Raw genomic sequence first — 144,179 nt, forward strand, 5'->3', positions numbered from 1 at the left:
AGAGAAAGAGACAGATAAAGAGAGAGAGAGAATGGGTGTGTCAGGGCCACTAGCCATTGCAAACAAACTCCAGACATATGTCCCACTTTGTGTATTTGGCTTAAGTGGGTCCTGGGGAATCGAACCTGGGTCCTTTAGCTTTGAAGGAAAGTGCCTTAACCATTAAGCCATCTCTCTAGGACTCCCCTTTTTTTTCTGTTACTCTTTCCAAGTCCTGACTAGGCTACCTCCTAGTTTGCAAATATATCTCCTCATGCCCATCATCACCATTTTTGCGCTACTACAACCGGCTAGTTCTCTTACCTGGGCAACCCCGAGGTATTTCACCCTTACAAATCCTTACTTCATTTCTGTTAGTTATTCAAGTAGTATTCCTAAAGATAATTATTATCATGGTCCCCAAATATTTTAAATACTTAATGATCCCCCATTGCACTGAATATTGAGGTCTAACCCTTCCTACATAGGTCCCAGTAAAAATGTTCATTGGCTCTACTCTAGATGGGTTCCCTCCCTCCTGCCAAAAGCTTCCTTCATCTCCCTGAGAGCCTCACATACCATGTAGCAGATTACACTGTGGAACGAGTTGTAACGTCAGCAGTGAGAAAAGTCAGCAACCTGTCTCTTTCTATGAAATATGGAAACGGTACTGATAGAAATCTCCACCAGAGAAAAAATACAGTCACCCCTCTTTCAAGCTGTTCCTCACCAAGAGCAATCACCTGTCATTTCCAACTGTCCCAGATTGGTATTCCTCTACCTGGAAAACATGGTCTTTTCACCCATTCACAGACTGGCTGAGGGTACTCAGCCCAAACAAAATGAAAACATCTTTATGCCTTCAGAAAAGTGACCACAAATATTAAATAGCATTTAGTGCTCCCTGTTTCAGTAAGCTCATTAGATTTGCCACCAATTCAGTTAACCCAGTCCCAGGGTCTAACTTCTATAGAATTACGAAGCTATAATAGAAACATTTACCAAAAGCACTAAGACATTGCTCTCAATGATTTGATGTCTTCAATACTGAAGAGAATCATTTTGGAACACATTTTTCACAGATCACCTTAATTCAACTTGAACCAGATTCATTTACGTGAACTGCTGGACTGTACATCACAACTTATCTCGGCCTAGAATTTTCCTACGATGGATATTGTTCATGCTGCATGGATCATTGCACGGAGAAGAACTCTCACGCCCTTCCTTGTCCTTCTCCATAAGGAGAGGATCTTGCAACTTGTTATGTGTTTCCTTAAAAAGAAGTTCAGAAATGGCCCTTATATGCATCCTGGGAAGGGGTCTGCCCAGAACTGGGGTGAGGGTGGGTGCGGGGTGGGCAGTCACTGTTCTGTCTAGTGAGGACTGCAAAGGATGTGGCCAACAGACAGAAAACAGGCTCAGAGTTGTCATGAGTTGAGGATCCATTCGCTGAGTCTAAGACACACCTACTAGATTTGGCTCCCAAATCAGCAGTATGGGGGCACGTTATTCTTTTATCTGCCCCTGTGGTCTGGCTTTTGGAAGGTGAGTCTTTAGCTCCTGAACTTTGTATGTCCTTTGTAAAATGAAATGCCACTCAGGCCTCCATCTTAGGGTTCTTTCTCATTCTGCACATTCTTTCATTGCTTCCACAAGTTGTTGAGTCATGCCGATGGCCAAAGTACAACCTTAGCTTAGATTAGTTCTCCTACAGACCAAAGAATGTATCTACCTACTGAACAAAATCACTGAGGTGCCCCAAAGGCACTTCAACCCAATATGTAGATCCAAATCAACCCAATATTTATGTCCAAACAAATCTTCTCTCTCTCTCTCTCTCTCTATAAATATATATATATATATATATATATATATATTTTTTTTTTTTTTTCTCTCCCTAAAGTGCTACCTGCTTTTAGAGTCTTCCTATCTGTAGATGGAACTGACTATCTACAAGCCAGAAGGTTTTGCATTAGCTACCATCACAGTAAGATTTAATTCAACCCAGGAGTCACTGGCTTATGTGAGCATGCATTCTAACGCCTGCAGGTGCCAAGGGTGACTGTCCTTTCAGGGTCTCATGTGAATCTGACTGGATGGTTCTGTTTCACTCTGTAGAGTTTGGAGTGGATCTACTCCACGAGGTACATTCTAGGAGTCGGGGTGAAAAGTAAGAGACTACCCCATTTTCTTTTCAGATACCAGATGAGATGTTTGTCGTTGTTGTTGTTATTCAAAACTGCACAAAAACGAAACAATTAAGGCTCTTGTTCACTCTGCTCTGAAAATAATCCACTGGTCAAAATAAGTCGTGTTGCCAAGTTCAATGTCAGTTTGGAACAGGACTAACCTTCTCTGTACACAATATAGCCTGTCGTATCTGGGTATTCTTAGCGTGAAGTTGGTCTTGTTTGTCCACTTGACTGGATTAAGACATGCATAGGTATATAGTGAGATCCCCCTCTGTGTGTGTAAGTAGGGTGCTGCCCAAGAGCACATGGATTGCGGGAAAGACTGACGTGGAGAGGCTGCGGCTGGGGGCAGCAGCAGACCAGGGCTGGCGGCCTGGGTGGAAGGGAGGTGGAGACAGGCTACCAGGATGCGCATGGGTCTTTCCTTCCTGTTACTGCCACGAGACTCCAGGTCCCTCGGTCTTTCAACATGCACTCAGCAACGGTTTCCCTCCAGCGAGCTTCCAGCAGCTTAGCATTTGCCTGAAACTTCCTTTAAAATTTTTTTTTGTTCATATTTTATTTATTTTTATTTGAGAGTGACAGAGACAGAAAGAGGCAGATAAAGAGAGAGAACGGGCGCGCCAGGGCCTCCAGACACTGCAAGCGAACTCCAGACGCGTGCGCCCCCTTGTGCATCTGGCTAAGGTGGGTCCTGGGGAAGCGAGCCTCGAACCGGGGTCCTTAGGCTTCACAGGCAAGCGCTTAACCGCTAAGCCATCTCTCCAGCCCAGCCTGAAACTTCTTAAACCTGCCGGCCACAGGGTCCTCCGAATCTCCAACTGTGCAGATAGTCACTGTGCATTATCCTGTCTCTATTCCCCTACCATGTTATCATGTAAGTCAACATATATATATATATAAAATTATATTATATAATATAATATGGCATGACTTGGTTCCTCTACAAAACCTGACAAATACAAATATTAACTGTATCTTCCTTCCCCTTTATACCACACCACTACTCACTTGCATACTTATCTTCCCCAGTGAATCACTGAGCCTTGCTGGTCACGCTCTCTGTAAGCTTCTAGAATTCATGATACAGAGCTTCCTGTCATCCTGCATCTGGCTGTCTGCAGGACTATTTTTTCAGCTGGTGTTCCCGGATATTGTCTGCCACTCTTTCTATCTCCATACCAAAGATCTTAGAGGATCCAGTCTGACAAAATCTGATTAATGTGCATTTACTTATTTGAGAGAGAGAAGGCAAGAGAGAGGACTGGCCCAACAGGACCTCCTGCCATGGCGAGTGAGCACCAGACACACACGCAGCACTTTGTGCACATGGCCTGATGTGGGTACTGGGGAATCAGACCTGGGTCAGCAGGCTTTGCGGCTTTGCAAGCAAACACCTTTCATCGCTGAGCCATCTCTCCAGCCGTGACAAGTTATTTTTTTTTTTATTTTCTTAATTTTGGAGAATGGGCATATATATTCTCCTACTATTTACCTACCAGACCTGAGCCTATGACAATGAGAAAGCAATGTGAGGGTGCAGAGTAGAAAATAGGTAAAGTTTCATTTATTTATTTTTAATTATTATTATTATTATTATTTTTTTTTTTTTGGTTTTCCAAGGTAGGGTCTCACTGTATCCCAGGCTGCTCTGGAATTCACTCTGTAGCCCCAGGGTGGCCTCAAACTCACAGCGATCCTCCTACCTCTGCCTCCCGACTGCTGGGATTAAAGGCGGTGCGCCACCACGCCCGGCTATTTTTAATTTGTACAGTTTATCAGATAATGGCAAATACAACTGTGAGAGAGGAATCGTAAGAAAATGCTGAGGAGGAAGGCTGACCTTACGGGCTGAGTGAACAGAGCAGGTCTGACTGAGAATCTGACATTTCAGCAAAGGTCACAGAGCGTAAGGAGTGGGGACCTGGGGACACACCTGACAGAATATGGATGCAAGGGTGACATTGGGGCTGAATGCGTAGAGGATGTGGGGGACGGTTGCATGAGGCGAAGTCAGAAAGAGTTCTGAAGCAAAAAATCATGCAAAATTCTGACCTGGCCACTGAGATCCTGAGACTATAGGTGGCGGTAGAAATCACACTCCTTAATACGCATCATACACTCCCTATTGGCTTTTATCATTATTTGCCATTTTAATTAAGTTTCTCACCTCACATTTTATGTAGAACCTATTTTAACAACTTTAAGATCCCTGAGCTGGGCTGGAGAGATGGCTTAGTGGTTAAGCTCTTGCCTGTGAAGCCTAAGGACCCTGGTTCAAGGCTCGATTCCCCAGGACCCACCTTAGCCAGATGCACAAGGGGGTGCACGCATCTGGAGTTTGTTTGCAGTGACTGAAGGCCCTGGCCTGCCCATTTTCTCTCTTTCTCTCTGTCTCCCTCTTTCTCTCTCTGTCCGTTGCTCTCAAATAAATAAAAATAAATATTTAAAAAAATCCCTGAGCCTACAGAGCTCCATTTCAACTCAAAAACACAGAGTGCCCCACGCCCTTCATCTGGAGCATGAGTGTTCTGGTTTCCTACCTAACACAGATTTGCCTGACCAGTGCTTCTGTTTTCTTCTGTTCTTCCATTAGGTATCATGTCCCTTGGAAACCTCTCACATTCAAATGCATGGTTAGATTTTCCTCCAATGTGGTACCAGAGTAGCCCCCACATGCTCCCTGGGAGATGGATGTGAATCTTAGTTAGAGTGTGTAATAACTGTCATATCGTCTGAACTTTTCCAAGCTCACTAGACATAGTCCTTCCTAACACTGTATGTATTCCATTTTAGCCACGCCAAGCACAATGAGAATGATGATAGACAGTGTAGATAGAGAAATAGAGCTAACATATATTATAGAAATACAATGAGAATGTTATAGTTCAAATTTGTTATGAAAGAGTTGTAAGGGGCTGGAGAGATGGCTTAGCGGTTAAGCGCTTGCCTGTGAAGCCTAAGTACCCCGGTTCAAGGCTCGGTTCCCCAGGTCCCACGTTAGCCAGATGCACAAGGGGGCGCACGCGTCTGGAGTTCCTTTGCAGAGGCTGGAAGCCCTGGCGCGCCCATTCTCTCTCTCTCCCTCTGTCTTTCTCTCTGTGTCTGTCGCTCTCAAATAAATAAATAAATAAATAATTAAAAAAAAAAAAGAGTTGTAAGGATTAAGGTTGATGATATCATTAACAAAAGGGCGCAGAGATCTGACTTCCAAAAAGCTCAGGGTTGAGATCTAGCAACCATATGTTATCTGCAAAATACATATTTCTCATTTTCTTACCATCCTTCTCCAGTTTGGCACCTCGCCCCCTTGTCTCCATGGGACAAATCCAATATCTGTTAGACAATCCCCAATGAATTGGCAGAAAAAGGTTTAAGACTTATGACTCCCACTGGCATTTACATCTTAAAAAGTTAATTAAAAATAAAAGCTTATAACTTAAAAGATTTTCCCCCACTAATAGTAGGATTTCAAGCACTGATTTTAAAACAAAAAAAGATGGCAGGTATGTGGAGAAAAGACGACCTTTTAAGAAGAACCTAAATTAGGACAGATAAGTAATTATCTTCTTACTTTCTTCGCATATAGGCAATAAAAAAAAATCCTTAAAATTCCTTCTGCTTTTGTATTTTACCTCCTCTCAATTTTGCAATGGAAATAGTGAACCAATTTTACAGCTGAGGAAATGAAAAAAGCCAATGGACTAGTATAAAAAGACCAGAAATAAGTAAAATGAAGCCAAGGCTCAAATTGGATTCCAAATCCGATGCCTTGTCGAGTATGGGGGGATTTAATACAGCTGACGACTGAGGCCACCGTTCTACTCAGTGGGTTAATGGAAATGTGGTTTAAATAAATTGAACTGGGAGCTATGCATATGCTCTGCAATTTTATAATTTGGTCTTGGTATCTTTCCTAGTGGGATTCCAGGGTTCAAAAATGGCAGCTTTTCTGGTAAAGACACTTCTGCTGGCAAGCACTTTAACCACTGAACCATTTCTCCAGCCCCCTTTCCTCTGACCTCTAGGCACCAGATGACCATGTCGGCATTCCCCATTGCAGGGACTAAGAGCTGTGTCTGTTCTCCACAGCCTTCTTCCTGACTTTCCATACTGGATTGAAGCTCACTCATTTGTGACTTTGGGTAAGTTACTCTCTCATTCCGTGTCAATAAAATAAGGACGGTGAGAGCCGGGACGTGGTGGTGCACGCCTTTAATCCCGGCATTTGGGAGGCAGAGGTAGGAGGATCTCCAAGAGTTCGAGGCCACCCTGAGTCTATATAGTGACAGCCTGAGCTACAGTGAGACCCTACCTTGAAAAATCAAGACAAATAAATAAGGATGGTGACACATTTGTCTGATGGGGTTGTTGTGAAGACTAAATGAGATAATAATATCATCAAATGGCATCAAATAATCCCTGGGGCACAGTAGCTAGCTGTGGAGGTTGAGGATTAACTATTACTCTTTATTGCCCAGTTCTAACACTGAAGGTAGATGGATTTCTAATTTTATTATGAATTATTCCGAATTTATCAGCTTTAAGGTAATCAATCTAACAATTTATCTTGGTTAAAACTCTGGGGCAGCCTAGCTGGATGACTCTACTTCAAAATCTCATGAGTTTACAGTAAAGGGGCAACAATGATCTCAGTGCTACAGCATCGACTTTTGGATGTATAAGATCATGTAAATGCTGCCACACCCAAAATACAGGAAGTTTCTAACACCTTGAAATTATCCCTCACATACTTTTGAAATCAGTTCCCTCCCTGACTTAAATTTGTCATGTCTCTAATTCTTTTCATCTTAGCCATTCTAGTGGGTATGTATGTGCTGGCATTTTCACTTCTCAATAACTAAAGACTTTTATTTTTTTAATTGTGAAATCTTTCATTCAGTGTAATGCTTCACCCATGCTATTTTGTCTATCAAGCCTACATTTTCTATTTTTGCTGACTATTGTTGACATTCAGTTATTCCAACATATCTACGTTGGTATGTTGAGTTCTCTTAGCCTCTCTCCCCCTGAATTACTGCATTGATAGATTTTCATTGATCACCATGTCTGTCACCATCACCCTGGAGCTGGTTGTCAGTCTAGCAATAAGAACTGTATTCATGCCACCCCTTTCTTGGCAATTTCTCCTGTACCCTAGCAGATGTGGTGGAGGTGCCTAGCCTCATGGTGGGCAGTTGTCTATCTTCTTGTCTTATCGATGGCTCTTGGCTCCATTTTTTGCTGCCATCTGTAAAACAAAACAGCTTCTGCGATCACGAATGGAAGCAGTTGGGCTGGAGAGATGGCTTAGCGGTTAAGCGCTTGCCTGTGAAGCCTAAGGACCCCGGTTCGAGGCTCGGTTCCCCAGGTCCCACGTTAGCCAGATGCACAAGGGGGCGCACGTGTCTGGAGTTCTCTGCAGTGGCTATAAGTCCTGGCGCGCCCATTCTCTCTCTCTCCCTCTATCTGTCTTTCTCTCTGTGTCTGTCGCTCTCAAATAAATAAATAAAAAATGAACAAAAAAAATTTTAAAAAAAGAAAAAGAATGGAAGCAGCTTGGGTTAAAAGGGGTGTACAGTTGAAAGCAGTGAGGGCTTCTCTCCGAAGTCTTCATTTTCTGGTCATGTGATTCTGACTTGGTTTCCAGTACCAGATATGGGGTCTCTCCCACTGAGCAAACCTCATGTCCAGTCAGACAACAGTTGTTACTGTTATGCCCAGTTCTTGGCACCCCCAGTGACCACCAAGGAGAACCACACACGTATGCAAAGGCAGGGAGCTTTTTTGGGGGGCTTAAGCTCTGACTCTTGACTTCACCAGCACAGTGGAGCCGTACAAGAGCCCCGAGCAGCAGGGGGCAGGATTGTTTTTATAGGGATTTGAACAAAGAAGTAGGGGAATGGTTACATGTTTGGTAGATTTAAGTAGCAACTGCACTTGCATTTTCCTGATAGGCTTAGGATGCTGGGGGTCAAAGCTGGTGGACAGGGGCCTAGGGGTATTCCAAGCAGATTAGGTAACCTTTATAGTGATTGGCTATGTGTGTGTTTGAGGAACTTAAGCAATTTATCTTATGACTATAGAAATGTATGGCATAAGCAGTTTGTGATCTTTTTTCAGTGACTGTTAAATTCTTATTTAAACCTTGCTGGGAAACAGAAACCTTGCCAGGAAACAGAAACATAGGCCTACTGGTGACTCTGAAGCCTTCATGACATCCCTCTGGTTCCTGAGTCCTTCAGTTACCTGTACAGGCTGTGTGCTACTATTGCACAGATGTGGATTTCGTACTCTGCAGGATCCCCTGCTGATTCATAGTGTTGGTAACTGTTGTCCTCCGGCAGTTCCAATAGAGCTCTCCCGCACTGTGAGGTCTAGCCAGGGGGAAGCTAGTTACCCTATCAGTTCCAGTGTGGTATTGCAAGGTCCTGTGACCATAACTTGTGGTGTCTTCAGCAATAGGGTGTTACCTTTAGATCTGAGAGGTAATCAAGGGCTTTGGCAATGGCCTACATTGCTTTGGGTACCTCATGGGTCTCCCTGGCCAAAATTGGTTGTGGGTAACCCAATTCTGGGCCTGGGATTTACCAGGCAGTGTGTGTGTGTGTGTGTGTGTGTGTGTGTGTGTGTACATATACATGTATCTATAAATTCACAAGAAAAAATAGGGAAGGCATAATAAGAGACAGTGTTATTTTTTTTTAAATTTTTTTTGGTTTATTTTTATTTATTTATTTGAGAGCAACAGACAGAGAACGAGGCAGAGAGAGAGAGAGAGAGAGAGAGAGAGAGAGAGAGAGAGAATGGGAGCGCCAGGGCTACCAGCCACTGCAAACGAACTCCAGACGCGTGCGCCCCCTTGTGCATCTGGCTAACGTGGGACCTGGGGAACCGAGCCTCAAACCGGGGTCCTTAGGCTTCACAGGCAAGCACTTAACCGCTAAGCCATCTCTCCAGCCCGAGACAGTGTTATTTTTATTGTTGTTATAGTTTGAATCTGAAAAATCCCTCACAGGTTGTGGAGCCTTGAGAGGATAGGGTCTGGATGATAGAAGCAGGTGACAAGGAGCCAATCTTTGGACACTGGACCTTTCCTCTTATCTGACAGCCTGTGGTCTGATGCCATGCAAAGAAGGCTCTGTCTCAAGTCCCTGTCACCACATAGGGAGCAGCTCTCACCTCCACACCTCCCGACCATGAGAGACTGAAATCTCTCTGAAACAATAATCTGAAACAAACCTCAAGTTGTTCCTGATAGGTATTTTGGTGACAGTGACCTGAAAATTAACTAATACGTATGTTAAATTTATTTAACAGGGCTGGAGAGATGGCTTAGCGGTTAAGCGCTTGCCTATGAAGCCTAAGGACCCCGGTTCGAGGCTCGGTTCCCCAGGTCCCAAGTTAGCCAGATGCACAAGGGGGCGCACGCGTCTGGAGTTCGTTTGCAGAGGCTGGAAGCCCTGGCGAGCCCAATCTCTCTCTCTCCCTCTATCTGTCTTTCTCTCTGTGTCTGTCACTCTCAAATAAATAAATAAATTTAAAAAAAAAATTTATTTAACAGAAAGCAAACAGAAGTATGATTGAAACTGAGACATTGGAAACCTAAGTCACTAAGATAGGATAGCCAATGGACTATACTACATAGCCCCAGAAAAGTCATAAACTGGCTGAAAAAATTAAAAAATAAAAACAAAAACAAGAGTGACAAGCAAGCCTATTGGTCAGGTTTTACACCTGTGACTCCCTCTACCGTCCTATCCAGGCAAACATCTACCTCTCCCCAAGTCTGGAAGGTGACTAGAGATGCATTTTGAAAAGAGAAACAGGCCTGGGGAGCATTTAGTACTTCCTATCTTACCAAGAAAAGCAGAGGAAAGGAGACATGTTTAAAAACAAGGAAGCTGGGCTGGAGAGATGGCTTAGCAGTTAAGCGCTTGCCTGTGAAGCCTAAGGACTCTGGTTCAAGGATCAATTTCCCAGGACCCACATTAGCCAGATAAACAAGGGGGTGCACACGTCTGGAGTTCATTTGCAGTGTCTGGTAGCCCTGGCACGCCCATTCGCTCTCTTTCTCTATCTGCCTCTGTCTCTGTCACTCTTAAATCAATAAATAAAAATGAACAAAAAAATTAAAAAAAAAAACAAGGAAGCCCCATGAAACTGAAGAAAATGGAGAAATACCTCTGTGCCCCTCAATACCCTAAACCAATAGTTTAGGAGATTTCTCACTGGGATAATTAACAGAAAGTAAATCTTTTCTTCTTAAAGGTCCCTTCACCAAGAAACCAGTTACTCCTTATTTTCCTTTCAAAGGGGCCCACAAGTTGCTACAGCCTATAAACAGACACCCAGTTACCTTTGCAGTCCTGCCCTCTAAAATATGGCCATATATCTAAGAATCATCAAGAAGTATAAAAGCTTTAAGCACAAAGAATTGTTAAATACCACACAGAAAAATAAAGCAACTCAAAGGAAATGAAAAATAATAAGCCTATTACAGCTTCTTTAAAAAATAATGGAAAATGGGTTATAGAGATGGATCAGCCACTAAGTTGCTTGCCTACAAAGCCTGATGGCCTGGGTTTGATTCCCCAGTACCCACATAAAGCCAGGGTGATGAATTCATGTGGACTTCATTTGTGGTAGCTAGAGGCTCTGATATTCATGTCCTCTCCTTCTTTCTCTCCCTCTCTCTGCCTCATTTTCTTTCCAACTCTCTGTCAAATAAATTAATAACACATTAAAAAAGAAATAGCAGAAGACATCATATTTTTGAAACAAAAATGAAATTAAAAAAGAAATGTAAGGGCTGGAGAGGTGGCTTAATGGTTCAGCACTTGCCTATGAAGCCTAAGGACCCTGGTTCAAGGTTCTATTCCTCAGGACCCACGTTAGCCAGATGCATAAGGGGACACGTGAGTCTGGAGTTCATTTGAAGTGGCTGGTAGCCCTTGCACGCCCATTCTCTCTCTCTCTCCCTCTGCCTCTTTCTCTGTCTGTCACTCTCAAATAAATAAAGAATATAATTAAAGAAAAAAAGAAATGTAGGAACATCCATCAAAAGTTACTGGAACTTAAATGTGTACTAGTTAAATTTAAAATATCAATAAAGAAGTTGCAGTCAATATTGGAAACCATGCAGTAAATGTATCAGAAAGTAGATTTGTCTCACAGAGTAGCTATTCTAGAAGGGTGTATGGAAGAAAATGGAAATGAAACTAACAAATAAGTAAGAAAAGAAAAATTTGAAGATTTAAAGGTCATGGCTCTCCAATTTTAAAAAGGCCACTGAATGTCAGTTAATCTATATTTGGGCCTGGGCAGGGGGAAACCTACCTGCAGATCAGCAGTTAGGGAAATAATGGAAATTATGGCAGATCAATGTAATTCTTGGGGGAAAATGTAGCAAGAAGTGAAGGATGGGCTGCTGAGAGATGTTCTGAGTCTGTCTAGACTCTGAAAGAATGCTTTTGAGCCACAGTTCTTAGGGTTAACTTCCTTTCCCTTGGATACACCGTGGGCTCATGCGTGTCTTTCCCATGTACAACTAGCGTGTAGCTCACTCCGCACCATGATGCCATGGAGCTGGCTTGTGCAGATTCAGGATAATTTATTATCAGTTCCTAAGTTCCGTAGTTTTACCAAGTTGTGCCACTGGGGAAGTATTTACACCAAACATTGGCCAGTGCTACAAATCAAAATGTATTTCCTCCAAGAAAATTAGCTGGTTGGCTAGGTACAGAGGGGGAACAGAAAACGTCAGTCTTTAGACTGGAGAAAATTGAAGTGGATCTATGACTTTCTGAAGGTTGTTACAAACAACTTCATGGGGCAGACTCGTGTGGTGAGTCTGAGTCCACGTTCGTGGAGGTCTGAACATGGGATGTGGCTTTCTTTTAAACTCCGCTGCCTGTTGTAGGGTATATTTGTAAGAAATGTTTGGGGCCAGACATTGCAATCATCTGTATTTATCTATCCCTGGAAAGGTTTTGTCATATTGACCATACGCATGGATTCCTAATAGGTTGTAGCATAAAGCATGCCATTCATTGGATACAACAGAGCCCAGAGTTTGACATGCAATATATTTGTTAAAGACACTGTTCTTAATCACTTTGATTAAGAAACATGGGAAGGTACTTACGTTGAAACTTTGCATACAATTTTCAAAGTCTAACCCTCTGGAGCTAAACAAGTAATCCAGATGAAGGGCTTTATATTTAGTTGTGGAGAGCTTGGGGGATTTTCTAGCTCCTTGTCTGCTCTTTTTGTTTGTTTGTTTGTTTGTTTGTTTTTATCTGAGAATGACAGACAGAGAAAGAAAGAGAATGGATGTACCAGGGCCTCCAGCTACTGCAAACGAATTCCAAATGCATGCACCACCTTGTGCACCTGGCTAATGTGGGTCCTGGGGAATCGAACCTCGAACTGGGGTCCTTAGTCTTCATAGGCAAGTGCTTAACCACTAAGCCATCTCTCTAGCACCCCCAGTGTCTGCTCTTTGAGGAAGGAATACATTCAAACTAAGGCAAGAGTGGCTTCTGGTATGCACAATGGGAGGGGATGATAGGAAGGAGTGTAAGCTTGCTCCTCTACACACCAGGGAGATCTAGCTGTACAGGTAAGTGTAGTGATGTGGGACTGCCCTTCTGGGAGACTGGAGAGTCATGGGCCAGGAATGTAATGTTGTTTATGCCCCCAAGTCACCGATGATATAATTCAGTACTATTATTTTTTTTTTAATTTTTTTCACTTTAGTTGAGCATCCAGACAGGGACAGAAATGAATTCGATTACCCTTTTTGGTCCCAGACTTTTATCATTCAGTGGTATAAGATATGCACAATGTGCAGGAAAGACTCACACAATGAAGAAACATCTTATGCCAAGAAAAAATGAACGTTTGCAGAAGTTTCCCTGAGGCCTAAAATGTATATTCAACATCGCCACACACTGGGCTGTCATGAGGCCCTGTGCCTTCTTCCTCTTCTCCTTGGAAGAACATCACTTTCTCCCTCTTCCAAGGGTCATTATCTTGTCAGCTTGAAGAATGAAAGTGAAACGCACCTGTAACTCCATGAGGCACATCTAGAATTCACACGTCCTTGAATGAGACTGAGCAGGGCAAAAGTAATAAAAATCTTCTGAGCTTAAAAGCTTGCATCAAGTCCATCCCCAGTGCACAGGCCAGCTTAGAGGAAACCAGAGTTCTTTCTTTGAAATGCAGTGTGCTTAAGTATGACCACCAATTTGTGCTTTTCCACCCTGGTTCTTTAATAATTCAGGTTTCCTGATTTAGAATTGGATCTGCTTTTCTGTCATTCGGTTTTTAGCTCCATCCCCAACCTCCAAATCAAAAGTTTTTTGCCTGTGCCTCAGAAATATGATCAGAAAGAAAACTGTTAGGCAGGTATTACTCAAGCAAAGAGAAAACTTTATGCAATTCTTCCAGCAGGAAAAAAAAAGATAATTTTTACAAAACTTTTCCATAGCTATATAAAGAATCAGGCAAACTTATTCATATCTTGTGGCTTCTCCAAAAAGATGACATCAGGATTAAAATGAAGAGAGTACTGAGATAACTAACTTAAAATTCTCTACAGCTGTGGGTTTATTTAGAATTCAATGCGATAAACAACTTGAACTTAGTTTAATACTGTTTTTATTGTCTCCTCTGATATTGTTTTTCTTTTCTTTCTTTTTTTTTCTCTTCTCAATACTGCCCCATATATTAGCCTTGCAAATTTTGGGAGTTCAGTGGCTCAGAAAATTTAGAATAGTCATGCCTCAAGTCCATGGAAAATAAGGATATCAATTAAGTTTGTTTCCCATACAGTTAGAGACATAGTACACAATGATCTTTAATCCTCTTCAGCTCTTCTGAACTTAAAGACTGGGAATGGCTTACCTGCCTTCTTATAAAGCATCCACTGACATATTTACTCTTCCAAGGATATCTTCTGTATGGAGATTCAATTAAACAAAAACAATAAGGATGGTAGTTTTCTTGTTTATCTATCCTGTCATACACACTTCCTTATTTAATCTTTACAGCACCCTTACAAAATACATCATATGGGACATAAAATCTCAGTGAGATTAAATCAATTGTATTTAATTAAATAAATAACCTTGCACTTATTAAACTGACACTGGAGCCCGCTTATTCTGACGCCAAGTGATGTTTCTTCCTTTTAGATCCAAATATCTCTCCACGTTATTGAGTCTGCCATTTCGAAAGAGTAGAGAATCCAAGTATCTGGGAAATGTGGGACTCAGAATAAGAAATGAGAATGCAGCGTCAGTAGCTTGGGGGGGCTTGCTATTCTCCCCATCTCCCTCACCAACTCCCCCATTACTGTCCTTATCTAGTGTCTCTTTCTCCACAAATGAGTGTCAGCTAGGAAAAAAAAAAATCTTCTAAAGTTCACTCACCAAAATGCTATCAGCACCTGCCTCAGTTCTCTTAACAATTACCCAAGTCATTGTTTTCTCATTTATGTGGTAGCTTTTGCCCCAGGACACTTGTTGGCCTCATGATTACTGGATACTAGACATTGAAAGTGCCCCTCACCACCTCCGTGTGTGTGACAACTCTGTAAGATGCACAAAGGTGATCAACTGGAGGATGACATCAGGCGCTCCTCAGAGCTGGGACGTCACCCCTGCGCAAAACTAACCACCCCTGTGATTATTGCAGGCAGCATGTTCATGCAGGTAGGCTAATGGATGACCTCACCCCCTTTGACTATGCCATATTATGCTTTTTTCTCACCCTGGTACCCTCTCAATCCGCCCCACGTTTAGTGAAGATTCCCTGAATCCATAACATACAATTTTTTTTTAATTTTTTTTTTTCATTTGTTTATTTGAGAGAGACAGAGAAGGAGACAGAAAGAGGCAGATAGAGAATGGGCACACCAGGGCCTCCAGCCACTGCAAACGAACTGCAGACAAGTGCGCCCCCTTGCGCATCTGGCTTATGTGGGTCCTGGGGCGTTGAACCTGGGTCCTTTGGCTTTGTAGGTAAATGCCTTAATGGCTAAGCCACCTCCAGCTCTCCCCACCAGACAAACATTTTAAAGTATATGAACTAATTTAGCATACTGTGTAAGAATTAATCTAGAAAATATGTTTATTGATTTATTTGTTGTTTTAGAGTAGCCGTGTGGTCTTAAGATAATATACTTGCATTGTCTTTGCCTGAAAGCTGTCTTTGATTCATTCTGCTTTTAAAATAAACCACCTACAAGCTAATGAATCTCATAAATCCAAGATGCTAATGACTGCACCTTTATCTTAAAAAGCTATAATATTTTGAGAAATTAGAGCAAAAGGTGTGATTCTGCTAGACAAAATTTATCTTTCCAAAGGCTTTCTGCTTGCATATTTGTCTCCAGAATGAGATCATTCTCTTTTTTAAATCTCTCCTTTTAAATGTGGTACTCCCTATCACATGATGTGCAGGCAAGTAGGTGTGCTTATATAAATGCCACATGGCCACCGAAACCCCGTATCTTTCCTTCCTCTGGGTGCCAGAGGCAGCTAGTCATCGGCGCCTCCATTTACTCCTCCGAGTTTCTTTCTTCAGTCTCTGTGGACCTTTGAATTTGGGATCTACCAGGATTCCTTCATATGCCGGTCACTCCTAAAACACCCCAACATGTCTCGCTCTGCCCCACACCGACCTCTCCACACATCTCCCTCCTACACTGAGGGAGAGCCCAGTAATGAGGGCCCAGGGGTCTCCTGGGGACATGGTTTGTTGTGGTACAGTAGTTAAACATATTGGGATCTTGGAGCTCTGAGTTCTATAGCCATGTCCCAGGGATGTGGAATGCGATAAACTTTACCAGAAGAGATTCTCTTTTTCAACTCCTTCTTAAATGAGAGTTTCTTTTTTCTTTTTATTTTTTTTTAATTTTATTTATTTGTTTTTTTTTTAAATTTTTATTTATTTATTTGAGAGTGACAGACACAGAGAGAAAGACAGATAGGGAGAGAGAGGGAATGGGCACGCCAGGGCTTCCAGCCTCTGCAAACGAACTCCAGACGCATGCGCCCCCTTGTGCATCTGGCTAACATGGGACCTGGGGAACCGAGCCTCGAACCGGGGTCCTTAGGCTTCACAGGTAAGCGCTTAACCACTAAGCCATCTCTCCAGCCCTTTTTTCTTTTTATTGCATGTGTGTGAGGGTACATGTGTATGTGTTTTTTGATTTTTTTTTCTTGTTGGTTCACATGTGTGGGTAGGCCAGAGGTCTTCCTCATTTATTTTACACCATATTTTTTTTGCATTTTTCTTTTATTGTTATTGTTGTTAACAACATATTTCGTGTGGACACATCATGTGTTGGTACCCTCTTTTCCCTCGTCCCTGCCCCCATTCCATTGGGGAGCCTCCTCAGTGAGGTTGCAGGCATTCCCTATGGGGTTGTGGTTTCAGCATTGTGGGGCAGCAGCTAGTTACTTGGGGAGGGAGTGCTTCTGGACATGATGTCTCAACCTGTGGTTTCCAATCTTTCCACTCCTCTTCCACAAAATTTCCTGAGTTATGCTGGGTGAGTTTTAAGTCTACTTCAATGATGCACAAATATGTCATTTTTATTTATTTATTTGAGAAAGAGGGAGAGAGAGAGAAACAGAGAGAGAGAGAGAATGGGCATGCCAGGGCCTCTACTACAAATGAACTCCAGATACATAGGCTGCCTTGTGCATCTTGCTTGTGTGGCTACTGGGGAATCAAACCTGGGTCCTTAGGCTTTGCAAGCAAGCACCTTAATCTCTAAGCCATCTCTCCAGCCCAACACCTCATATTTTGAACCAGATTCTTTCACTGAACCTAGAGTTCTCTAATTTGGCTAGATTAGCCCGTGAGGCCCAGCGTGTGCCTGTCTCCACCCCTTCAAGTGCTGAGATTACAGGTGTGTACCCCCATGCCTAGCGCTGGAGACCTGAATCCCTTTTACCTATATCTACTGCTAACACCTCTCCACAGGACCGTAACCTTGCAGTGTTAGTGAATGGCCCCCTGACTGACCCCTTTTGTCCCTTCTCAGTACCCATATGTCTTGGCATTCACACTTAGGTGTAGTTCTCTCTCTCTCTCGCTCGCTCGGTCAGCACTTACATCTGAACTCTGTACTATTCCTTGTTTCAATGCAGGAATCCACAAATCACCTGACTTTGCTTCACTCTTTTCTTTCCTGCAGTGTAGTCAAGGATCCAGTTTCCCCTGAGTGGAGGTCCTCTGGCTGTTGGTGGCAGTGTGATGGCATGTCCTTCCCCTGCTGCTCCATGGATCCCAGAAAGAGCAACGCGTTAAGGTGCAGATAGCCCTCCAGGTGAGGGCGGTCTTTGGGGTAGGTGAATTTCCATCTTGGAGCAGAAGAAATCATCTTGCAGCAGGAACCACAGTGGTTGTCTCAGATAGTGACTAACAGATTAACAATGTGCTTGCCCACCTTGAGGAGACAGAGCTGAGACAATGATGTGCCCATCTTGAGCAGGACCATGCCTTGACCAGGAATGGACATGCTTATGTACACCTCTCGCTCTCTAACTGAAACCTTCAATTCATGTCAGTATCCTGAAGATGGGCTTGAGGTTACCTGTTCCTCTTCCCAGTTCCTAGCCACATTGAATAAGACTCTCTCTCTGATTTTCACCATTATTCTCCTCTGTGGTCTGCATAATGGGATGGGTGGCCAAATCTAGCCTCTTAGGCCCTCTGAAACCTGGACTTTTGCTCTAAAAATTGCCATTACAGTCAATACTTGATTTCAAAACCCAAGGTTTTGATCACCAGACTTTGTTCTCTCAGGGTGCCCTTTTAACATTGGGACAAAAATTCTTGAGAACCATACAATCATGTTACAGGGGAAAAACAAACCAACAAACAGGGGCTGGAGAGATGACTCAGAGGTTAATGCTCTTGCCTGTAAAGCTGAAGAGATGACCCAGCTGTTAAGGCACTTGCCTGCAAAGCCTAATGACCCTTGTTCGATTCCCCAGTACCCACATAGAGCCAGATGCACAAAGTGACACATGCGTCTGGATTTTGTTTGCAGCAGCTAGAAGCTCTGGTGTGCCCCTTTTCTCCACTCTTTCTCTCTCTCTCCTCCCCCTTAGACATTAAATTAATAAATATTTCAAAAAAATTTTTTGATTTGCCACAGAATTTCATAATATTTCAGGTTGTCTTTAAGTTTTGTGTTTGTTGCATTCATGGCTCTCCTTGGCCATCTACAGCCCACAGGCTGCAGGTTTGACATGCCTGAAATATGTTGGAAGCTAAGAGGAGAACAGAGCAAGTATTATAAAGATTGGTGTTAGGCAAGATCAAACTGGACATTAACTCTATAGTGAATACTTTATGTTGTAGTATTACATACAATAGGGCCAAGAGGTTTGCCAAAGATATTCTATATGCAAACCAAGCAGCTTTTTAATGCCAGGACACCAACTTCAGAACTATCTAGAGAGATTTATTTAAAAAAAAAAAAAGTTATAACTTGGTAGAACTGAATCACAGGGTTTGGAGACCTACTTTTTTGTTTCCATTGCTGGGGATATGGAGAACTATATTTTTAAAAGGTCTCCAGATGGTTCACACATATCCCCATATACACAGGTGACAAGCATCGTAGAATTTTATATTTGCCTTCCAGGGCGGTCAGTCCCACTTATTATAATACCAAATTCCAGGCCAGTGTGGTTTCTTCAGCCTAACCCATTTAAAAGTATTAACAGTGCATCTTTTCACACACCCTTCTCTCATTTTCATGCTCTTCCTTCTCCATTTCCTCCTTTTCTTCCTCCCCATCCGCACAGTAGGACAACTTCCTAAGCCCATTTGAAGCTTGAGCCATAGAACACTTTCTAAATATGATCATACCTCCGAGGCAATGCAGAGTCTGAAAACACAAGACTGGGTCTGACCCAGTCTTGGGCTCTCGGAGCCTATAGAATATTCAAAAGTATGTTTGGAAATCTGAAGCAGATTATAAAAGTAACCCCTGTCCTTAAGCTGTTCACTCTGTTTCGTCTTTTCTCATCACAGTTACTTTATTTTCATGTTCCCTGTCCTCAAAAAGTCCCCTGAAGTAGTGACTTTTTCCTAGTAGAAATATGCTCTATCCCAGACATTTATGCCGGTCCTTTCCTCTTTATGCTCATCTTTTCACTATTATTTATTCAGCAAATTGACTTAAAACACATTTTGAATATTTGCCATATGTCATGTATATTTCTTAAGAGCTGAGGAGATAAAACTATGTGGCGTTATTGTGCTTGATTTTCCACATGCACGCATGCACACGCTTGTGCACTCGTGAGCATGCACACGCGCACACACACATGCTTGATTTGCTTGTGGCTTCACAGTAGGAAGAGCCACATCCAGTCCTATTTTCGGCACCTTTCCTCAGTTTCCCCCTTTTTCAATGAATGCACTGGGACATAATCCAATCATACAGATTAATTCCACTGATGCCAGCAAATTTTGATTATGAAATATTAAATCATTACTCCTACATAGCCAACCCTTAATAATTCCTTCTATATAAGTTCCTTACACTATAAATATGAAATGTGCCTGGCCACCAGAGGAGCCTTACAACTCTCCTCAAACCATTATAAAATGCAATCAGCTCTTTTATTGCCCGAATCCATTGAAAATTAGTATTTTTCAGTGTTCAAGGATCCTGCCATTCCCAACCTAGAAACCACAAAGTTTATTGGTCTCCTCTGACTCATCTTACACAGTTTCACCTAGTTTATATTTCTGCATAAATTTGGAGCTATTTTAATGTGTGTTTTCTGCACATATTTCCTTACAGTTTTCTCCCCCTCTTCTGCTTAGATAACTGCTCCACGCACCCGAATGAGAATATGTAAAATAGCAATTGCAACAGGGTTTCATTCTTTCTGACTGCAAAGGCATAGGAAAGCAGGACACTGACCTAACTAACTCGGCCATGCATCCCGTCAAGAGAGAAATGACATGGACTGGGGAAATGGCTTAGTGGTTAAGGCGTTTGCCTGCAGAAGCCTAGGGACCCCGGTTCGATGCCTCAGGACCCACGTAAGCCAGATGCACAAGAGGGCACATGCATCTGGAGTTTGTTTGCAGCAGCTGGAGGCCCTGGCATGCCCATTCTCTTTCTCTCTATCTGCCTCTTCCTTTCTCTCTCTCTCTCTCTCTCAAATAAATAAATAAAATATTTAAATAACTCTTTGCGGACCACTCCCCGGTTGTGGAGTTGACATGGGGAATCAGGAGTTGAAACTGCACTCCTCCAGAGGGGAGTGGAAGGAAGAATTCCAGAGCGCAGAGAACAAAGGCAGGGGGAGGCAGGGGGAAGTCAAGGCAAGCTTTAATCAGCCTGATCCTCCACTCTGCACAATGAGGATCAGAGTGGGTGGAAGGACAGCAGAGGACTGGCCACTCCTCCAGCCTCCGGTGACCTCTTTTGCGCCACCTCTCCGTGTTCCTCCTCCTCCACTCTGCAGTGGCTGAGCCCTTCACTGTCTGGGGATCTCCTTACTAACTGCAAACAGACCCTGCCTAGAACTCTTTGCTCCTTACCCTTCCTTGATTGCTCTCTACCATGTAAGTCTCCCTCTTAGTCATTTGACTTTTGGATGAACATCCCCGAAGAGGAATGTTTTTGCCTGTTCTGTCTTCCACGGAACCACCGATGTGGGAGTTCACAGTCAGCGCTTCCTGAATAAACCAACAAGCCTCCCATGACCCTGCATCAGGATCATGCCGGCCATTGTGAACTCTATGGTTTTCTGTCCTAGAGCTAACAGAGGTATTTTTTTAGGTATCATGTGAATAGGGCATGAGACAACACCAAATCACATTGTTTAAAAAATAAAAATAAATAAGGCTGGGCGTGGTGGCACGTGCCTTTAATCCCAGCACTTGGGAGGCAGAGGTAGGAGAATTGCCTTGAGTTCCAGGCCACCCTGAGACTACATAGTTACTTCCAGGTCAGCCTGGACCAGAGTGGGGCCCTACCTCAAAAAACCAATAAATAAATAAATAAATTGTATCCCTTTTTCATTCCATCCCTCCAGAGAAAAGATTCCTTTGAGGATTACAATCCATGAGCATTTCCCAATTGTCCTTTTTAATTTTTTTGTTATTTTTATTTATTTATTTATTTGAGATTGACAGAGGAAGACATATATATATATAGAGAGAGAGAGAGAATGGGCACGCCATGGCCACCAGCCACTGCAAACAAACTCCAGACGTCTGCACCCCCTTGTACATCTGGCTAATGTGGGTCCTGGGGAGTCAAGCCTCGAACCAGCACAGGCAAGTGCTTAGCCACTAAGTCATCATTCCAGCACCTCAATTGTCCTTTGTAGCAAAAGAAAGGATAAAAAGCAAAAGAAAGAGGAAGAGGGGGAGAAGGAGGAGAAAGAACAGGAAGCCAAGACTCAAACCTAGATGTTGAAACTTAGTCACAATTTTTGTTTTCATCATGTTTACTTATTTTTGTTGTCAAATGATGTAGTTACACATAAAATTTTTCCTTAAAATTTCAATCGTGAAAACATGGAAGGGAGCTGGAGAGGTGGCTTAGTGGTTAAAGCATGCCTAAGGACCCAGGTTCTATTCTCCAGGTCCCATGTAAGCCAGATACACATGATGGCACAGATTTCTGGAGTTGGTTTGCAGTGGCTAGAGGCCCTGGCATGCTCATTCTTTCTTTCCCTCTCTCTGTCTCTAATAAATAAAAATAAAATCTTAAAAAAGTGGAAGAACAGAGACAGAGAAAGAAAAGGACAAGAAAAGAAGGATAAGCTAAGAAGAAATAAAGAAAAACAGAGAACTTTTGCAAAAAAAAAAAAAAAATTATAATTGTCAGCACATACCCAGTAAATATACACATTCAGATCCCTCAAAGATAAAAGACATGCTTTCTAGATACTAATCTTGTCTATTGGTAGCAAGCCAAGACTCCAGTTGGAATATACAGAGGGTAACATCTTCCAAGATGTGTATTCTACCCCCGAGTCACAACTTCATGCTGGCAAGCTTGTATGCAGAAAATACATCTTTAAAGACAAAAAAATTTGACTTTTACTTCTTCTGTTAGGTCGAGATTGATATTTAAGAAGTTCTTATGAGTAGAGTGCACCAGTTTAAATCTTGGAAGCGTCCCTTAGAAAGGCCCAGAGGACACCTTGTCATTTCCTCATGCCAGTAGGTAACAGGGTGAACTCCATTAAGAAGTAGCTTGTGTGTTTTTTCCGCTGTGTGATCTGTCTCTATGAGATGTCACTTTACTTTCAGAATATATCAGAACACCTCCAGGTTACAAAGCTTCCACCCCATCCAAGGAGATACAGACTGGACAATATCTTATACCAGGAACACTTGCCATTTTGGATTAAAAAATAAAAAAAGTTCAGACACAATCCCAAGAAATAACAACAAAAGAAAACCAAGTCTTTTGTGTCTTCATTGTGTATTTAAATGCAATTTATTTTAATTTTTAGCGAAAAGTCATTGTATGATTTAATGATTAGAATAGAAATAAAGTAAAGCACATATTTCTCCAACTTTAGAGCTGGTGGTATGAATGTCTTTGCCTTCAGCTCTGAAATTTCTGTTCTTGTTGCCCATAAAGAAAATACATTACTATTCAGGAAGATAGTGTCTATTCTCTGACATTTGGCCACTTTACTTTATCCTTGCAAAATAGAATTTTAAGAAAAAAATGAAACACATTAATCTTTATTTAGTAATTTATTTTTCTCCCATTAGGGGACTAAAGAGCATATTTTTAAATAATTAATTTATTTACTTACTTGAGAAAGATGGAGTCAGAGGGAGAGAGAAGGAGAAAGACAGAGAGAGAGAAGGGACACTCCAGGGCATCCAGCCACTGCAAACGAACTCCATACACATGCGCCATCTTGTGCATCTGACTTACGTGGGTCCTGGGGAATCAAACCTAGGTCCTTTGGCTTTGCAGGCAAGCACCTTAACCACTAATCCATCTCTCCAGCCCCAAAGAGCATATTTTCTAGATGTGACAGGGTGTTTTCAGGCTGTTATGGCTGTAGACTGGGGCATAATTTTATACATGACCTTGGACCTCATTCAACCGCTGGCATTATTCTTGGTCCTTTAAAAGTTGATGATTTACTGAGCTTAATTTGGGCTTGTGGTATTATTTCTCATTCTTCTCTCTATAGCAGTGGTCCAAACATTACCACTGGGTGAACATCTTGAGGACTTTTCCACATGGGAAGAGACCAATGGGTCTGAAGTCGCTGAAATTCCCCTGATTTACCTTCTCCGTGAAATGTCTTGATAAGGCCTTCTGACAGTACAAACATTTGCTCCATCACTCAGTTTGCAAGGTGAGGATGTGATTGTATTAAGTAAATAGCTTTTTCTTAGAGAAAAAGAAACAGCAATTGGCAATCTATGATAGAAGTTGTGGAAGGTGGCTGCCCTAGCTTGTGTGCGCCTGCCCACTGTGCCCTGGCATCCCATGCCAGTGTGGATCCAGCCCGGTGAAAACACTGGCAGTTTCTTCGTGGACACTGCTCCCCAGCCCTGGGTTTTGTCCAAGTCTTGTTTACTGTTTTGGAATGCTCATCTTTGGCCTGAAAACTGCCTCCCTCTTTCAAGAATTATTTTAAGCTCTAGCATTTATAGCAATTGTGTCCTTATTGCAATAATTAAAAAAAAATGTCTCCAGGAATTGTCCTTATTTTTTTAAGGAGGTGAGACTGTACCTAGTTGAGAACCACGGCCTTAACAGAAGCCAATCAGCCCTTTTTCCTGCTCCATTGGTGGGGTACAATCCTCCAGGAGGAACCAGCCACTTCACCTGGCCAGTGATGGTGTCCAGAAGGAACATGTGACCAAACAGGGATCAGTGAGGATAGAGTTGAGAGTTGAGACCTGTTTCAGGTCTAAGTCTCCAAAAACTACCGTATCTTCTCTTCCGGGCAAGGTGAGTGTGGGTGGTGCAATATGAACCTGATCTCAGAGACTGAGATCGAAGCTGTTGGATGAAGTTTTGCATGTCTGTGACACAGTAATTCCTTAAAATGGTTTGTTTGGGGTTGGAGAGATGGCTAAGTGGTTATAGTGCTTGTCTGAGAAGCCTAAGTTTGAATCTCCAGGTCCCAAGTAGCCAGACGCACAGCTTGCAATGTCACACACACAAAGGGGCACACACATCTGGAGTTTGCTCACAGCAGCTGAAGGGCCCTGAATCACCCATTCTCTCTCACTCTCTCTGCCTCTTTCTCTCTCTCTCTCTTTGCCTTTCTTCTCAAAAAATAGATAAATAAAGCCGGGTGAGGTGGCTCATGCTTTTAATCCCAGCACTTGGGAGGCAGAGGTAGGATCGCCATGAGTTCAAGGCCACCCCGAGACTCCATAGTGAATTCCAGGTCAGCCTGGGCTAGAGTGAGACCATACCTCAAAAATTTAAATATATATACATATATATTTATATATTATATATTATATATATTTAAATATACATACATATATACATATATTTATATATGTATATATACATGTATATATACACATATATATATACATATATATATGCATATACATATATATACACACACATATATATATATATACATGTATATATATACACACACACACACACACACACACGCACACATACACACACATATATATATATATATATATACACACATATGTATATATATATAGTAGTTTGTGTGGAATTTCTTTCCTCTTTTCCTCCCTCCCTTCTTTCCTTCTGCCTTCTTCTTTTATCTTAGGACCTTGAGTTTATAAAAATGAAATCAATTATACTCTCAAAATAACAGCACAGTTTTCTCGATTTATATTCTCTGTGTGTGGCCTCTTTCATTATACCCTTTATTATTTCCTATTTTTTGTCCCATTCACCTCCGTGCTTCATCACTTTAGTATTTTGGATATATAATCATCAAGTTGAATTTTGACAGATTCAGATAGATGAACATGATGTTCTGTGTATATTTGGTTTCCACATTTAATTCTGCTTTCAACATTAATCCTAATATTGTATGCAAAGGCTTAATTGCCTAATTTGGTAATGTGTGGCCGTTTGAAAGGATGGTTCCCCCAACTGAGTCAGGATTTCATTAAAGTGTGTAATGTATGTAGATCTGCAGCCACCTGGCTGGAGGAGGTGTCACTTAGGGTCCAGTCCTAAGGTGTGGGGGTGGATCTGGAAATCCAGTCTAAAGAGTTGCAGAGTGCTTTGAGTGTGGCCTGGAGTTCCTGAGCCGCGCTTGCTCTTTGATGGTACTGGTGTGGCATTTGCCTTCTCTCTCTCTCTGTCTGCCTGGTCCTGCGAAGCAGGGGGCCCAACTTCTTCTGCCATGATGGAACTTCCTCTGATTCACTAAGCTTCAAAAAACTGCCATTTCTCCCATAAACTGTGCCTGGTTTAGAAGTTCATCCCAGTGACATGAGGTTGTCTGCTATAGTAATCTTCTGTACACACACATTATATTTTCTTGCCATATTTTATAGTGAAAACCACATATATTCTCCTTACCCTGTTATTTTTTTTAATCCAAAACAATTTTGAACTGGGTGTGATGTCTATGTCTCATCGTGAATATAGAATATAAATGGAAGGGTTATGACACTTGTAAGCCAGCCATGTTATTATTCACAATGAATTGTCACCCTTCGGTCTCAAGATCAGGTCTTGTGATCTTAACTCCCATAGAAATGCATGAACATCCCTATTTCCTTATATTTTTATCAAACTTGATGGTTTTCAACTTACTGTTTTCTAATATGATCCTTAAAATTTGGCTTTTAGTCGGTTCATTTGAAGTGTTGAGGATACTAATAGAGGCAAGTACCCGTTTCTATAATTATGATACTTCAGAGGACTGTTGTCAGTGCTTGATAAATTACTGAATGTGGATTAACTCTTTGGAATGGAGTATTAGCTGCCACCCTCATCATTATCAACATCATCAATATTTTCTCATTATTATTACATATTAGCCATTGGTCCCTTTCTATGATTTGCTTGCTCTTAAGTTTTTCTCCAGATCTCTGTTGAGTTTACTGTTATGTACTTATCATATATGCAGATGTCCTAATGTCAAACCTTCTTTGTGAAATGGGGAGAATGTCACCTTCAAATCCTGTCATAAAGGTAATAGAATGATCTTTTAAGAGAATTATGCAATCTGGATGTGAGGAAACACCATAGCTTTTCTCTTTGCATGTATATTTGTTTGTTCGTTTGTTTGTTTGTTTGTTTGGACGTGTTAAGGACATCATCATCTATAACAGAAAAAGTAAATTTCTCTTGGTTTCTATGTTATCTTACCTTTACACATTTGGGCCTCTACTACATTTTGGAGTTCAGAAATAAGAAAGCAGTAAAATTGTAGCTTTATGAATTTTAAAACTGGGAATCTATATTAATAAATCTATTCATTCAAAGCGTCATTCTTTACCCCTTTAAAATGTGATTCTTTTCATATCATCTGATAATGACCTCTTAATCTATGGGTCAAATGCGAGACCTTCTGTTTCATTTCACTAACTCTCACTTGGCTCTTGTGTGAGTGCAGCATGTAGCTTGGTAATAGTTGTTTACATCTAGTGGTCTAGTGTTTTATATTTACTTTACTTCTTTCTTTCTTTCTCTCTCTCTCTCTCTCTCTCTCTCTCTCTCTCTGTCTTGAGATGGAGTCACATACAGCATAGGCTGTGCTCAAATTCACTATGTAGCCAAGGATGGTCTTGGACTTCTACTAGTCCTTATAGCAGTTACCTGCACATTGCTGGGACAAATCACCTGACCAGAGCAGCGTATGGGAAGAAAAAGTTAATTCCAGCTTACTGAATTAATTAAAATAAATTGGTATTATTTTTTTGAGAGTGAGAGATGAGAGAGAGAGAGAGAGAGAGAGAGATTGGGCACTATAGGGCCTTCAGCCACTGCAAACAAATTCTAGATGTATGATGTGCCACTTTGGGCATCAGGCTGTACATGGGTACTGGGGAGTCAAACCTGTGTCCTTTGCCTTTGCAGGCAAGTGCTTTAACTGCTACATCCTACTGTTTTGAAGGGAGATTTCGTAGGAGCAGATAGAAGGGTGGCAACAAGCTCGCAGCTTCAAGTGTCTGCAGGAGAGAGAAAGAATAGCAAGCTTGAGCTGGCTCTGAACACTGGTTGGTCGGCTAGACTCACCAGCTTCAAGGTCCGCCCCTAGCAACACACCTCCTCCAGCAAGACTCCACCTCCCAAAGTCTCCACTAGCTGGGAACTAAGTAGGAAGCTTAGCTATAAGCACCTGAGACTATGGGGAATATTTTATGTTCACACTGATACACTCTTCCTCTGGTCCCCCACGCATGTGAGGCTTATAGGCATGCACCTATACCTGGCCTTATACCTAGCTTCTTCAAAGCTACATTGTTGTTTTTTTGTTTTTTTTTGTTTTTTTTTTTACTCTAAGTGGAAATTATAAAACCTCTGTTGAAATTATCTAATCTTTTTTTGTTTGTTTGTTTTATTTTTATTTATTTCAGAGCGACAGAGAGAGAAAGAGAGAATGGGCGCGCCAGGGCTTCCAGCCACCGCAAACGAACTCCAGACGTGTGCGCCCCCTTGTGCATCTGGATAACGTGGGTCCTGGGGAATGGAGCCTCGAACTGGGGTCCTGAGGCTTCACAAGCAAGCACTTAACTGCTAAGCCATCTCTCCAGCCAGAAATTATCTAATCTTTAGTTAGCTGTTTGATCCTTTGCTTATTAGTTTCACTTGTTGCATTAATAATAAATTTGCAAATGCATCAAATTGCCTCTTGTATCCTCACAGCTAATCCTTTCTGACATATATTTTTATATATGTGATATCTATCCTTCTTAGTTGTTGGTTAAAAAAAATTGATATGTAAGTTTCTAATCCAGAATAATCATAAAATTATTTTTGAGATAATGATTGTCTAATGAGTTCTTATTAATCCCATTATGTTTTCTGTGCCCATGATTTTTCTCTTTGCTCCCGTACATCTCAGGTCGTACTCACCTTCTGAATTTGCTGGTATAGTTACAGGCTCAAGGTGTTCATTAAAGGATCCACAACTATGGAAAGGAAGAAGAGCCACAGAGGGGAAAGTCAGTTGCTACAACCCACCCACCAGAGCCCCAACCATCTCGACAGGCAATTGAAAATGATTAGCTTTATCAAACAGACACCCATTGGGGACAGAACAGCCAGGCCTTTATACACAACCTTGTTTAATCACCAGGAAACAGCTTATCCAAAGCCAGTGTGACCTCAGGTGAGGAGGGCCTCATGTATGTGTGTATACGCCCACGTTCACACTGTGTGCACATTAGCCACACACTTAAAGGGGGAAGTAAAAACACTTAACTAGTATCAGTGGAACAAATCATGCTTGCCACTTCTTTTTTTTTCTTTCTTTTTCTTTTTGTTTATTTTTACTTTTTTATTTGAGAGTGACAGACAGAGAAAGACTGAGAGAGAGAGAGAGAATGGGTGCACCAGGACCTCTAACCACTGCAAACGAACTCTAGATGCATGCACCCCCTTGTGCATCTAGCTAACGTGGGTCCTGGGGAATCGAGCCCCCAACCAGGGTCCTTAGGCTTCACAGGCAGGTGCTCAACCACTAGGCCATCTCTACAGCCCCATGATTGTCACTTCTGACCTTAAAGACAATATATCCGGTTTCTTCATTATCTGGGAGAATTGAAGTAGGCCTTTGTTGGAAATCCTTTAACAAGATAAGAAAATTGGGCTGGAGAGATAGCTTAGCAGTTAAGGAATTTGCCTGCAAAGCCAAAGGACCCAGATTTGATTCCTCAGGAGCCATGTAAGCCAAATGCAGAAGGTGGCGCATGCATCTGGAGTTCATTTGCAGTGGCTGGAGGCCCTGGCATGCCTGTTCTCTCTCTCTCTCTTTCTCTCTCTGTCTCTCCTTTTCTCAAATAAATAAATATACGTGTAAAAATAAAATTAATTGCTTTACTATTTTTGTACCTTGAGTGTAGATATTTTGATTAGCTGTAATTCTTGGTTTGTAGCACAATATTACTATTTTTCTATGCATGAGCTACTTTCATTTGATAGTTTGCTCAGTTTATTTATATAATCAATTATGCACTTCTTATTTCTGTTCAATGCAAGATTTCTGTCCAATGCAAGATGGAAAATGATCAATAATTTATATCTACTTATTATATCCCCAGAACCTAATATATCATGAATTTCTGCTTGCATAATAATTTTGTAAGTGTATATGTATGTATATAATTTATAAGTGATTTTTTTGCTTTTAGTAGCTTGAAGTTTTATGTGTTTAAATTAATTTCATTATTGAAATGTTCCTTATCTTATTGTACTTTTATTTGCTTGTTCTAACAGTTGCCTAAAGAATGTGTACAATCTATAGTTGTAGTTGCTGATTTATATCCTGATAATTTTATCAATTTTCGTTTTATATACTTGAGTCTATGGGGGTATATATAGTAAACTTTGACATTTGGAGCAGTATTTACTAATTTAGCCCCTGAAACTTTCAGCTTGAGATGACTCTGTCTCTCTGTGTGTGTGTGTGTGTTGCATATGATAAAAAATTGCTAGTACCCTGATCCACTCCATAACCAACCTACCATATTCTTTGAAAGCTGAGGAAACAACAGTCTTGTCCTTTTGCACATGGAGAAGGGCTTCTATCATGCTCAAAAGAGCACAGAAGAAGAGGGAGTCAGTGGAGGCTCCAGTATTTTACTTTGTTCATTTTAAGATTTTGTTAAGAGCAACTCTTAAGGAAATTCAGTTATTTTATTTTATTTTATTTTTTGTAATAATCATGACTGAGGATAGATAGCTAGATAGATGGACAATAGAGTTAACCATTTATGGCTTTTTATTTTTTTTTTTCCTCTTAGGAATGTGGTCTCAGACCTTCTAGAGTCCCAATTATAGAACTTCTGGTTTATTTGTTGATGTTTTCTGAGACAGCTTACCAACCATTGCCCCAGCACATTAGCTGAGATGATTACTTAACTTTTCTCATTTTGCATCTTTCCCACATTTCCTCTACAAGTATCTCCTGTCTCCTGGGAATCTCATGAAAACCTCACTTCCAGATCATACTCTTTTCATACCTTCACCATTCTTTGCATTTAAATGTTTCCACTGGTTGTAGATGGAAGGAATGGGAAGAAGGGTGTAGGTGATCTGGGACAAAACAGACACTTGTTATTTTTTTGTGTGTCATAACCATCTGCCCCATCCCAGATGCCTTCTGATAAGAACTCATTGCCTCTGGCTGACACTAGATGGGATCTCGTCCTTCTCTCCTTTACGGTAGCTGTTACTGGGAGCTGGCCTCCCAGTAAATACAAAGGGCACAGCTAGGACATTATTTTGGATCAACTACCAAGCCCTTTCATGCCCTTCCTGGCAGTCTGTCTTCCGCTCTTTTATCCTTCTCCTAGTCTTCAGCTCCACTCTAACTCCCAAGCACACATCCAGACAGATAATGCTCTTGACAGTATTGGAAGTGTCTACTGAGAGCATGATACGGATTCAATGCCGTATTCCACAGAGAGTGAAAACGGAGAAACGCTTGGACTGGTCATTTCTATTGATTTTCAATGCATCCATAGATGAACCCACTTTATCAAGGGTTAAACACATAAATTACATTGTAGTTTCAAGACCCCAGTAAATGGCAGGATGATCTATTGTGTTCCGACATTATTACATTGATAACTAATGGAAAAGTGATTTCACCTGTGCATCAAATTCATTTCTTCTGCAAGGTATTACTGTACTTAAGTGTCTCCCAGAGCAATTGCTTTTTGTTTCTGCTTTTGATACTACACCATTAATTCCAATGTTCTGTTTGGAGAAAGGTGATATGTCTGAACCTGATTTAGGAATTATGATAGTTAAAAGCCCCCATTTAAAAAGGCAGATGCAAAATGGGATTTCATTTCTTTTGGGGCATTAGGCTTTTAAGCATCAGAGAAAAAAACAAAACAGTCTACAGAGAAAATTTTCAATAAGAGCTGCAGCTCTGATATTTTCGTCACATTTCTTTCTAAATAGGTTGCGGATATGAATCTTGTTGGAGTAATGGTAGCTGAAATACAAAAGTGGTTGCATAAAATTAATTTAAATCCTTTGGCAGGATGTCTATATTCCAGAGTCAATTAAGAAAGGAGCTTCATGGGCCATGGGTATGATTGCTGCAAAGCAGGCATGCGTGCACCTTTCTCAAAGGTTATTATTTGTTCTCTGATGTTTCGCCTGTCCTTTCTTCCCAGAAAGATCTGCAGCTCACTCGAATCAGGCCCATTTACTTGAGTTGTATGGTGAGAAGATTAAGGTGATAGAGATCAAGGTGACTGAGAGTCTTGTCTTTTGGTATGATTGTCATTGAAATGGAAATATCTTTTTACATTTATCTAGAGGAGAATTTTGCCCAGATATGCTCATATTTTTGATGTTTTGTGGGATTAGGAAGGATTCATATGGTTATACAAACCAAAGAATCTCTCTTTCTCTCTCTCTCTCTCTCTCTATTTCTCTCCCCTTCTCTTGTTAAATGGGGGAAAAAATGACTCAGGCTATGCAGTGAATGACAGATAATCTCTGTGAGTAAAAGAGATGGCTGTCACCTCTTCCTTATTGGGAATGACATGAGGTGCAGGGAAGCAGGCTCATTGAGATCATCAGATTCCATGATGAGCCTAGGCACCAGCTCGTGTTTTTCATCCTCTTTGCTGAACTCCCTGCTAACCTTAGCCTGGGGAATTCACTGCCTTTCTGACTACGTACGCTAAAAGCCATAACCACTAACTAACAAAGGGGAAAAGTTAACTTTTTATAGTACCAAAGGCTTTCCAAGGGGGTCACTTTTAATTGGCAACACGATGAAAACACTAAAATTTTCAAAACAAATGTTAACATATTTTGTATTGTGTCTACATTGGGTAATCCAACAATAGTTTCTTTCTAGCTTGCAAGTGTGTAGTCTATGTGTTCTGCTTCTAAAATCTCCATGACCACCATCTACACTAGGTCCTACTTGAGCCCCGTTTGATAAGGAGGGGAGGTGCAGCATAGAAAATAAACAGACCAGGAGGAGGTGAAGGTAGGATTCACACCCAATTGCTCTCTCACATCCAAGCAATATACTACACGTCTGTTGGACAGAACATTTCTTCAACCTCAACATAATCCAATGACAGAAACTTCATTCTTTCATTTTTTTAAATCTTTTTTATTATTTATTTGCCACCACAATCTGTTACTATTGCAAATGAACTTCAGATGTTTGCAACAGTTTGTGCACCTGGCTTTACTTGACATCAGGGAGTTGAACATCAGCTGGTAGGCTTTCCTTTCACCTCTACACCAGCTCCTCAGCCCAGAGACTTGATTCTTTGCACAGATGATTTTACTGTTGGATTGTATCGAATGGAATTTCAAGCATGTGCTGATTCAAAGGTGTTATTTGCCTATTGCTTTACTAAATAATGATGTGGAAAATGATGCCATATATGATGAGATACCTCCTTGTCGTGGCTAACATACCAAGTATCCCCCCACTCTCCAGAATGGTTCACCTTTAACGGCTTGGTCGCCAGCCCCAGTGGCACTATTTTGGAAGGTTCTTGAAATTTTAGGAGATAAGAGATTGGGGGAAGGTCCTTGGGTGTGTCTTGTCCCTAGCCTCCTTTCACTTTGTGTGCTTCCTGTCTACTTGGGGTGAGCACCTCCACACACTGATAGCATTATCATGCTCTCCCTGTCCTCAGGCCCAGAAACAGTGGAGCCAGCATGATGGAATGGACCCTCAAAAACTGTGAGCCAAAAGAAATGTTTTTTCCCTCAAGTTGTTTCTCTCAGGTATATTTGCCACAGCTGTGTGTGGGGGGGGGGTTGTTTTTTTTAACTCTCTTAATACACTTCAAATTTTATAATCTATTAAGGAAATTTCTTGAATTGTATCAATATGTCATAAATATGGGACCCTATGTGTTGAGTTTCATTGTTGCTTAAGTCAAAGTGGCTGTTCATGGATCTCAGCTATGCCCACACATTCTCTAATATTTCTGCCTAGTTTAGTAAGCTGCTTAAACGGTCACTAAAATGGAGAGCCTAGAATACATTTTCTTCCTTTTCCTCTCTCTGCCATTTTTAATATTTTATTTTTATTTATTTATTTGAGAGAGAGAGAGGGAGGGAGGGAGAGAATGGGCACGCCAGGGTCTCTAGCCACTGCAAACGAACTCCAGACACATGCGCCCCCTTGTGCATCTGGCTTAGGTGGGTCCTGGAGAATTGAACCAGGATCCTTAGGCTTTGTAGGCAAATGCCTTAAAAGCTAAGCCGTCTGTCCAACCCCTCTCTGCCATTTTATAAGGGAAAAAAAAATAAACACATTTTATCACAAATTAGATATAAATTTGAAGTTTATAGGATGAATAGTGTAAGAACCCCCCTCTCCCAAATGTATTTGTGGCCTTGGAGGCTCCTCCAAACTCGCTGCTGGTTTTCTCTCTTTGGGCATGAGAACAGCCAGGGACTTAGAAGCACAAGCTTGATCCTGGCATACTACCCTACCGTTTGTTCTAACCGCCAGGCTGTGTGTGGAGCGTTTGCAGTCAAGGTTCCCAAGCTACAGACACTGAGAGGCCGGTGATGTCATGCTTGTTGGGGGGGGGGGGTTGCTACAGGAGGCTCTGTTGCTTTGGAACTTTTGGTCTTCTGAAAACAGGCAAGTAAGCATCTCTAAGAACTTAGTTCTGAGAGCTCCAAGGACAAACAAAGTGTAGCACTGAGGTGCTGGGCTAAATATAAAGAATTTTGAATTGATGAGGCATTCAGAGAACCCAGACTCGACAGTTGCTCTCTCATCCTATTTCCAACCAACTTCGTTATTTTTACCTTGGAGTGTAGTGGTGATATCTTTACTGTTCCCTCTTTTCCCTAGAATGTCCTCTCTCAGATTTCTGGGGTACTTCACTCAGACAACTACCTTCAGACCTTTCCCAGCCTTCCATTCTGCCACATAAATACTTTCAGCAGATGCCCTATTATGTGTAAAATAAAATCCCAAATTCATCGACACGGCAGATTAACTCCCATATTTCCCCGATGAACTTTTCCTCCAGCATAGTTTTGTCCTCCACTGGGGGGCAATTTGTCCCCTCAGAAGACATGTGGTGGCCACAGCTCTGAAGAGGAACAGAGTAACTGATGGTGACTAGAGACGTTCGGTAAACATCCCACGAGGCTCAAGACAACTCCGTAATAAGGAAGGGCACAGTGCAGAATATCAACGGAGCCTGGGGTTGAGAAGCCTTGCCTCGCCTTCCTCACTGCCTGAGCGCTGCTCCCTACCTCCCTTCATTTCCCCCCAACTCCCCACGGCCTTCTTCCTGCAATCACCCTGCTCTTCTGAATGTTTAGAATATGCCTGGGTCTCTTTCCTGCGTTACTTTGCTCTTAAATATTTTATTTCCTCCACTGCAATATGCCCTTTTGAAGTCTAAGGAATCTATCTTCTCTTTCTCATAACCCCAGGAGTTTGTGTGACAGGGATGCACATATAATAGGTGCTGAAAAAATATTTGTGGTCTGGGCCCAGCAAGGCAGCTCATTCTGACTATAGCCTCCCTTTATGGCCATGTCTCCGTACTTGCTATATAATTTGATCACTGCTGGGGCAGTCACTGAATTCCTAATATGTAGACTCGAGCGCAGTCCCTTTGTTTTAAGACAGTGACGGTTTTACCGGGCCCACAGCTCGAGGGAGCTGGAATGGGATATTACTGGCGATCAGGTATGGCCCTCTGTCTGTTTGTCACGCCTCTTGGCCTGCTATTATCCCAAATGAGAGGCCATGTGGAACAAATAACTTACGTGAAGGACAAGGCAAAATTACTGGGAAAGAAAGCATGAAATGGTAAATGTTTTATTTAATCTAGAATGATATGGAAATGTTTCATCGGATGCCGGCCTGCTGTTTTAAACAACCTCAGCCTCATTATTCAGAACCACTCATGTTAATGCATCTTTGCAGGGAAAGCTCGCTAAGTAGGCTACGGGAACACATTAGCGCGATTGTATCTGTCCTAGCTGCTACCTTCCATGCAGATAAATGGTTCAATTTAATTTAATTTACCAAACATGCATAGAGCACCTACCTTATAAAATGTACATATGCATGGTGCCCAGGCATCTGTACTGGGCAATAGAAGATAGAAGGATGCCCTTTGGTGAGCTGGCATGCCAACAGGATGTCTGTAAAGTGGAATCCTGTGGTCAGCGAAGGTATGGAGGATTAAGGGTGAAAATTAGTGTTGCTTTTAAGACCCTTTAAAAAGGAGGACTAGGAATGCTCTGGTTTTACTTTTCTTTTTTGAAGTGTATTTCTTTTGTCTTGCTGACATAACAAATTACCATACACTTACTGGCCTCAAATAACAGAAATGTATCATTTCCTAGTCCTGCAGGACACAACCATCATTGAGCTAAAATAAAGGCGCTGTCAGGGCTGCACTGCTGCCCACAAGGGCAGAATCTGTATCCTTGGCTTTTTCTGCTTTTAAACTCCTCTTGTTCCTAGGTTCACAGCCTCTTCCCTCATCCTCAAAGCCACCAGCACTGGGGGTGGGGGTTCTCTTCATGCTTCACCTCTCTGACTGTTCTTCTGTCATCATTTTCCGTTTAAAAAATATATTTTATTTAAGCTGGGCTTGGTGCACGCCTCTAATTCCAGCACTCGGGAGGCTGGATCACTGTGAGTTCGAGGCCACCCTGACACTCCATAGTGAATTTCAGGTCAGCCTGAGCTAGAGTGAGACCCTACCTTCAATATATATATATATACACACACACACATACATACATACATATTTGAGTGCGACTGAGAGAAAAAGGTAGACAGATAGAAAGAGAGGTCCTCCTGCCACTGCAAACAAAGTAAAGACACATGTGCCACCTTGTGCATCTGGCTTATGTGAGTCCTAAGGACTTGAACCTGGGTCGTTATGGGCTTGGTAAGCAAGTGCCTTTAACCACTGGGCCATCTCTTCAGCTCCTTTTCCACTTTTTAAAAGTGTATTTTTTCATTTACTTATTTATTTTTTAGAGAAAGAGGGGGGGAGAGAGAGAGAGAAAAGGGTTAGATGAATGTGCCACTTTGTGCATCTGGCTTTACATTGTTACTAGGGATTCAAACTCCAGTCCTTAGGCCTTGCAGGCAGGCACCTTAACCACTGAGCAATCTCTCCTGTCCCTAATAATAATTTTTTGATGGATAAAAAGTTCCTTAATTTTAATAAAGACCATTTTGGTCATCCATTTTGTAGCTAATGCATTGGAGTTCTATTTGTAAAATCATTGCTTGTCCCAAGGGCATGAAGTTATTCTCCCAAGTCATATAGATGCTTTATTACTTTGGCTTTTTCACTTAGGGCTCTAGCTCATGCCAAATCTCTTTTTTTCCATAGTATAACATATGGATCAAGTGTATTCTTTCCCCGTATGAATAACCATGTAGCTAAGAGTCATTTATTGAAAAGATTCACCCAAATTATAGTAATATGATACCTTTCCTGTCTAGCTGATCATTATAGGCAATTTTGCACTCTCTGTCAGTTCCATTGGCCTATTTTTCTAACCTCATGTCAAATCAGGCTGACTCTAGAATCAAAGATTGAGTCACTTCATGGTGAATTTTGACTGATAATACTTCCCCAGTGGGGACAATAGATATTTTTTTATGTTAGCAATTATAATCATTCTACCACTGGTAAAGTGATATTACACACCAATATTTGTTTTCTACGTTTCTAAGGAAGGCATTTTCACTTCATATTTTGTAGTTACCATTCAATATCATAACTATTCAGTAATGACTGATTATTTAAAACTGCGAAGCTTCACAACTAAGAAGTAAATAGGAATCACGTGAAAAACAATAATTCGGTCAAAAGAAAAGAGGCATTTTATGCAAACTGAGTACAAATTTTGTTATTAGGCTCAAATACTAAGTCTCAAGAAACCTGGGACAGAGTGAGTATTGGCTCTGATATAGTAATGCCATTCTATATAACCCCAGGCAAGTTACTTAATCTTTTGTGTTCTGTTGACCTATCTGGAAAATGAGAATAGTATAATAATGCTTCAACCTTATGGGATTACTGTGAGACTAAATTAAAAATACATTTCAAGTGGCAAAGCTTGCTATGAAATGTCTGCATTAGGATTCAATTCTTTTCTAAAAATATGCACCCAGAACTCCATACTTCTATTGTGAAAATATATTGATGTATATTGTAAAGATTCTAAGACCCTGTAAGGTACCACATTTTAATTAACAGCAAAAGGAAAAGATGAATTTCAAAATAGATTTAGAGCTACATTAGACTTGATGGGCAAATTATATTGCACATCTATACAACAATGCCCTATTAACTAGAAGTCCCTGTTCATTAATTTGTCCAGGGAAATGAATGTCTATAATAGCTACAAATGAGCAGGAAAATCTATGGATCTTTTGTTGAACTTGTATGCTTCAGTTTGGTATACATAGGTATTTAGAGTCAAGATAAACAGAAATTTAAAAGTTACAATAATGGGCTGGAGAGATGGCTTAGCAGTTAAGCACTTGCCTGTGAAGCCTAAGGACCCCGGTTCAAGGATCGGTTCCCCAGGTCCCACGTTCGCCAGATGCACAAGGGGGCGCAGGCGTCTGGAGTTCGTTTACAGAGGCTGGAAGCCCTGGCGCACCCATTCTCTCTCTCTCCCTCTATCTGTCTTTCTCTCTGTGTCTGTCACTCTCAAAAAAAAAAAGTTACAATAAAAATACTTATATATAATAGAGCACAGAAATTTTTTAAAAAATACTATTTTTTCATGCCAACAGAAATAATTTTATGAGTAAAGAAAGCCAGCATATATGTGTTCCTTTCCTTTGATCTTTGAATTTATTATTACTGTCACTTTTCTCACACATGGTGCTCAATAAATGTGTGAATGCATGCTCCTTTGTATGAGCTTCCTCGATCCATTATATTACAGTTGTATATCATCTCGTGATCATTTATGTGCATGCTACTTCCTAGCCACGTAGTTCTCTCCGGAGTAGAAATCGCCCTTTAACCGTCTGGCTATCCTGTTTCTGACACTATATAGACACTCTGAATATGTTTTCGACTAACCTTGGCAACTTTTCTCTGGACAATTTCATGATGACCCCGGAAGAACTCCAGCTTCCTTAAGACTAAGATCAAGAGAACTCAGGCCGTATATCAAATTTTCAATGAGCACATTGTGTGGGACAATACAATTGCACATCAGATGAAACGCGGCTGAACAAGAGGAGGAATTTTCCTGCAAAAAATGATAAAGAATATTATACAGGGCCGGAGAGATGCCTTAGCACTTAAGGTATTTGCCTGTGAAGCCTCAGGACCCAGGTTCAATTCCCCAGGACCCGCATAAGCCAGATGCACACGGTGGCGCATGCATCTTGAATTCATTTGCAGGTGCTGTATGCCCTGGCATACTCATTCTGTTTCTCTTAATCTGCCTCTTCCTCTCTCAAATAAATAAATAATAATAAATTTTATTAAAAAGAATATGGAAAAACAATCAGGCTGTCATTATAAACAGTTGACCTCAATACCCCTGAGGGCATTGGTCTGTCATCTGAGTCTTGCTTGGGATAGACATGTGTTTACATCTTCCCAGGGGAAAAGTTTCACATGACATTCGCCTAATGCTCTTTGCTTTGCTAATATATTGAAAATACATTGAACTCACCAAAAATAGTTATGGAAATGCAGTGCATATCCTTTGCCTGGTCTTTGTTATGATAAAAGTTTATATCTTTTATGTATCCCACCCATTCGAATATAGAATGGATGAGTTGGCTAGTCATTTGTCTAGCCAAATGGTGTGGCCATTGGTTTTCTTTTCAACATTGGCCAAAATGGTGGTTTTGTGTCTCAGCAAAGCAAACCTACCAGAAAAATGGTACCCTGGCTTAACGGACTGTGTCACGTGGCTACTTCTGCTTGATAGGCAGCATGTATTCAGGAGTGTGGTCCTCTACCTTGCTATTTGGCTTGCTGAAAGGCTGAAATGACGTTGAAAAAAGAAACCGCCATTTACCTTAGACACAACTAATCATGGCTTCATTACTAGCAGCTGGATGGGACCTAGAACAGCTGAACTTGGAGGCAGGGTTTGCATGTACACGGAGTGTCCAGTTATTATATTAGCATGTTGTTAGATGAATGGGGCAGGCATGATGATAGATACCACGAGAAGACCTGAGTTTTCAAGTGCTCTGATGATTGAAGAGGAACAGAATACAGAGACGACCCGCCCTTCACACAACTCCTTCTCTATGCCACGATCTGTCTACATCCTATGACTCTCATCACAATTCTATCCTTATTTCCCCAACACAGGTATTGAAAGCAAGGTTTAGAAAGATTAAATCATTATTTCCAACATCAGAAAATGTTACAGAAATGGTCAAACCTGGCATAGTTGGCACCAAGGCACACCCTTACCCATCGCTAAGATCCTGGTGCTCAGAGTGACTTGAAAAGGAAGCAGGATTGTCGAAATCCGCCCAGTGCTGCTCAGGCCATAACCACGGGCTACACGTGGCTGTCAAGCCCTTGGAAACTGGCTGGTCTAAATTGAGACGTGCTATACTTGACACAAGAGGCATCAAATAGATGACGAAAATATGAATATGAATTTCGACATATTGGAGAAAATAAAAGACAGTCTGAAAATTAACTTCACTTTAATAGGGCATTTTTCCCCCTTCTGGGCTGTCTTGGAGCAAAGAATGCTTTGGCCTGGTAGCCATGGCAACTTTGGAACAGAACAACACAGTGATAGCCCGGCGTTGGTCGTGGCCTTATTGACACTCCCTAGGAGATGGAGGAAGGGAAGGTCACTAGGCTCTTACCTCTCATTTCAGCAGTTATTTCTTCCTGCCTTCTCTTCAGCTGCAAGTGATTTGGGGAGATCTTAGACGATATCAGGAAGCAGAAGGTTCACTCCAAGACGGGTGTGACAATGCGGACTCCTGGAGGTCACCATACAAGATGGGACTACGCAGTGATGTGGCTGTCATTGAGTCACCTGTGACTCAGCTTGTCGATCAGCCTTAATCCGTGCTCTGTAAGAAGCCCATTGGTTCAGCAAAATTGGATTTTGGGACAATTATGCTTTTGGTCTGTCTTCTGAGTCCTATTTGGAGTAGACATGTGCTCACATCTTCCCAGGGGGGGAGAGTTTCTTGTGACATTCACCTCGTGCCTCTTGCTTTGCTAAGATATTGACTAGAAGCTTTTAACTTCCACTGGTGTCTCCCATCTGAAGCTCATATTATATTTCTACCAGGCACACAGAGACTAGGAAAGTCCCACAACGGTTGTTGCCAATGATACTAGGAAGCAAGAACATTGTGTTGGACCCTGGAGGGAATGAAAACACTAGTTCTTAACCACTGGGAATTTCCATACCTCCTTTATGGGACGATGACACTGTCTGAAGCAATTCTGGGCTGGCACGATGGCCCTGGGAAATTCTACCTAGTGGGTACAAGCCAGGTATGCTGGGCCTCCGACAATGCACAGGAAAGCTCCCACCTCACAGCTTTCACGCCTTCAATATCAACAATGCCCAGATTGAGAAGCCCCGGTCTTGAAAGCGAGGCAGGTCAGCATAAGCAGGTGAGGGGGAGGGGCGCCTCTGTCATTGGACCAGGACTTAAACACCAGGAGCTGGGAGCTCAGTAAACTGTGGTGTGAGGGGAAGACTGGGTCTCAGAAATAAACAGCACAGCCCTGTTATGACAACCTGAGTGAAAGTCGCACCCTCAGATTAAGCCCAGGGGACAAGCCCCATCCACCACCACATCCACGCGTTGCCCCCAGAGAGATCCAAGCCCCACCAGCCAGAGGTTAGCGCAGGGCCAGACCTGCCTGGGTTTAGGCTTTCTGCTGTGTGGAGACAAGGCATTCAGAGACCTGGAAATCTACAAAGCCTGCCTGACAATCCTAACAAATGAGATCAATTACACCAGATTTTCCCACTGAAACTCTGGACGGAGTGTCAGCCCGCGCGCTCGCTTTATGTCAAGGCTCAGAGAACAGTCTCTCCAACCAAATCATACAAATTGAATTTATAAAAAGAAAGGATTGGCTGTGTGGGGGCAAGCCAGCCTTTCTTAGAGATGCTTTATGGATTTCGATAGAGCTTTGTTCTTCATTTCAGAGTTCATTTCAAGGCAAAGAGACAGCTAGGTTTTTGTTGAAGACTGAGTTTCAGCCGCACAATTTGAAATCTGTGATGTGTACATATTCAAAAAGCATAGGGTCTTCACATCACAGGATGGAATTATTATATTCTGCCTCCTCCTGAGATAGTGCAGCATGAAGCAGATGTATGTGCTGTAAACAGTTGCCTTTTAGCCTGCCCTTGACACCGTATTATTTCTGTATCCATTACAATGGATCTCTGACACCTTAGGTACTTTTCTCCTGCGCACTAGCATATGCCCTTCCACTGTAGACACTGAGAAGCAGTGCTAATGGCTCAGCAAACCTATGGCATGGGTGACCTTAGTCACTGGAATGACAATGGAACCCCTCCTGTGCCCACATTTCTCTGCAGACCCCGTTACTCCCCAGAATACACATCCCTCCACATTCAGGAGCTGGGAAATAGTCAGTGTGTGTCATCACCCTCTAAGGGCATTCCACTTTTCTTAGAAAGAAAACAAGAGACAGGTGAGGCCCCTGCCTGGAATCACTAAGGCAAGAGGATCATGGGTTCTAGGACAGCCTGGGCTACACAGCACATTTTTTTAAAATTTTGTCTCAAAACAGAAACAAACAGGAGCAGAAAGAAGAGACATGTGGGTGTGTAGGTACGTCCATTTGGCCCGCTCTAACAAACTAATATGCTGAGTGATTCATGCACAGCAAAAGTAGACTTTTTTTCTTTTTTCTTTTTTACAAATCTAGAAGCTATAAATCCAAGAGCACAGTAGGTCCAGATCCTGTGTCTAGGAAAGCCACATCATCCTGCCTCACATGCACTGTCTTCTCACCAATGTCTCATGGGACATTAAAAAAAGAACAAAGTGGGCTCTCTGGAGTCTCATTATTTCAGTACTAACTCCACGCATGAAGGCTTTACTCTCATGACATCTCAGACCCCACTTACACACGTCACACTGGGAGTCAGAATAAAACACATGATAATTAGAGGACAGTCTATCACAGCAGCAATTAAAGAGAAACAAATAGAACAAGGTTTACGGGATTAGAAAATCCAGCCTAGGTTTGTGCCTAGACTACATTTCCAGTCTGATCACAGTGGTCATGAGCCAGTAAGAGAACCCACAGTCTGCCTCACTTCTGCCATGAGGAACGCAAGTCGTGACTCACTCCAGAGTCCAGCGCTGGCTCGTCAAGCCTGGTTTCACTACTGACTTCCCTTCCTGTGTGCTTTCGTACCCATTCCTCAACATCTTTACACCTGGAGAACCAAAAACACTAGTCCCAGGCAGGAGAGATGGCTTAGTGGTTAAGGCGCTTGCCTGCAAAGCCCAAAGACCCTGGTTCAATTCCCCAGGACCACATAAAGCACAGAGACAAGGTAGCTTGTGCCTGCAGTTTGCTTGCAGTGGCTAGAGGTGCTGGTGAGCCCATTCTCTCTCTTTCTGCCCATTCTCTCTTTCACTCTTTCTCAAATAGATAAGTCAATAACTTTTTTAAAAAACAAATACTAGACCCTACCTCCTAAAGCAGTATGTGAACTAAGTCATGACTTTGAAGCTACTGAAGTCTCTCCTGCCTATATCACAGTGTCATCCACCAGTACACATTTAACTTACAACTCCCATTTATGTCATTTGGACTGGGTCCACAGGTAGGCTTAATTGGAGTGAGTTCTTCATAGAAAGTGGGGATGAAATGGACTATCCTACCTACACATTGAAATATATTACAGAACTTCCAACATCAAGACAGGTTTCTACTGGCACATGGAGAGAAAGGCAGGCCAATGTACCAGCATAGAATTTCCGGAAATAGTTCCCAATAGATACAAGAACTCAGCATATCATAAAGGTAACGTTGCGAGAATAAATGGTGTTGAAATAAACTATGTACCATCTGGAAAAAAAAAAAAAAAAAGACAGAGTCGGATCCAACTTTATCCTTTGAAGATTTCCAGAGAGATTATTGATGAAGAAAAAAAAATGTTTTAGAAAGAACTTTGTAAGAAGATATGGGTGGAATTTCTTGTGAACTTCCACAAAACTTTCCTGTGATTCAAATACCAAACGTCACACAAAAGAATAATAAATCAATCTAAACAAAAGCCAACAAGTGGGTATTCCAAAGGACAACTGATAAACTGATTGACATTTGCTATATTACATTCCACACAAGAAAATAATCTTCTAATGCTACTCTAATTGAAGCACAATAATGAAACAGAAAAATGACAAAATATATAAACAGAATTCATGGAAAAAGAAATTAGCAGTCCTTAACTCTGTGACAAGATACTCATAAATGAAAAATATAAATTAAAACTACATGAGGCACCATTTCTTATCCATTGCAGATGGAATACAGTGTAACCCTATCTTCTTCTGCTGAGGCTAAAAGATCGCAGGTTCCCTGATTGGCTGAGGGGTTTGCACCCTGGCCACAGAGCTCCTGGAGGAAATGGAAGATGATTTATGCAAATTCCAAACGCACTGCTGTGACATACTATCACAGTATGGTAGCCGTAAACAACAGACGATTGATCATTTGCAGTAGTAGAGGAAGGAAGTTCAAAATCAAGGTGGTGTGGTGGTCACTTGCAAGGCTCTGGAGAAGATTCCGTCCTTGCCAGTTTCTGACAGTTGCTGGAAAGGTTGGGCATTCATTTGTTTATAGATAAATCTCCACATCCTGTGTTTCCCTCTTCCCACGGCATTCTTCCCTCTATATGCTGCCATCCAAATGTTGCTTTTTTATTCAGATGCTAGCCATGGGATTAGAGCCCACCTTGATCGACTATGACCTCCCCTTGCCTTGATTCCATCTAGAAAGACTTCATTTCCAATGTAGGCTACACTGACAGGCTCTGAGCAAACACATGGGCAGATCCTTCAAGGGGATCTGATTTATCTCAGATCATACATTTCCCTTTTAACCCAAGAATTTGGAGAAATCTCTCTTACATGCTAATACTCATATGAAATTAGCTTTGCATAACATTATCATATTTTTGTAACAACTGATTGAAAATAATACAAAATGGTCATAACTAAAGACCAGTTAAACCATGAAGTGCCCATACAAAGGGACGTATATGGCTGACTAGATGTCCAAGGAAACTCTATGTGGACAACAGTTTTTAGTTTCAACTGTTTTTATTTTTTTTTTAATTTATTTTTATTTGAGACAGAGAGACATTGGGCACACCAGGGCCTCCAGCCATTGCAAATGAAAGCCAGATGCACATGCCACCTTGTGCGTCTGGCTTATGTGGGACCTGGAGAATCAAACACCTAAGCCCTCTCTCCAGTCCATTAGTATCAGCTACTTTGTGAAAGAAACAAAGTGAAAATGTTCTTAATTTACAAGGTCTCTTGTGTATGAGGTATTTAAAATAATATATGACTAATTCGTCTTAATCTTACATAAGAATTATCAGAAAGAAACACACACAAAAAATTATAAAATAGGTTTCCTGTTTGGAGGGAGTGGGGAGAGCCAGGAAGACAATGCAGAAAAGGAAGTAGGACTTCTCATGACAAACTTTGTGGTTGTTTTGATTTGTATGAGCTTGTGAATATATTACTTATTCAAACCATTCTGTTAAGATCTCCATGGAAACTATTAGAGCACGAGAGGAGGATTGGAGAGTGTGAACACAGACACCCTTTCTGCAATTTTAATACTGGTGTTTTTCTACCAGGAAGTGTTAATGGAAGGTTTTCAAGCCCAAAGGAGGACTCGTAATCTTTCTTCTAATAATCCTTACACAGTTTCTTGACTGAAACTTAGAAGAGTTGCCTTTCACTGGAGCCAGATTCCAGAAATGCAGTCTACTTCTCATATCACAACTGCTACCTCCGTGACTGTGGGTGTCACATACTGTAAGTTACATTCTTATTTCAAAGGTGTCCAGATATTTTATATATATATATATATATGAGACTTAGAATGGGATAAATGGGATGGCATGACCGTAAGGCTGTATCAAAGACATCTTTGAATTTTCTGATCACGGGTATAAAGTGGAACCAGCTGGCCTGTCCATTTCTCTCTGCTCACATTCACGTGCTGGGGTAATAAGAATGCGTACACAGGAAATAGAAGATGAATAGACAGCTTCACTGGAGTATAGTGGCTGAAAGGAGAATGGGACAAGGCTCCACTCTGCAGGCAGAAGGTATAGGGCATGCTAATGGAAACTGTGCAAGGAGAGAAGAAAGGGCAAGAGACGTGTCTGTGATAGGTTTCTCTTTGCCCATGACACACTGCATTTCATACATGTGTCTGTTCATTCATTTGCCAAACATTTGAATCTTTCATATGAGCCATACACCGTCGTACACACTGAGGATGAGACGCTGAGCACAGCAGATGAGTTCTCTCATGTCAATGCATTCTGTTCTTGACAGAGAGAAGCCATCCTTTCATAAACAACATAGGCAAATAAACAATACAATCCATTAATACTCAGAGCTATGCAGAAAATTCAAACACAGTAATATGAAGGGAAAAAATGGGCAGCTAATGCATTTAGGATGGTCAAGAAGAGTCTTTGTGATAAGGTGACATCTATGCTGGGAACTGAACGACAAGAATGATCCAGCCATAGAAATATCAAGAAGACTAACATGCTCTGGACAGAGGAAAAGGCCATTGCAAAGGTTCTAACATAGGAGTCCACTTGCTTAGATTACAGAAAGGAAGAGGACCAGGGTCATTGAGTTCTACAGTGGGGAGATGAGGTGGAAGAGGGAAATGAAACCAGGTCCCAGAGGGCTTCATATGCCAGGAGAAGGCCTTTTGGATTTTGTTCTGATTTGATCCATTCTCTCTTTATGGATGCTCAACCTAGAAGCTATGAAATGGATTCTTTCTAGAGAAACTGAGGCTTTTTTGTTGTTAAGTTTTATTTATTTATTTGAGAGCAACAGACAGAGAGAGAAAGAGGCAGAGAGAGAGAGAGAGAGAGAGAGAGAATGGGTGCCCCTGGGCCTCTAGCCATTGCAAATGAACTCCAGATGCGTGCGCCCCCTTCTGCATCTAGCTTAACGTGGGTCCTGGGGAATCGAGCCTCAAACCAGGGTCCTTAGGCTTCACAGGCAAGCGCTTAACCACTAAGCCATCTCTCCAGCTCTGGAATGGATTTTTAAACAGTTAACAGTGGAAGCAGGAAGACCAATTAGGAAGTTATTGCAATAATACACATATGATACCAGTGCAGTATGGTGATGGATATTGAGAAAATGCACTCATTTAAGATAAGTCCTCACTATTATGCACTTTTATGATGACACATGCCTTATCCTTACAAAAGGTCACATATAACAGAAGATAGAAAACACCTTTGGTAAGGTGAATTAATACTTGACTCCAACACTTGAACATCACCCTGTAGTATATTTATTCCCTCTTTCATTCTGACATACATGTCTCAGAGGGAACATTTAGCATGTTTGCTGATAGTAAATGGTCCCAGTACCACCATCTTATTGAACTTGTAATAGGGGTTATTCATTTGATCAGAAAGACAGAAAACAAAAAGAATGTAAGGAGAGGAGGAAGGAAAGATTAAGGAAGGAAGGAAGGAAGGAAGGAAGGAAGGAAGGAAGGAAAGAAGGGGAAAGAATGGAAGGAAGAAGGAAGGAAGGAAGAGAGGGAGGGGAAAGTACAGCCATATCCCCACATATGAGACTTTTTTAAGGATTCAGAGAGCATGTAGGTTGGTTTAAATTTAGTAATCAGGAAACTGTATTTATATTATATATATATATACATATATATGTATATATATAATTAAATATTAAAATACATATATTTTTTAATATTCAGCATGTCCTTCTCAGAGGTACATTTGAAAAAAGATAGCGTTTCGATTTTTCTGGGAAATGATTAGGCATGTCCTTATACTAATCTTCTCAGCTGCATGTGGTGGTTAGCAAACCCATCTCTGCAGTACACTGTAAACAACACAAGTATTAATGCTCATGAAAATATCAGCACTGCCTTTGAGATCATGGGATTTCACTATTCACATTAACCTTTAAGATGAGGGATAACATTTACATTTGCATAAAATGGGAAATGGGAGAAGAAAAGAGCCCTTAAAGATAGGTGGGGTACCTACAAGCTGTCAGAGATACAATAATGGCTGTGTGTTTTGGTCTGGAATGATATTTTAGAAACATCTTTGCAATAATGAGCTGAAAGAAAAAAAAAAAACAGCTTAAATTAAAAAAAAAAAAAAAACACAACCACAAATATGTCCTAAGGAATAAAAGCACAACCCAGCCCAGTGGAGTCTGATGGAAGTGTTTTAGGGTGAGAAATATGCCTTTTAAAGATTTTACGGCAAGACTTCAGAATCTTTGTCCCACCATCCAGCCTGCGCCATGTTGAAGACTGCTCTGGGAGGAAACACAGAGGGATTGAACCCGGAGACCAATCTTTACATAATTTAGGTCAACGTACAGTCAGACCTGTGCAGTTGCTATTCCCATTTCATTCTTAGTAATTTAAAATTAACTTTTACCTCAGCAGGATGTTGTTGGTGTGTAGACACTTTTATTTCCTGAGCCTTTGGAATGGTTTGAACAGACTCTTCCACACTGGCCTGAGTCACTCATCGTAGACAGAAAGAATGACACAGTTTTATGGAAAACATCAAATTGGAGACATGTTGCCGTCAGATTCAGATGTTTCTCATTTAGTTGCAGAATCTTAGAGAGGGTCCCATGAATAAAATGCGACAGGTTGTCACTGACATATTTTTGAAGAGACTGTATTTTGGTAACATAAATTGGAACTACAGGGCTGTGTGGGGGATGGCTTGGCTCTTGCCTGAAAAGCCAAAGGAACCAGGTTCGATTCCCCAGGACCCATGTAAGCCAGATGCACATAGTGGTACATGCATCTGTAGTTCGTTTGCAATGGCTGGATGCCCTGATGCACCCATTCTCTCTCTCTCTCTCTCTCTCTCTCTCTCTCTCTCTCTCTCTCTCTCTTCCTCCCTCCCTCCTTCTGTCTCTTCCTCTCTCTCTCTCTCAAATAAATAATAGATTTAAAAAAGAATAAACTGGAACTACCAATAAACCATTAAACATGATTTTATATTGCTAGTGAATTGACTAACCTCTCCATACATGAGATTGTTTCAGAAAATGAAGCCTTATCAGCACTCCCTGAATCAGTGACTAGAGCTGTGTTATTTAACCCAATACTCCACCCTGTGCCTCTCTATGAAATACAGCATTCATCTATACAATACTTACTGAGGCCAAGTGGCATGAGCTAAGAAATGCTGTTGGAACCCGGCTGTGCCGAGATTCAAGCAGGCAGGTAGGAGGGGCGTTCTAGAACCCCATGGAAATGGCACCGGGGGAAGCATGTCTACATTGGGAAGTGGAACCCTTCACAATGCAAGAAGCTGTGGCAGGGATATGGAGAGATGGCCACCTCCGCTCCTCACCAGTGGAAGTATCTTTCCAGAACACTTTCAGAGAACATAAGTGCCATCTTCAAAAATCTCAGTATGACAGATATTCTTTGTCTCCTCCTCCTTCTGTACCCATCTGTACTTCCTTGGAAAAATTCAGTTTAGGCAAGAACTCTGTTAAGTCACGTGAACAAGAACCTCCACCCTCAATGTGAGGACTTTATGATGCACCTAAATATCTGTTTGGTTTTTCAGGAATTACGCAGATTAGTTGTTAAGCACAGTCATGATTGAAAATTGTTATCTAAGTTTACAACTGAATGTATTTCAAACAAATCCCCAAGACACAATAACTTAGCAGATTTTATTATTTTTTAAAGTTGCCCCCTTGGAAGTATGTAGTGGTTTGAATTCCATGCACCCATATACTCATGGGCCACAGCTGGTGGCAACTTGGGAGATGGGCCTCGCTGGAAGAGATGTGTTGTTGGGGTAGCTTATAGCCATCTCCCCCTTGCCAGAGTTAAGCTCAATGCCTTCCTGCTGTTTTCCACCTGCTGTGGCAGAGGTGACGTCCAGCTTCTGCTCATACCATGCATCTCCCTGCCATCATGACGTTTCCCCTGGAGACCCTATCCCAAAATAAACGTGATCCACCAGCTGCTTTTGGTTACATACTCTGTCCAAGAAATGCAAACGTAACTATAACAGAGTACCTGTGTCACAGAAATCCACACACATTATAAGAGTGTTATTTACTGCTCTGCTGGTTATGCGTTTTGACGTGGTAAGAGTCTTGATGCCATGTCCTTGTGTGCATCCTTTAATATTTGTCACAGGGTGAGCAGCCTGAATCATTCGAGAACTATTTCTTAAAAATTCAAGTACTTCCTTTGATTTGAGAAATACATTTCTCTTGTCATTGATAGGCAAATATCTGGCATTCATTTTTATTGTGTTTCTCATTAACCTAAAGAAAACAATTATCTAATATTCATGTGGAAACGACCCTTTCCACATCAATTGCAGATGAAAGAATTCAACAAAAATCAATAAGAACAGTCCACGTTAATTGATTAGTTTTATAGAATTTACCTGAGGGGTGTTTCGTGGCAAATTCATTTGGAAATTTTGTGCTATACAGCCTTTTGTTTTGTTTTTGTTTTTCAAGGTAGGGTCTCACTTTTTAGCTCAGGCTGACCTGGAATTCACTGTGTAGTCTCAGGGTGGCCTTGAACTCTCAGCGATCCTCCTACCTCTGCCTCCCATGTGCTGGGATTAAAGGCGTGCGCCACCACGCCCGACTTGTGCTATACAGCTTTAATATCAGTTGCATTCATAACAGGTGTATGTTCCACAGGAAACTGATTGAACAATTACCAATTTACCACACACTCACTAATAATGGGTAGATGTTACCAAAAGAAAATTCTAAAATACAGAAACCAACCCTTAAAATGACCAAATTTCTTTCATATATCGATGAATATCTGGGTAGAAGAAAACCTAAAAATGCAAGCATAAACAGAACCTTAGCAAAGCAGATAGATTGCCCAGTGTTATATTTTTGGTATCATCTATCATCTTTGTTCATAGTTTTCATTCACTGTAGAAAAGAGTAACTTGAACAACTAATATTCATGAGTATATTATATAACCCTATGTAGATGATAGAATGATAGATAGATGTAATGCTAAGCATGTCATATGTAACATGTATTTTTTACAACAACCAAGGAGTCATTATTCCCTTCTCCATTTTTCAAATGGAAAATAAAGGATCAGTGTGATGTGAGACAATTTTCTCAAGGACACAGGCTACTAAGTCTCTCTCCATTACTCATGTTTTTCATCTCTGTGCTGGTAATTATACTAAGACTACAAAGAAATGTTCATTATTTCTACTAAAAACCTGAACAGAAATAAGCTCTTTCAAGGTAAATCTGCCTTTCCCATCATACTGACTTTTCAGTAAGTTACTCTTCTCTCCATGTCATCTAATGCTTTACATGTTTTTTAACTCTATATATCTTTTGTGGCAGTCTCTCCTGACTTGGAAAACCAAATACAAACATTCCATCAATCCTTTAAGGCTCAACTTAAATGCATTTTCCTCTCTGGAAGTCTTGACTTTCACACTTTAAATGCAATCTTCTGCTCAAACAACCTTTTTTTGTATTTCTTTTGTAGTGCACCCCACAACTTCCCACATTGGACTAAACAGTCTTTCCTAAGGTGTTGGGAAGAACTCTAGGCACTGGTCCATCCACCTCCAATGTTATTATACAGCGAACAGTTTCTAAAGTGCCGAAATGAAGAAACATTCCTTAGCTTTTGCCCATGTCATTTACATTGACATTAGCTTGGAAACTATTTTCCCTAATGTCCAATAACACCACATAAATCCAGTGGTCCAAAGTAACAGCAATTTACTAAAACACTGAAATATATCAACTTGCTTATTGGAAGACAGAGACTTGGCCATGTGTATAGGAACATAAGAATAGATTTTGTCTTTGGGATTCAATTAAATGCTGGTGCCTTGCATGTAGAAACTAAGAAAGTACCAGTTGGGTGAACAAGATCTACATGCTAGTAAAGAGGAAAGATGTCACTGGCCATGGAGAGAACGGAAGCTCTGATGTCCTTATGTTACCCCAGGTGCTCACCTGCAGCAGTCAGAGGAAAGTTAGGTGTCCTCCTCCGTCACTCACCCTTTGTTTTTCCTTGTTAGAGAGTCTCTTGCTGATTCCAAACCTTGGTGTGTATGAGCCCAACCATCCTCTGATCTCTGCTCCTCCATGGTGACACGGGAGTTTGGGATGTCTTTAACAGTGATGGAGCCTTTCTGAGCTCCTGCTTGGGCAGTCAATCGAGAGTTAGAGTACTGTACATGAGACCACTGCGTCAGCGGCCTCCAGCTTCCTATCTTATGAATTCAATGCATGAAATCCATAGACAATTGAGGATGAAGTTCAGGAAGATTGTATGACAGAGCTTAACAGAAGCCAAGGACACACAGGTACTGCTGGAAGCCAGAAGTGGATCCCCAGAATTGGGAGTCTGTCTGGTGTCTCTGTTGTTGTTGTTTATTTTTATTTATTTGAGAACGACAGAGAGAAAGGCAGAGAGAGAGAGAGAGAGAGAGAGAGAGAGAGAATGGGCACACCAGGGCCTCCAGCCACTGCAAACCAACTCCAGACACGTGCCATGTGCACCCCCTTGCACACCTGGCTAACGTGGGTCCTTGCTTCACAGGCAAGAGCTTAACCGCTAAGCCATCTCTCCAGCCCAGTCTGGTGTCTCTGATTAGGGTCTTTTATATAGTAGATGGGGGCTGAGGTGGTCATTCCCACCCCGATTTCAGGTGTACAGGTATCTCCAGGCTTCCAGCAAAGGGAGTGTTGCCATTTTCTTTCCTAAGAAGTGGAATGATCCTTCTTCAAGGGGGTAATTTCCCAGGAAAGGAACACAGTGGAAAACCCAGACCCTATGCCATATGTTTGGGTATCTAATCATCTTTGGGGAAAAGAGATAATGAAATAACCAAACAACCCTTGACAAGCTCAAGAACCTTTCTCTGTTTGACTTTTCAGAGGCCCTGTTCCTCCTAAACTGCCTCAACAGAACTGTGGTTGTGAGCATACATGACTACGCCAGCTTGTGGTACCTGGAGATTTAAACACAGACAGGCTCACAGCCCCTCCTGCCCTCATGCTTGTGCGGGAAAACCCACAGAGCTGCTGACTCATCCCTCAGGCCCGAGAATAAAATTCATCCTTAATAGCAGAAATTATTCTTCTTTACCTGGACCCACAGTTGCCAGAAGCAAAAGTCGGTGGAAAAGTTGGAAACCTACAGGCGTCGTGAACACACACACATTCTGTGAGGTCTCACAAAGCCATGGACAGATGAATCTGCATTACCATTTACAGGCTGCCTGCCATGCTTGGTGGTTGGGGGATAGAGAGATCAAATCTCTTACAGCCCCAAAGCAAGTCAGCGAGGCCTGCTCCTCCCCAGTCCACCCACTTGCAGCTTCCTATCACCCCTCTCGTGTCCCAAAGAAACAACCTTTTCCCACCATCATTTACAATTTAGAAAGAGGAGGGTTGCTGCTCAAATTGCATACACAGGCAGAAAGGAACTTTGCTACACCAATGAGGAAAGAAAACACAAGGATGAAGTGAACGGGGGGGGGGGGGGGAAGATACCTGGAACAACTATTAAATAATTCAGGACAATTGCCCAAAGGAAAACAGATACTGAATGGGAGTGGAGGAAATAAATAGATCAAGGTGTATAATAAAAGGGGGGGATAGGGTGGAAAGAAGCAGATAAAAGACCTCACTCAAGGGAGCAAGCAAGAAGGCATCAGTGGTTCTGGCAAGAATGTTAATAACAAGATATCGAATAGAAAAGAATAACTACAGCTCCCCAGGACCTCAAAGAAGCCCCTGGCCAGACTCTTCTTATTTCTGCACAACTCTGTAAAGCCTTCAGAGCACAGATTTCCCTTAGCACAGTGCAGAGCTCTTTAGAGGAGTTCAGCTATGTGCTATGGGGGCAATTAGGAACTTCTGGGTGGCATTGTAACTAGAGAAAGACTTGAGGTACACACACACACACACACACACTGAACACAGCATGGCCATATGGATTGACAATGTGGAATAGATCCTGGCAGACCATCGCAACCCAACCTTGGTTGTGTGAGCTGGGTTTGTCCCTTGTGGATATAGTCCACTGTCCAAAACCATCTCCCACTAAGGCTGTCTTTGCCCTTCCTGGATAATGAATAGGTTGAATATTAGCCAGTCGGTGAGAACACAAACCTAATTTGAAATGAATGAATGCATAAAGGAGAGATGCCATGGCTGTTCCAAAAGGGGGAACTTAGGGAAAACATTAATTATTCAGGAGTTGTCTGTTGAGCGCCCATTACACGCCAGTCTGTGTCGCATTTGTGGTGAGCATAGCAAAAATAAATAAATAAACAAATAAAGGAATAAAACCTGTAGTTTCATTTTTAGCAAATGCTTGAGCTGATCCTGGAGTGAAAATCCAACCATTTTCTGAGAAATACTCTTCTCTAGCAGTGTTTCTCAAACTTTTCCAATTTTCACCATGGAGGAATTTTTTTTTTTTTAGATATTTTCTTTATAATTATCCTCTACTATGAAATTGTCATACCAAACAGATACTGCGTATCTACTTAATTAACTGTGACCCTTTGGAAAAGCACAATGTTTATAGTCAACATTTACATTTTTTTCACCTTTCAAAAGGCAATTGCACATTTAATTTATTTTACCCCATTTGAGATTCCATCCATGCTCTCAGGGCTCAGTGACAGAGAAATCTCCATAGCTCACTGGATTCACCACGCATTCACGGATCACAAATGTGTCAGATGTTGCACCAGATCCTGATGTCACAAGAAGCTTAAGTGTCTTGTCCCTATATGGCACTGTCTGGAAAAGAGGGGCAGTAAATAGTCAAGTCTACCATAACCCAGTGGACAGTGGAACAGACATTATCTTGGGATGCCTCATTCCGTAGAGAGGGTTATCAGTGCAGAAGAGAAGGAACACTTCCAAAAGAAGATATCTAAGTAGATCAATGAGGCTGAGGAAATTGAACCTAAGAGATGAGCAGTGGTCCTCAGAGCCTGGCCCCTAGACAAGCATCTGGAAACATCTTAGAAATGCACATTCTAGCACTGTGCCAAGACCTAATGAATCAGAAATGCTGAAAATACAGATCTGTGATTAACAAGCCTTAGGTGATACTGAGACACAATGAATCAGGAACTTTATTTGATCTCTCATTTGAGCCTAGTTTACTTATTGTGAAGTGATAATAAGAGCTGGTCTGTGAAATGCCCAAGAGTTAAGGTGAGGGTATGCATCAGCCTAAAGATCCTGCCCAAGCTTTGGAACGTATACTCACAATAGTGAGCTGACAAGAATCTAACAAAGACGCATGTCCATGTCAGAAGATGTAAAAACAAAACTCACTCCCAAGGCTAGAGCTAACCTGGTACTGCCCACTATAGATCTAGAGGCTTGGAGCCTGGAGAGGCACATACAGTGTTCATGATGCAAGCATTAGAATAGATTTAATGATTTTAAGTCTATAATACATTGTCGTCTCTCTATTTTGCTGTTTCTGCTTCTCTGCTCCCCTTTCTTGTGTGTGTGTGTGTGTGTGTGTGTGTGTGTGTGTGTGTGTGTGTGGTGCATTTGTGTAAATTTCCTTCATGTGATTGTGAGTTCCCCTACTGCCAACCACAAAGACCACATCATCCAAATTTCTTTTTATTCTGTATCTAGCCCACAGTAGGCTCCCAATTTATATTTGAATAACACGTCATTTTAAAAAAAAACAGAAATGTTCACACTGTCCTGACACATCAAAAAGGGGGGAGAAAGCTGACAACAAATGATATGACAACTCCTCTTGCCCTGAACCAGCCACAGGATTTGTCACCGCCCCAGAGCAATTTTTTTTCCAGTTCCTCCCTTAGATGTGTGCCTCTTTTAAAACAAAGGCATAATGCATGAGGCTAAAGATGGAGTCTTCGCAGCACCTCTTTTCTTGTTAATGCTATTTCAGGCTTCCTTCTGTTGGGCACACAGATCCATCCATATATATATATGTGTGTATATATATATATATATATATATATATATATATATATATATTCATCAGAAACAATCTTTGTCCTGGATTTGGTCATGCTAATTATAGACCCTTAGACAGGTCAGTGAAATATGGAAAGGCAAATGGTAAATGATGTTTTAAGAATTACTAGATGAATTATTCCCCTCAATTTACCTATTATTACATTCAGACCAGAGCATTCGTTAGTTAATCAAAAGCAACACTGCACTTGAGGTCCGCTTATAATTTAAAGACAGTATGACTCTCCTGCTCTACCTAAGCAGAATGCTGTACCAATTCCATGTGACACTGAAAATATGATCATAGGTAAGGGTGAAGCCATAGACTACATTCCACCAATTATTTCTGCCTTGTAACAAACTTCTTCCAAGACTAATTTTACCCATTGAACCCCTCTGTCAGCAGACCCAGCTCTTTCCTCTTTTCATTCATTCGTTTATTTATTTATTTGAGAGCAACAGACACAGAGAGAAAGAGGCAGATAGAGAGAGAGAGAATGGGTGCACCAGGGCCTCCAGCCACTGCAAACAAACTCCAGACACCTGTGCCCCCCCCCCCTTGTGCATCTGGCTAACGTGGGTCCTGGAGAATTGAGCCTCCAACCAAGTTCCTTAGGCTTCACAGGCAAACGCTTAACCACTAAGCCATCTCTCTAGCCCTCTTTGCTCTTTTCTATGCATCCTTTCTCCTCCTGAAATCTTTCACCTACCCAAATTTTCAGCTACCTTTTATGCAGTGAGCAATGGTCAGCTTATGTTAAGGACATACTCAGTTTCACTTCTAGTTCCTTTTGAACTAATTGGTTCTGTCCTGCCTGTTTATACCCAACTGATACTTGTTTTCAGTTCTCTTGTTCTCCATTTCTCTCCAATATTCTTAGGATTGTGTTCATTAAAGACCTCAATATTATCTTCCAAAATCTACTCTGTACGCAATTTGTCACCCTGTGTCTACATTAACCCTTTCCCTTGTGTGCATACCTTTTCATTTTCTGCCATCCCCTCTACCTCCAGTCACCAGCACGTTCTGCAGGCTGTACGGTCAGAGCCTAACCCGTGCTCACAGAACCATTCTTGGTTGCTGTGTTGCTTTTCCCTCCAGAGACACGAACAAGTATCTGTCCACCATACATGATGCACCAACGATGAAGAAAAGACACAATTCCACCCAAGGGCAGTGTGGTAAACCAATGAGTTGATTGGACTTTCTTACAGAAATATGGATAAAGGGTCACTTAGAGGTATAGGAGTGAACCTCAAATAGCTAAATCACCAAAATGCCTCACACCACCTCCCCCACACCATTTGGGCAGGAGTGATGGGTTAGCAGTTAAGGTGTTTGCCTGCAAAACCAAAGGACCTCCGTTTGATTCACCAGCATCCACATAAACCAGATGCACAAGGTGGCGCATGCATCTGGAGTTAGTTTGCAGTGGCCAGAAGCCCTGGTGTGCCCATTCTCTCCCTCCCTCTCTCTCTCTCTCTCTCTCTCTCTCTGTCTCTCTCTCTCTCCCTCCCTCTTTCCCTCACTAAAATAAATAAATAAAAATAAAATATTTTTTAAAAAGTCTCACCCAAAACATGAATGATCTCAGATGAGAGTCTGATGCCCACCCCCTCACCCATCTTCCGAGAGAATGCCATCAACGAGTGCCATCTTGCACCGGGTCTTGTTCTGCTCACCACAGCTGTTCTGATTAAGATGGCAACTGTTCCGCTATGCCCCGGAAGACCACGTTTCCCAGCACCAGCTTTAAACTTGCACTTCACAAGGCTGTGCAGGATTTTCATCCTGACAAGTGTGTCAGTCAGTTTTCTCTGGTAGGCTTAATTAACTTCTGAATGGAATGACACAATTGGCTCTACTTTGTCTCCCCAAAACCTTTTGTTCTCCCGTGGCACCACACCTTCCTGGGTTCCCTTCCTCTTACCTCACTGAACTTTACTCACTCTTCCTCCTCCTCTTCCTCCCATTGTGTCTGACTAACTTGGCATCTCAAATATGTGCTTCTGCGTATGATTGTACTGGTGCTCCTCTGTCTATTCTATGTGCCCAGGGAGCTAGGATTTGGGGCTTTAGAGGAAGGATGTCAGTAGCATCAAGATCTAGGGAGAACGAGGTAGCAATTTGTGAAGTGCAAATGTGACTGCCACTGAGACTGAGGCGTCATGAAACCAAGAATTATAGCACTGTAGAAAGTCCTTCACCCTGACCTTGAAATCACCCCAGAAACATGAAAGGAAAGATAAGAGTTGAGAGACAGATTTTAGCTCATTTGCTGAATTCATAGGTAAAATTGAAGGCATACGTGATTCTTTTTTTTTTGAGGTAGGGTCTCACTCTGGTCCAGGCTGACCTGGAATTCACTATGGAGTCTCAGGGTGGCCTTGAACTCTCGGGGATCCTCCTACCTCTGTCTCCCGAGTTCTGGGAGTAAAGGCGTGCGCCACCACGCCGGGCTTGGCATACATGATTCTAGTGGAGCCTGGCAGGCTGGAATGTCCTGGGATTTGAGGAGAAGAGCAGTCTTCCCCTGACCTTCTGACGACTGCAGGCTTTCTTGTGTGGAGCACGCACGGTGACTCACTGAGCACAGATTTATATGACACTTGATTCCCTTCACTTTTCAATAGACATGTCAACATATATGGCTTTATACTGTTTTCTGTCTTTGTCCATATTTTAAGCTCTGGACCCCCAGGAGGGAAGGAAGTAGGTCATGTATTCTTTGAACAGTATTCATCCACAAAACCTCCCGTGGTGAATAAGCTAGCACTAACACAGATCTGGGCAAGGTCGGGGCAAGGGGTGGGGGGTCAGTAAGGATTAATGTACTTGTGGAACTAGTATCAGCTTTTCTCTTGGGTTTGGGAATGGTTTTATCTCATAGGATTCTCTGCGTTATCTTTTTCTCATTACAGGTTGTCAGTCCCTCTGCGTGGATCCGGCCGGTCATGGCCTCAAGCTGGGGAGCCTGGCCTATGTGCTGAATCACGCTTGCTTCCCTTTTCGCTGCATCTGGCCGTGAGAATGCTGCCTCTTGAGCCTTTTGTTGGAGGGTTGTTTGTCTCTACTTAGGAAAATGAGAACCCTCCCATTATTCTTCAGGGAACAACTTTGCAGGAAGAGAAGGAAACTATGCCAGAGATGCCCACCATGCTTAACCCCAGGACTTTCCTACAAAGAAGATCACCCCCCCCAAAAAAAAAAAAGTGACACAAATAGTCTTTTCTTTCCTCTCCTCCCTGTGTAATGTTTTTGTTTGCCAAAAGACTCTGGATAATTTATTTGGAATAGCTTCATTGATTTATTAAACAAAAAACATGACTTGCATCCAAACTATCTTTTAGACGTTGTACTGAAGTGACTACATACTTCTAAGCACAGCTCAGCAGTGGAGTGCCTGCCTAACACACATGAGGCCTGGGATCCTCTCCTCAGCACCACAAGAATAAAATAATAAAGCAAAACTAACCAATAATAAAGGGACAACAGAGGCAAATAAAATTCATGACCTACCTCTAAGGAGTCATGATCATTTATATGTGCATCTGGGTTTGGATGAATAAATACATATAAACTGGAGTAGTAACCAAAGATAGGCAAGTAATAAAATTGATGTGCATTTAGAATTATTGAAATATCTGAGACTGGTGTCTTTCCCAGCACTGATTGCTTTTAAGGGGTCTCAGAAAACATGAGAGATGATCCTGGGCAAAGAGTTGATGAATCAGTTGGTTGTAACCTAGAGTCGGGGGTTCTAGGCAAAGCTTATACTAAGGCATGGGAGTAAATTAGCGCAAAGCATACTGGGAAATTCCTCTGTCAGTGTGGAGTATTTTCTCACACTGTCCCATGGTTCTGAATAGGAATGTCATAAACTCAGTTTCCTGGTGTAAATATAGTAACTTTTGAGATGGCTTTAGGCACAAGTTCAATGAGTAGATTAAAGATCATGGCTTGAAAAAGGCCAAGTGGGGACAAAAAAAAAAAAAGACTTTCAAAAAGAAATAAAATATTTGAGTGTTATTCTGTTAATCAAGATGGCTTGGTTGTTAAGGCACTTGGTTGCCTGCAAAACCCAAGGACCCAGGTTTGATTCCCAAGGACCCACATAAGCCAGATACACATGGCAGTGCATGTGACTGGAGTTAATTTGCAGTGGCTGGAGGCTCTGGCATGACACCCCCCCCCACCTCTCTCTCTCTCTCTCTCTCTCTTAGCCACATGTTGGGTCATGATATGCAGGGACATTTATCCTGCCCATAACTGTGGGCTAACTCCACCCATATACCTCAACAAGGAGGGGCCAAGGGGAAGGGGTAGGCCACGGATGAGCCTAATAATGGTACCAAACTGACTGTATTTGCTGAATACAAAACTAATTAATAAAAAAATTAAAAAATTGTAAAACAGTAAAAAATATATTTAAAAAAATAGATTCATAGAGAAAACAAAGAATCCTCTTTCTTGTATTTCCTCCAGCTCATGGAGAGAAGATGGGATATTAAATAGCTTTATATTAGTCCGGGTTTTCCTGGAAAACAGACCAATAGGAGAATGATTTATTCTGGGAATTAACTTATACAATAATGGAGGTAAAGAAATCTCACAATTTTTGCAAATTGGAAAGCCAGAAAAACCACTGGTGTAATTTGGTTCAAGTACAGAAGATAGATCCTTAGAAACAGAAACTGCAATCCCTCTTCCCAGACTGAAGCAGGAGATCAATGGTGAGCAGTAATATAACTCTTGGAATCCAGAGACTCAAGACAAGGTCTCTCGATTTCTGAGGCTAAACAAGCTAGATGCTGCAGAAGGGTAGATGGAAGAGAAAAAGAGGTTACCCATTCTCTATCTTCTTGTTTTGTGAGTTCCTCAATTGGTTGGAACATATCTCCTTTCTCCCTCAAATTCTGGTCTCTTCCAGATGTATTCTTACATGCATAGCCAGAAATAGTACTTGACCAACTACTTGAATCTCCCTTAAACTAGTCAAGTTGATACATTAAAAATTAGCTTAACAGGGCTGGAGAGATGGCTTAGGGGTTAAGGCACTTGCCTGCAAAGCCTAAGAACTCATGTTTGAATCTCCAGGTACCACATAGCCAGACGCACAGTAATGCAAGCATGCAATATCACACAGGCACACACATCTGGAGTCCATCCACAGTGACTGTGTTCATTCTCTGTCTCAAAAATTAAAAAAAAAAACCTCAAAAGGGGCCTGACTGAAACTAAGGAAAATTGGCGAAATAAGCAAGAGTGCTGTTTTCCTGATGAACCGGATACCAACACAAAGGGGAAGGAGACCAACACAGAGAAAAATCAACTCCTACCAAATCAGAGAGCGAGAGCCTCAGAGGCCCCCAACACCTCAGCACTGAAGCAGACCAAAAATGAACCCAACATGGCTCAGGGAAATTTTGGGGAAGAGGGGGTGGAAGGAATGTCAGAATCACATGCTGGGTCATGATATGCACAGACATTTATTGTACCAATAACTGTGGGCTAACTCCACAATGCACAACCCATTTACATCAACAAGGAGGGTCCATTGGGAGGGGGTAGATCATGGATGAGCCTAAACAATGGTACCAAACTGCCTGTATTTGCTGAAAACTAATAAATTAAATTAAAAAAAATAAAATAAAATATATTGTGTATTCCCTTACCTTAGTTCACACTGGGAAGCTCCAAAGCCAACATCCAGATGTGACATCATCTTGGGGGAAATGGAAGCCACACCAAGGAGACCCTACTCTCTTAGGGAACTTACTATTTTGGATACCCTAATACTCTAGAGACATTGGGCTTACTCCTAAGCAAAAAAAAAAAAAAAAAAAAAAAGACTCATTTGTTTTAGCTCACAGCCACATACACACACACACACACACACACACACACACACACACACACACACGGATCACCAAGGAAAGCACCCTGTGGTTATAGGATAGTACGAAATTAACAGCCATTTGATCCAAAACTTATCAGGGCCGTATTTACTCCCTGGGCACTCTTAGGCCACATAGGATTTGATATAAACCAAAGTAAGTATATTAATAGGATCATACTAAACTTCCTGCATATTTGTGAACTTCTGCACCTGCTTGTAATATCGTGTTCATTGTCTCTGCGACACGTGGATGACAACTTTCTAAGCACAAATGACACAAGCAAGTCTTCTTTCTAGCCCCATCTCACATCCAGAAGTTGTGTGCATTTTGAATTTATGACTGTATTTCTATTAGTTCCCAACAGTATTCACTAGATTAAAGCTGCATCCGAAATTGGATTTTTTTCCTACTTTTGCCCCTGAAGAGTGTAATAAAAAATTACTCAATAAATCTAGTAAATTAGCAATAAGATCTCAAACTTTGGGGCATATGTGCATCTATGCTGTTGGGGGAAAGATGGAAAACTGTTGGCAGCTGAGCCAATCAGATTACATATCACTATTTACAAGTAGAAAGGAGGAAACGTAATCCTTCTATCTAAGATGAACCAAGTTCTTTACCAGGGTGAAAAATGTCTCAGGGATAGAGAATTTCATTGTTTTATTCCCTCTGTAGTTACTATAGTCTTTTATGAAATAGAGCATTTCAAAAGGTCTTGCCTGAACTTTTTTTTCTCACTCTAAATTTGGAATCTTGAGTATCTGTGATTTGGGGCCATATTTCTTCTTACAGGCTCATTGGCTATAGTTGGCAACTAGAATTGTATATATCACCTTCTCCTGACTCAGGGTTCCTTGACTGCAATAAAGGGAATATTAAGTTCATTATAAGCTTTTTAAATATTATTCAATTTTATTTATTTATTCATGTGAGAGAGAGCTAGAGATAGAGAGAGGAGGAAGCAGAAGACAGAAACAGAATGGGCGTGCCAGGGCATCCAGCCACCACAAAAGAACTCCAGACACATATACCACCTTGGGCATCTGGCTTATGTGAGTCCTGGAGAATTGAACCTGGTTCCTTAGGCTTTGCAGGCAATCACCTTAACCATTAAGTCATCTCACCAGCCACATGATCAGGGTGTTTTTTAATTTTTTTTGTTCATTCTTATTTATTTGTTTGAGAGTGACACAGAGAAAGAGGCAGAGAGAAAGAGAGAGAGAGAGAGAGAGCGGGAGAGAGAGAATGGTGTGCCAGGGCTTCCAGCCACTGAAAACAAACTCCAGAAGCGTGCACCCCCTTGTGCATCTGGCTAACATGGGTCCTGGGGAACCAAGCCTCAAACAGGGGTCCTTAGGCTTCACAGGCAAACGCTTAACCACTAAGCCATCTCTACAGCCCCCATTATCAGGTTTTAAAAAGAGAAAAGTTAGAATCACACGCATGAAAAAGTTTATGAACATTCCGACTGCCCAAATCCACGTTAATTTAAAGAATTTGAGACCATGAAGCATAATTCAGCTTCTTGTTTGGGGGCTATAACAGAGTAAGCTATAAGTAGTCAACCACACTGTCTCCATCAATCATTTTCTACTGCGTTCTCTTTCTTCCTAGACAGTCACAGACAGCATCTGTCTAATCATGGCTGCTATAGACTTACCAATGAAAGCAAAGTGTAACAAATAAGGTTGCTTTTTCCCCAGCTCTTCTATATCAGAATGCACAGCCTCAATCGTGGATGTGAAGGGAAGGTGCAATCTCATCCCAGCACTGCACATCCATTCTGACACGCACCGTGGGTTCCTAGGTTCCTCGCCCCTTGTGCCGTCCCTACTCTGAAGAGCTCAAAGGCCCATCGCCCCTGTCTTTGAAGATGCTGCTTTCCATCTGTGATGTGCCTCTTCCTTCCACGAACCTCAAGCCCACTGTTTCCTTTAAGCTCTATCACAGTGTCCCACGACTGAGAAGCATTTCCTGTCCCCACGTATATAGTTCCTTTTACCCTTTTAGCATTTAATGGTTCCTCACCTATCTTGTGACATGAATTTGCATTATTGTTGGTATTGTGAATTTGCTTGATTTTCCCAGGCTACAATAGCAATGGTGCAAAAAAACTTCTTTGGCTATGCTTTATGGGATTCTTTGCAAACTTGGGTATACATATGGAAGGCACTCAATGATCATTTGCACAGGAAGGGAGGGAGGAGAGAAAAGGGGAAGGAACTCAATCCTTTCAAACTCTCCTCTAACCAATAAAACCTTCAGTCTTATTAGGCAGGTTCACTAAAGTCAGAAGGTCTAATGAGACTCCTGATGGACATCAGGGATGAAAGTTGTAGAAATATTACTTTGTTTTACAAACTAGAAAGATAGTTTTAGAGGTCTTGTGTCATGAAAGGAGTATTTATTTACTTCAGGGGTGTGTGTGTGTGTGTGTGTGTAAAGACAGAGGTGAAAAGATAGAGGAGGAACGAAAGAATACTGAAAATACAATAAGAAAGCAATGGCTTTTATGACTTTTCTGGTTCATGTTTTTCAATTTCCTCAATATTAGCATCACAATATACTCCTCTCTCATCCATTCCTATGCATTTTCATTTCTAAAGACCCTCTAGCTCGTAGTCAAATTTCCTTTCCACGAGTGATCTATAGAACAGAACGTCTCCAGTCAGCAATGTGGCATTAGCTACCTTCAGTACCTATGGGAATTTAGCCCAGAACAACAGATCAGCTGATGAGAGAGGATTTTAGAAGTCTTGGCCACAGCTACATTTCCCAACAAATTTTAGAGAAAATAATTTGGATCCCTCCAAATGGTATGCCATAAAAATAGAACAAAGTTGACAGAAATGAATTGAAAATTCAGGATATTATTTAGGTAATATGATCAATGTTTACTCCTGAGAAAGAAGACCAGGCTACTGATGGACTTCCAGGCTAGGGCACAACTTTGGACAGTCAGGGCCACAAAAAAAACCCACATGCTCATCATTAGCTTCCAGAATTTTTGAGGACAAGACAACAGAATCTGAACTCCGTGATTTTGGCTATAGAAAGTCAACAAGTTCTATATCTTGATGAAAAGGCTCAACAGCAAAGCTGAATGGAGGGATATGTAGTTTTTGAGTTGGGTTTTGTTGTTTTAACCAATATCTATCAAGAAGCAACTTAAGGGAATAAGGACTTATTATGGTCACAGTCTAAGGGTTGAGGTGACCATGACCAGGAAGGCTTGGTAATGACAGTGGATCTCATTGACAGCATCAGGGCATAACACTGCCTTTTCATATCATGACAGGTCAAGAAGTTGAAACAGATGAATAGTGGTCACTATTTGCTTCTCTCTTTCTTTTCCTTTTTATTCATTCTGGGCTCCCAGCCCATAGGATGGTATCACAGATGTTTAGGATATAGGATAGGTCATTCCTCTTTACTTAAGTATCTCTGGAATTACCTGTGTGGTTTTAAATCCTGTCAAATTGGTAGTGAAGATTAATCATCATAGGTGGTAAGTAAGCAATATAATATAATGGACATATATGGGAAGCCTTCAGAAATGTAAGGAGTTAAAGACTAGTCTATATGAGCTCACAGGAGCAACTAGGCTTCCTCCCTGTTCTGAGTTTTACAGAAATGGATACTCTTAATTTCTTAACATTCAACTTAAAAATATCACATGCTTAAAAACAACTGCCTGAGTAGTTGTGAAAATCTGGCACTTCTGGGAAATTGCAAATAGCAAGATATAGAATTCTCTTTATACATTGCCAGGTATGAAGCAAACACTGAGCCAATCATTTTTTTCAAAGAGAAAAAAAAATGTATCTTTAAAGAGATATATCAATTTTGCTCTCAGGATGTACCTTCAGGGCAAGGAACCTCTTTGTTCTAGGAAGGAGTCCTTTGCACATCCTATTTGATATGTATGACAAACTTAACCAATTTTCTTAGGGGTAGCAGTGGTTCTGTGTGAAGATCAGCAGATTATTAATGGCAAGCCTAAATTCCAAACTGAGGAAAGCCTTGAAAATTTTCAGTTGTGCATGTAAATGGGGAGCTGTTTCCAGTCATGACAGTTCAACAAGGAACTTGATCTTATTTAGATCATCTGATCAATATCTCAATATTTCCCCTTGATCTCCAAGGAGTCTGATGTCCGAGTACAGTATATGGCTCTTTGCAATTGCTAGTGTTTGTAAGTAGAGGACCTGACTCCAGAAGTTACTCAGGAAGACAGAGTATAGATACTGGCTATTTAACAACCAGCAGGCACTGAGCTGCTCAGGACTGCTCTTCTGCAGATGGTGATACCAAAGGAGCAGGAAACCTAGAGGAATTCAGGCTCAAGAAGACAGATGACCACAGGCAGACTGAATGGCAGCTGGCTGCTTTGGATTGAGTCTGAAGAACACAATAATATAGAGAAACATCTGTTAAAGGCTGGGGCACCAGTTGGTGATGGTTCTGAGAAGTGGAGTGGATCATGAGGGTACTGTTCTCATCAATGGATCATTGATGAGCTCATAACTGACTGTTCCTGATGAGTTGGGGAAAACATATCACTGGGAGCCTGCCTTTGAAGGGTGTTCCTTGTCCTAGGCACCATTCTGTTTCTCTTTCATTGCTTCCCAAGCCTCCATGATGGAAGCCTCCTTTATCACATTTTTTTTTTTCCAGCTACCATGACATACTGCCCTGCCTCAGGCCCAATGCAGTGGAACAGCCAGGCTTGAGATGAAATCTCTGATACAATAAGGGAAAATAAGCTTACCATTCTTTAAATAGATTTCTCTCTCTCTCTCTCTCTCTCTCTCTTTTTTTTTTTTTTTTTTTTTTGGCCACAGTAATGAAAAGCTGACTAATGCAGAAAATGCTGTGACTAGATGTGGCCATATGGTTAAGAAGCCTTTGAAGTTTGTTTTCAGGAGTTTTTGGAAGGGCTGGAGATACAGGCCAGAGAAGCCCCATTTTGTAAGTGGAGCTTAATGGAAGGCTATAGTCTGAGCTTGGAAGACCAATAGACATGGGGGCAGCAAACACTATTCTCATGAGGATTCAGATGGGAACAAGGATTCCACTGGGAACTACAGTAGATGCAGACTATTCACCACTATGACAAAATAGCTGAAAAACCACTTTAAAGTAGAAACCATTCATTTTTGGTTTATAGTTTCACAGATTTCAGGACAGTTGGTTCCATGTGTCTGCTGTTCGTTCTGGTAAAAAAGCAAAACATCATCAGGAGCATGTTGTAGAGGCTACTCACCCCATGAAGACATGAAGGGACCAAGAAAGAAAGGACCAAGGCTGGAAAGATGTCTTAGACATTAAGGTGCTTGCCTACGAAGCCTAAGAGCCCAGGTTCGACTCTTGAGACCCCAGTTAAGCCAGATGAGCAAAGGTGATGAAAGCGCAAGTTTGCACATGCCCACTAGGTGGTGCAAGTGTCTGGAGTTGGATTTCAATGGCTGAGGCCCTGGAGCACCAATTCTCTCTCTCTCTCTTTCTCTCTCCCTCACTGAAAAACATAATGAAATAAAATAAAAATGAAGGAAGGGATCAGTCACTGGCTATAACCTCCAAAGCACACTTGGTCTGGCTAGGCTATTTCCTAAAATCTCCACCATCTCCCACCAACTGGGAATCAGCACTCCATACATATGACCAAGTGTGAGACATTTCATATTCAAACCATAAAAAAAATATAACTTTGGCAAAGAACTTGTCTATGTTGTTCCCATGCCATGAGAGTTTATATGAGGCTGAATTTAAAGGTGATGGGTGAATCTAGCTTAAAAAATTTCCAGGAACCCAGCTTTTAGAGTATTTTCAACTAAATTAAAGATGAAAATCAGAGGAAAGAAAAAGGAGAATATGAATATTTGAAATGCTTGTAGTTTTACCAAAAAAAAAAGTAAAGAAAAGAAAAAGATTAAGTTCATAGCCAAGGGAAATACAGCTGTTGAGGAGAGAAACATGATTAAAAAGATAGAGAGTGGGGCTGAGGAGATGGCTCAGGGATGACGCTCTCAACCCTGAAACTGAGGTAGCGAAGTCTGATCCCCAGTCCTAAGTAAAAAGCCAGAAGCTGTGGCAGGCTTTGGTAATTCCACTATGCTCACAGTGACCAAGAGCGGGGGAGGGTGGTGAAAAACATTTCTCAAAAGCTCATGGTGACTAGTAAGCAAATCACAGCAGAGCGGGAGCCCAGAGTGCGGCTGGAGAGATGGCTTAGTGGTTAAGGCGCTTGCCAGCGAAGCGAAAGGACCAGGTGCGACTCCCCAGGACCCACGTAAAGCCAGATACAAAAGGTGGCGCTTGCATCTGGAGTTCGTTTGCCATGGCTGGAGGCCCTGGTATGCCCATTCTCTCTCCCTCTCCCTCTCTCTTTCTCTCAAATAAATAAATAAATAAAATATTTAAAAAAGAAAAAAATAATAATAATCCAGAGTGATTCAGATGAATCATATGAAGAGAGCTGTCCCAGTTTTTAGCCAAATTCCTCTCATGCCAGTGTGCGTCCTAGGTCCTCAAACAGAGCTGCGGCATTGAATACAGTCCTGTTGGCTTTTCTCTGACTTCCTTAATGTTCTCAGATTCCTCCTTCTCAGAATGGAAATGTTCATCCTATGCTATGGCATCTCAGACTTCTTTCTCGGTTTTTCTTTTCACAAGGTCTCACGGCTAAGTGTTCCCCTTGAGGCCCAGGTGCAACTTTGGTCTTGAGCTTCTCAGCAATGCCAGAGCTTTTGAGGTGTTGGGGATTCTTGGAGATAGACTCAGTACAACTTCTTCCACTGTGATATGAATATGGACCTTTCAGGACCAGGGGTTGATAACCCGAGTTTCCACTAGAAGCCTGTGTTATGTTTAATGCTTGGAAGCCAGTTGATGGTCCTGCTGAAAGGTGATTGGATCATAACAGTGATAGTCTTATCAATAAGTTAAAATTCTGATGAGATAAATGAATGGGTTATTAGAAGTAAGAGTCCAGTTGGAGGACTACGTCACTGGGGGCATACCTTTGAAAGGCATATTTTGTGTTTTGTTTTGTTTTTTCTGTTTCTTTTTCTTTTTTTTTTTTTTAATGTTTCTGTACCTCTATTTACTTCATTTGACAGAGAGAGATAGACGAAGAGAGAGAGAGGCAGAGAAAGACAGAGAATGGTCAAGCTGTGGTTTCCATCCCCTAGAAACGAACTCCAGATTCATGCTCGCCTTGTACATCTGGCTTATGTGGGTCCTGGAGACTTGAACCTGGGTCCTGCAAAGGTTCATGTCAACACACGGGAGACAAGACTGTTCATACCGTGTTAGCTCAATAGCTATAGAGCTAACACGGTGTGAACAGTCTTGTTTCCCATATTTTCCTGCTGTCATAGATTCTTAGGGTAACAGAGCCTTTTGTGACTCTAGGCAGGCTTAGCTTGGAGAGCATAAGTGCTGGACATGTAACAGCCATTAAAAACCCCTAAGGAACCGGTTTTTGAGTTCATTGTCTCCATGCCACGTAGAACAGCAGATGGGGACAGAAGGAGGCCATGGAAGGAAGGGTACAGAAGCTATGGTTATTGGAAAAATGATAGATTGGGACTCCTCATCAGAAAGAAGGGCAGGGGTGTGAAAGCAATGCGATCTGAACTCAGGACTGAGCAGCTTTTGTAGGCTTGGCACAGTCCGGGTGATTACCCATGGGGGAAACTAGGCGTCAAACAGGTACAAATAGTTGTAAGTCTACACGGACACCTGCGGGTGTTTTTGGTGAGGCAGTCAGGTGAGATGGAACAGAACCAAAGGCAGCCTCCGAAGTTCTAAGGAAATCGTGGGATCAGGAAGAGGGGAGAGTAGGCAGAGCAAGATGGTCGGCCAACCTCCTGATGATGAGTAGGAATCCTCACTTAGAAGTTCGGCCCCCCGAAGTGCCTTGTTGTCAGACATCAAGGCAGATTGGCATTTGTCACTCCCTGAGGGTGTGTGACCCTGACTGAACTGAGCTACCTTGCTCCAGCTGTCCATCGCTCCTTCCATGATCTCCTGCCGATATTCAGGCCAAATGCAACGGAGCCAGATGACTTTGGACTGAAGTGTCTGAAACTGAGAAGGGGAAAAAAAATAATAATAAATAGCATTTTTCCCTTAAATTAGCTTTACTCATTTACTTTTTCAATGTTGACCAACACATTAGTCCTAGGGCAGGAAGGGAATAGGTGTGCAGTTTGTGGAAGGCTAAGATGTTCCATGGTTTCGGTAAAAGTTGGAGAAGAAATATTAAAGTAATAATCAAGTCTTCCTGAATTGAGCATCACGGGAGCTTTCCAGGACAACTTGGAAATCAATGCAGTTGTATTGTCCTTTGTAGACTTACACTATCCAGGCCGGGGGGCCAAGTGAATTATATCAGTGTTACAAGAAACTGAGGCACACAGGGGTGGCACCAGCCAGAGACAGAGTGGGGAATCGGAAAATGTATTCATGTCAACATGGACTCTGGGGGATAACTCCCAATGCCTGAGAGCTAAGCTCTGATAACTCACAGGATTTATAGACAGTAGAGCAGGCAATCTAACACCACCATGAATTGTGTTTTTTTTAAATTTTTTTATTGAAAACTTTCACAATTATAAACAATATCCCATGGTAATTCCCACCCTTCCCCCACTTCCCCTTTGAAACTCCGTTCTCCATCACATCCCCTCTCCCTCTCAATCAGTCTCTCTTTTATTTTGATGTCATGATCTTTTCCTCCTATTCTGATGGTCTTGTGTAAGTAGTGTCAGGCACTGTGAGGTCATAGATACCCAGGCCATTTTGTGTCTGGAGGGAGCACGTTGTAAGGAGTCCTACCCTTCCTTTGGCTCTTACATTCTTTCCACCACCTCTTCCTCAATGGACCCTGAGCCTTGGAAGGTGTGATAGAGATATTGCAGTGCTGAGCACTCCTCTGCCACCTTTTCTCAGCACCGTGGTGCCTTCTGAGTCATCCCAAGGTCACTGCCATCTGAAAAGAGAAGGTTCTTTAACCAAAAGTGAGAGTAACATTCATATATGGGTATGAACATGAAGAGAAGTGCTCACTGGGCAGTTTGGTGAGCATAGTACATACATTTAGCCAGACACTAGTAGATGTCCCACCCTTAGGGCTCATGAATTACCCCTGTTGTAAGTTTTCAAGTATCAGGGATGTATTCCCTACCATGAAGCTGGCCTCCAGTCAAATTAGAGGGTGTTTGTTTTCCCCCATAACAGGCATGCTACTACTGCACCTGTTGGCTCATTTGGCCGGGTGGGTTGCAATTTTCTAAGGTTCTGTGATTTGGGGCACAAACAGAAAATTCCTTGCAATAAATCAGCGATAAGAAGTGCAAATGCTGGGCTGGAGAGATGGCTTAGCGGTTAAGCGCTTGCCTGTGAAGCCTAAGGACCCCGGTTCGAGGCTCGGTTCCCCAGGTCCCACGTTAGCCAGATGCACAAGGGGGCGCATGCGTCTGGAGTTCGTTTGCAGTGGCTGGAAGCCCTGGCGTGCCCATTCTCTCTCTCTCCCCCTCCATCTGTCTTTCTCTCCATGTCTGTCGCTCTCAAATAAATAAATAAAAAATGAAAAAAAAAATTTTAAAAAAAAAAGAAAAAGAAAAAGAAGTGCAAATGTAGAGCAGAGACCTCTTTGTTCAGTGGTGCACTCAGCAGGGAACGGACAAGCAGGGGCCAGTGGCCTAGGTTTGGAGGAGACTCAGGGTCATGCTGACTCCCTGCTCAAGGCTTGTACAGTAGAAACTTGTGTTTCAGACCATCATCTGGGTCTGGTTTCTTTGTTAAATTTCTTCCACGACATCAGTATTAGGGAATAGATTAATTTTCTCATTGCTCTGACAAAGTTCCCGACAGAAGCAATTTAAGGGAAGAAGGATCCAACTTGTCTCACGCACGGCTTCAGTGGACCTTCAGTTCAGTATGGCAGAGGAGCTCCTCTTGTTACTGTTCTCTTTGTTGTCACAAAGACCCTGACAAAAAAACAACTTGCGAGGGGTTTATTTTATTTTATCCATTGTCATGGGAAGTCAAGGCAGCTAGTCACATTGCACCGGCAGTCATAAAGGAGAGAGAGGGGCTGGAGAGATGGCTCGGCAGTTAAAGGTGCTTGTTTGCAAAGCCTGATGGCCTGGGGTAAATTCCCCAGTACCTACATAAAGCCAGACGTACAAAGTGGTGTGTCCATCTAGAGCTTATTTTCAATAGCAAGTGGCCCTGGCATACCCATTCTATGTCTCTCTCCCTCTCTCTCCCTCTCTCTCTCTCTCTCTCTCTCTCTCTCTCTCTCTTTCTACTTGCAAATAAATAGTTTTTTAAAAAACAGAGAGTCAAATGCTGGTTCTCACGTAACTCTCATTTTTATCCAGTTCTGGTATTCCAGTTCATAGAATGGTGCTGCCTACAGTAAATCTAGAAATTTAATCTAGAAACTCCCTCACAGACATGCCCAAGTATTTGTTTCTATGTTATTAATTCCCTCATTGCTCTGAACAAACACTTGGCTAGACACAGGTAAAGGAAGGAAAGTACTTCTCCTGGCTTACAGTTTAAAGGGAAGATGTTGTATTAAGGCAGAGGAATGCAAGGCAGCAGGAACAAGAGGATTTCAGTCAGTCAGGAAGGAGAAAGGACTAACAGGAAGTGACCAGTGACCTCCTTCCTCCAGTAAGGTTCTGCCTCCTAAAGATCTCACAACCTTTCCAAACAGTGCCAATAGCTGGGAAGTAAGTGTTCAGACAAACAAATCTATGAGGGGCATTTTACATCCAAACTGTAATGGTCTCCTTCATGACTCTAGAGCCATTCACAGGTCAGCCATCACAGAAAGCAAGGAAGCTAAATTCATGGCAGCAGTGGCTTCTTCACATGGCCCCAACCAGGAAGCAGAGACCAGTACCGCCAAAAGAGGGACTGAGCTATAACCTTCAAAGATCCTCCTTCAGCAATCTACCTCTGTCAGTTAGGCCATGCCTCTTAAAGTGTTTTTGTTTTGTTTTTTGAGGAGGGTGCTCCCTAAAATAGCACCACCATTTAGGAACCAAGTGTTAAAATTCATGAGCTTGTGGAAAATGTCTTAGACTCAAACCATAGCCAGGTATCCACCCTAACATTATTCAGCCTCTGTCAGCCCAAGCTTATTCCTGTGTCCATCAGATAATGTGATTGCACTCACATAGTATTAAACAAAAGTGTATAAAATGTGGAGAGAGACACTTCCCTAAGTCACACAGCTGTAATAATTTGTTAAGAATGGGGTGTGTTGGTCCTGGGACACAGTATATATTAATGAGGTCTGTTGGAAATTATACTTGTTATTTGCTGGATATAATTCATCTCAGGGTGCAGAACCTATAGGGGACCTCATAATATTCAATGTTTACATTAAGCTGAAAACTCTTAAGGAATCCAGGGAACCAAAACACAAAAGTGACCAGCCAAGGGTTATTCTTCTTACTCACATATTTCACATTTCCAAAAAAAAAAAAAAATCTCTTGAAAGATATATGATTTTTTCCTTTACTGTCAATCCACGGGGACTCATTCACCATGCTCACAAACCAAGCACCAAGAAGATGGAGAAATTTGACAGTCAAATGATACCTTAGTTGAATATGTTAAATACTTCTCCTTGGTCATTCATTGCCTACTTTCCCTTGTGACATTTAGTTTTTCACACTGACGTTAACTTCTAGAAGTAGGGCAAAATTTGAACTATTACTGATTTTGAGAGCTGAACCAATAAAGGCATAAATGCCCAGAAGGCATCCTTAGGAAAGAAATTTAAAATAAAATCAAGAAGTCCAGATAGTTAGCTCAGACCAATCTTTCTCTGGCCAATTACAGTATGGATAGTATTTGGAATTAAAAGTAGAGTCATGGTCTGCTGCTATATGTGTGACTTTAGACAAGCAACCTGGCTTTTCTTAGTCTCAACCTCTTCCAATTTACCATAAAAATATTTAGGACAACCAGCACATGAGTTCACTCAGTATTAAATGAATTTGCATATCTGAAAAACATTGTGTAAACTATGTTCACTATTCATAACAAAATATCATCTTGAAGGGGGCTGTATCAGAGTCAGAAATGAAAGCTAAAATCAATGGATTTTGCCTTTACAGTCTGGAAAGGATAGGAGTAGAGAGATAGTTTGTTGGAAGGAAGAACACTGAGTGGCATGTGGAAGGAAGGCTAAAGTATAAACTGGAACTTCTCTGTAACCTAGCACCCCAGAATAAAGACCTGCAGTGAGCCCAATGCAGTCCCACCAGAGGCAACTGTAATGGTACAACTTGGCATTGCTCAGTATTTCAAGTGTCTACGCCCACACTGTGGGTTGCAGACTGTCAAGGGTCAGAAACATTGGACAGGTGAAGAATTAAGCTCTTGGGAAATCTATTGAGCCAAATGTATGTTTGAAAAGAGGGAGGGAGAGAGAGAAAAGTCTCATATGAAAAGTGTTTATAGGCGATGGAGGGCATAGCTGTGGAGGTGAGCTATTTTATTTTGCTGTACACTGTCTGTAGAGCAATCTCTTCTCTTAGAAAATGATGTTTCTATTGGACTCGAAGCTATTTGTCATTCTAGGCCCCAAACAAAATATTTTTTCATAAAAACATCAGAAATGTCATGCTGGATCATACCAATGGTCTCCATAGTCCCATACTTTGCCTTTGAAAGTGGTACCAAGAGAGGGTTCGGGAGAGGACACAGACACTCTATTTTAGTGGCTTTAAAACAGTTCTGATTATGGCTCAGACAGACACACAGTTTGCATTACTGTTGAGTATTAACTCTCACACATGTGCACAAAACACACTATGCATACTCACATATATAAACTTCACATCTTAAATCTTATTCCTTTTATCTTTAACTACTTTCCCAACCCACTTAAACTGATTGCATAAGCCTCTAATAGGATCACAACCTAAGGAAAAAAAAAAAAAACTCTTTTCTATTTGCTGCTACTCTCAAAGGCTAGGAACAAATCTTTATAACACTCTTATTTTTCTTTTAGCCAATGAGATTCATGCATTTACCTACAGTCACCTACTGGGAAATTCGGAAATGCAAGTATATTTGAGACCATTGATAGTCCTTTCATATCTACAAGGGATTTGTTTTTGGAACCTCTTTTCCATCAAAGATACCAAACTTTGTTGTTTTCAAGCCCTTATATAAAATACTATAGTATTCACATAGAAAATATGTTCACCCTGTTACATACGTTAAGTGATCCTTGGTTTCTTATAATGTCAAACATAATGTATATGATGTGTCAATAATAATTATTGTGTCATTTAGGGAATAATAGAAAGAAAAATGTGTATATATGTAGTATAAAAGTAATATTTTAATTATATTTTTTGTTTCACTACAGATGTGGAGTCTATGAGCACAAAGGACTGACTATTCACAATCTGAAGTGAAACAATACTTGTGATTAGGGCTAGAAAGATAGTTCAGTATTCAAAGGCACTTACTTACAAAGTCAGATGGCCTGGGTTCAATTCCCACTATCCATATTAAGGCAGATGCACAAAATGGCATATGCATCTGGAGTTCATTTTTAATGGCAAGACAACCTGGTGTGCCCATTCTCATTCTCTTTCTGTCTGTCTGTCTCTCTCTCTCAAATAAATACATAAAAATATTTTTAATGCGGTTATGTAGCACATTTACCACACTAAATATGATCAAAATAGCCAGGTGAGGAACAATAGTATTGGATTAATTTCACTTCCTTAGGCATTCTATCTCTATGGAACAGAGGTTGAAAGAAAGCTTATGATGGATGGTGAGTTGCAACAGACACTGAGAGTTTCTAGGAGGTTCCTCAACTTTTAGAAGAAAGATCTTTTAGGCACTGAGTTGCCCGATCCTTGCCAATTGTGTCCCCGATTCTATTTCTCAGAGGTGGTCGCAGTATCATATTCTACCCACGTGCTTCGCTTTCATGTGATCTCGCCTGATCCAATTAAGATATTTATTTCTCTCAATTATCTCTTCAAATCTGGGTTGACTATGTTTCTGCCTTGACCAATAACGCATGGAGGAAATGCCAAGTGCCCCTTACATAGCTATATCCCGAGTTAGCCTGAAGCATTCCCTCCTTGTCTAAGGAAAACAGCACAAATAGACAGCTGCTCAGGGACTGTTGTGTGAGAATTTCAACCTGTGTGCGCGATCCTGGAGGAGGAGATGAGGAGAGACGGGAGACAGAAAGAATGGGGAGCAAGACTGGGGGGCAAGGAAGACAGGAGGAGAGCAAGAGGCAGGAACATCAAAAATACTTCTGGATAAAGTACTTCTCTTAGGAGAATTCTGACAGTCCCCAACAATAGACACCAATCATCAAGTCATGTCTTTCATGAATTCCTGACACACAAGTTTTTCAGCAAAATAATAATTTTTTTACTATAATCTTCTAACTTTTAGGGTGGCTTGTTATGTAAAGGCGAATAATAAAAATAATTATTCGTATCATGTTAATCTTGAGTTCTGTGAATGAACAAAAAGCATGAATGAACTTCATGACTTATTTTGGGATTTAGTTGAGTACTTTCCAACAACAAAATGAATGGGGATAATATCAGAGTGCAAACTAAATTATTAGTTGCATAATGAAGGGATAGTTACATAATTTTTACTATAATTCCCCTTTACCAATATTTGTATCTCTCTACTCTCCATCCATTTCCTTATTTAATTATTTTTCTTCTAGGAATTTAGTGTATGTCAAATGTTCTACTTGGCTGGCTTGGGAGAACACAAGATTTATGACACTGTCTTTACCACCAAATGAGCCAGTTTGTTGAAGAAGAGACAAGTACAAGGGTGCCTTTCTCACATCAAGATCAGGAAACCTTTTGAGAAGAATTCACAGAGATGAGTTTTAGGCTGGCTCACAGAGGAGTTACCAAGACAGAGAAAGCAGAACAATAGCATTCTGAGATGGAAAGCCCCAAGAAATAAATGTGTGGTGTGCTGGCTATGTTCCTAGAGATGAGGGATCAATGGACAGAGAGGAATAGTAATATCTAGCATGATTGGGGCTGTGTTATGACAGGGTTTAAATGCTATAGTAACTTATGCTAAGACTTTAACCAGAATAAGGGTTACAAGGCTATGCTTTTGAGTTGAGATGTGCCCTAAACATTTTCATGTTGAAGGCATGCTTTAGCAGAAGCAAGTACACAGTGGATCACAGTTCCTAATTCCCTAGCTCTGGACGAGACCACAGTACATACAAGCACATCGCCAATGGAAACCTCTTCTACATCTCCTCCCTTACCAGTATGGAGAGAGAACAGATACTCCCCAAGTACTATAGCACAGGCAGCCAAGTTTCGATCAAAAATAAGAGAAAGAAAACGGTTAACCAAAATTGCACCAACTACAAAAAGCTTAGCTTAAACTGGGGAGATATATCATAAACACTAAGATATTCTACTTTATCCTCATATCTAAGACTGTATTTCTATCACAGCCTACAAAGCACAAAATATAAATCACTAACAGGGATATAGGACTTTATGACTTGTGCTCAGGACCCCCCACTCATTCCCTCATAACGCAGGATTTAGCTCTGGAATTTACACTCCCCTAACATTAAAGAACAAATTTCAGGAAACACAGAGGTCAAGATTTTAGGATTTTTGGAGTTAATCCTATTATTACTTCAATGGGACATACAAGCAAAGAATAAAAGCAACTAGAACAGATTGCCTATGGCTAAATACTTTAACAAAAAAACAAAAAAATGGACATCATAGCCCAAGGAATCTTGCTGCCAGAAAACAGAGGCAGGAAGGAATGTTAAACCTGCCATATGCAAACCCCAGGAGACAGACGCAGTGGCGGCATAAAATACTTTATTATGATTAGCCGGTGCATTGGCTATTTAAAATTCTGGACTAAGGTTTCCTGGGTTCTAATTCTCCTTTGATCGCAATCATTGTCCCAGTTTTAAATGCACTACCCTGCAGGCAGAACACACCATTTCTCTTATGATGTTTGTCGCTGGTGCATAATTACTATATGCAATATTTATCCGGCTATTCATCTGCCTTCAACTCTTCTATCTAACTGGCAACATTGTCAATAGACAAGTTTCTTAGCATCTTGCATAGGAGAGCATCATTGTTCATTGCACATACTTAGTTCACCTGGCTTATCTTTTAGTTTACGAAGGGAGTGGTTCATAATTACCAGCCCTCCTTGAGAAGTCTCTCCTGCCCCATAGTTAGGTTTATGCTCTGAATTAGATCTTTACATCTACCTAATCATTCTTATCACTGATGTGGAATAAGATCCCAAGTTATATTTTTAATTATTTTGTTAACTTAGCCCCTTATCTCACATAATCACAATGCACTTTCAGGCTTCTTGAAGTAATAAATAAAATGAATGTTTTATTGTCTTGTGTAACACTCCATCAAATTGTATGTGCTTCTCCCCATAACAATGCCATTTCCACACTACTAGAGATGCTGACCTATTTATGGATGGGACCAGCAGAGCTACACGGATCCACCTACATCTGGCTCCACTCTCACTGAGCCAAGGAGATAAACATCTCACAAGCAGAGTTGTGGATTATCTGTCAGTGTCTTAGCTCCACAGTTTTATAATCTCTTGGATGCTGTTTGGTAAAATACGAATTAGCTTTAGAGAAAGGTTTTAGGCTCAAATCAGGGAAGCAGAGGCTATTGCTAAATCCACCATGGTTAATTTCATTACCATGTTAGAAATGTAAATCTTTTCTTGACCAGGGGACAATTTGACATCCCAGTATCATACGGATTTACCAGTGATCTATAGCAGCATGAGGGGCTGTGTTCTGGAGAGTCATGAGGTCCCACTCAAATTGCAATTTTCACTGCTCTTTCTTTCTCCATGCTGTTGCCTGAATGGGCTTCATTTTGACATTCAAATACTTGTGGATCTATGGTAATTTGGGGCTGGAATGTTTGACTTTCTTCCCCTCACACATACACACCTTGGCCAGCAGGAATGCTGGAAATGAAGCATCACTAATTTTCCACGAGTTGATCTTACATAATTTACCACTGGAACTTGGTGACTTATTTTCCTCCTTCAACATCACCTTGAACATCTATCTTTGCTGTCATCTATGGCCTCCATATTTATCTTTCCACTACCCCTCTGGCTTTTCCTTTTGAAATTTCGTATGCACCTCCATCCTACTTCCTAATGTGCATCTGATCTCAGGAAATATTTATTCACTATGGGTACTGAGGAGTGGTGTTGAAAATGGAATAGGAGGTGCGCTTATCTATGTAGAAATACCCAGTGTGCTTGATTCAGCCTGGGTCTCTGGTGGCCCCATTTTCCCATCAGCCTCTGTTTTGCCTCCTCTGTTGTGAAATCCAGAGAAATGGTCCCTCTGCAGCCCCTGAGCTTGCCCCTGAGAGCTTCAGAGTTCTACTCCAGCGAAGCACCTCTTCTGCGCTCTATCTACCCCTTCACTATCAGTGAAAGGACAAAATCTCTACCTCTTTCTTCCCTGATGTCATTTTAGGAGCTACCTTGTCCCTAGCTACTCTGTAGAACAGAAAGTCCTAACAGCTGTGTACTGGCCAAACGCCAATAACCCACAGTTTTCCTTTGAAAACTCCTTCCTTCTAAGATTCGCCACAGATTCCATTGTAACCTCCAAAGAAAAGGTTTGGTGCATCCAGGAAACGATGCATAGTGCTCTTTCGCCGTGTTGTTGGAGAACCTGGAATGCTGAATGGTGAGCAGAGCTTGGGCTGTCCGGAGCTCTTTTGCTCTTCGGAGCCTAGGTCAGGGCTTTCTTTATTAATACTGCCTTCTCTTGGGTCCACTTAACAACCTGTAAATTGTCAATGGTGTCCTTGCAAACAAACTGCCAAATTTAAAAAAAAAAAAAATGAAGACCAAAAGAGAAGAAGAAAGACAAAAATGATGTTGTCAAAAACAAGCCAGTCTACTTTCAAAAACTCACACAGATGTTACTACTGTGGAAAATGTCAAAAGCAGGCTGGTGGAGAGATGGCTTAACCGTTAAGGTGCTGGTCTGTGAGGCCTAAGGACCTGGGTTTACTTTCCCAGTACCCATGTAAGCCAGATGCACAAAGTGGCTCATGCATCTGTAGTTCATTTGTAGTGACTGGGGGTGCTGGTACACGCATTCGCTCTCCCTCAAATAAATACATAAAATAATTTCAAAAGCTACAAATCAAGGTCAATTTTCCAAGCATGTGCCTTACTTGTACTCCAAGGAAGCAGGGCAAGACGGGGCAAGAGGAGACTGCTGTTGGGGACTGTGTATCGCATCTAGATTTCCGCCCTGGGTGTGTCTACGCTCAGTCTTTCCTGCCATCTTTCCATTAGTTGTTTTCTTCTTACCAGCACTGTCCTCTGAGAGATGTCTCCTGGTACCCTGCTTCCATGGCATGCAGAGATAAAATGACCATCAGTCACAAATCTTGAGGAAAGATTATCAAACACAAAAGGAAAGTCAACTCTAAGCTTGAAATTTTATTCTGGCAACCTCTGATTTAATGTTAAAAAATATCAAAACTTTGTCTGAACCGGATAACAAACTTTGCAACGTCAGGGGCAATATTTATGAAAGTCATTAAGATTAGCACTGTTTGCACTTAAAATTTTCTTTTTTGTTTATTTTTATTTATTTGAGACCAACAGAGACAAAAAGAGGCAGATACATAGAGAATGGGCACGCCAGGGCCTCCAGCCACTGCAAACGAACTCCAGATGCATGCGCCCCCTTGTGCATCTGGCTTACATGGGTCCTGGGGAATTGAGTCTTGAACTGGGGTCCTTAGGCTTCACAGGAAAGAGCTTAACTGCTAAGCCTTCTCTCCAGCCCTATACTTTGGTTTTAAACCCATGCTATGCTCAAAGAAGAAATAAGAAAATGGCTTTATTGAAAATATATTTGGATGAGGGAAGGATGGAAAATTCACTCATTTAACTCTGTGTGTGTGATTTTCTTGGGCAATTAATGTCTCATAAAAAAAAAAGAAAAAAAAAAGAGTAGGCCTGGAGGGTAGTAGAAGAGAGGAGGATAGAAAAATAAAAATAAACTAGAAGTAATTTTAACCATCATGGTAGAATACCAGACATAATTATCATAATAATAGCTAGAACTTACCACCTGCTAGATACAACTGTAAGTGCTTCACCATATAGACTCGCCTGATATCCCACAAGGACCTGTGCCTCCTCTCAGATCCTCTTAAACAAGCTGTAAATTTTCAGCGGTTTCTATGGAAACATATTGGGACCATGGACAGTGTGCTTCAAGAACCAGTGAGGATACAGAAAAAAAAAAAAAAAAAAAAAAAAACACAGAAAGACTCCATCAAAAATAAATTAATTTCATTCTAGAATAATCACATATAAATCACTCGATGCACTTAGGCTATCAAAGTTCAGAATCAGAGCAGTTATTTTATTTTATTTTATTTTTTCTTTGTCCTCTCAATACATACGTTTCCCCTCTTCCTTAGGGAAGCCAGGGAAGATTGGTCAAAGGGAGGCGATACTGACACATAAGCAAAGCCACAAGTGTAGCATAGTCATCTGCCACGTTCTTTGTTCTATGACCTATGTCTCCCCCACTTTCTTTGTGTGTGTCTCTTCTATTTCTAGCTCAGCAGCGTGGCTTTAGTGCTCACAGCTTAGAAAGGAGGCGGGGTCACTCTGCCGACCCCAAAAGCTGAGTAATAGAGCTTAGCATGGTGAACGTGTGAAGGAAACCCTTACTATCCTTCCCACATCTGGCTGGACCAGATGCATCCTTGCAGACTCAGCCTATGAGAGTCTTCCTTCTCCCCTGTCTCCCAAGACTGCGCATCTGTACTCCTGGTGGATTCTGTATATCTCTGCCTTTTCACAGCTTACTACATTAGAATTCTTACTTTACTACATCCCCCTCCCCAACTCTGTGCTGTGCTTAAGGAAAGAAAAAAAAGCATAGCCGTTCTGCACCTGATTCACTGGGTATTGTGCTTCCTGTCATTTGCATCTTCTTTTCTACTTGAGAACCTCATGCTCAGAAATACATTATCTTTCCCCTGACCCATCATTTCCCATCCTCTGAATTATTCCCATCAACTAGAAATGGACCCCAATTTCTTCCTTCTTAAATACTGTTTGATACTGAAGAGATGGCTTAGCAGTTAAGGCGCTTGCCTACAAAGCCAAAGGACCCAGGTTCGACTCCCCCCCAGGACCCACGTAAACCAGATGCACAAGGTAGTGCACGCATCTGAAGTTTGTTTGCAGAGGTTGGAGGCCCTGGAACACCCATTATCTCTCTCTCTCTCTCTCCTTCTTTCTGTCTCTCTCTCTGCCTTTGCCTCTTTTGTTCTCTCTCTCAAATAAATAAAAATAAAATAAAATATTTAAAAGTTTGAACTACTGACTTCTTCACTTGCATCGTCTGACAAGTTCAAGCATGTTTCTGTTATTTCTTTCCTCTCTTGTTGCTATTACTGATGATCTTTAGTTTGCCAAAATATTAAAAGTTACTTATGGACTTGTCTAACCACCCCCCACCCACCCTTCCTGAAACACTCGCTTCTCTTTCCTTCTGATATCACACCTTCCTCAAGTGATTCAGGCTTCATCCAGTCACTTTGTCATTTCTCTGTGTACTCCAAAAGTGAGCGGGTGATTTCTTCCTGCAAAGCTGTTGCTTCCTGGTGTTCTCCATCTCAGTCATTGGAGATTACACAGGTACTCAGTCTGCCTGCCCACTATGATGTTTACTCTTTACACTGGGTTTTGGAGGGACTGGAGCTCAGTCTATATGTGCACTGCATTAACTGGGGCACAGAAAGGCAAAACGTGTTGTGAGACTTAAATAAAAAAGGCCACAGACTGTTGAAGAGACTCAATCTCAACATTAGAGAAGTGATATATAAAACTTGTCTGAGATTGAGAAATATGTTTTGCAGTGAAAGAATGAGAGAGAGAGAGAGAGAGAGAGAGAGGAAGGAAGGAAGGACAGAGTTGACTAGATCTAAAGCTAAGGCATCTGGTGGTAGCAAGGTTAAATTCCTTGTCTAGAGGATGACCACTCTTGCCCACAGTGAGGCTCAAGAATGAATACGCCCAGGGCCTGTGGAAACTACAGCAGGAATGTGAAACTTAGGTTCAGTTTTGAATGATCCTAGGACAAAAGACTTGCTTCTTAGGGGTGGTAATATTCCAACTGAGAGTCTATGTTAAAAGAACTGTCAAAAAAAAAAAAATGAAAGAAAGAAACAGATCTGGAGAAATGGCTTAGTGGTTAAGGTGATTGTCTGCAAAGCCAAAGGACCTTGGTTTCATTCCCCAGGACCCATGTAAGCCAGATGCACAAGGTGGCGCATGCATCTGGAGTTCGTCTGCAGTGGCTGTAGGCCCTGGTGTGCCCATTCTTCCTTTCTCTATCTGTCTGTTTCTCTCTCTCTGCCTCTCTCCCTCTCTCTCTCTCTTTCAAGTAATAAATAAAAATTAAAGAAAGAAATCTCAGAAATTTGGAGGGACAAGGAGCCAGGAAAAAGTTAAAGAAGCATCTGGAATGTGATCAGAATGCACAGCGCCATGGAGCCTTCAGAGAACCTACCAACACCGTCATGAAGCTGGCAACCCCGATCTTTACGATGGAGGGAAAGCGTAGCTGAATTCTACTGCTGGTCTATTCAGGTCTTCTGTGTTCCACTGTTCCTTTGGTGTCCATGCACTGCAATGCCAAAAAGGCACACAGGGGCATCTGGTAAGCGGGAAAACAAATGGGTAAGCAAGAAGGGTTTGTCTCACGGGACTCCACCTCTTGAAGGCAAGAAGTTTCATTGCAGCTGAAGACAGTCTTTCCATTAAAGTGAAGAGTAAAGTATTTCTGGGCTGGAGAACTGGCTCGATGGTTAGGGCGTTTGCCTTCAAACCCTAATGATCTGAGTTCAATTCCCCAGTACCCATGTGAAGCCAGATGCACAAAGTGGTGTATGCATTTGGAGTTTGTTTGCAGTGGCTGGTGGCCATGGTGCCCTCATTCTCTCTGTCTCTCTTCTCTACATTTCTCTCTGCTTGCAAATAAATAAATAAATAAACATTTTGTTTTTTAAAAAAGTGTTTTCATTAAGCAAAGTCTTATGTAGTGTACTGGGATCAATATTCTGGCTTTCTGGAATTTATATTTGTTATTTCAGAAAATCATAGGGCTTTTCATCATTTATGAGTAGTCAGAAAATTCAGAGCCCCTGAGGTGTTCATTCATAGGGGAATAGGAATTTTTCACTAAAGTAATTCTAAAGGGTCAGAGGGGGGTAAAAATGTAGTGAAGTTTTTTTTTTATGACATTCTATTTCTTTTTGAAAAAGTGACAGCAGAGTTTCAGTAAGATAGTAAGATAATTATGAACAAGGACCATAGAGTCAGCAAGATGGAGAAGAGGTTGAAGTGAGGAAGACCAGCAAGGCCTTCAGTACCATGATGCACAGGAGTTAGTGAGAAAACAGAGGTCTTCCAGGCTGCAGGGCACCTTGAAGGCAAGGCACGTTCACCTCACCCAAAGAACAACTACAGATGTAAAAAGAGAAATCTAATTCGTCCAAATCCCTAATATTTATTTTTCCAGTGTGCTTTACTCTCAGTTTGTTTTACTTTAATTGTTAATACTTTTGACTATTAAATCACTTTCCTCATTAATAAAATGGAACATAATACCTGAAAAATAAACAGTATAAAATATATCATAATGTATGGATTCATTATATGTGAAACAAATGATGATTAAATTGTATGAATGAATGAAATGTATGCTCTTCTTCAAAGTAGAAGGTATACTCTCTATGACATCAATCATATACTTACGAGTCATGAACTTCTCTTTTTAAAAGAGAATTTCATTTATTTACTTATTTGACAGAGAAAGAGGGAGAGAGAGAGAGAGAGAATGGGCACACCAGGGCCTCTAGCCATTGCAAACGAACTCCAGACACATGCGTCACCTTGTGCATCTGGCTAACGTGGGTCTGGGGAATTGAACCTGGGTCCTTTGGCTTTGTATGCGAATGCCTTAACCACTAAGCCATCCCTCCAGCCTAAGTCACATGTAAGTGTGTGTGTGTGTGTGTGTGTGTGTGTGTGTGTGTGTGTGTGTATCAAGTTGATGTTTAAACATTAAAAAAGATGGTTGTACTGCCTCAAGGCCGAGTCTGGAGACTCCTCCTCTCCTGGCACAAACCTGTTGGGGTGAATGCCCCTACTTGCTTTTCAGTTTAGTATTTACCAGCAAGCATTCAGGACCCTGTGTTAGTGGCTGCTGGTGAATCTTTCTGTGATGGTTGAGTTGAAATGAAAAGCAAGGCAGTGTCAGCTGCTGGCTTTCATTAGATTCTCTTTGACTGCGTCGAATATTAAAACAAGGCCACCTGATAGAGTCATCTTGGCTCCTGCAGGAAGAGACTGAAAGTGCTGGAAGGAAAATGAGGTGCAGGTGGGATAGCATATTAAGTTTTGCAATTTACAAGTGTTAATATGAAAACTCAGAATGTGAACCTCACTGGAAAGAATCTACAGGCTATTTATCTATTAAAAGTGACCTTGTAATCCATCAGTCACTAAGATGATAGCAAAGAACATGAATGCCACCCTGTGGCTACCACAGGAACTTATGTTTAATATAATGATTTTTACATAATTAGAAGGTAACGGGGAATGTGATTAAAAGAAACCAGGCAGATGCCAGGAGAAAAACGGAGCAGCTACGATAGACTGCCACCCGCACTAACATATGATTCAAGGAGGCATGACTCAGAATGTTCAGGAAGAAAACTCTAATATTTCCTCCTACAAAGTTGTCAATAAAATAAGCATATTCTGATTATGGCCACACAAAGCATTAAATGGAGACACAAGCAGATTACTTCAGCACAGAGAAATAAAAGGAGGTTCATCAGCATTCTTGTCACTAAGCATAGCAGGATGAGGTGAGATTGCAACCCTTGCACACAGATGTTTCCTTCTACATGTTCACATGTACTTCCCTACGCACAAATGTGCACATTCCAATGTCAATTTTCATCAGCATACCCATGCAGTCTTCTGGTGGAATTTTCTTGCACCTAACTAGAACAAAATTATTGTTGACTTCATTCACTTCTTTGACAGATTTTTTTTCATGGACATCAGCTTTGGGCCATGGTCTGCCCTAAGTTCTAGAGATGTTGCAGTAGGCATCTCTGTACTCATGCAGCGTGTGTCCCACAGGACATAATCAGCAACTAAGCAAATACACAAGAGGTTGTTCAAAAGGCTATGGAGAAAGATAAAAATAATATTGTGACTCTAATAGTGAGTTGTTGGGATAGGGGAGAAAGGGACACATGTTCAGGCATCCTTTGAAAGGCTAAAGGACATATGGAAGGAGTAGGCTGAACATACAGGAGGGAGGAAACCTGCTGGCAAAGACTCGGAGGCAAAGCATGCTGAGTATACCTGAGGGGCTGTGAGCAGGCCAGTGAGGCTCAGGGAAGTTGAGAAATAGGCAATAAGAAAGAAAAATTTAGGGCAGTGCCCAGGGAGTGGGTAACATGGCTTCTTGTGGAAATTTTTTTTTTAATTTTTATTTAAAACTAGAACTGCCATAATCTGACTTAGGTTTTAAAAGAAGTTGTCTGTCTTTAGTGTGAGGAAAGGATTATAAAGTCAAAAGCAAGAGTGCTATTTCAATAGTTGTGCATATGACAGCAGGGACTGGATCCAAAGTAGTAGCAACCAATGTCATAAATGATCAGACTTTAGACAAATGGTCAAGGAAGAATCCAGCCTGTTCACAATTGGGTTTGGCCAATATGAGGTGCACAAAGCAGAAACACTTGTGAAAAGGGCTCAAAAGTCTTATAAACATGGAAGAGGTAACCGTTGAGGAGAAGGAAATGCTCATTATTCCAATATGCTCACAACCTGTTATATATTACCTGTGCATCATATGACATCACTGTACTCCACCAGTAACTATAAATATTATGTGACAATTTTTTGAGAATTAAAAACAATGCATCAGTTGTTCTCTTTATATCTTTTGAGGGGGCCCTGGGGCCAGTCCCCATGGGTACTGATAGATGGCTGTCTTTTGAGACTCAGACTGGACAGAGGAAACCTAGGGACATCCTGTGGATAGGCTTTGAGCATGCATAAATCAACAGCTCAGGGTGGCTGTCACATTTCAAACCACCCAATGTTTCATTTTCCTTCCAACATGAGCTTCAGAATTATGGGGCGCCGGGCCTCTCATCAGCAGAGAAGCCAGCTCTATAGCCGCGTGTTTCCAATGTGTCTGTAACAACACATCTCCCACGCACTATCCTTCCCGTTACACCATGTGCTTCTTTCTGCAAAAGACAGGGACACACAGGTTGATTTTCTTTTTTTCAGTACCAGATCTAAGGGGAAGAAATCACAAACACTCTGTCCTGGATCACCATAGTAACCCAGGTTCTCAAATTATATAATCTGCTTTCAAATTCCATCTCCCAGGTGAGCAAAATCAATGTGAGAGCAGAAAAAATTAGGCCAGTGAAAGACAATGGAACATTTAGGTTTTAATGCCCCTGTTTCAAACTCCTCGAGAAATCGAATGGATGTTTGGGTAGATGACTATTTTATGTCAGTGAAAAAACAGTTCAGACTTGTAAATGGATTAACAGAAGGTCACCAGGAGATCAACAAGCAGCAAACTTGGGATAAATGAGGTCAACTTCTTGAGAACATGGCCATTAGCCGTGGCGCTCCATTCCCATGGACAGATACCAAGAGTTCTTGGCTGCTTTTGCACGCTTGGCTGCACTTACTACATGTGGCCTTCATCACTCATTTAACAATCGTTGGTATACTAAGCTGGAATCATCCTTCTGCTCCATTATAATTTTATCAGAGCAGCGTTGTTGACAGGTCATGAAGAAGCATTGAATAACATCCTTCTTTTGACCTTTTTAATAGATAGTTTTCACACGATATATTTTAACCATAATCTCCCATTACCTTCTCTTGTCTTCTCCACAACCCCCTTCCACTAAAACCCTTCATTCCAACTGATACCTGTTCTACTGATTCCATTTTTTGATTTTGGTTTTTTAAACAGCTCTTTCTAAAATTATTTTTAAAGATTTATTTTTATTTATTTATTAGAGAGAGTGTATGTGAGAGCGAGACAGAGAGATAGAGAGTGATAATGGGCATGTCTGGGCCACCAGCCATCCAAATCCATGTGCTACAATGTACACATTGCTTATGTGGGACCTGGAGGATTGAACCTGGGTCTTTAGGCTTTTCAGGCAAGCACCTTAACAGCTAAACTATCTCTCAAGCCCCATTTTTGTTTTGTGTTTTTGCTTCATTTATCTAGTTATTTATTTATTTGAAATAGAGAATGGAAGAAGCAGATAGAAAGAAAGTGGCTGTACCAGGGCCTCTAGCCTCTGCAAACAAACTCCAGATGCATGCAACACTGGCTTTTCGTGGATACTAGGAAATCTAACCTAGGTCCTTTGGCTTTGATGGCAAACACCTTAATGGCTAAGCTATCTTTCAAGCCCATGATTTTGTTTTATTTTTCTTCTCATCCACCACCCATGATGGGATGTTGATGTTCTCAATATTGTGTAGTCGTTATGCAGATCATCTCAATGGCTGTGAGGTTATGAATGCAATGGCCATTTCTTATGCAGAAGACAGCAGTACACAGCACTCCCTCCCTGTCTTCCAGCTCTTATATTCCTCTGCCTCCTCTTCCACAATGTTCCCTAGGACTTTAAGAGATTGATATCAATGTGTTGTTTAGCACTGAGAACTCCACAGTCACTTGTCCTGAGAACTTTGAACTTTGTACCTCAACAGTAGTCATCACAATTTCAAAAAGAAGCTTCTGTAACCAAAGGCAATCTGTGGGCATAAGCATAAACATTTGTAGGGCAATTTGATGGCCACAAAAATATCCATTAGACAAACAGTGGAAGTGGTGTCTATGCTAAGAGCTGTGTCCTCCCCGATCATAGACATTTGGTTAGGTTTTCAGTACCAAACATGAAATCTTTCTAGGTGAGTGGGCCTCAAATTCCATTAGAGAGCAGTTGACTTTTTCCATAATAATCATGCCACTATTGCCCTGGTGGACACACATTGCCTGGCTGGTTCTTTGCACACCTCACAGGATCACTGGATAAGACCATTGCTGGTTTTTTTTCCCCCCAATATCCTGCATAGCAATTTCTAGTCCTATGACAGCTAACTAGTAAGGAAAAAGCTTATATCTCAATTCCAGACTGATTTCTCAGTGTCCTGAGAACAAAGCAGATAGTGAAAGACTTTTCCCTTTCTGTTTCTTTTAATTTTAATTTAATTTTATTTTTTGCTTTTATGAGGTAAGATCTCACTCTAGGTCAGGCTGACCTGGAAATCACTCTGTAGTCTCAGAGTGGCTTCGAACTCATGGCAATCCTCCTACCTTTGCCTCCCGAGTGCTGGGATTAAAGGTGTGCGCAACCATGCCTGGCCTTTTCCCTTTCTATCAAGTAGCTCCTGGCATGAGCCTTGATTCTGCCTTTCCTAAATGTGTGATCAGAGTCTTGGTGTCTTGATAATTAACCTCTAAAATTTAAATTTATGTACCTATAAAATGGAGCAGAAATAGCACCCCCCTAATGCAAGAAATATATAAGAAAAAAAATAAGGCAAGGGGCTTTAGACATGACTTGACGGGTAAAGTGCTTGTTGTACAAGCGTGAAGGCTTTAGTTAAGATCCCCCGAACCCATACAAATTACTGGGCTTTGTGATATATCTACCTACAATCTCAACATTGGGGGAGATGGAGACAGAGTCTTCCTGGGATTCACTGGCTAGCTAGTCTAGGTGAATCTGTGAGCTCTAGGTTCAGTGAAAGCAATAGAGGAAGATAAAAAAAAAAATCCACATCTGTCCTGAATACAATGTACACACACATGTGCCCACATATACACATATGTACCCCACATATGGAGAGAGACACTCTTTTTTTTTTTTCTTTTAGTAGAGAACATGACACATATAAAATGGTTAATGTTTGATGTTACGGTTTTGCTATCAAGTAGAAATTTTGTGTGCACAAACCATATGTTGGTACCATCATTTCCCTCCTCCTTAATCCCCTGCTCCACTGAGAGTCCTTCTTTGTGGGATTTCTGGTATTCCCCAAATTTCCCTGAGTCTTGATGGCTGTGCTTTGAGTCTAGTTTAGTGTTGGGTTCTAAGCTGCTTTTGGATTTCCGGTTTGATGTGTTTTGAGCCTCCTCAGTGTTGGTCTGTATCACCCTGGCCCAGGTTATCACGCTGCCGTGGAAGCAAAGCAATTGCTCATCTCACCAGTTCCTCGGCTGTCGTGCGAGGGGTGGTTCATCTCCTATCAGAGAGTCAGCTGTCTATTCTTTTCTTGTTGGTAGATTTATGGTTGTCCTCGATACTTGCTACTTTCTGAAAAGCAAAAACAGATTCTCCAGTGGAGAATGAGATATGGATAATCTAAAGGGGATAAGCATTGTTAATTTAGAAAGATTTCGATGAGTGTAGCTTCACTTTTAGACAAACACTAGTGGGACCTTCTCACTGGGGTCTGTTATCTTGGTCTGCATAGGGTCCTGACTTGGTTCCTAGTTCCAGTCGTGGGTTCCCTTCCACCGAGTGGATCGCATAGCCAATCAAAGAATCATTGGTTACCCACCTAGGGTGTGTGACACTATTGCACAGGTGTGTATGTCTTGTCACATTGGTGGATTTCTTATAGCTATGTCCCCTCGCTTGCTCATTATACTGTTGGCCATTTTTACCCAGCAGCCCATGTGGTGCTTTCAGCCTAGTATGATATGTCCAAGCCTCTCCATTTTACGACAAATTGCACTGTATCATTTTTCCTTAGTGTGAAGTAGAATCACATTGTGTATATATGCTCATTAATCCTGTATGTGTAAGCAGTGCTTATGAGGGAAAAGAGCCTAAGTAAGTATCTAAAAGCTTGATCAACTAGGAGAAAAAAAAAATGGAGTACTGATTCTTTCCTTCTCTTTATCCCTCTACTTGCTTTGTAATGTGTGATGAATTCACCTTTCACTGAATGACTGGGTGTGACAAAACACTGCTGCCTTTACAGAGAGGTTATAGCTGCCACACTGACCATGTGCCACAATTTCAGAGGCACTCCACTTTTCTCTGCACAATTTCACTGATATACCTAGAAATCTCCAACCTACTGGGCATTTTGAAACTATGTTCTCACATGAATTTTTGGTTCTAATTTATATAAATGGTTACAATTAATAAAAGTCATATATATATATACATTTATAGATATAGATATAGATATAGATATAGATATAGATATAGATATAGATATAGATATAGATATAGATATAGATATAGATATAGATATAGATATATAGAGAGAGAGACAGAGCAAACTATGGAAACTATAACCACAATTAAAAATAAATAACTTATTATCATCAATTATAAGGCTTCATGTAATACTTGCAGTAAGTCATAAAATTACATTTGAAAATAGCGATGCCAGAATTGGAAAAGTCTGGAATTCCCCAAGCTCCCTGGATTTCTGCTCAATAGCCAGAACTTTGTAACTATAAGAAAAACTGATTTCAGGGAGAGAGACAGCTCTGGAATAATCTCTGGGCGAGGTCATAACTTTTCTCTCACCATCTTTCTCTCTTTATTCCCAGGGATGGCTTGCATAGTTTTCTTTCCCTTTCCCAAGGATTAAAACTGCTATCTGCAAAGTGTGGTACCATATTTATTCATAGATTAATCATCACTTTCAAGCTACTGAGCTGTATTACCTAATGGAAACTTTACTTCCAGTTTCAGAAGCAAAGCACAACTTCATCACCAAATAACAGTAATACACAGTAAAGGATGATAATATAATTTCCTCCTTAGGGAAGCAGGTTGCTTAAAGTTTGATCCACATATGTAAAGCTAGACATGTATGCAGAATTTACTGAAGCATATGAAATCATTTTGTATTGCAAACACAGCAATAGCATATAGTTCAACCTAACAGAAATATTTCATTATTTCACAAAATAAACATTGCCTTTGGGGAAAAAAAAATCTTCCCACTGCTAGAATATGGAACTAGTATTTGCCATCACAAGAAAGGAACTGTAGGAAGCCACTGTCTTTCAGAGAACCTTAATATTTTTCTAGCATCTTTTCAATATTCAGGACAGGGACATGAGCAAATGCCATAACCCCATCTCACAGAAGGAAAGCTTATAGAACTAGGTCAACAGACCACCATGTAAGTCACTGCAACATAAATGGAGAAAATGTTCCTCATCATTTTGTGTCCAATTCTCAGCATGGAAGTTGACACATGTGGCAAATTGGTACAGAGATATAAACGGTGTGAAAGAAAAAGGGTTGGTACCTAAAAGTTTAGAAAACAGTAGGAGGGATGTTGACTCACCAAACCCACACACATTGCAATCACCACGAGAAGAAATGCCCACGTAAGTTTAGAAATTGCCCAATTCATCTTTTCAGTTCTTTTCTCACCAGACTCAGACTATATGCTCCTAAATCACCAGTCCTATATAACTGTCATTTTTTTTCCTTGCAAAAACTGTTCTTGGGGAGTAGAACTCATCCCTTGTTATAAGAGTGTGGAACGGGAAAATCCCAATGCCTGCATTCAAGCAGGAGGAAAAGGAAATCGATGAATCAGAATGAAAAGGAGAACCAGGGTGTTCCTTCGCACAGGTCTCTGAGGAGCTTAGCTCTTTCTCATGCATGGGAATGGCCAAGATGTTTGTGTACCACATGTGAGTTATAGAATTTAAACTCATTCATGAGTAAGGACTTAGTATGATGCATCTCTAAAAGATGCTACAGTTGGGTTTTTTAAAAATTTTTTTGTTTGTTTTATTTTTATTTACTTATTTGAGAGATACAGGCAGAGAGAGAAAGAGTCAGAGAGAGAGAAAGAGAGAGAGAATGGGCATGCCAGGGCTTCCAGCCACTGCAAACAAACCCCAGACGTGTGTGCCCCTTGTGCATCTGGCTAACGTGGGTCCTGGGGAATCGAGCCTCGAACCAGGGTCCTTAGGCTTCACAGGCAAGCACTTAATCGCTAAGCCATTTCTCCAGCCCTTTTTTTTTTTTAAACCATGTTCTTAGTCATTCTACCAACTCTTTAAATCAATAGGAATAATAATATCTCCATGGAGAGAAGAAGAGTACTGCATCATTTTGCTGATAAGGAAATGAAGACCCAGGCATATGTTCAAGACCTCATAGGCATTGCAAAACCCGAGGCAGGAATCTGGGCCTGGTGACTGTTTAGTTTCAGAAATAGCATGCCTCATTTCCAAGAGACCTGTCTACTCTAAAAGCCATCTTCTTTGTTTTAACCTGAGTCCCAGGGTTTGTTCATTGTAAAGTGAGGGTAAAGATTTGATCTCACTGGGGTCACACACTGCTCAAATAAGTTTCAGCCTCTTTCTTCTTGAATCCTGCCCCAGAGAGGGGAGTGGCATTGTGAAGAAAGTAAAATCAAATGAGAGGCTGCTCAAAACATGAGAAGCAATGAAGAAAAAAACATTTCGGATCAAATTTTGAAACTATGAAAATATCATTTGCAGTTTTGATACCTCTTTGATGGTGTTATCCAGATAGCTTCGATCTGTGCTCCAGTCTGAAGCTGATATCCTTAACGTTGTTCATTTTCTCTATTAAACATGAATAATATGTTCCAACCTGGGGATTAAATATACTCTGAAATCTAATTAAAAATGAAGATTATAATGTATTGCCCTTATCCAGAAGAAACAAAATACAAAAGAAGTTGCCCTAGAGGTTAATGGGAAAAGAAATTGTTATCTTGATTCTTTCACTTCTTAAAACATTTCAATTCAGACCTAAATTGAATATTGGATTAGCTTTAATGATGGATGGTAATTTATTGAAAAATGTAGTGCAGCCACCTCTGAATTATTCTGACTTGTGCATTGAACCAAAGAAACAAAAGTCTTAAAATAAATTACATTGAAATATTTTCTTATTATAAAGATCAGAATATAAATAAATATAGTATTATATGACATAACACAAACTATTGCTTCATGGACATTTACATATTGGAACATGATAAACACAGATCCTATTAATGTAACAAATTTATTCATGAGTCTAACTTGCTGCTTCCTCACTCTAAGGAGGGCATTGGGAAGACAAGACATGCAATAACCGTTTTAGACATTGCAACACTAAATTCAAGAGAAATATCTATTTCTTAGGGCTTCTGAACAACAAGAAAGTATGTGGCAAATGAAGAGAACAGACAAATAGTAATCTTCCCCTGTAATCTTCTGCCTGGATAAGACATTGCATTAAAATTTGCAGGCTAAGTTTTCTTCTGATAACTTATTTTTAAAGCATCGTTATTTATTCATCTTTGTGAAATAAATATTTTAACAACTTTTTGTTATGCAAAATATAAAAGCTCAAGGAGAAAATAATTAATTCATATCTTCTGTCTATGATCTTATAGGACAATGATATATAAACATGCTTTAGTATGAGGTTTTATTTCTTGGGCCCAAATTAGAAGTGCCATTGAAGACTCACCAGTTGAGTACTAAAATAATTGTAAATATGTCAAACAATAAGGCCTTAAAGAGGTCAATGCCTATGTTGAAATGGAGTATGCGGAAAGCACTTAGAATTGGTTCTTGAATTCTCTTCAAGAACATAGAAATCATTCACAGTGAACTCAATGAAAAGCTAAATTCGCAATGCTGTATCACTTGTACCCTACATCTATCAGTTTTAGTGGCTTAAAAATAGCTGTGCAATGCATCTCATAATTTTATGGTTGTCTGAGGAATCCTTCCTGGTTTTCCTGGGTATTATTCATGCATCAGTGTAGTACAGTGAGGCTACCACATCATAACAGCGTGGTTAACTAGACCTCTCTATAAACACGGCCTTCTGCCCTCAAAGAAGGTAAGCCAGGAGCTTACCAAGGCTTCTGATGACTCATTGGCCAAAGCCACATGGTCTCATGGCCATTGTAAGAAGGGATCTTAGCAGGGTACATGCATGCCTGGAGGGAAGGTCCCTTGAGAGCCGTAGTATTCACAATCAACTGCAAGGAGCACTGTAGGCATACTTTAACACACGTGCACTTTAATACCCACGCCTTGAAGAAAAGCAACAGATTAGTGAATGTTGGGGAATAGGAAAAGATGCAAGTATTTTCTTTTTCTTTTTTAAAATACATATTAAAATTCTACAATGAATATATATTGATATAGATATCGATATATAATGTAGGGTTGTATGAAAAAAGAACAACTTTAGTTTAAATAAACTTATCTGTGGGTACAGCCCATCTAAAAGTATACAATGGGAGCCAGGCGTGGTGGTGCACACCTTTAATCCCAGCACTTGGGAGGCAGAGGTAGGATGATCGCCATGAGTTCGAGGCCACCCTGAGACTACAGAGTGAATTCCAGGTCTGCCTGAGCCAGAGTGAGACCCTTCCTAAAAAAAAAAAAAAAAAAAAAAAAAAAAAAAAGATTAAAAAAATAAAAGCAGGGCTGGAGAGATGGCTTAGCTGTTAAGCGCTTGCCTGTGAAGCCTAAGGACCCCGGTTCGAGGCTCGGTTCCCCAGGTCCCACGTTAGCCAGATGCACAAGGGGGCGCACGCGTCTGGAGTTCGTTTGCAGAGGCTGGAAGCCCTGGCGCGCCCATTCTCTCTCTCTCCCTCTATCTGTCTTTCTCTCTGTGTCAGACGCTCTCAAATAAATAAATAAATAAATAATTTAAAAAAAAAGAATTTAAAAAAATAAAAATAAAAGCATAGAGTTGGTTCACTTGGTAAATTTTCGTGTGAAAGTACTACTTGGAGACTGGCCATTCTTTCATTTATTTTTTTTTTCATTTTTCATTTATTTATTTTTTTTTTGAAAGAGAAAACAGAGAGAGAGAGAGAAATAATGGGAGTGCCAGGGCCTTTCAGCAGCCATGAACAAACTCTAGACACGTGCGTCCCCTTGTGCACTTAGGTGACATTGCATGCTAAGCATCATTGTGTCTGGCTATGTGGGACCTGGAGATTTCAACCTGCGCTTTTAGGTTTTGCAGGCAAGCACCTTAACCGCTAATCCATCTCTCCAAGCCCATTCTTTCATTTTTATGGAAGGATATCTTCAATATTGCAAGCTGCTATTTTGTTTTTTCCTGACCTTGCTGAATTTCACCTGTTCATTTGGCTTTGAAGGTCTGAAAATTTGATATGAGCCACATACTGTTCATCAGAAATGACAGTAATATTAACATGCTTTCGGGCAGTAATTAAACATACACACTTTTCGCTAAATGAAATCATGCTTCCGAAGATCACCCAGTTCTCCCATGCGCTGCCATCTCTGGAGGTTTGCTGATGGTGCTGCATCCTGGATGGTCCTCAGCTAGCGTGTGACTGGTCATGTCCGTGAGACCCACTTTAACCCGTCATTCTGTTCAGTAATTCAGCCCGTGCTGGTATCTTCTGCTTGCATTTTGGTTGATCATTCTGTCACTTCCCTCTGCACTGTCATTGAAATGTCTTATCTTATGTATTTGCTGGCCAACCACCAACATGGTGCTTACTTGGATATTTGAAATGTCTCAGACAGCTCTGAGCTCTGTGTATAGTAATCAATGGGGGAAATGCCTTAGTTAAATGCCTTAAAAGTCTTATTAGTTGAGCCTTTGGATGTTCAGGGGTAAAGAGCGATGCTAGCTCTGTTCTTGGCCTTGCAACTAACGAGAAAGGCACAGGAGATGAGTCCTGGTTTCCTTACAAGCTAGGGACCCACTCTTGTTTTGGTAAGAGAAGCTCTTTACAAACGGAACATGCTGGGGTTCGAACCAACGTGCTCTTGTTCTAGGGACCTTGAAGGGCAATCAGCAAGAAGGGATTTCAGTAAACGAAGAACCATATCTCCACAGTGGTAGTTTTTTACATGTCAGAAATTGTATAAACTCATCTTGGAAGCCCCCTCTCCTTCCTTCTGTATCCTGCCTTGAGGTCCTGCCTAGCATCAGGAATTAAGCGAAGGTGTTTTTGGCAGAGAAAAGACTTACACATCAGTATATCCTGAAGCCAGAGTGGAGGCAGACAGCTCTTGCTTCATTATAGAGCTATAAGGAAATGGGGTTGTTTCAGAAGCAATAACAATTGCCTTTATAGTCTTGTCATTTTCTTACACGGGTTGTTTAAATCTGAGTATTCCCTAGCTCTTTGCAGATGATAAAATGGGTAGAAAGAAAAAAAAAAACATGTTTATCTAATAAAGTGCATGTTATTAAAGCATGCTGTATCATCGCTTTTTCAGATTTAAAACACAGCTTAGGAGACTTTAAAAAAAGAAAAAAACATTTTCATTTCTTTCTCTCTTTTCCAGGTCTGTCTTTTGATCCTGCCACAGGCATATTGGTAACTCTCAAGTTCTCTCCAAGACTTCCTACACAGGAATTGTCCAGGTTCAAGTGGAGATACTGGCCCCAAGTAAATTGTGAAGTGGACAAAATTGTCTCTAATAGAGCAGAGTCTCATGTCTAGAGCAATTCCTTTGTGATCTCTGGTCAACCTGTCTACATTTTCTTTTCCCATACAGTACTAAATAGGGGGGACTTGTGCATATATAAAATACTGAGCAAAAAGGTTGTCTTCATATTCTGAAAGTCATTCCCAAGAAGATGGACAATAAGGGTTTTCATCACCTACATTGTTAGTCATAGAACCCCTCCCCTGACCACACTACTGGAGGTCTGAGGGAAAGGCACCTAGGGGAAGAGTCAGTTCCCAACTAGCTAGCTGTCTGCTTCAGGCACCAACCACATTCATGAGCTATTGCGGAAAGATTCACAGCCCAGCCCATCCAGTCAGATGCTTGCATGGAAAGCCTGGCTAGACCACTTTCTAGCTGGGTAAATGTGGGCAAGTTCTTTTATTTCTTTGTTCTTGAGTTCATCTGAAATCTATAAATCAGGTAAAGTAATCAAATGTACATTGAGCTTGTTGTGAGAGTAAAGTGAACTAACATATGAAAGGCAATTTATATCTGTGTGTGTGAATGCATGATTACGGTTCTAGAACTTAGACGGCTGAAGTAGGAGGATAATGACTTCAAGGCTAGCCTGAGATAGCTAGTGAAGCCTTGTCTCTAACCAAACTAATGCACAACAAACAAAAGCCCCATACAAACATGAAAATCACTTTCAGCAATGTCTGGTACAAACAGAACTTAAGAGAAAAATAAATATCATGATAACTTAAAACAGTACATTTTCTGTACTCATAGAATTGATAAATTATAAATGGTTTAATGTATAGTTATCAAAAATAAAAATATCAAAGAGAATAACATGGAGAGTTTCAACACACAAACACACACACACACATCTGCCTGTACCACTTCAACGCCCATGGGCATTTGAACACTTAACAAATGAAAAGTCTTAGAGTATACCACACTGTGTGTTCTGGAAGAGCGATCACATGGTTCTGTGAATCTCTACTTCCCTGTGTCCATGTGTGTCTATCCTGACTCAGTTTATGGAGGACAAAAATAAGGCCTAGAGGAAAAATAGCTCAAGCAAAGACAGGTTACTAATTACCATGGACCATGGACCCATTATGCTCTGACTCTTGCCTGTATCCTTCCAGCTTAGGTTTTTACCTCAAAGGGCCTATGGCTTTCCCCACATAATGGAATTACTGCCACTTTCTAAGGAATATCTCACATACACCAAGAATGAAATCTCCCTATCAGCCATTGCAAGGCTCCCTGATGCTTTCTCTCCCTGTTTTGGACTAAATCATTGGGCTCATATGTTCAGTGCTTCATAATCTACAGTACCTCCAGATCCTGGGGCATCTCTGAGCCCCCATCTGCTTCTTCTGCTGACAGGGCTGCCTGTGTTGGTATTGCCACCATATTGGTGTGGTCATCTCCAGTTAGGCACTAATATCTCTTTGTGGGCATTGGAGCCCTGGCCTCTCCTCCACCCCCTCCCCAGACTTGAGAACTTTAAGATGCTCAAGGTTTATGCTGTGCAGAAAACTGAGGTTGTGCAACCACATTTTAGCAGAAGAGCTCCTTTTAGCATCTTACTTATGGCTCCTGTTTCCCTCACTGTGTTTCTTCCCACTGTTGAAAGTAATAAGGGTTAATACACACACACACACACACACACACACACACACACACACACATTAATGAGCACTGAAAACAAAAGCTTTGCTTCTACTTTAATACCACATTCTTATTTTATTCTGCATTAGGACCAATGTCCTGAAACTGAATTCGTGAGTAAAAACAACAATAATAGTGCAGATCCAACACTTTTGGGACACTTACTCTGACCAGGCCAAGGTGCAAAGAATTTTACCCACGCAGATTCAGTTAGTATTCACAAACTACATTACACAAATATAGTATTATCATCCTTATATATGCATGAAACTGGAAGGGTTTTAGCTGTTTGCCCGAGGCCTCACGATGGGTAGTGGGCAGGCCTGATATTCTAGCCAAGTGTGCTGCCTCCAAAATCTAAAGTTATGACCAGTATTACCTGACTGCTTGGGCTTCAAAAATTTTGCCAGCTCGGGCTGGAGAGATGGCTTAGTGGTTAAGCGCTTGTCTGTGAAGCCTAAGGACCCTGGTTCGAGGTTTGATTCCCCAGGACCCACATTAGGCAGATGTACAGGGGGCGCACGCATCTGGAGTTTGTTTGCAGTGGCTGGAGGCCCTGGCATGCCCATTCTCTCTATCTGCCTCTTCCTCTGTCTGTCTGTCGCTCTCAAATAAATAAATAAAAGTAACAATTTTTTTCAATTTGACAGCTCACTAATATTTATGCTAAGTATTACCAGTATACTTTTCTTTCTTCTTTCTGGAGAAAAATGTTAAGCTGTTTAAAGGGCCATAAAAGACCCTAGTTTTATGTTGAGTTTTCCTGTATGAAAGCCATCGTATATCTTCTATGACATAGACTTTTGCACATCTGTCTTAAGTGGGTCCCCAAGCCTGTCCAGCCATCAACTCAGCTTCCTGCTAACTCTAATGGGTTGCAAAGGCTGGACCATGTGCTCAATGATGCCAAGCAGACTCAAGCAAGGAGATCACAGGTCTCTCACTTTCCCATCTCTATAGGCTTTGGATCTGAAGCTTGCATGGGTGACTGAAGATCCCATGGTATCAGCGGGTCAAGGAGATGCAAGAAGAAGCAATGCAACTCCTGGGATGGCAGAAAGAGTGAAAGAGCAGTCGTTGGAAGCTGACTGGCGTTCCCGGGACAAAAGCACCCTTTCCACAGGGGCGTCTGCTCAGGCAGCCCATGGGGTGCCACCTTGGAAGGACACAGCTGTGCGTATTTCCATCTCAGATAGCACGTCGCCTGAGAGGTGCCTGCGGATGATTGTCAACAATCAAATGAATTATAGATGATGTTGGTAAACAAAACGCTGCCTTGATGAATGATGAGCCGGCTCTGCTCTGACATGACTGCTAAGTCATTCAAAACGCTGATTAAACCCATTACTGGAGAATAATCACCATCCATTACCTTTAATGTCGTGAACTGACAACCTAGTTAAGGCAGCTGATGGTGTCAGCAGAGTGATTTGTGGAATGGCATGTCCATCACCAATAAATCACTTCGATAAATCAATGAACAGTAGCAATAAAACAATATATTTTCATATTTCCTGACATTCAATTACAGAGTGTGTATACTGACTTACTCTTGAACATAAACATCGATATGGAAGGATCCAATGCTCACCAGCAATGAACACAGGATTAATTCTATTTTGGCCCAGACTGGAGAGAAGGTTGTGTAATTATGTGTGTGCGTATGCACCTTCCGCAGCTATTCAGCCTGGCTCCCGCTGCCAAGGTAACATATTGCAGAAGTGTAAGGATGACACCAAAGATGTTGCTTGTCTCAAACTTATGCAAGCAAAACCAGCGATGTATAGGAAATGAAGCGTCGGGCAGGAGCTCGGAGACCTTAGAAATAACAGCTCCTTGACCTTAAACAGACCCATAAACCTTTTCTAGGATTTGGTTCTTCCCACTTACACTGAGGATCATACCCGTCCATGGAGACACTGACTCTACCAATCAACTTAGAAAGAAACGTGTATGGAAGCCCTTTACAAAATGCAGCAGTGTCTCCCATATTTAGTTTTCATTTCTTTTCTCTTGAAATGACTACATTAGTCCCCACATTCTCTCAGTTTAGATGCCAAGGGTTCTTTCCAGTTCTAGAGGTCTTATAGCAATTAAATTTTATCTATCTTAATTTTTAATGCTGTAATGTTTTATCACTGATTATTTTTCTTTCTTTTTTGCCCAGCTCACTGACATGTTTTATACCAGTTAATTTTGTTCTAAGCAGTGTGCCAAGCCCTGGGAAGACAATAGTAAAAAATAGCCTGCTGTTTCATGGCAAAAATAGATAAAAGAAGCTGATAGAATCTGTAAAAATTCATGATACAGATATTAGCTCCTCAACTGTCTGAAATGGGTGTTTTGTTTTTTTTTTTAGCTGTATGGTGGAAAATTAAAAACTTGCATTGATCACACTGAACCTTCAGCTCAGTTAAACAACTATTTGTCAAAAACCTAGGGGATAAAAGAGGTGATGAGCTTGCTTTTTAATAGAGAAGATATAATACCAAGAAGGCAAGGCATATTATATGGAGAACACTGATAAAGTGAAGTACCACACTTCTTTACAATTAGAAGAGAGAGGAGTTACATTTGCTCAGACAAGGAGAAGTGCATATATACACCTTCAATATTACAGATGGTTCTGGGGGAATAAGCAAAACATCATCAATAAGAAGAGTGATGTTATCAGGGGTGGGGGTATTGCTCCTTCAGAGATGGGCATTCCTAAAGGAGAGAAAGTCAAATGCAGTGGCGAGAATAAGACATGGAGACCAGGTGTGGTTGGCATACATCCATAATGCCTGCACTTGGGACGCAGAGGCTGGAAAGCAGTAATTCAAGATGTCTCTCATCTACACAGCGAGTTTGAAGTCAGCCTGGGTTATATGAGTCTATGTCACACCAAAAAAAAAAAAAAAAAAAAAAAGGTTAAAAAAATAGAGGAAAGCACAGTGTGGTGGAGGTGACATTGATCTGCTAACCAGCTTTGGGGGTTTGTTAGTTTAGGAAGGCTTGGTTATAATAAACTAGCTTCAAATTCCTAGTAGTTGGATATAACAGAATAGCAATGCAACAAAGATTTATTTGTCATTCATGCCACACATCCATCATGGATCAGAGCAGGGTTGGGGCGGGGGCTCGGGGGGGGGGGGGTCCTCAAAGTCCAGTTTGTCACTGCACAACATGCCAAGTTCAACTTTCCTGTGGCTTCAGGAAGAGGATAAAGAAACAAAGATTTCCCGCCTGTGTGTCTGCTCTGCCACAGAAGTACCAGGCATCTTTTCAGCTAACAGCTACTTAACCAGAACTAGCCAGATGGCTTGCTCAAATGCCAGGAGCTGAGCTCTTCAGGGTAGGGAGGCTGGGAGAGCGGACGATTCGGTGAGCAGCGCAAGCTCTTCCTTGATGGACCACAAAACAGGTACAATGGGAGTAAAGGGGAATGTGCCAGCTACTTCCAGCCAGGAATGTTGCCCAGTTCTTTCAGTGCCACCAAGGTGGCCCTGACAGTACCTGATCAAGGGAATGACCTGATGGGGCTTGGGTAGAATCCAGTTGCTAACCTGACTTAAGCTGGTCTTGTGGCTACATCCTGAGGGCACAGGAAGATCAAGATGGCGTCGTTCTCATTGAAGTCTCACCTGGTGTTATGACCAGGGTAATATAAGGAAGAGATCTTATGTGAGGGGATTATGAAGGTAAACTCTAGTAGATAGGCCACTAGTTGAATGTGGGACTTGACTGACAGAGAAAAGGGTGAACCACTGGCCTGAGTAATAGTGTGTCATTGTGTAGTCAATAGATACCTGGGACGTTAGTCACCAGTACAAGATCAGTTCTGGGCTGTGGCATAGCAATAAAGAAGTCAGAGAAATGTGTTGGATGCTGCATTTCTTTTAAATTTACTTAACATTTTTTTAAGATTTGTAATGGCCCACTCTACTGTTTCCTCACGAATATGAGGTCCAGGCAATTCCTCACTAAAAAAAAAAAAAAAAGACACCACGTTTCTTATATATTAGCAAACGTCGCAGTTTTCAAAAAACTAACAGGTATTTTTCTATCCATCAATATCCTTATTAAGGCTGAGGCTGCAACTGTGAGGCAGAGGATCGGCTAGCAGTTGTGAAGACTTATCTTTAATCCTCAAGACTTCCACAAATAGTAGAAATAATAACTATTAAATAGCAACTACTGGCAGGGCGTGGTGGCGCACGCCTTTAATCCCAGCACTCGGGAGGCAGAGGTAGGAGGATCGCCGTGAGTTCGAGGCCACCCTGAGACTAGTTAGTGAATTCCAGGTTAGCCTGGGCTAGAGTGAGACCCTACCTCGAAAAAAATATATAGCAACTAATTATTAAATAACATTAATTGGAGATTTTACTATGGCATAGTAGAATCAGTCTGTGTTCTGTCTTTTTCTCTAACTATATATCAGGAAAATTATTTCAAGACTCCATACTTCAATGTCCTCATTAAGAATATGCATTGTTTGTTATAAACTTACCTTTTCTGTGAACTCTTTTCAGGCCATTGGCTCTAAATTTCAATAGCCACTACCAGCATTGCATAAGCTTTATTTTTATTCTCTTTGGTCACTATGGACTTCGACTGCACTATAAATTTTCCAATTTATAATTGTTTATAGTCTGTCTCCCCCACTGGGATGTCAGCTCCAGGACAATGGAGATATGAGGGTTTTGTTCATAAATATACAGTACACAGAAATTATCCTATAAATGTTAGTAATAATAGAAATAATATTATTACCATAAAACGACATTGTATTTGGACTTAGCAACAACCTTAATGCATGAACTTTTTCTGCAGTGTTTCTTGAACTCAATATATTTCCTTAGTCAGAAGTATAATTTTATGCCAATATTTTAAATATCTCTGTGATACCCCAATATAGCTATACTTAACATTTACAGTGCTGTTTCCTAGTTTTTGATATTAGATTATCTTTTCCACCAAGATCTACCCTGCAAAAATATCTATGTACCTATGATATTGCATTCTGACATTATTATATTCTTAAAAGAAGACTCTTTGGGTAAAGCTGTGGGAACATTTTAACAACTTTGGCAACTACATTGGTATTTGTCAGATTGTCTTCCAGGAAGGTATAATCAACTTAACCTCCTATTCAAGAGAGATGACCTAAGGTTGTAAGTAAGAGTATGATCTTTAACATGGGGTCCACATCCAAACCATAGGTCACCTACTTCTTCCAAAAGGTTCTGGGTAAGTGATAGGCTCCTCTGAGTCTCAGTAGCCCCACAGGAAAATGGGTTAAAACCATAGAATTCATCACAAGGCTGTTCTGGGTATTAAATTTGGAAACATATCTTAAGTATAAAATGGGATCAAGGTCTTACCATACACTAAATCAAATTTACCTGTTTCAGTGTTGGAGGCTATCTTTTCCCCATACATTGATCAACACTAGGAAGTTTTCTAATATAATCTCAAAACAGAAACATAACTTTATCACAAGTTAAATTAGTATTTCTTTGATCACTGATGTCAAGGAATAATATTACTTATGGTTATTAATTTATTTTTTTTTCCATTTAGGTTATCATCTCTTATTGACCCATAAGGTTTATTTGGCTATTAAGGAAATTAATCCTTTATCTATGCCTCATATACATAAATGAATAGAAATTAAGATAAACGAAATCAGTCTACTAAAACTGTTATACCCGTCTATGATTTGGCTTTCAATTTTGTTTGTGGATTTATTTGCCTTGCCATTGTAAAATTTTGTTATCAAATTTATCAATACTTTCCCATTGAGATATGTTGTTGGGGATGTGCCTAGCTGTTCCTTTCTAGCCAGCATAATATAATCTTTTAAAAATTATTTCTTCTAATGCACTCAAACTTATGTTATTTGTATTTAAAACTTCAGACCATCTGGAATTTATTTTGGTTTAAAGCATGCATGGAAGATCTAGAATATTTTTTTTTCACATGCTAATTCAGCGGATTATGTTGTCTGCTCACAACTTCTGTTCTGTCCTTTGTTCCACTGATATGCTAAGGATGAGGCAAAAAATACCAGTAATGGAACATTAACCTGGTTAATTAAATCCAGATCTCTATATGAGGGTTGAATTTCTAGGTTCTCCCGTGTCCTCTCTAAACTCCTTAGTGAAGCCAGTGGGCTTCAGAACCACTCTCTCCAGTTGCATTCTCTTTTCACTTCAGGCAAACCTGGGTTCCAGGCCCAGGCTGTCCTGAGTAGTTCACAACTCATGTAAGCCTTACCTCTTCACAAGCATGGAGAGACTGCACGGCAATGTTAGCCTCTCTGGAGAAAGTTTCAGATAGAATTCTTAAACATATATGACTGCCCTATACAAATTTCTTAGGGGTCCACACATTGAAAATCCTGTGTATTTTTTCATTAGAGAACCGTACTATGATCTCTCTTTTTTAATCATGGGAATTTTTCAGTCTTTTTTAAAAAATATGTTTTATTATTAACAACTTCTATACTTACAGACAACAAACCATGGTGTTTCCCTCCCCTCCCCCACTTTCCCCTTCACAACTCCATTCTCCATCATGTCCCCTCCCACTCTCCATTAGTGTCCCTTTTAATTTGATGTCATCATCTTTTTCTCCCATTATGATCTCCTGTTATCTCTCATGACATGGAAAAAAGACTTCCACCATGGTTATTAGAACCCAAACTTGATATTTATAGCATAATTTATATTTTTTTCTTCTAATCCTAGGGATAAATCTTTCCAAAGAGTGGGGCTGGAGAGATTGCTTAATGGTTAAGGACCCAGGTTCAATTCCCCATAACCCACATAAGCCAGATGTACCTGGGGGTGCATGAGTCTGGAGTTTGCTGCCAGTGGCTAGAGGCCCTGATGTGCCCATCCTTTCCCTCTCTCTTTCTCTTATAAGTAAATAAATAAAATTAAGTATGAAAATACTTTAATTCTTTTCAAGGAGTTCTCCAAACTAACTATAGTATTAATAATTTATCTGAAATGAAATAAGAAAAGCAAGCCTATTTAAGGCCTCTTTTAGGTTCTAGAGTTCTTTGGACTCAGTGAGTACAAATACTTTTTCTTCCTCTGTCTAGGACCCCAAAGAATCCCATGCCACTGGGATATTTGGTAATTGAGAGCAATTGTCATACACTGGATGGGTTCAGCACTCCTGTCCATAGGCCAGATACTAGCGTTTCCTATGGTTTATACATACAAGGGCGATGGCTAACAGGTCCTGAAAACGCAAATGCAAAACCTCCCTCTCTCTCTCTCTCTCTCTCTTTCCCTCTGTGTGTGCGTGTATGTCCTCTGCTCTTGCTCAAACTCGTGGATTTTGAATGCTTGACCCCTAGCTTGACTTTGACACCTGATATGTTCCCTTGTTGGATTTGGGTCATTTTATTTTGATGTGTTCTGTCACATTTGAAGTGATCTCGCCATTTTCAGGTTAGCCTTTGCATCCAGGGTTTCTGTTGCCTTTCAGAACAATGATGAATGACACGAATTACTGTCTGCGATGATACTAAGTGACTGATGCCTTTTGGGTGGGAAACATTGCCATATCTGCCTATAGAAACAAGTTTCATAAATCATACTTTATTTCACATGGTAACCTCCCTTTCCAGAATTTTCCCTCTTTTATATTTTTTACTCACAATATTTTCAGCTCCTGAAAATATCTAACGTTTCTATGTTTTCTATCTCCAAATTGTAATCATCTATCTAAGCTCTACTTAAGTCTTTGTGCTCCATGTATCCTCCTCAAAGTTTTCTCTCTTCTTTTTTTCTTCATTCTTTCCCTTCCTCTCTTTCTTAGTTCTTCCTTCCTTCTTTCCCTCCTTTTTACCTTCTTTCTATTCTTTTTAGGACTTTAATTCCTACAGTCCTTAAAATGTAAATTCAACAATTTTTTACAACTTCATATTTTTGTTCAGTAATATGATATATGCATCTAGTTTCTCCAGTTGGAGTATAACCTCCTTAAGGAAAGACTAGTCCCACACACTAGCCCATTGTCAAGTGTGCCAGAGGTGACTGGTGGACGTTGTCAAGTGGAAGACTGGGAGGTCCTTTCCACTGCACCGCACTTGGTGAAAATAGAATTTGTTTGGTGAAATTAGAACTAGCTCAAGCAGATCAGCTTCCCAGCATGTGTCTTCTGCAGCTATCTTCTATGAAAAATATTTTGTTTCTTTGTCTTCTCCAACTTTCATGGTCACCATATTTAAAAAACATGTACTTGTTTGATTATAAATATTTACTAATAACATTTTATTATAAGACCTTAGATTTGTTTTAGAGTTTTATAGTAATTTTAGCAATCTTTCCTGAACATTTGAAAAGGGCCATTTTTTGTGACTTTACTGATGAAGCATTCTGTTAGCTTCTCCAAGTTTACAGACTCAGTAAGGAGCAAAGGTGAGACTAAAACATGGGTTATGTGCCCAGAGTAGAAAGTCTCAGAAGGAGCCCAGTGCTTTCTTCACCCAGCCTACTGACTCTCAGGTACCATGAGACCAAGTTATTTAAAAATCCCTTTCTTAGTCAGGTGTGGTAGCACACACCTTTAATCCCAGCACTTAGGAGGCAGAGGTAGGAGAATCACCATGAGTTTGAGGCCACCCTGAGACTACATAGTGAATTCCTGGACTAGAGGGAGACCCTACCTCAAAAAAAAAAAAAATTCTTTTCCTATGGGCAAAGTAGGCCAAGTGGTTAAGGTGATGGACTGCTAAAATGCCTTCTACCTGAAAATGTAATAAATATAAAACCATAGCAATGTCTCATGACCACTTGTGGACCATTCCTCTCTAGTGATTTATACGGATTTTCTGACCTCAGGACTACTCTCCTCTCTCTTCCTCTGAGACAGATATTCCCACAATTGAACCAATCCTTAAATTAGATGATACTGTCAAACTTCTGCAAAGGGTCTTGCCATTACTTCTGACTGAACCTGACAGAAAGCTTAGGTTTGAAATTAGTTGAGTAGCTGCATAGGGAAGTGTACTAGGGAGACTTGAAAAATGCAATTAGACCCTGGGATGAAGGCCAAGAGGCTTGGCAGGCAGAGAGTCGACCCTAGGGTGAGGTGTGGGGAGGGATTATATGGAGCCATATTAGTGACATCTAATTGCCATTTTAGCTCTCCTTTCAGCCATGGTTCTGGTCTGGCAGAGACTCCATGTTTTCAAGAAGAGTAAGACCCTAAGTGAATGCAGCCTCAGAGTGAGTCTGAGACCCCGCCATAAAAAAAAAAAAAAACAAAAAAAACACTATGTCCTTTATATCTTTGTTGCTGCTCCGGATGTTCCAGCTGCTTGTGGGTCATTACACTGTGGATGCAGGCTTGTCCTGCGTCTGGGAATGACAGCCGGTCAACCTCTGGGAGCCAATCCCTGAGTCAATTATGAATAGGTTTGTACGCATCCCAGAGACCAAGGCATTGGAAATACTGTTTAGATATTATACCGAGAGAAACGAGCACTTCAATTGTTTCAGTAGGAAATGAGACCAGAGCACCAGGATTTTAAATGTGGCAGTTACTGGTAAGAAGAGAATTAGTTATTGTAAAAAAGTATCGCTACAGGGCTGGAGAGACGGCTTAGCGGTTAAGCACTTGCCTGTGAAGCCTGAGGACCCCGGTTCGTGGCTTGATCCCCCAGGACCCACATTAGCCAGATGCACAAGGGGGCGCACGCATCTGGAGTTCATTTGCAGTGGCTGGAGGCCTTGGCGGACCCATTATCTCTCTCTCTTTCTCTCTCTCTCTCTCTCTCTCCTCTCTCTGTATCTGTCTTTCTCTCTGTGTCTGTCGCTCTCCAATAAATAAATAAAACATGAACAACAACAACAAAAAAAAACTAAAACAAAAAAGATCACTGCAGTCACCTTCATAAAGCAAATTCTCTTGGAATGGGTGGCACGTCCTCCCAGATGAGGTAAATACTTAAAGGTGAGGCTATATAAGCTAAGGCAAATCTTAGGCTGTTGCTACACTTTCTTCTGATTGCCAAGTTATTAATCAGCATGAGATTTAAATGCATCTTGTGAAGCCAACATTCTTCAAAAGATGTGGTCTTGCTGAGGTGTAGTGGTGCACACAGTAGTCTTGGCACTGAAAAGTAAGGACTATTGTGTAAATGTTTATTGGTTTTTTGTTTTGTTTTTTTTTCCTGGGGACAGGTGAACAAGTGTTTATCTCGGATAGGGGAGCAATGGCGGAGCAATGGGATTGTCTAGCTCAGTGATTCAAAGGCTACTCAACTGAGAAGCCCTCCCCAGCATGGATAACGAGGTGGGAGGATCCCAGAAACCCTGGTCTTGCCTACACACTCCAGACCCCTGCCCTGCCCCCACACAGACCAGCACAGAGAACTCAGACTGGGAGGTTGAAGAAGAGGAAACAGGGATCCGGCCTATCACTCCAGACCACTGTGCCCACCTGCACACTATCTATGCCTTAGGTCTTCTTTTTAGAAAAATCAAGTAACATCTCACAGCATGAGTTGATGTGATGGATGTAGGTGCCACTGTTTGGAAGACAACAATATGAAAAATCTTTCTGAATTATAGGATGCATTTTGTGTGTGTGTGTGTTTGTGTATATAGGCCAGAGAGCAAAATTTGACATCTTTGGTTTATTAATGTGAGCATCAATTATTGTTAGCTTCTGTCTCTGAGGATATAGTTTGGTCTGATATTTTCAGGAAGGAGAACAGACCCATAAGAAGTGAGAGCCGTCAGATCCCCTCATCTATCTCAAATGGCCTGAAGCATGCAAGACAGAAATCCTCAGATGATCAGTCAACTTTCCCGAGGAAAGAGAAACAGACCCAAATGTGAGCAGCTTTTATTTTCTCTCTAAAGACAGTAACATGGATATTTCACATCTCAAATGGAAGGACTCTCTCACTCTCTCCCTCTTTAAACTGACAGACATCAAAATAATAATAATAATAATTTGCTAGTTTTATATTTGGGACTGCCCACTGTCACTTGCAGTATACAGATAAAGTGTGATTATAAGTGGATTGCTATCCAAGTCAGATGGGGAGGACTCTTTCTCCCAGTTCTGCCACTTCCAAGGATGTAAAGGATGTGTGTGGACTGGGTGAGATCACATAGATCCCGCATCACACAGCTTCTGAGAGACACGTGAGTCCCTGGCTCATGGGATTCTCGCGTTCCTCATTTAGGTGTTGCGGTCCTTCAAACTGCTCTGTGAGCCTCACTCTCTGCTGCCTGAGAAAGACAATCAGCTTCCTGCCCATCTTCCTTCTGCCGTGTGACAGCAAAGGTCCAAGGGGGAAAAGTTTGATTCACTTGCTCAAATACATTGGATCCTATAATTATTCACTTGTGTGGTATTTGGTTTTTTTTTTTTTTTTTCTTTCGAGAGGTATTTTCATTTGGAAAAGGGACAACAAATCCATCTATAGGGTTGCTCTTTAATGATAGTCAGTAAAACTGTGGGCATAGTTTGCTTAGGACGTTGGTTTGTTCATTACTCTTTATGTTGAACCCCCATCGGAATACTGCCATGGTCTCCAGGCAAGGAAAAGTCTTGCACCATTTTTTCAGTAGTGGGTATGATTAAAATGTATGTACTCATATTGCTGCTGTCTCGGGTCTCCATAAAGCCTTCCTTCAACTGCAATATGGTAAAACCTTAGACAATACGTTACCTGCCTGGAAAGTCATGTAACTGCTGTGACTTTATGGAGTCGCATTTCATTCTGACTTATTGAAGGATTTCAGCTTTTCATAGACAGGGTTTTAAGGAAGCCACTTTAAGCCTTCTTCTCCTTTTTTAGATTTGAAATGATCAAAGCTTCACAGAGATATCTAGCACAGGGGTTGCCACACAGACATCTCTAGCAGTGGAAAACCTGGCCCGATCCAAAGAAAGCACTTTGCTGTTTATCAGCATTTAAGGAGGGACTGAAGGGCAAGGATGAGGTAATTTTGAAAGGCGCCTTTGAAAGCACGTACTTCCAAACCCAGTGGAAATGGGTACCGGTTTATCTGAAATGTGGCATATTTTCCACTTTTGCCACCATTAGAAGATGATTCCCACAGTGGAGGTTCAGCTGGGGGATTCTGAAATAACTTTGTAACTAACCAGTCAGGGTAAACTAGAAATAGCTACAGAAATGCATTTAGGTGGAGATTTTACCAATATACACTTGGAAAAACAATGATGTTTTATAATTGAAATCTCAAGACATAAGTTTATATCCCAAGGAAGGTAGTTTAATTTGTCTGTGATTACTGTGTCTTTAGGAAAATAATGTATCGGGCACCTTCTGTTATGTTACCAAATGGTTCCCAATGCCTGATACTCAAGTGTTTGTGTATCCAAATGTGGGTTACCACAAAGAATGTTGAAAAGGTTATGGGATGAAACATCAGATCCAAGATTGTAATTTCGTATCATAGAGGATATCTATCTATCTATTTATCTATCTGTCTATCTCTCAACTTAAAGCTTGTGTGGCCAGACAGACACTAAGCTCAGGCTAGGGATATAGCTCAGTAGCAAAGTGCTTGCCTAGCATATATGAGGCCTTGGCTTCAGTTCTTCATAAAATCAGTTAACACCAGCCAAGGACAGACTGAGTTTTCCAGTCCAATACTCATGAAGAACTGAATCCCACTGTGGTGGTTTGATTCAGGTGTCCCCCATAAACTTAGGTGTTCTGAATGCTAGGTTCCCAGCTGATGGAGATTTGGGAATTAATGCCTCCTGGAGGGAGTGTATTGTTGGGTGGGGGGGGGCTTAAGGGCTTTATAACCAGTTTCCCCATGCCAGTGTTAGGCATACCCTCCTGTTGCTGTGGTCCACCTTATGTTGGCCAGGGGGTGATGTCCACCCTCTGCTCATGCCATCCTTTTCTCCTGCCATTGTGGAACTTCCTCTCGAGCCTGTAAGCCAAAATAAATCTCTTGTTCCCAGAAGCTGCTCTTGGTTGGGTGATGTCTACCAGCAATGCGAACCAGACTGCAACACCCGCCAACACCCATGAATGAGCTTAGATGAAGACTTTCTGCCACTAGTCCACTAATGAGACCAGAGCCCTAGCAAATACCTCGATTGCAGTCCTCAAAGAGATGCTGAAGCAAAAGATTCAAGTTGGTCACACCAGATTCCTGACTCAAAAGAACTATATGAAATTAAATGCTTCGTGTCATCAAATTTGGGGAAGATTTGTTATGCTGTGATGGATGAATACTTAAACATAGAACAGGTTTTTTTTCTTATTATTATAAGAGTGGATAAAGTGTGCCGTGTCTATTAAAGGAGCTTCCTTTTGCAGACAGCAATAACTACGGCGGAGACTCAACACTCATCAAAGTGCTGAGAAGTGACAGTTAAGTGTTCAGCACCAAATGAGACATGTCTGTCACACTCATCAAGGCTCAGGCAATTACAAAAGAGATGGCAGAAAAAAAAATGCAAAAGTCAGAGGATGGGGAGGGGTCCTCTGAAACACTGTCTTCTGGATACAAAATGTCCGTGGTATTCAGGGTCTCATAGCAGCTGTCATTACCTGCACAGTATTGGGCCCTTCAACAAATCATCAGAGATGGCAGAGTAAGGCATGAAAAGACATTAAAATAGAAGACAGACTAGATAGAATGAGTAAAATGTCCAGTGGGAAGGGAATGGGAGATGGTAAACAAAAGAGCATAATATAACAGTAATATTATAAAAAATGCATTATGTACATGTATGAAAAGCATCAATTAAAAGTTAAAAATAGGATAAGGATAAAGACTACTTGGCATAATGAAATAATATCTATGAAGTTGCATATTATGATTTACAGAGAAGACTAAATCAATTTCTTTATAAAATCAAAAGGTAAAGAAACCAACATATCAGGCTAATACCTAGAAACTACAGACTATTTTCCCCAAAAAGGCATAGGGAATTCTTTATCTTTTCTAAATATTTTTATTTATTCACTTTGAAAGAAAGAGAGAATGGACGTGCCAGGGCCTCTAGCAGCTGCAAATAAACTCCAGATACTTGCACCAGTTTGCGTATCTAGCTTTATGTGGGGACTGGGTAACTTGAACTAGGTCATTAGGCATCACAGGCAAGCACCTGAACCACTGAGCAATCTCTTCAGCTTTGGGAATTCTTCATCTTAACTTTATGAAATTTGATTCCTTATCAGCCAATGAATGTCCGAGGATGCAAATAGAAATCACTCTACACAGCCTATGTAGAAAGAGACTTGGTGCAAGATATTAATAAGAAGAGTGTTGGGAAATCTAGGGAGCAGAAGAGGAACAGGGGTACCACACAGAGATCAAGAATACGCTGGTGTAGAGGGCACGTAACACCTACCAAAGCAGAGATCCAGAGGCTCCTAGGAGCCCATCACTAAAGTAGACTTAAAATGCAACCAACGTGGCTCAGGGAATTTTGCGGAAGAGGGGTTGGAAAGATTGTTAGAGCCACAAGTTGTGACATTATGCACAGACCCATAACTGACTTCCGCCTCCATAATGCATGACCCACAATCCCAATGGGATTGACCTGTGTCCCCAACAAGGAGGGCCTCTTTAGCAAAGGGGCATGGAGGAGGCAAAGGATGGTGGCAACATTGTGCTGTTTATGTACTAAATATGTTCATATCTAATAAAAAATAAATTAAAGAAAAGAATATACTAGCATCCTTGCAAGCATCCAATTGACTGCAGTTATTTAGTGCAACTTAAGGTCCCCAACAAAAGCCACAGTCTGGCTGTCACTGTGGTCCTTCATCCCCAAGTTCACCATAAGCAAAAGTGGCCTCGGTAGCAATCCGGCTGCAGAACATTCTGAAAAGGTAAAACATTCTTTGAGTACAACTAAAAAGAAGTTTGGAGGCTCATACCACCAGAAGACTGCTGTAAATATGGCCAAATGTCAATAAACAGTATCTACCAAGCAGATGAAACCAACTTCACTATTTCTTTTTTGGCAGGCATTTCTTAAGACTGAAGTTATTACCCAATGACTCACTGCACAAGATTCCTTGAGTGTTTTACATAAGTCTTACAAGGAAAGCACAAATTATTACTGTATTCATCTAAAGGCACTCTAACTGGGTGAATACATCAATCCCATCATATATAAAACTGAGATTCAAGATTTTAAACTGCCACTCAAACCTTTTATAGGAGTGAGATTTTGACTGAAAAATTTAGTTAATCTAGTCAAAACAGTTTAGTGAGGAATGCTTTATGTATAATTGCTTGCAATAGCCTGGTCTGCTCAGATTTATCTCCATATTTCATTGAGAAGCAGAAGAAAAAAATATATGTTAAACTTGATTTCTCTAAAATCCAAATATTTTCCTTGCCTTTGTTCATGTATTGAGTTGTTTGGCATTCCAAATATGGAGTGCTGTCCTTCCCATCCCTTTATGTGGTATTCACTGCTCTGAACTGCCAATTCTTCCCTCAACAGGGACAAGTTTTGCTATGCTACTACGAATTTTAAGATAATCAGGGGCTAGAGAGAGATGGCTTAGTAGTTAAGGTGCTTGCCTGCAAAGCCAAAGGACCCTGGTTCAATTCCCCAGGACTCACATTAGCCAGATGCACAAGGGGGCACATGCATCTGGAATTCGTTTACAGTGGCTGAAGTCCCTGGCACACCCATTCTTTCTCTCTTTCTCTCTCTCTCCCTCTTTCTCTGTCAAATATAAAATATTAAAAATAATCAGATTATAAATTAACTTTCATTTGATGATTGGAGTCATTTTCCTAGCTGTCTTAATTTTTGTTTCTTCTATGCAAGCTCTCAAAAAGCCCTCATCTTTTGCTGTATAAAAGCTATGCTGTTTGATGTCTGGTGCTACAACCAAGTTGGTGGCGTGTTTACCCAGCATGCATATTGTCCTGAAGCCCTAGAACTGCTTGAACTGGGCGTGGCAATGGCTGCCAATAGTCTCAGCAGTGAGAGATAGACGTCAAGGTCATTCCCAGGTATATAACAAATTTGAGCAGCCTGAGGTTTAATAAAGCTCTGCTTCAAATAAAAAAGTCAGGCTGGAGAGATGGCTTAGCAGTTAAGGCATTTGCCTGCAAAGCCAAAGGATCCCAGTTTGACTCTCCAGGACTCACGTCAGCCAGATGCACAAGGGAGTACATGCATCTGGAGTTGGTATGCAGTGGTTGGAGGCCCTGGCGTGCCCATTCTCTCTCTCTCTCATAAATAAATAAAATATATTTTTTTAAAAATTGACCATGTTGGGCTGGAGAGATGGCTTAGCGGTTAAGCGCTTGCCTGTGAAGCCTAAGGACCCCGGTTTGAGGCTCGGTTCCCCAGATCCCACGTTAGCCAGATGCACAAGGGGGCGCACGCGTCTGGATTTCGTTTGCAGAGGCTGGAAGCCCTGGCGCGCCCATTCTCTCTCTCTCCCTCTATCTGTCTTTCTCTCTGTCTGTCACTCTCAAATAAACAAATAAATAAAAATTTAAAAATAAATTGACCATGCTAATTTAAAATAACATCCATCCATGCTTTTGATTTAACACTGTTTATTAAAGACCAAGTGATTGTAAGGCACTGTAATGGTTTGCAACGTGAGACTGCTTCTTCATGATCTGGAGAAAACTGCAAGTGGGTACTTAGAAAATGACTGACCGGGTAAAGAAAATGTACAGCGTCAAAAGAACAAGGGGTTTTACACTAAATCACAACAGATTTGTTTCCAATCTACACTCAGAATCCTTGGTAACTTCTCCATGGCAGTGGCTGCCGAGGAGAGAAAAACCTATCTTGCTGTTAATGTGTGGATTTGTACAGGTAATTGGATTTCTTGCTTCTTGAGAAGAAACAACGATAAAGTCACGTCTCTGTTCCTCTCCCCGAAAGAGCCTGAAGGAGACTTGACCATCACTCCTACACTCCTTGTAGAGCCCTTTGCTAAGTGTCTCTGAGGAGGGACGTTACAGCCACCCATGAAAGCTGATGATGGGGACGTAAACGCAGTTGCTGGTATTCACACCTAAAATCAGTAGTCAGTGTCCATCTATCCCATGCAGTCCTGAAGTAAGTAATGGCCTTTCTTGTTACCCTTCCCTTGATCCTGTTTGTTCGTCGCAATGAAGAATTCACACTGCCAACGCTGACGGTGAAAAGACTAAAGGACAGCATGTGAAGCTAACACTTCAGTTGGATGGCGTGCAGAGGAAGATGGTGGGTGCTGGAGAAAGCCCTCTGCTTCCTTCTGAAAGGAAAGGCATTTTCCACCAGGCTTAAGCTGTTTACCACAGGGGAAGGAGGCAATGACAACCACGCTGAGAGTGGACAGAGCAGGTACATCAGAACAAATCTAGTCGTTGAGACTTAAAGCGAAGGGCAGAATGCTCTGAAAGCAACTAAATCCACACCGCAGAACCCCAGTGAAGGTTCAAACAGCCACAGCTCACCTCCTTTTAGAAGTGGGGGTAAAAGTGGGTCAGCTCAAAGCGGATTTATAAGGCAATTGAGGCTGGAATTCACCTATGACTTAATGGATGTCTCACCTCACCATAAGACTAGAGATCTATTTTCTTTTTTTTAATTTTTATTTTTGTTATTTTTATTTATTTATTTGAGAGCGACAGACAGAGAGGGAAAGAGGGAGAGAGAGAGAGAGAGAGAGAGAGAGAACGGGCCCCAGGGCCTCCAGCCCCTGCAAATGAACTCCAGACGTGTGCGCCCCCTTGTGCATCTGGATAATGTGGGTCCTGGGGAATCGAGCCTTGAACACGGGTCCTTAGGTTTCACAGGCAAACGTTTAACCTCTAAACCATCTCTCTAGCCTGAGATGCCTTTTCTAGAAAGGCAAAGAGAAAAGTTTTGTTCTGCTCGATGTGCACTGTTAATTAAGCACAGGAATATCAAGGAGGTGGGCAGAGAGCTCAGTGCGTTAAAGTGCCCATTGCTTAAGCACAAGGACCTGAGTTCAGATCCCCAGAACCCACATTAAATGCTGGCCACGGCGCACGGCTTTAACCTCGGTGCTGAGAAGGCAGAGACAGAGCTCTGGCTAACTAGTTTAGCCAATTCGAGGTTCAACAAGAGACTCTTATCTCCAAGATTAAAGTGGGGAGCTATTGATGAAGACCCTGTCCTCATCTCTGGCCTCCAGACAAACATACACACGCAGACACACGTATGTACACACACATATGACATGTTCATTGCACATGCATGCACAAAAAGAATAAAACATACTCAAAACGACCATACTCACAATGGAAGAAATGTGAATGACTGCATGCAGAATCCAGAGAGTCGTCATTTCCACATAGCTCTCCCCCAGTCCTCTCTCATGACCACCTCCTAAGATTACCATCAGGAAGGCTTGCTCTCCAAGAGAGCTGAAAAAAGCTACATGGGGAAACATAGCCAGTTCCCCAAACCGATAACTAAAGCAACAATTTTGAAGGCTCCCCATTATCATGTCAGTGAATAAAGCCATTTTGAGCAGTCCGTACAAACAGAGCTTCCGTTCTCTTTAATAAGGCAACGAACCAAAGAACAATAGGAAATTTAGAAGAGAAAGCCAAAGAAACAAATAAGTAATAAATGAATAAATAAATACAAAGAAACTCTACTGGACAAGCAGAAACCAAAATGGAGAAAATGACATGAGAGATAAAAACAAACAAACAAAAAAATCAATAGAACTGAAACATTCATTAACATCCTCAGAGAACTGGGAACAATACATCATGCAAAAGGAAGATTTAAAAAAAATTCTTGGAAATTAAAGCTTTGATAGTATGCTCTTAAAAAAAATTCTATATCCAGGGGATGGTTAAAGTCTGAGGAAATTTCTCCCTGAAATGTGCAAAATGGCAAATTATAAAATGGGAGATGTTTTACAAAGGGGTGATGCATCAGTCGGAAGAGGCAAACATGCACTTCCACGATGAAGAGGCAAGAAGGTGCAAACACGGACCAAACAGTAGGAAGCAGCCACTACAAGGAGTTACCAGCAATGAAGTACCCACGGGGAATAGGACAGTTAGAAGTTTTCTCAGGAGATGGCAATTAGGCCACGTGGGTAGAAGATGGCTGTTTTGCTGACAATCAGTACAGGATCCTTCAAAATATTTTTGTTATAACTTCATTAAAAAAATAATCATGGGCTGGAGAGATGGCTTAGTAGTTAAGTGCTTGCCTATGAAGCCTAAGGACCCCGGTTCGAGGCTCGGTTCCCCAGGTCCCACGTTAGCCAGATGCACAAGGGGGCACACGCGTCTGGAGTTCGTTTGCAGAGGCTGGAAGCCCTGGCGCGCCCATTCTCTCTCTCTCTCTCTATCTGTCTTTCTCTCTGTCTGTCACTCTCAAATAAATAAATAAAAAATTTTTAAAAAATCACATTGCTTTTTGAAACAACTCAACATGACATTTCTATCTTTCAAAATCTTTGCTGTCTCATAAATTTTGAGCATGTTACTGAAATTCTTTTAAGTTCTTTCTCTGTATACAAGGGAGAGTAACATGTAGCTTTCCAAGATGTTTGTGAATATCAAATAGGATGAGGTGTGTTAAGAATTGATCTTGTAAGAATTAAGGACACAATAGATGTGAGTTCTTCCATTTAACCTGAAGTTATGTAGAAATACATTGCTCAGTTATTTGCCAAGGGAATCATTCCTTCCACCATTGTTTGCGTAACACAGATGATCCAAAAGCTTTTGATAGGAAACTGTATTTCTAGAATTCTCTTTGGACTTTGTCAAAAACATCTGTCAACTACTAGTACGCATGTGCTAACTGCATGAGTCAGCTACATGTTGCCGAAACAAAACACCTGACCAAAAACATCTGGTAGGAGAATGGAATTTCATTTGGTTTACAGTCTCGTAGGGGGAAGTTTCATGACAGCAAGAAAGAATGACATGATCAGAGTTTAGATATCATTTCTTGTCACAGCAAGTGATAAATATCAGCAAGCGAGGGATCTGAGCTCTTGCTAGGAGAAACTGAGCTGTGATACCCCCACACCTGCCCTAAGTAACAAGGTTCCTCCAACAAGGCACCACTTCCCATTACCCCACCATATATGAACCATGTATTGAAAGCATGTGAGGTTTTTTTTTTTTTTTTTTTTTTTTCAAACCACCGCATTAAACCTCAGAAAATACTTGTTCCGCAACAGACAGATGGCTGGAATTGGTAACTCATGAAGCGAGATGACCGTGTGGGTGCCTTGCTATATGACTCTAAAGATTATTTCCTTATTATTACGTACAGTTCTTACCTTAATATTATGTCAAGGTGTTGAATCTCAGAAGAAATAAAAAAGACTGACAGTTTTGGTGGTAGACAGAATAGTGATCCAAAGATGTCCATGCCTCACCCCCTAGGGTCTGAATGTTAGTTCAGAATCTCACATTCTAGCCTGGCATGGTGAGATTTGCAAATGTGTGGTCATGAACCATGAAATAGATTGTCTGGGTGGGCAATTCCTCTTATGGGAGCTTTTATGAGCAAAGAACTGTCTCTGGCTAGAAGCAAGAGAGACATGGATTGGAAAGTCAAGGAGATGAAAGGCAGGGGCGAGGTGACTTGCCATGTTCAGAGCCATTCAGAAAGTGTGGAAAGGCTAATTCTAGGAGGAAATACCAGTGCTGGGCCATTGACCAACATAGAAACAAGGATCTCATCAGAAAATTGAGTTCAGGCAATTACCTGAGTATACTTCATCACAACTGACCCTTGTTTGAGCAATGGAGCCAGTCATAGCCAGCACAATAAGTCTGTGTTGTTTATGTATGAAGTTTGTGGCACATTACTAAGGCAGGATAGAATAGTGAAACATTGTCCAAATAGGTCAACTGGTTCAGGATGGGTCATGTATTTGATATGGCATATTTTCAGAGACTTAACTACATAGAAAGGCATAATATTGTAGCAGTTTGCATTTTTTTAAATATATTTTATTTATTTATTAGAGAGAGAGAAAGAGGCAAAGAGAGAGTGAAAGAGAGAGAGAGAGAGAGAGAGAGAGAGAGAGAGAGAGAGAATGGGTGCTCCAGGGCCTCCAGCCACTGCAAATAAACTCCAGATGCATGCACCACCTTGTGCATCTGGCTAACATGGGTCCTGGAGAGTCAAATGGGGATCCTTTGGCTTCACAGGCAAATGCCTTCACTGCTAAGCCATCTCTCCAGCCCAAGTTTGCATTTTTTACTGCCATTTTTTTTTTTTTAAATTTTTACAGGTAGAGTCTTACTGTCACCCAGGCTGACCTGGAATTAGTCTCAGACTGGCTTCGAACTCACAGTGATCCTCTTATCTCAGCCTCCAAAACGCTGAGATTACAAGTACATGCCACTGTACACAGCAAGTTTGCATTTTTAAAAAGTCACATTTATGATATAACTAGTAAGTAATTTATCTTCAACAAATCAATGAGGCTTTATAGAATCTACATGTTTCCGCATGTCAGTTTCCAACAGCTTTATTAAAAGCCAGCAGTAACCCAGGATATTTCTTTTTTTGTTTGTTTGTTTGTTTTTGGAGGTAGTGTCTCACTCTAGCCCAGGCTGACCTAGAATTCACTATGGAGTCTCAGGGTGGCCTCGAACTCATGGTAATCCTCCTACCTCTGCCTTCCGAGTGCTGGGATTAAAGGCATGTGCCACCACGCCTGGCAGGATATTTCTCAATATCAGTACATGCCAAAGGCAATTGGCCATTCATTAAGTTTATAAATAACTAAAGACACTAATATATGCCATAAGGTAGACTCTCAAACATTCTGTCATTGCTATTAGGCTCCTTTCTGGCTGTCACTGAAAAGTGGTGAAATGCATTATTGCAAATTACTTAATTCATTTCTCAAAGAGAACATGTAAGTACAAAATGAATGATACAATGAAATGTTCAATTTTAGTGAATTGAGGTTTTATCATTTATGATATTTTATATTATAGCACTCTATAAAGTACTCATATCTTGTGGAAGGTAACTGGGTTCAATGTCAGGAAATAAAACAAAAGCAAACAAGATATCTTCTGAACAGGTCTTGAGGCGGTTTGTAAAATTGTGAAAATAGGGCAGGAGAGATGGCTTGGTGGTTAAGGTGCTTAACTGTGAAGCCTAATGTCCTAGATTTGATTCCCCAGTATCCGTGTAAGCCAGATTCACAATGTGTTGCATGCATCTGGAGTTCGTTCTCAGTGGCTGGAGGTCCTGGTGTGCCCATTGTTTATCTCCCTTTTCACCCCCTCCCCCCCATCTGCCTCTTTTTTCTCTCTCAAATAAAATAAACAAAATATATTTTTTAATTGTGAAAATAAGAAATAATTGAGAATCCTGTTGGAACAGATTAAAACAATGAAGTAAGAAAATGATAAGACTCAAGGAAGGAAGGCTACAATAGTTCTTTAATAAATTCAAATCTTCCCTCCCCACACAAAAAGTCAGACAGATCAGCTAGAAAGTCTAACACCCACCCCAGCTACCATAGAATAAAGTAACATTATATCACTAGACAAACCAAGATACTGGGAAGTGAATTTAAACTACTCAAAGACCTAATGAGTTAGCAACTAGATTCGAGTACAAAGGGAAAATGAAAAGCAATTCCTGATAAATTTGGGTCTATCAGAGCCTCAAAATAATCTATAGATGCCCATTAGAAATGTCAGTAGGTAATCATAAGAAGAAAGTCTAAAACTGCTGGAAGCTTTGCAAATTATGTCTACATTCAAATAGTGGGCTAAATGCCCAGACCTGTTCCTGGTAATTGGAGAAATAACATTAAAATATTCAAAGGGATTTGTATTTCTGGAAGAGGTGGTAAAAGGACACCATGAATCTGTTTTAAGGCTATTTAAAAGGTTGCCTGGGTCCAGTATTGAATAATCTTGCCCAGGCTATAGCCAAGATTAAGAATCCCTGGTAGAGGGGCTGAGAAGATGGCTCAGTCAGTAAACTGCTTGTCTTGCAAGTGTGAGAAGAAGAGATGGAGCTTCAAAATTCACATAGAAAAAGCAGGGCACAGTGACACACACACGTGATCCCAGGCCTGCAGAGGCAGAGAAAAGCCGGCCCCTCACATTTGCTGACCAGACAGTCTAGCCTACTTGATGGGCTGTAGGCCCATGAGAACATGTCTCACAGAATTGTGCATGGCCTACGGGTGACTCCCATGCGCCACATACATGTGGACCATGTGCACCAACAAACACAAACACACACACACACACCTCTCTCTTACACATACACACATCTCTTTCTCTTTCACACACACACACACACCACATCTCTCTCTCACGTACACACACACACACACACACACACACACCACATCTCTCCCTCCCCTCTCTCTCTCTCTCTCTCTCACACACACACACACACACACACACACCACATCTCACTCTCTATCTCACATACACACACACACACCCTACATCTCTCTCACACACACCACATCTCTCTCACATACACACACACCATTTCTCTTTCTCTCTCACACACACACACACACACACTTCATCTCTCACATACACACACACCACATCTCTCTCTCACACACACACACACACACACGACTCCATGGTACCAAGGTAAGAATGTATAGTATGTACAGGAATGAACTATCTCTGTAGTACAGACAAAGGATTAAAAAGGAAGGAAGGAAAGAAGGAAGGAAGGAAGGAAGGAAGGAAGGAAGGAAGGAAGGAAGGAAGGAAGGAAGGAAGGAAGGAAGGAAGGAAGGAAGAAAGGTGACCTCATGGAGGCTACAAAACCAGGGGTTATCTATAGATCAAATCTGGCCTGCAGTTGTTTAATACAGCCTGTGAGCTAAAAATGAATTTCACACTCTTAATCAGATATTTTTAAAAAGTAGTGTCCATTACAAATGCACATTATATGAAATTCAAATACAGGACTTCCCGTTAAGATGGCAGTATAGAAACCACGCCAAAACTGCCTAGGGGAGAAAAAGCCAACAACGAAAAAATCCAGCAAAATACACTGTTCTAGCAAAAAGTGAAGTGTATAAGAAATTGCCAATGGCAGCAGAGAAGCAGGAGAGATCCAGAGCATCCACAGCCCACATAGGCAGGTGTAAGTAGCTCCAGCAGCAGCGACACCCGGTCCGGGGGGTGGGGGGGGGGCACAGCTGCCAGGCTCAGCTTGAGCCGCAGGAAAATCCAGTGTCTGTAAGGTTTTACTGAGGTGCAGTCCTCCCCATGACCTTTGTCTGCTTTTGAACTACAGTGTGCAAAGTGGAGCAGGTCCCACAGATGCGTACAGATGTTTGTGCGTTAAGTTTTTTATCCTGCCACTTTGCTGAAAGCATTGAACAGCTCTATGAAATTTCTGGTGAAGTCCCCAGGGGTTTGAAGTGTAGAATCACATCAGCTGCAAACAAGGATATTTTTACTTCTTCTTTTCCTATTTGTATGCTTTTAATCTGTGCTCCGGCTAGGCACCATACCAAATGAGTGGAGAAAGTGAAGAACTGAGTTTTGAGTTTTTCTCCATGTACCATATTGTTGGCTATAAGTTTGTCATAGATAACGCCTATTATGTTGAAACATACTTCCTCAGTACTTAGTCTTTATGGTTTTTTTTTTTTTTAATATGAAGGGATGTTAGATTATGTTGAAGACCTTTTCAGCATATGCTGTGATCATCATGTGATTTCTGTTCATGAGTCAGATTATGCAATATATTACATTTATTAATTTGCATCTCTTGATCGTGGTGTGCAGGGATTGATATGTCATGTAGTTTTCAGTTTGAATGTACTTTTTTGAGAACTATTGCTCATCAGAAACATTGATCTAGAATTTTCTTTTCTTATGTCTTTATCTGCTTTTGGTATCAGGGTAACACTGGCTTTGCATCAGGTTGGTAGCACTTTTCAGGTTTCTATTCTGTGTACTGGTTTGAGACAGACTGGTGTTAGCTCATTCCCAAAGCTCCGGTGAAATTCAGCATTAAAGCCATCTGGGCCTAGGCTTTTTTAGTTGGAAAATGGTTGTTTGTTTTTTTTTTTTTTTTGGTTTATTTTTATTTATTATTTGAGAGTGACAGGCAGAGAGAGAGAGAGAGAGAATGGGCATGCCACGGCTTCCAGTCACTGCAAACGAACTCCAGACACATGTGCCCCCTTGTGCATCTGCCTAACATGGGTCCTGGGGAATCGAGCCTCGAACCAGTGTCCTTAGGCTTCACAGACAAGTGCTTCAATCTATTTATTTCTAATACATCTGTTTAAGTTGTTTATCTCATCTTGGTTTTACTTGGACAGGTTTTTGTGTGCATCCAGAAATTAACCTATTTCTTTAAAATTTTTCAAAATTAAGTGGAATATAATGTTTAAAGAAGGTCCTAATGGCCTGGCATGGTGACGCATGCCTTTAATCCTAGCATTCGGGAGGCAGAGGTAGGAGGATCACTGTAAGTTTGAGGCCACCCTGAGACTATATAGTTAATTCCTGGTTAGCCTGGACCAGAGTGAGATCCTACGTTGACAAACCAAAATAATAATAATAATAATAATAATAATAATAATAATAATGTCCTAATGATTTTCTGATTTTCATCATTATCTGTCTCCCTTTTACCTCTAATTTTATAAAGTTTGGACTTCTCTTCTTTTGTTTGACTAAGGGTTTATAAATATCATTTATGTTTACAAGTAACCAACTCTTCATTTCAGTGGTTTTATTTTGAGGCAAGCCCAACAGACTGCCCCCTTTTTTAATGAGAGAGAGAGAGAGAATTGGTGTGTCAGGGCCTCAGCCACTATGATCGAACTCCAGAGCCATGAGCCACCTTGTGTGCATGTGTGACCTGCATAACCTTGTGCATCTGGCTCACATAGGTCTGGAGAGTTGAACATAGGTCCTCAGGCTTTAACTGCTAAAGCATTTCTCTAGCCCTTCAGTGGTTCTTTGTACATTTTTTTTTACATTTCTAATTTATTAATGTCTGACCTACACTTACTTCTTTATTTCTATGTAACGTTGAGTCTGATGAGTCCGATGTCCCCCATAAACTCGTGTGTTTTCAATGTTTTGTCCCAAGCTAGCAACAATTTGGAGGCGAATCCCTGCTGGAGGAGGTGTGACACCAGAGGAGGACCTGGAGCGGTGTGAACCCCCAGCCTGGCAGTGCTGGTTGGCTCAGTGTTCTGCCGCTGTTTTCCACCTGCTCTGGCTGAGGTGATGTTCATTTCCCTTCCATCCTCTTGAGACTGCAAGTCAGATTAAGCTCTTCCTTTCCATCATCTGCTTTTGAAAAGGTAAATACAAATGATTTTTATGTTTGGAAATTGCAATGGTAAGCACACACACACTGAACACAGGTGTACCAAATTTCATATAATAAATTCTATTTGATGCAATAAATACTACTTCAATATACTATCTCCAACACAGTGACAGTGGGTGACTTCAATAACCTGGACTCTTACCAACAGAGAAGTCATTGAAAGAAAAACAACAAAAACAAAAACAATGAAAAAAAAAATCTGAGTTAAATTAAATCATAGATCAAATGGACCTAACCGATATCTACAGAACATTTCAATGAAACATTGCAGATTACACCTTATTTCACCAGCCTATGGAACTACCTCTGAAGTAAACCATTTGCATTTTTCACAGGCACTAAGGTACATCATTGTTTATTTGAGATCTCCCTGATACTTTTTTCTACATGTGTATATGCACAGTATATGTCATTGTGGTGGTGGTAGTGTGCATGTGCATGTGCGTGTGCATGTGTGTGTGTGTGTCATACATACAGAGACCACAGGAGAATGGCAAGTGAACTCCTGTATTACTCACCCACTTGCTTCATTGAGAAGCAGTTTCTCACTGAAATGGTCCTCCTATTTTTTAGTCAGGGTAGCTGACCAGCAAGCCCCAGTGATTCTCTGGTTTCTACTCCCCACAGAATTGGGATTACAGGCATGAATGACCACACCCAGCTATTGACATTGGTCCTGAGGAATCAAACTCAAGGTGAATCAGACCCTCTCAGAGCCTCATGCTTGCAAGGAAAATGCCCTCACCTGCTGAGCCAACTTCTTGACCCTGATTTTTTTTTTTTTAATATAGGCAATTATAGCTATAAACCTTCCTCTTAGGACTGCTTTCCTATTATCCTGTAAGCTTTTGGTATGTTGTGTTTTCATTTCCACTCAATTTTAGGAATGCTTTTATTACTGTCTATGTTTCTTTAATGATCTATTTATCATTCAATAGTGTACTATTTAATCTTCATGAGTTTGTCTATTTTGCATAGTTTCTCTTGGTTTCTAGTTTTATTCAATTGTGGTTGGATAGAATGCAATTTATCCTAACTTTTCTTTTTTTTCTTTAAAGATTTAGTTATTAGATACAGACAGATACACACAGAGACCGAGAGAGAGAGGGGGGGGAGGGAAGGAGGGAGGGAGAGAGGGAGGGAGAAAGCAGGCATGCCAGGGCCTCCAGCCACTGCAAATAAATTCCAGACACATATGCTACCTTGCACACCTGGCTTACATGGGACCTGGAGAATTGATCCTGAGTCCTTAGGCTTCTCAGGCACGCATCTTAACCATTAAGCCAACTCTTGAGCCTTTATCCTATATTTTGAGCCTTGCTGTGTATCTAAAAATATGGTTTACTTCAGAGGTAGTTCCATAGGTTGCTGAAAGAAGGTGTAATCTGCAACGTTTCATTGAAATGTTCTGTAGATATTGGTTAGGTCCATTTGATCTATGATTTAATTTAACTCAGAATTTTTTCATTGTTTTTGTTTTTGATGTTTTTCTTTCAATGACTTCTCTGTTGGTAAGACCAAGTTATTGAAGTCACCCACTGTCACTGTGTTGGAGATAGTATATTGAAGTAGTATTTATTGCATCAAATAGAATTTATTATATGAAATTTGGTACACCTGTGTTCAGAGTGTGTGTGTTTACCATTGCAATTTCCTCTTGATTGATTGTTCTCTTATGAAGCAAACTTATCTCTTCTGTCTAGTTTTGGTTTGAAATTGATTGTGTCAGATATTAGAACAACACATTCTTATGTCTTAGTTCCATTTGTTCCCATAAGGTAGCATCTGTGTTTAGTGGTGATGTGCATTTCTTGGAGGCAACAAATATATACTGTTTTTTTTTTCTCCTAAATCCAATATTTTAGCCTCTTTTGACTGAGGATAAACAATTAGAATTAAGAATTATCATTGACGTGGGCATATGAATTCCTGTCATTTGGTAGTGCTTGGTGGTTTCCTATTCCTCATTTGTTTAACTATAATTATATCATGTTTTATTCTTTTCTGTAGATTCATTGAATTGTTTATCTTTTTCTTCAATCTGAAATATTCCTTCTAATACCTTCTGTAGAGCTGGCTTGAATTCCATTAGGCTGCTTTTGTTACAATTTTTTTTTCAATTATGACAGAATTTTGCTGGGTACAGTAGTTGAGTTGACAATTGTAATCTTTTGGAACTTGAACACAATATTTCAAGACCTTTTGACTCTTAAAGAAATAAGCTGTTCTTGGTCTGCTTTTATATGTAACTTAGTGTTTTTGTTCCTGAGCTTTCAAGATTTTTCCCATATGTTTTCAGTGTTTTAACTAAAAGATAATAAATAGATTATTTGTGCTCTTTTCTATTTGATGTTATTTCTTTCCCTAGATTTAGAAAATTTATTCTATCATTTCATTGAAATCATTTCTATGCCTTTGCTATGAAATCACCTTCTATGCCTATGATTCATAGATGTTAATCTTTTCCTATAGATATTAAATATTCTACTATTGCTTCCTAATTAATTTAAATTTTCACTTCCAGAATGCTCCGATTCCTCACGTATGCCATCAGGCCCTGATATACTGTCCTCCTAATGACACATCCTGGGTTAAGGGCTTTTCACTGAGCATTTCATTTGATCTAATCAGCTTTACATTCCTAGTATTTCAGTTTGGCTTTCCTTCAAGTGTTCCTGTCTCTTTACTGAATTCCATTTTCATATCCTTCAGTGAGTACCTCATTCTGATGAGCTATTTTGTTTTTGGTGCTTTGGAATTCATTCCAGAGTTTGTGTTCTCTGATTTCTTTGATATATTTTGAATTCTTTGTCTGGATTCTCATCTGGTTTCCTCTTATTGAGGCCATTGTTTATGGGCTGGTAATTTCAAGGAAACCATGTTCATTTGGGTTTTTGTGTTTCTTGAGGTTATTTAGTTTTTCTTTTTTTTTTTATTTTTGGTTGGGATATGCACATCTGAGGTAAGGCTATTGGTTGATTTTTTTTTTTTCATTTAAGTAACTTATTCTTCAGTGGAAGTGTGGGCAATGTTCAAGGGCTATGAGGTTACAGCAGTGTTAAGGTTTTATTTTCCTCTATTGGACTGGTTCTTAAAGCACGAGGCTCACTCTCTTTTGCTCATCTGAGAGTAGAATGAGAGTAGGATTTATGGCAAAAACTGACACTATAGACAAAAAGAGAATATACTAGGTAAAGAAAGGAGTGATACAAATGAGGAAGGGAATGACTTGGGAGAATCAACAGTCTCTTACTGATGTTTTCATTTAAAGGTTGATTGGACTAGGGCTGAAGAGATGGCCTAGGGGTTAAAGCATTTGCTGTGAAGCCTAATAACTCATGTTAGAATCTCCAGGTCCCACATAGCCAGATGCACAGTGACCCAAGTGTGCAATATTGTACATGTGCACAAGGGGGAGCATGCATCTGCATCTGGAGTTTTGTAGCAGGCTGGATGTCCTGGCATTCTCTCTCTCTCTCTCTCTCTCCCTCCCTCTATCTCTCTCTCAAAACTAAAAATTCTTTTAAAAAGTTTCTTAGATTAAAAATAAGTGAACCAATCTGTGGAGATTGATCAGTGGGTGCTAAACATAAAGACCTATGTTCATATCTCCAGATCCCACTTTAAAGCTGGCTGTGGTGATATATGCCTGTTATCTGAGCTCTGGCATGTCAGACAGAGAACTCCTGGCTTGCTAGACTAGCTGAATCACTGAGTTCCAGTTACAGTGAGGAACCTTGTCTCAAAACAAAGTGTGGAGCAAATGAGGAGAACAGCCAAGGTCAACTGCTGGCCTTCATATGTAGATGAGCATGCCACACACATATACCCGCAAAACAAGAATACCAAAACAGGGCTGGAGAGATAGCTTAGTGGTTAAGGCACTTGCCTGCAAAGCCAAAGGTCCCAGGTTCAATTCCCCAGGACCCATGTAAGCCAGACGCACAAGGGGCACATGCATCTGGAGTTCATTTGCAGTGGCTAGGGACCCTCTCATGCCCTTTCTCTCTCTCCCTCTCCCTCTCCCTCTCTCTCTCTCTCTCTCTCTCTGTCTCTCCCTCTCTCTCTTTTCTCTATCCCTCTCTGCTTGCAAATAAATAAGTAAAATAAAATAAAAAAGAATATCAAAACATTTTTACTTAAGCTTTTAAATCCTTTGAACAATGTAACTTCAGAAACAACTTGAATCCTATATGTGGCAACTGCAACTCTCTCTCTTGAGATGCCTGTGCCCAATCCCAGGCTACATGAACTGCAATGCTTCTTAAATGTCTCTCACCTCTTCTCTTAATGTCCAAGCTTAGATCTACTTTTTTAACTTTTTGTTAACAGAAATCAAAAATTTGCTTCAAATAAAAAGAAAAGATGGATATTTGGTTTGAGAAACATTATTTAAAGAAGACAAAAGAAAAGCAAATTCAGGTTGGAGAGATAAAATGCAGGTGAAATAAATTTAGAATTACATACTTTAAAACTTAACATTTCTGCAATATAACATGTAACCTTTGCTTCTGAATATTTATAAAACACTCATGTCATTTATCTTATAGGACAGTGTGCTATTTGTTATCACATTGAAATCCCTCAAGAACATAGTTCATACCTTATTCATTAATTACACTGGTACAACAGATTGTATTTAATGGTAGCCCACAATGTTCTTCAATGTACAAATTAGATTTTAAATTCCTTAAGAATGAGAATATATTTTCAACTCCTCCAGGGCCCTTTATTACTTAAGACAGAGCAAAGAACACTGTAGGCATGACTTTTGATTTGTGACAGGTGTTAACAGGGAAAATCCTCCCACCAATAGGAAAAGGTATGACGACTTGGCCATCACGTTATTTCTTTAATTAGCTAAAGTTCTATAATAACATTTTAGACAGAGATGTAGTCTGCTCAAGAAGTCTACTCTTAACATTTGGATGTTATAGAAACAGAAATTTTGCTTTTTGCCTTTCTGTTCTCAGGGGACTCAGCCAGACAATAGTTGCTCTTTTAAAAAAGACAGATAGTTTGGAAGGTTGATAGTTCAGATAAATGGGAGAACATTTTGGCCATGAAGAGAGAATAAACACTAGGGTATTAGCAGAGCCATCAGGAGATGCCAGCCCCAGAGGCTGAATACACCAGTCTGCAGTGACATTATTCAAAACCACAGTCCAAACTGCAATTGTCTGGCAAATAGACTCTCACACCATTAGGTGAAAATGATGGGTGGTGACAGTTCAAATGGAATGAAGTCTACCTGTTATGTATAGTGATTGCCAGGGGTCATTTCTCAATGTATAATTTACCATGTGAGGTTAAATCCCCCATAGTTGCCAGAGAAAGAATGAGAGTCGGGAGCGTATGGAAGCAGCCAGGAGGCTGTGCGACTGAAGCTAAGCAAAGGGAATGTCACTGATACAGCAGATGAGGCAAGAGTCACAGAGTAAGGTCTTTAGGGAGACAACAAAGTTCACATCGTGACGAAAAGTGCCTTTTGGTCTCATGATGAATGCCCCTGGATTCAAATCCTTTCTCTCCAGCCTTCCACTATTACCCCTTTAGAAAAAACCGGGTCCACTTTCCATATATGATTGATACTCAAGGAACGCTATGGTCTAGATAAAAGAAATGAAGACGAGAGCCAAGGGAAATAGCTCAGTGGTTAAACACCCTTGCTGTGCAAGCCTGGCAACCACGTTTCAGAACCACAGAACACACTTTAAAGCTGGACCCAAGCAGCGCATGCATCTGTCAGCCCAGCAGTATTTACAGTAAGGGGAGGCAGAGTCGGGAGAATTCCAAAGCTTACAGGCCAGTCGGTCCACGACTGCCATTAGCTAAGGAAGACCCTCGAGCAAGGTGACAGTCAGGGGCTGACACCCTGAGGTTGTTCTCTGACCTCCACGTACATTGTGATACACGCATCCTCATATACACAGCTGCATATAGGAACCCACGGGCCTATGAACAAGATGAGTTAAACACACATTCCTTCCTTTGGGGTGGAGAGATGGCTTAGTGGTTAAGCGCTTGCCTGTGAAGCCTAAGGACCCCAGTTCTAGACTCAATCCCCCAGGACCCACAAAAGACTGATGTACAAGGTGGCGCCTGCATCTGGAGTTAGTTTGCACTGGCTGGAGGACCTGGTGTACCCATTCTCTCTCTCTCTCTTCCTCTGTCTCTTTCTTTCTCTATCTGTTGCTCTCAAATAAATAAATAAAAATAAACAAAAATTTTAAAAATATATATTCCTTCTTTTACTCATTATTATACACAGGTATTCAACCAAAAGCAACCTTTTCATACCAAGATACCCAAATTAAGCTCACTTTTTAAGGATTACAGGCATATAACTCCAATAGACACCTTAATGAGTGGATTTAAAAAAAGAAATGGGCTGGAGGGATGGCTTAGCAGTTAAGGTGTTTTCCTGCAAAGCCAAAGGACCCAAGTTTGATGCCCCAGGACCCACATTAGCCAGATGCACAAGGGGGCACAGGCATCTGGAGTTCATTTGCGGTGGCTGGAGGATCTGGCACGCCCATTCTCTCTCTCTCTCTCTCTCTCTGTCCCTCTTTCTCTGTCAAATAAATAAAAAACTATATAAAATAAATAAAACACTTTAGTATGCTGGAAAAATACCCATGTTATATGAGGCATCTCACCTTACGAAGCTTACCTGTAAGGTACAGTGAAAGAGCGGCTGAGCTGGGTAAGACAGTGATCTGGAAGAGGGAAGGAAACGACATTGAGACATAGTGAGTGGGCTGAGCTGGGAGGAATTCATCAAACTCAGGTCACTGCTACCAACATACTGAGTAGAATGGAAGTTGCAAGCATCTGCTGTGGTTGAGTGGGAAATAACTCATTTTCCCATCAGTTTGGGCTACTAGAAGAGCCTCTTACTCCATTTTATGCTTGTCAATCATCTTTCAGAATCAACCCATCTAAAATAGAAGATGAATTGTCCTTTATCTCTCAAGAGGAACTTTCAACTAAATAGTTCAAAGCACTAGGCAAATTCTCACATCTTTCTCTAGAGAGACATAGCATATGAAATCCTATTTAACCTGATGATGCTCTTTCTATTTTTTTTTTCAGTGATCAGAAGCAATTAGAAAATACTTTGTGGAATGGATCATCCTTGGAAATTGTTCATTGAAAACGAAAGGCTCATAGAGACTTCCTATGAAGGACCTAGTTGTCAGTGACACATAAAGCTGTGATTGATCTCAAAACATGGCAAAAGATGGGATTAATGTTGAAGGAAACAAGAGACAAAAGAAACCACCCCTGCATCGAGGAGTATGGCACAAAGGGACAAGAGAAGGAATCGCTGGAGCTAGTATTGAGTTCTGCTCTGATGAATTTCCGTGTGGCTTTGGGCAGGTGTTCGAACCTTTCTAGGGTTCAGTGTCCTTACTCATAGACATGAGAATGCCAAATTATCCCCCAGGATGCTTTGAGAAATGTGGCTGCTTTATACTAGGCAATGTCATTCTTCTATCCAAACCTGGATCTCCCTCCTCAGGCTGGATGACAAATTGTGTCAGCATCCTCATCGCCATGACCAAACACATGAACAAAACCACTTACAAGAGGATTCAGGATTAACTCTGGCTCATTCTCAGTGGTGTCAGTCCATAGTTACTTGGCCCCCATGTACATGGGCAGAACATCACGGTGGCGGGAGCTTGTGACTGAATATTTTCACCTCATAGAAGGCAGGGAGCAGATAGAGAGAAGGTACCAAGGGATCAGGTGGCACCTTCTAAATTATGCTCCCAGTGACCTACACCTTCCAGGTAGACCTCACTAGAACCTCCCAAAATAGTGCCTTGAGCTAGAGACCAGCAAGCCAATGAAGGACATTTTAGATTCAAACTATAACACAAGGTTTAAGGATGATAGCAATGTATGCCAGGCATGGTGGCTCATGCCTTTAATCCCAGCACTTGGGAAGCAGAGGTAGGAGGATCGCTGTGAGTCTGAGGCCACCTTGAGGATACAGAGTAAATTCCAGGTCAGCCTGGGCTAGAGTGAGACCCTACCTTGACAAACAAACAAACAAACAAAAAAATGAATAATAGCAATGTAGTGAGAGTGACTTCATATATTGTAATGAAAAGAATAGGATTGAGTCAAGGGACTTATTTCAGGATGCACTACAACATGAATAATGATTATTTCTGTGGTGATTTTTCAGTTCACAATCACGTTTTAAAAAATTCCATGTTAGTGACCTAAGGTGAACAAACTGACATTGACACTGACTCTTCTCAACTAACAAAGCAAAATCGGAAGGCTGAATGGGATCTTATGGCTCTAATCACTAACCTAAAAAATAAGATACACAGAGAACAAAGAAACATCCTGGTGTCTGAAAAGTTTCAACAGAGCACTGGAGCCTCGTACTGTCTCCTCAAACGGGTGTGGGAAGGACAAAACTCCACAGAGAAAAGGAAAGAGGGTGCTTCCAGGTGCTAACAGCCCGAGCAAAGGTACAAAGTCAGAACAGAGATGTGCATAAACGAGAGAGAACCGGCCAAATGAAGAACTCAAAAACCTTGGGATAGAATTTGAACAAAAGCCAGAAAGGCTGAGGCCAAAATTTGCACACACTAAAGAAATGGAGTTGCAATTAGCTGCAGGAGGACACAGGAACCTCTTGGTGCATCTATGATGCCCACCCTAGTAAGGACTCAACATTTCTACAATTCTTCCCATCTTTTATTGTCCTAAATAGATTTTTTCCAAGGCTCAAACCACAATTTATGATCTGCCTTCTTAATAAGTAGTGAATAGACACCCAAGGATGCACAGGGATTGGTCGAGTTAAATCAAGCACAGTGCTTATAATGCTGGGCTCTCCACTGGTTGGTATAACCCTCACCAGCGAAATGACATCAAAAATAGTTCCACTCTGACACATTCTATCTGAAGCACAGAACATAGTGGGAATGAATTTAATCAGCATTAAAAAAAATATGTTTATTTATTTATTTAAGAGAGAGAGAGAGCGGCAGAGAGAAAAAGAAAGACAGTGGGTGCACCAGGGCCTCCAACCACTACAAACAAACTCCAGATGCATAAGCAACGTTGTGCATCTAGCTTTCGTGGTTCTGGGGAGTTGAGCCTTGAACTGGGTTCCTTCGGCTTCATGGAGAAGAGCTTAACCACGAAGCCATATCTCCAGCCCAACAAATTCTTAAAATTTCTTTTCAAATCTTTTCAGTTAATTAACTCCCCTCCTTCATCAAACATACCTGCTTTCTAAGCTCCTTGAAGTCATCCATAAAAGTATGTTTCTCTCCCTGTGGTCTTCCCTGCTCCCAACCCCTCAAATCCCAATAATTTAATTCTCAAAAAGAATCCAGGGCTGGAGAGATGGCTTAGTGGTTAAGGCACTTGCCTGTGAAGCCTAAGGACCCATGTTCAACTCTGCAGATCCCATGTAAGCCAGATGCACAAAGGTGAGGCAAGTGCAAGGTCTCACATGTCCACTAGTTGGTGCAAGTGTCTGGAGTTCAAATGTTGTGGCTGAGGTCCTGATGTGCCAGTTCTCTCTCTTTCTCTCTCTCTAAAAAAATAATAATCATCATTTGAAAAAAGAATTCAAGGAGGAAGCAGAGAGACGCTGAACAAATCAACCTGGAATTCTTGAGAGGAAAATAGGGAGGTTTTATAGGTACGTAAATATGCATTGCTCATTTTATCACAGACTTCTATCCTGTTTTCTTTGCTTTACTAGTTATGTGAAATAAATCAACTTATAAAGAAAAAAGGTGTGTTTTGCTGAAAGTTTGGAGATTTGTGTCCACGATCGATTGGCCCTATTGCTTCTGGAATTGTGACCAAGGCCGAGCATCGTGACAGACACACTGGGGAGCAATGCTGTTCATCTCACGGCCTGGTAGTGAAAAAAAAAAAAAACAGAGAGAGAAAAAGAAGGAGTCAACTTCCATTCATCCCCACCTCTGAACATTTCCACCATCTCCCAATAGCACCAACAACGTTGGAGAGAAACCCAGGTGAGCCTCTGGTGGACGTTTCAGATCCAATTACAGCATCTCATCTAAATTATGTGAGAGACAGGATCCATGGCACAGCTAGAGAGAACTATTCTGTCGGGCACCCCATTCCCTGGGCTGGCAGAGTCAATACTCCCCCAGAACTCTCCATAGGCAAGCTCACTGGTTGCATCCCAACTGGCTGTGAGTCAGGGCGACAGCTGACTCAAGGGTCTAAGTCAAAGAGAGGAGACAGAGTGCTGGAGGGATGGCTTAGCCATTAAGGCGTTTTCCTGCAAAGCCAAAGGACCCAGGTTCGATTCTCCATGACCCACGTTAGCCAGATGCACAAGGGGGCACACGAGTCTGGAGTTTGTTTGCAGTGGCTGGAGGCCCTGGCATGCCCATTCATTCTCTCTCTCTCTCTCTCTGTTTTTCTCTCCCTCTTTCTCTGTCAAATAAATAAATACAAATAAAAATATTTTTTAAAAAGATGAGACAGAGGTATTTGGGCAGTCTAGATATTAACATATATCAGTCTCCAATGTTCTTTAGTGTCTAATCCAATCTCAAGGGAATTATCCCACTAAGAAGGCTCACCTTTCCCAGTTACCGTCCGCTGCTCCTAAAATCCCTTTGCCCTAGGGTCAAAATGCCATGTGCCTCTTGGGTACTTTGTGAAATGAGAGCAATTGTGATCCCAAGTTGCTTAATGAACCCCTCCCCTTGTGTCTTAGGAAAGAATGCTTGCAGTTCTTTGAGTTGCCTGAGGAGAAAAAAGAATGAAGTTATTTCTCCAGGGTATGCAAGTTCATTCATTTCAATATAGCTTCCCCAATTAGCTCACTAGTGCCTTCCTATTAGGTCAAGGCAACCCAAGTCTAATTTACATGTTTCCCCATTAATGTTCCTTCATCTGCTTTTGCTAAAGAGACTGTACCCTCTATACAAACCTCTCCCAAACAATGTTATAAAAATCCCACTTACTTTGGAGCTACATTCCCTCAAGTCAGAAAGATGCCCTACATAGTTTTTTTTTTTTTTAACTGATCAGTCTAAAAACAGCTTCAGCCAATTTAAACCACTTTTTTTTTTTTTATAAAATACCATTTGCATCAGGTTTGACAGCCTGCCACTTTTCCAGCCCATTATGAAATGAAACAGCTGAGCCAACTCTAGAGAAACTAACTTTCTACTGGAAACTGCAAGTCAACAGTAATGGTCCCAGACCTGGAGCTGGCCTCAGCCTGCCTGTGAAGCTCATCCCCGGGGGAATTTAGGAGACACTAGATCTGAAGATCTGAAGGCAAGGAAAGTGATAGACTTCGGTGTTCCTTACATGCAGGAAACCATGCTGCTGACCCTACACTCTGTAGGGCCTCAAGTTGTTACCAAGATCCCTGGAGCCTTGAATAGCTTAGATTGGATGGAATCTCCTTTCAGGAGGAATTCTGCAGCTGATAGTCTATGACATACCTGCTCTGCAGGAAACAAACAAAGCAACAAACTTACAGAGAACAGTTTGAAAGTTGTCTGTAATTAAGGAATTGCATGCCTAGGACTCAGGCAATTGCGTGCTAGTTTGTGACATGAAGTTATATCTATCAATTCTGCCTGTGTGTGTGTGTGTGTGTGTGTGTGTGTGTGTGTGTGTGTGTGTTTCTGCTCGTTGTTGAGATAGGGTTTTGCTGTATAGCCCCTGCTGACTTTAGCACTGACTTGTGGTTCCTTGCAATGAAGGGTGGGGTGTCATTTTAAACTACACTTGGTCCCCTCCTCCTTCCTTGTGCTACCTGCCCTTCCCCAAGCCTTTCCTTAGGTTTCACTTCACAAACCGCAGGAGTTTGAAACCTACGGTGATGTCACCATTAGAAGTAAACACTTCTAGTCCTACCCCCTTCAGGTCCCTGTCTAGGACTGTGCATATTTCATCATGTCAAGATCTTCCATTGCAAAAGTCCCCAGCTCCCCCTCACTAGGCATGAAGCAGCCAGATCCAAGATATTGCCCCGGGAATCCCTGGAAATGGAATGAAGGACTGACAGTGGAAATGTCACAGGTCAGGCAGAAACGAATCCCACTGAGAATGGGAAAGTACAGAAAATGCACCCAGCAGTGAGTTGGCGATTTTGTAGGAGGACACCTGGGATGTGAGGTGATGATCCTGGTACTTCCGTTTTTGCCTCGCCTCCATCCTTCCCTTTCACATGCTACCCTGTGCAGGGACCCCTCCTTCGTGTGTGATCATTTGAGTTGGTTTACATAAAGCAGCGATGCTGATGCTGGAATCAGAAGGCTGGAGATCCATCTTCACTTTCAAGAGGAGGAAAAAAAGTTGTGATTTGAAGAGAAAGACCTCACTCACCTCAGGGATCCCCTTCCTATTGTCTTACAATAACCCCTTGTGGCTTTATTTATTACTTACAAATTTTCCATACAGTTTTTGCCCCCCCCCCTGAGTTGCAGTTTCTTTTCATCACTGGGACGAACGTCTGACCAGAAGCAGCTTTTGGGAGGGAAGAGTTTATTGCAGGCTGACAGAATCCAGGTGAGGCTCATTTCCATAGAGTTGTAGCAGAGAGGCACCACCAAAGGCCAGCAATGAATTCAGACTGGCTCTTTTATATACCTTAGAGCTGAACTAAAAGATCTCTCCCCCCCCAACCTCACCCACACACACAGTGACACCTTCTCCAGCAGGTTGCTGGAGACTAAACATAAGTTTAATATTAGTCAAAAAATCCCTGGTGTCAGGCTGGGGAAATGTCTCAGCGGTTAAGTTCTTGCCTGTGAAACCTAAGGACCCTGGTTCGAGGCTTGATTCCCCAGAACCCATGTTAGCCAGATGCACAAGGGGGCACACAAGTCTGGAGGTTGTTTGTAATGGCTAGAAGCCCTGATGTGCCCATTCTCTCCCTCTCTCTCTCTCCCTCTCTCTCTCTCTCCCTTTCCCTCTTTCTCTCTCTGTCACTCTCAAATAAACAAATAAAAATGAAACAAAAATTTTAAAAAAATCCCTGGAGCTATGGGAGACATACATTCACATTCAAGCTGTCACACCCTAGTTATTTATTTGATAATGTATGTCATTTTTGGACTCTTGGGGACATTTATTTTGTTTATGTTCCTTCTAATTTGCTAATTGGGAGGCATGAATTTTAATCCCCATTCTACAAATAAAGAATTTGAGATTTGGAGCATTTTCATGAATCATTCAGAATCAGATAGGCATTTGCAAAACAGGGTCTGTAACCGAGTTTCCTCATTCTCAGTTCTAAGCGATGTCTGCCTTCACCTGGCATAAAACTTGCTACATAGCACAAGGAATAAATACTTGGCAAACAGGCAAATTAATAGATGAGTGAATGAATGAAGAAGTTACCAGTTCATTGAGTAACTGGAATTGACATCTATTAATCTTATTGTAAGAGCTCAGAGAAATAGGAAGTATGCAATAAGGAATTTTGAATTCCAACCACGCAAAGGAATTTGTTCAGTGGCAAAATGAGTTCTTTCTGCTCACAGGAAAATTTTGTATCATTGACCTTTTTTGTTGTTGTTGCTTATTTATTTGAGAGTGACAGACACAGAAAGAAAGAGGCAGAAACACAAGACCATCATAAGAGGAAGGAAAGATCATGACATCAAAATAAAAGAGAGACTTTTTGAGATGGGGAGGGGATATGATGGAGAATGGAATTTCAAAGGGGGAAGGGGGGAGAGAGGTTATTACCATGGGATATTTCTTATAGTCATGGGAAATGTTTTAAAAAATTGAGAAAAAATAAAATTTAATTTAATTTTAAAAAAAGAAAGAAAGAGGCAGATAGAGAGAGAGAGAAATTGAGAGAGGGAGAGAGAAGATGTGCCAGGGCCTCCAGACACTGCAAACAAACTCCAGATGCATGCGCTACCTTATGTATCTGGCTTATGTGGGTCCTGGGGAATAGAGCCTTGAACCGAGGTCCTTAGGCTTCACAGGCAAGCGCTTAACCACTAAGCCATCTCTCCAGCCCGTATCATTGACTTTTTCCTCAAATATTCAGAATATATGATCATGTCCTTTGCCCTGATTTTAAAAAAGAATGATAACATATTCCCTGTTTTGGTTGTCACGTGGCCACTGCCTCAGATTTAGTGTCCTGAGGTATGTGTTTAAAGGACAACTTCAGGTAAGAAGGTGCACTAATGCCCTAGAAATGGGAGAGCTGACAGAAATGTCTAGGACCTTTCCTAATTTCTTGGACACAGAGTAGTTAGTACTAGTGAATATTTGCATATTGAGCCCATGGGGAATAAAAATAATAAAAAAAAAAAAGAACAAGAAGGCAGGAGTACTTTGGAAGACTTGTACAGAATGTGGGACTTGAAAGGGACCAAGAAGCATGCTGGGAAAAATTTTTAAAAAAAGAAAAAAGAAAAGGGCTGGAGAGTGGGATTAGAATTTAAGGTGCTTGCCTGAGAAGGCTAAGGACCCACGTTAGGCTCTCCAGATCCCACATTAGCCAGACACACAAAGGTCAAACAAGTGCAAGGTCACACATGCCCTCTAGGTGGCGCAAGCGTCTGGAGCTCCATGACAGTGGCTGAGGCCCTGGTGTGCCAATTTTCTCTCTCTTTCTCCCTTTCTCACTTTCTCTAAAAAAATAAAAATAAAAATAAATAAACAAATAGAAAGAAGTATGTTTGGGGGTGGTCTCCCCAACAACACGAAATGCTATCTTCTGATGGCTTTAGCCATGCCAGCTAATAAGATTCTCCCCTTTATTAGTCCCCCTGAAAAGCACAGGAAGCCAACACCTTCCAATATCCCTACAGTGCTCATAGGAGTCTTTTAAGGGTAACAAGGGCAGCTCTGGGGCCACCACTAATTAGGACAAAGAACGGACAGTGACGGCATGATTTCCATGTGTGCTTGCCTCTTGAATCTTGTTTCCGATTTAATTCTCTTCTTCTGTAGACAGTAATTTACCACCGAGGCAGAAGAGCCCAGCTTCCACCTACATTTTTCCTAGTCCGTGAGCTAAGAGGCAAGGTTCTCTTTCTCTACTTCAAGCAGGCATTACTGGTATTAAAAGGAAGGATACAGAAGTGCTGGTCTTGGCTGTCTGTCCATAATGATGGACTAACTGTGATGAGAGAAAAACCCATCAAGGTGTAGAACACGTAGTGGCTAACAAATGGCTTCCCCCACCACAGAGGACAGCAGAGCAGGTCAGTCATGGATTCGCAACTCTTTACTGAGCTAGACAGCAGACATGAGCCGCCTTGTGTCTGGGCAACTTACCTACATACATGACCTTCTGTATTTGTTTTTATCCTTGTATAAACCTAACTTGAATCATACCTCAAATTCCTTACTGATGAAGTAGAGAAGGAATACCAATGGAAATGAACTGTACCATAACCACAAAAAACAAACAAACAACAACAACAAGGAACCTGACGAGTAAAATGAGCAGCATTAAGGAGTGTAGCAGACAGCTTCAAGTCACTGAGATGAACTTCCAGACCAGACACAGTTATGGAGGAAGGGATATTTATTGAAGCTTACAGATCCAGGGGAAGTTCCATAATGGCAGAAGATGCTGGCCTGCCTTCACGGGTCCAAGGAGAGAGAGAGATTGAGAGAGAGAGAGAGAGAGAGAGAGAGAAGCACAAGCTGAATTGCCAAAAGCCAACACAGCACACTTCAGGAACTCCAGGAGGAACTAAGCACTTTGCATATCCTTAGATTGGAATCTCAAATCCACCATCACACCTTAGGCCGCCACCCTAACATCCTCCAAATGATAACTTCTCTATCCAGATAGCTGGAAATCCAAGACATTTTAATAAACTTCTATGGAGGGGCATCTATTCAAATTTCCACAAGGAGTAAGGATTTGTTTTCTTACTAGTATCAACTTCCAATCAGTCTTCTGTTAGCTAAGTCAGTAGGTGACCCATTAAGCAAAAAATATCGTTACGTCTCAAGGAGACACACAGTATATTTAGTATCTCAAGAGTGGCGTAGTGACATCAAGATCTGTGCTTTGGACATACAGAATATTTACTTGGTCTTCATCACTGTTTACCAGCAAGTTACAGTCTTGGTTGACGCATCTTTTTGACCTATCCTCAGTGCATGAATTTGTGTGTATTCTAGCTAGACATGCCATACCCCTCACAGGTTACTAACTAGCCATGCATGCTTACTATATTTATAGTTCTCTCCATGACTCACACACTTCTGGCTTTACTTTCTATCTATACCCAGTCTCATCCGTGCCTTACATATATTTATTTTACCCTTCATATATCAGAATTGAATTTTCTTAAGTAAAAGGACAAGATTTAAATACATGGCAGCTTCTGAAAGTTCTTCCACAAGGGCCCATGGGAGCAAGGTAAGGAAAGCCAGGCCAGGAAAAGGGTGTCTTTCCTCCTGCCCCCCAGAATCCAGAATGCTCATCACCAAACACACGAAGGCAGGAATGAGGAGATATCCCACCACTCCACGGACCTCTGACTTGACATTATGAGAGGTCTTTCTGCCTTGAGTTTTAACCAGGTCTGAAAATGGAAACCGTCCCTAGAGTGAGACTCTGGCAATCCTCGCCTCCAGGACCAAGGCGGCTTTCTGCCCTTCATAGCCGAGGTATGGCAGGTAATCCTGAGGTGAGTTTGTCACTGGGGACCAGGTGGCAGCCCTAACCTCTGAGAAAGCCACAGGCACCGGCTGCAGCCATTTCTACATTAGGCTGCAGGCATATGGCTTGATTTCCTTACAGCTCTGTCTCTTTACCTTTGACAAATGCAGTCCTAATCCCCTTGATTATAATGTCCAAAGAAACACCCAGGAGTCATGTTGATAAGCCCCAAGCTGCAAAAACTATAATCTCCAAAAATCTATGTTAGGATGCAAATAATTTTTTTTTTGTTGTTGTTCCCTTGGTACCTTCTAGAAGTGATTTCAAAGACCCAGAGGGCTGCCCGGAAAGGTAATCCCATCCTTTCAGAGAAAGTAAGTTGACACGTGGAGATAACAAGATCACAAGGGACAGACAGGCAAGATAACTGGTTGTTGTTTTTCGTTTTTAATTTTTCTATGCCATTTAAGCATATCATGTTTTTGGTTTTGATCCCAGACTTTTTTGTTTTTGTTTTACCATATCAGCTGATGGACATGGGATAGCTGTCTAATATCTGAGTGAAATGGAGGCTTAATGAACAATGCCTTAAGGTCAGCCAGAAGAGAAACTCACAGTACCAGAAATGCATCTAGAGCAGGGGGCTCTGATGGGAACCACCTCCAGGGGGCGCCAGAGTGCGTGCACATATTCCATGGTATTTGGCTCCTACTGGCCTCCTCTTTTTGTTTCTGACTCCCATAGCACACCCAGCTCTCCTTTCTCTCTTCTGTGCAAACAAGTTCACTCCGCCCTTCAGCAGGAGGAGGTCTGACAGAATTCGAACAAAGTAGTATCAGGGCCAACAGTGCTTTGCTATTGATGGACAAAAACAAATTCTATCCAATAGCCACACAGCTCAACTTTCCCACGGACACACAAGATTTCCCCAGGTAAATTCCCTCTCCAAGGAGCTCGCGCTGCAGAATAATGAATAAAAAAAAAATAAAAAAAATAAACTGCCATAAGTGGAATCAACCAGAGAGCAGAAGCAGTTTGACCAAAATCTGCAAATAATAAAACACCGAATATAGACCAAGTATTTCAAACGACTGCACAAAAGATTGAAGGGATATATAAGAAGCATGAGAAGAAAATAACAGAGATTTGAAAGAGAATATGAAAATGGTCCTCCCAAGGGATTAAGGGTTGTAGGCATGTGATATCCTGCCTGGCAAAAGAATATCAAAACTCATTTAATTGTTTCCTGCGTGTTGCTGGGGATCAAACTCAGTATCTCTTGCATGACAAGCAAGCATTGTATTACTGCGCTATACTTAACAGTTACCTTAGGGGATATGTTTGGTTTCCCTGTGTTTCCTTAAATGCCACATCTAAGTGTGTGATACCACATTCCTTACTGCCGTAACTCCTATCTTTTGCCTCACTCAGTGGTGCCTGTAGTTGCAACCTTTAAAAGCCAAAGCTCGGCTGATGAAACTTGCTCAGTGTTCTACAGCACTAATGAACGTTGGACTAGGCTAATTTCCACTTCTTCCTGCTCTTCTCTTTACATGTGCCTTCTAGAGATTCTAACTCAGATATCCTATAATTAGAGTACTGTCACCTCCCTTCATCTAAGGGCATAGAAGAACAGGTCTCTCTACCTACATGTCTGATCCCTTGGCTACTGCTGTGGCTATAGCTGGACAAATTGAGCATCATGGTTTTGGGTTAGTGATGGTCTTATACTAACCGTCTCAACAATATAAACCCTAGACAAAAAGGATATGATGTTTACAATAGCTTGTAGGCATGTTCCCCATAGACTCACGTGTTTCATTAAAACTTGTAACTTGGTGGGCTGAAGAGATGGTTTGGCACTTAAGGCCTGTAAAGCCTAAGGACCCAGGTTCATTTCTCCAGGTGCCACATAAGACAGGTGCACAAGGTGATGCATATGTCTGGAGTTCAATTGCAATGGCTAGAGGCCCTGGCATGCCCATTCTCTCTGCCCCCCCCCTTTCTCTCTCTAGTTAATTTTTTTATTTATTTATTTTTTATTTTTAGAGGTAGGGTCTCACTGTAGCTCAGGCTGACCTGGAATTCACTATGTAGTCTCAGGATGGCCTTGAACTCACGGCGATACTCCTACCTCTGCCCCCAAATGCTGGGATTAAAGGCATGTGCCACTATGCCTGGCTCTCTGTCTCTAATAATTAATTAATTAAGTCAGGGAATTGTAAGACAAAATAAATAGAAGTGTCTATTAAAAAAAAAATTGTAACTTGGGCTGGGAATGGTGGTGCATTCCTTTAATCCAAACACTCAGGAGGCAGAAGTAGGAGGATCATTTTGAGGCCACCCTGAGGCTACA

This window comes from Jaculus jaculus, chromosome 18 (genome assembly GCF_020740685.1).
Source record: "Jaculus jaculus isolate mJacJac1 chromosome 18, mJacJac1.mat.Y.cur, whole genome shotgun sequence".
NCBI classification, from domain to species: domain Eukaryota; kingdom Metazoa; phylum Chordata; class Mammalia; order Rodentia; family Dipodidae; genus Jaculus; species Jaculus jaculus.